The 144,179-nt window shown below is 29.0% G+C and overlaps 1 protein-coding gene across 2 annotated transcripts; it reads right to left on the reverse strand.

Annotated features, from left to right (window-relative positions):
- Positions 1-505: 505 nt before the first annotated feature.
- Positions 506-74,735, reverse strand: LOC119688953 (protein abrupt). 2 transcript variants are annotated; one of them, XM_038103646.1, is made up of 6 exons: positions 74,242-74,735; positions 73,723-74,122; positions 73,278-73,583; positions 72,913-73,144; positions 2,066-2,764; positions 506-1,088 (listed from the first exon to the last, which is right to left on the reverse strand). In XM_038103646.1, exons 1-6 carry the CDS (start codon positions 74,664-74,666, stop codon positions 637-639), a joined length of 2,514 nt encoding a protein of 837 aa, XP_037959574.1. In that variant the 5' UTR covers positions 74,667-74,735; the 3' UTR covers positions 506-636. The 2 variants fall into 2 exon arrangements, with proteins under 2 accessions (XP_037959574.1, XP_037959573.1); XM_038103645.1 differs by having other exon boundaries at positions 73,699-74,122.
- Positions 74,736-144,179: the final 69,444 nt, after the last annotated feature.

Genomic DNA, 144,179 nt, shown 5'->3' on the forward strand with positions numbered 1-144,179 from the left:
TTTAAAATTTTAAAAGAATTTTATAAATAATTTTTTTAATAATTTTAATTCTTTTCTGTTAAGTATTTTTTTTTTGTTTTGTTTTGCTGTAAATATTTAATGCATAACTGCAAAATCTTAAAATCGTATACACCAACCATAAGTTATATTATTTGTAAACAATTTTTGTTTAAAATTCCACTAAATATTTAATATTTATTATATATGTTTTTTTTGTTTTATTTGTTTTATTTGTTTCTAGTCAAATACTTTCAAAACTTCAGAGACAAAAATTATTTTTCCAAAAAATTCATATTTGCTTTAAAAAACTCGGTATACATGTTTAAGGCTTCACGTTTCAAAATCTATTCAATGAATTCACTGAAATATTTAAATTGGATTGCTTAAAATTTATTGCATTTTCTATATTTTCAAATAATGCAACAAATATTATTATTATTAAAATGCCCATTAGAATTTTAGCTTTTGATGTATATATATATATATATAAATACATTTGCTGCTTATTAACTTCTATACACTGACTTAAATTGTTACTCACACACACTGAATTCAAATATTTATGTATTTATATATATCTCTATATATATATATTAAAATGCTTTAATAATTTATAATTGTTGTTTCAGCGTTAGTTTATGTATTGTGAACGCCTTCATCTTCGGAGTAATTATCCTCGGCTTCAGAATTGGCACCATCATTATTACTGCCCGACTGATTGTTGTCGAGACCCAAGTCCATTGGCTCGGATGAGTCACGTCGTATATCGGCGCTAGTATTACTATTGCTTGTATTATTGCTACTTACTATATTGTTATTTCCAGCTATTGCACTCACAGAGTTACTCAAAGGCGTAGGACCATTGTCATTTGTCTGGTCTCGTCGCATAATTGGTTCTATGGTGAGGCCGGTATTATTGCTACTGCTACCACCAAAACTAGCGGTTGGTGCAGCAATTTTAGATAAATCAAATTGTGGTGGCAATAGACCTGGTGGTAGCTTATCCAAACCATGTCCCATAGCATTTAATTGTGCGATTTTTGCATGTAATGCTGCTGCAGCTGCGTGTTCTTGAGACATACCCATGCCTGTAAAAATAATTGTTCAGTAAGCTAATACGGTAAAAAAAAGGGTTTTTTTTAATATAAAATTAACTTATACAAAAAAAATCTTATTAAAAAAGTATTAGCTAAAGAAAGTAATACTTCATATATGGTATAAGAATAGGTTTTGCGATATTCGGAAATAAGAATCACTTTAGTTGTGACGAAAGGCGACATGGGTTAAGGGAGTGGGGTTAAATCTATAATATCATTTATATGTTACTGTGCCTTTATTTATTATAACATATAAATAATAAATGTTAAGTGGTGGTTGATATGTAATTTATATCAGCAAAACGTAAATTAAAATGTCCGTGTTGTGTGACTTGTGGCAATGTCTTGTTGGAGCTACTTATATCTTCCATTTAATATCGTCCATTTAATGCTAGAAGAAGTTATCAATCTTGTTACTCAAGCGATCAGAATTGACGATTTAACGTTATAGTCTATGAGGTCTAACAGCTCATAGAGGTATATCTAACGGACGACGGAATAAGTTGTAAGTTCTCATAATTTGGATACATTCAACGGTTTTTAAGTGATCCATATTATAAAATGGTAAACTAAAAATATAATACCATAGATGACAGTTCTATTTGGTTTATATCACTTAAACAGTGCTGCCAAATTAGGACTACAAATTGGGTTATTCTTTATTTTATCAGCAAAAAGCACTAAGAAATTTGCGATATGTTTGATGGTATATTAGCATTATAAATAGATATATCTATAAAAAATTAAGAATAGATGTTGTGCAGATATTGACGATAAAATGCTGAAGTTATTTTTTTTTTCTTTTTGAACAAAAATTTTGATTTGATTTGGACATTTATATGGCATAGTTATCCCTGATCAGTAGCTTACACAAGGAGAGGGTGATTTTCGTGTTTAAAATAATATATATTATTTTATTTTCATAAAGGTTCCTATTTTAGTTTCATGTAGTTATTATTTATTCTTACCAAATGTATTTTCCGTGATAAATTGCAAATACGTATCTAACAAGGATTGACTGGCTGCTGTACTAGTAGGAATTTGCCCACTTGAGAGGTCTTTCTGTTGACTCAATGCAGCAGCTGCAGCCTCATTACGTATGCGAGAAATTGTGGTATTGGCATGTCCGAAATTGCTTAATAAACTTTCATGATAGCGACTTAAGTCATTACCGCCATTATTGCTGCCACCAATTGAACCCAAACCATAAGCACCGCTGCCTGTGGTCAAATCCTCTGGATCATCATCAGAATCTTCGCAATCATCATTTGTACCACCGCTAGCATTAGTCAAATCCAGTTTTGGTTGTCCGCCTCCATTGCCACCGCTAGTTGGTGAAGCACGAGCACGCAATTCTGCTGGAGATATTTTGACACCAGCTTTGGCTAGTAGACGTGAGGCTAGATCTGGATCGAAAGCGCTTGGCATTGGTAAAACTGGTAGATCTTTTGTGGATATGCCACGATGCTGACGTGACATATGTGAATGCAGCGAGTTACGTGATTTTGCTACAGTACCACAGAGTACACAACGATATCCGGGGCAAATGGTGTGCTTATCTTCCAAATGAGTACGTAATGTATGCGCTGAACGATAGATTTTACCACATTTTGGACAAGGACGGGGATCGGTTGCACGTACACGCATTTCCAAAGAACGACGAGATACTACAGAAGATTAAGTAAGAAGAAAGAAAATGATATATTATTATATTATGTTATTATTTGACAAGCTATATAGATATAGTTAAAAGTAATTGTATACAAAAGAAAATTTATATTTATTTTTGCATTTTATTTTTCTTTCATTAGTTTTTGTTATAATTTTTTTTACTTCTGAAAATATATATATTTGCCCTCTTTTGCTACAGGAATACAATTTTTATGCGTTACTATACTTTATAGGATACTTTGTTGGGTATCAAAACGGTATTCTTTCTTTTTTTTTTATTTTTTTGAAATATAAGTTAATAAACAATTTATAATTTAAATAAATAATTAAATTCAGATAGTATATTTCTTTTACATAAAATTAATTTTTAATTAATTTTAAATTAATATTTAAAATAAAAAAAACATAGAGATACTAATATGTTTGTACGAGCATTCAATAATGTTTTACTGAACATTTCGAAAATATAATATAACATATATAATATTATAAATTAAAAAAAAAAATTTAATAAATTTAGATTCCATACTGGTGTTTTTTTAATCATACATTTTTTTCGACATAATTTAAAGTGTTTTAATTTTTATATTTTTATTTTTGATTAATTTAATAGGAACATTTTTTACTCACTTTAATTTTATCATTTTGAATAAGTTTTTTGCTTTTGCATACTTAATTTTTAGTTAAATTTTTAAATAAATATATAAAAATTTTAATGAAACGTAAGTTTAAAAAATATTAAATTTTTTTGTTGTTTCTAAAATAATTTTTAATAGGAAATTTGAGCTTTTAAATTTATATTTTCACTAACAATTTTTTACTTGGTTACCAGTAATTATATTTTTCTTGTAATTTATTTAGTAATTATTTTTTTAATTTCAAATTTTCTTTATTAATATTTAGTTTTTATTATTTTAATATAATTTTATTTATTTTTTTGTTTTTTTATTTTTTTTTTTTTGGCTAAAAATATATTTTACGCAGGCACATTCTATTTTGTTTCAATTATTTTTTTTTAAAATTAATTTAGCTTACTTTTTATTGTATATATACATATATATTTATATATATACATATATTTATATATATATATATATAATATATATGTTTCTATTATTGGTTGTTTATATTGTTCTATTAGTTTGAATCTGTACAGAACCATAGGCAGAGCTAACGAAAAATAAGTTCAATACTATCTTCTTAATATCTTATAGTTCTATATATGAAAAAATTAAATATTAAAAAATTAAATATGAAAAAATGTAATATAAGAATAATGAAGATTTTCACGATCTCGAATAACAAGCTCGGTAACAAGTAACGCTTTAGTGAATGTGTTTTGTTTCTCTCACTTTACAGAATAACATAACCTTATTATGCGGTGTCACCGAACCTATTATTCTATAGCAGTGGTAATATCATCATTTATTTTAAACATTTATAAACGAATAAAATTGATAAATATATAAAAGTTGCTATTAGTTTAAGCTTTATTTAATTTAAGCCTAGTACTAACATTCATTTCGAATAAAAAATTTTTGACATTTATATGGATTTTTTTTGTGTGCGATATGGATGTTAATATACTAGGCTATACTAGTAAACTCTAAATAGGGATTGGGTTTTTCCTAAATAAAATAAAATTAAATAGAAACATATATCTCATTCAAGAAAACTGCTTACATATTTCGGTTAAAAACAGTTTGTGAGAGTTATATTATGTTTCCACTAGTTACTTAGCAAGTTACTTAAGTATGTTTAAAATTTTGTCGTTTTCATTGACATAAGTTACTTATTGCATGAAAAAGAAATTTTATGTAACAAAAAGTTCTTTGAAAGTTACTAAGTAAGCAGTGGAAATATGGCATAAGGTTCCACATGTCATGTAAATGAAATATTAAAATGGTAAATAGTAAATGAAAAAAAAATATTAAGAAAAATTTTCTTGAATAACAAATAAACAAATTGTATTTGAAATATTATAAAATAATAAATTAAAATTAAAACATAATGCAACAATGGTGTACTCAGTGGGGAAAGGGAGAAAGACGATAAATACCCTCTTTGACAATATTATATAGATAATAAAAGCTTCGTAATTTTAATATATTTTTGTTTTAATATTTTTGTACTAATATTTACTATGAATTTTGTTAAATGTGAATTTAGAAACACTGCATCCAACATATCATCTATAGAAAAAGAAATGATAGAAGTGGTAATACTAATTTCAAAGTAACGAGCGTACTTATAAACGGAGAAAGTAGTATTCAATAAGAATACTACTTTTTCTATATAAACTGTTACTAAATTTTATTATAAGTAATTTAGTGAACTGTAAACCAACTTCGACAGAAATATATTTTCTAATATAATCCCCATATAATCCACAGTACCGGTTATGCCACTGTAATACAATAAGAAAAAATTAATACCAATTTTAGTATAGGAATTATTAAGCGTCCTGAATTTGTATTATACCAAAATATACCCAAAAAAAAAAAACATAAGAAAGCACCACTCAACGTAGATCAATAGTAGTTTAATAGTGATATTTTTGAATAGAAGAATATAGATGGAAGTGTCTTATAACTTGTAAAGAGTATAATGTTGTAGGCTGGATATATTCGTAAGCCAACATTATCGCTTACTCAATTGGTTAGCAGACAGCTAAACTAGTAATTCCTCATTATATTCATTCCTATTATCTTAAATAGTCAAAAAAGCAAACGAAAATATATATTATTTGATCTGTATATGCTCTACTCTCTAGGTGAACCACTATTCAAAAATGTAGGGGAGTTAGAAATTTTAAATTGTTTAGAAAAATAGTAAAAATATTTTATATAGAAAACTTCTACATAATATTTTCAATATTAAAAAGTAATATAAAAACAAAAAAGAATAAATATACAACAAAAGAAAAATAAATAAATGAATAAATATATAATACAAAAAATAAATAAATAAATATATAATAAAAAAAGAATAAATAATTATAAAATAAAAAAAAAAAATAAATATATAATAAAAAATAAATAAATAATTATATAAAAAGGAAACAAAATTTTTGTGGAAATTTATAAAAATAAAAATTTAAGTATTAAAATAGACTTTAGTAGAATTAATAGGCTAGAATTAAAATTCCATAAATAAAAATAAAGTGTATCAAAAAAAATAAAAAATAATAAGTATGTAAACATTTTTTTTTCAAATATTTATTTAATAATTAATTAATATTTAATTAACACAATTAACTAAATATAAAAGTCTGAAATTATAGACCCTTTTATATGAGAAATTATATAGTGAGATTAAATTGAAGTATATAGTTCTTATGTCATTTTATATTTATTTATATATATATTTCCTATACCTATCCCCTATAAATACAGACCTATACATATACCCTACATTTAAATGGTTATATATTTAAAAATTTAGGCTTTAGAAAATATAATCATAATTAATTGCTCAAAATTAAATGTCACCCACCCATGGTTCTGATCTTAGATCTCTATATATATATATTTTTCGGCTATATACTACTCAACTGTTTTCAATACGCTTTCGCTACAAAATGCTAACATCATTTTTAGCAAATCTCTAAACTTACTCTTCCTCAACATATCTTTCAATATTGTTCTTATCTACAATATATATATATATATATATATCTTTTAATTATTTTTTTTTTTTGTTTTTCATTACTTATAACTATTTTATTTTAATTTTTAATACTGCAACATTTGCTTTATCAATTCGTTTTTTTTTTTTTTTTTTTTTGTATTACAAATCATTTTTTATTTGTCCATTTTTGGAATATGTGCTATTTGGTTTCAAGGAATTTAGGCCATTTTGTATACTTTCTGCTATTAATCTCAGAGTCTTAAGTTCTATAGGATATTTAGCTCTTGCTTTTGAATTTTTGCTTCGTATTTGTTTTTAGTTCTATATTTTTATATATATTTTAATGTTTAGTTAAATTATAAAATTTATATATATAGTATACTATAATAATATAATTATAATAAAAATAAATATATAGGAACGTAATAATTGTGTTACATTTGTTTTATAGTAGATGTAGTAGTAATATATATGTATATATATATATATATCATATCATATATGTAAAATAATTTACTTTACTATTTTTTTTACCGAAACGAGTTTTCTCATAGCGCATAAAATCGTACAAGTAATCGTGAAGGTACTTTTTTCAAAGTAGTTCGAAAGTAAAATAAAGCCATGGCAAGAAATTTGGGAGCAGTGTGGTCTTGAAAAATAATAAAAAGAAATATTCTCAAGAGATAAAAATTCTGTATAAATTTTTTAAAGTAATTGATTAAAAAAATACCTACTATATTAACATATATTCATATATATATCTAAATACTAAAATAAATACAGTTGGAATGTTAAGACGAAACTTTTTTTAAAAAAAAATTAAAATATATATAATAAATTCTATAAATATAAAATAAAGGAGAGAGACCTGAAATTATTTATGAAAACTGACAAACTTATTAACACCGCGTTATCGAATCTCAGAATAGTTTTTCGGAGAGGTATGCAGATCTGAGGTCAATTATTGCTTAGTCTGATAAAATGATAAACAATAACCCAGTCAAAGCGTAGAGAGACGTTTTGAAGAATCTTTGCAGTTAATAGAGAGTAAAAGTACTCAAGTGCACTGACTCAACTAGCTTCAACATAATATATAATAAATTTCTAATTAGCAAATTTATATTTTGAAGAGATTATTTACCTATCGTCGAACTTGACTAGAATTTGGCAAGATTTTTGCATACACTTGCACTTTTCCATATTACATATAAATTTTTGTTCGCAGATAAAATTCGAAAATATAACGTATCTATTTTCGACCAGAAAAATTTTGACAAAATCTAGTTCACCAGTGTAAATGCCAAAATAATTAAAGCTTCAAATATTATTCGAGTTGTTCGAAGTTTCGAGCATTTTAAAGTTCGAATATACTTGTGAATTTAGGTCGAGGTCATTTGAAAATATTCGTACACGTATTTGTACAAAATAAAACGAAAATAAATTGAAACATAAAGTACTCTATTCGAACCTGTGAAGTATTTAATGCAAATCTTCGACACAGAGTTTACTCGACTATATTCGAACAACGTATTGTCTTTATTTTTTAAGACGAATATAATTTAATCAATATAAATTAAAGAATAGACCAAAAGTAAAATAATTAATGGAATAATTTATAAAAATTGATAATTGATAATTAGTGAACGAATTTCTTTTTATAGAAGATTTTTTTAATGTGATTAGTTGTCAGTTAATTGTTAGAAAGCAATCAGCTATATAATTTTTGGATTAACACTATTAATTTTTATAAAAAGAAAAAAAAAGACTTGTTTATATAATAAAGATTTAAATACTGATAGATTTTTCTTTGGATAGTGAGGGGTAAGCAGGTAGTTGATTTAAAAAAAATCGTAGAGGAAACAAGGAGCTAGATCTTAAGAGCAATATATGTTATACAGATATAGAACAAAAAAAAAAAAAATTCAGAGGTAAATTAAAAGAACGGAAGAAATAAAAATGGATTTAGAAAAAAATATGTATTTAAAAAGAAACAAAACAAGCTGAAAACTAAACAGGTATATGAGCCAGATCTTGAAGATGTTGTCATAACACAGTGGACTTAGTTGCAGAAATTTTCACTGAAATACAATTTGACGTATTGCAAGGTTTCGGCAACGAAATTTAAATGCTGATCGATTCAGTCAACGATTATGCCCGGTTCATAATAACAGCAAAGTAGCGCTCGGTCCCACCATTTTGTCGCTTTAGCGGTTATATACAACAGATCATATTGAGCACTATCTAGCAACGCTTTCAGTATGCACCAGACATAATGCGATATAAACCAAAGGTTCAGATTTAAGTTTCATCTTGGCCGAAGTTTTTATTATTTACTTTATTAATTATATATATATATTATATATATATATATATATATTCACGTATTAAACGAAGTCACAATATATTATAATATACATTGGCAATGTAAATCAATACAAGTTGTCGATTCGATTCAAAGTAAAAATATGTACAATAAATGTACAATATGTATAAAAAAAATGAAAAATAAATAAATAAAAAAAATAGAAAATGGACAAATGGAGAGACGAAAGAAGAAAACAATGAGATGGAATTCGTAGAGAGATAAAGCAGACGTCCGGTGAAATTATTGTATACTGAAATAAGAAATATAGTAAGAAAATGGATGTGAGACAACAAAGGATAATGAAGAATATGGTTTAAGAAAAAAAAGAAAGAGTGGAAAAAAGTGGAAAAAAATAATAATAAAGATTTTTAAAAATAAAAAAAAGTAGAGATGAATTTGAAGAAAGAAAAGGATTTGAAAACTAAGAGTAAGTTGAAAAGCTTAGAGAACTACAAAGACATTGTGGAGTGAAAGAGGATTGATAAAAATTTTAAGTCTAACACAAAACATATATATTAAAAAAATTGATTACTTTAAAGTTGTTTATAAATGATGGAGGAAGAAGATGAAGGGTAAAAAATATTCTTAATTGCATTTAATTTTAAACAGAAGAGGATAAATAATATTGTTTCTGGTAACACTGTTTGCAGTTGTTTTTGGGAGTTATTTTTGGTTAAAAATCTCATATTTTTATTGAGAAATAAGAAACACACTGACTCCAAATATAAAATATATATGAAGCTCAAGGAGTTTCATAAATTTCTGAAGAAGGCTGGCTGTCAAACTCATACTAGTTTCGGGAAGTACGAGTATCACCTTTATGTTGTGCTATCAGAGAAACTCACCTTACGCGCTTATAATAATAATAAAAAAAAAAAAAATAAAATAAAAAATAATTATACTTTTCATACTATATAATCATACTGTACGGTTTTTCTAAACTATTTTTGGTATACAATTTCGCTGTTTAATATATATTCTTTGTTTGTGTAATTTAACTTAAGTTTTTTTTTATTTGTTATGGAATTCATTTAAAAAGCATAACCTAAGCAGCTACCATTAAACTGGGAGTACCATTAGTTAGTCTAGAATAGAGAACGCATTACGGATGCAACACTAATTTCCCTCACAATTTCATTTGAAGTCCGGACCACCGGCAAATGGGCCACCTGAAGAACGCATTGCTTTCATTTTGGCCCATTGCAACGTATGCTTAATACGCATATGATTGCGCACCGAATTGGGATGTGCGAAACGGCGACCGCATTCTATAACTGGACAGACGGGACTATCGCGCGGATAATGCCGATCGAGATGTTGACGAAAGACGCGTTGCTCCAACAGTGTCTCGCACAGTGGGCAAGGTAGCATATAATTGCTGCTTGCATTTGCAGCTGCATTTGCTGCACCAGCGGCACTAGCTGTTGCGGCTGCAGCAGCTGCAGCCGCCACAGCAGCCGCCGATGTATTTTGAAATAGTTCGGGAAAGTCATGCGTTCGACTTAGTGCAATAGTGCGAGCCATAAATAAATTTGCGGTTAATTGTTGCTGATGACTGACAGCTGCTGATTGTTGCAGCTCATCCAAATACTGTTGTTGTTGTTGTTCATGATGTTGATGTTGCTGCTGCTGCTGCTGTTGTTGTTGTTGTTGCTGCTGCTGCTGCTGTTGCTGCTGTTGTTGTTGATGCGTGTGCTCATGCTGGTGTTGCTGTTGTTGTCGTTGTCTGTGTAAATGTTGTTCATGATGTTGCTGATGATGCTGTTGTTGTTGTTGTTTCTGTTGTTGCTCTTGTTTTAACAACAATGTTTGGTAAAGTGTTGATTCGCTATTTTGACGTGACGTCTTTACTGTTAACGATATTGCTGACGATGCTGTAGAAGAGCGATCATCAGCAAAATTTTCCTCATCGTCATCATATGCGATTGCATTACCAACACCAACACAGCCACCACCACCACCGCCGCCGCCGCCACCACCACCATCGCTGTCGTTCCATGAACGCGCTGAGGGTGTAGGTGAGGAATTTGCTGAATGGATTTTTGTTAAATTATTATTATGACGTCGTAGACGACTTAGCGCTTGACGAGTTGGCAAGTCCATATGAGGTGCCGCATTGTATTTATCCAGTTTGCTAAGCTGCATGGATGCATCATTTCCTTGGAGTAAAGGTTGCGTACGCGCAGCAGCTCCCGAAATCGTTTCTTCGATTTCTTCTATATTTTCTTTTTCATCTATGATTTCCTCTTTGATTTTAGTAGGCGTGACGGTATTATTGGTAGTACTTTGTAGGAAGGTGCCCAGTTTTTGTTGAACATCAGCGGCTACAGACGAACAGGTTGAGTGTGTAAAAAAAGTTTGGGTGAAAGCAAATTTTAATTGAATTGGAAAAAATCGGTTTTATTGTACACAATTTTTTTTATTATTTTTTTTTTATTTTTTTTTCTGAAATTCTGAAATTCTGAAATGTATGTGTGTTTGTATAGTTAATTGAGAATTTCATATATGTTGCAATCATGTAGAAATTTATATATCATTTTAGCATGTAAGGCGTGTTATGCAATATAAGAATATACATATATATATATTTATATATATACATTATATATATATATAAAAGTGTTGAGTTATGAATATATATGCAAATCAATGCTATTAACTGCAAATACATAAGTGTTATGTACCTTATTTGTACAAATGTACACAAGAATATATATATAATTTTGTATATATGTATATGACTAGTTGATATATCAAAAATAAATATGCATACAGCTTTGTATATATATAATTATTATATAAAAATGATTTTCTGTTTAATTGTACTATATATATATATATATGTATATATATGTATATATATGCATGACGAGCAGTTATGCAACAAATTAAATTTTGACCTTGATCTTCATACTCAAAAGTTGATTTTTGAAAATTTTTAATATATATACTATATAAATAATCTTTAAATTTTTTTTTTCATATGCAGCAGCAACAGCAACAACAGCAGAACTGAATACTTACAATGAATTTTGTAAAATGTATATCCTTAGCAGATACTTATATTCCATATCCGATTTTCAGATTCAAAATTTTAACAATTTCCTTGTTTTTCTTTATAATTAATTTTTTATTGATTTTAACAAATTTTTAGCCAATTTCCTCTTCAAATTCTTCACTTAACAACCAATTTATATACACATTGTGTTTTTGTTTAATTATTTTCAGTGCATTTTGGAGGGAAGGTAACATTCAGTTCTAACAGTTAAAATTGCTCTTGACTTATCATTAAATTTCAGCCAATCTCTTAACTTATGTTTGAAATTATAATAATAATAATTTTGTTGTTTTAAAATATAATTGTAATAAAAAAATCAATTAGAATTACACAGCCAATTCATTGTTTTTTATACAACATGATTTGCAGATCATGGTCAATGAGCGATATAGCATATATGATATTTATTTTGCAATACTAAAAAGCATACAATCACGTTTACAATATAGAGGATGCAGGCAAATTATTATAAAAATTATATCAAAAAACAAAAAAAATTTACAAAAATAATATACAATTTATTATTATATATAATAATTACATATATAAGTAAAATCTACAATTATAAATATAGTTTAGGTATTTTTCTAGCGTTCAAAACAGTAAAGGTATTCGGGGATCCATTTAGAAAACAAAATAATTTATTGAACTAACTTTTTTATTATATGGGTAAGAAAGTTAATATAATACTTTATTATATTGTGTTAAAATATTATCATAATACTTGTGAGTGCACTGCGATTAGACGGTATTATAATATTAAAGTAATAGTATATATATATTAATAATAATAGTATATTTTTTAAAAACTTTTATGAGTGTTAACGGTCTTTGACAATTTAAATATCTATAATGAATAAGTAAAATAAAAAAGTAAACAAATAAATAAGTAAATAATAAATAAATATATAAACAAACAAATAGTAAATAAGTAAATAAATAGATATATACTAAATAAATATATAAACAAGTAAATAAATAAACAAGTAAATAAATAAACAAGTAACTAAGTAAATAAGTAGACATATAAACAATTAAATAAATAAATTAACAAAAAAATAAGTAAATAAATAAATATATAAACAAATAAATAAATTAATTAATACATACATAAATAATTAAATAAATACATAAGTAAACAAATAAATAACCAAATAAATAAATAATAAATTAAATTAATATTAAAATAAATAAAAAAATAAAAAAATAAATAAATAATAAAATAAGCAAATAATAAAATAAATAAACATTTAAATAAACAAGTAAATAAGTAAGTATACAAATAAAAATAAAGAGATAAAAAATATAAAAAAAAAATTATAAATATAAATAAGTAAATAAATGGATATAAGAAAAAAATAAATAAATTCAATACAATCTGAAAAAAAATTAATTATAAAAATAAATAAACAAAATAAATAAGTAAATAAATTAAACAATTAAAATAAATAAATAAAAAAAACAAAATATGTGTAAATAAACAGATATATGAACAAATAAATAAATACACATATATATAAATAAATAAATATATAAATAAAAAAATAAATAAAAACATACATAAATAAAAAAAAAAAAATGAATAAACATTTAAATTAAAATAACTAAATAAATAGATATATAAATAAAAATAAAGAGATAAAAAATATAAAAAGAAATAATTAAAAATAAACAAATAAATAATATAAAAGTAAAGAAATAAAAAAATACAAAAAAATTAATTATATAAATAAATAAATGAAAAGATAAATAAATATACATATATAAAATATAGTTATATACATAGTTTTTTAAATAAATAAATATACAAATAATTAAAAAATAAAATCATTTATAAATAACTAAACATTTAAACAAATAAATAACAAATAAATGAGTAAATAAATTATTAAGTAAATGAATAAATAAACCATAAAATAAATAAACCAATAAACGAATAAATAAATGTATGAATAAATCATTTAATAAGTTTACTTATTAAGAAAAAAATTATATTATTAAAAAATGTTATATTACTAAATTATATATATAAACAATAAAAATTTTTTAATATTTTGAAATATTTAAAAGTATACTTTTTTTGTCTATTTACTATTATATTAAAGTTAATTTTATTAATTGTTTTAATTTCTTAAACATGAAATTCGCTATATGAGAATAAAAATTTTATTATTTTTATTCTTTTGAAGTATTTATAAATTATTAATTACTCGAAATCATTTTACTATATTCACTTTATTATATTTAATATATATTATGAATTATATATATTTTTTTTATTTTTTTTTTTTAAGTTCATTTTTTTTATTTTATTTTTATTTTATTTTTTTTATTTAATTTTTTTTTATATTATATTTTGTTACTTTGTATAACCACAAGACAAATATAGATCATATAAAAATGAATTTGAAACTATTAAATTATATAATAATAATATATAATAATGTGATTGGTTTTCAGAACGGTCGGGTGTATGTCCTGAAGCCACTCATCGAGCAAGTGCCATGCTGCGCTCTCAAAAGGAACTATACAGGCAGATTCTTATCCCTTTGTACCGAGAAACATGAGATCTATAGAAATTTAATATATATTTTAATGATTGCCATGCTTTAACTAATACAGCAATTAGTTAAGTGAAATAATAATATATAAATATTAAGGTGATTACTACTATAGTTGATCCTCAGAACTCATCAAAAAAAAAGGCTTGAACACTGCAAGACTTGCTGCAGTTTTTACTGGTCATTGGTGTATAGGAACCCACTCATAATTCTCACTGCAGAAGTTGTGCAAAACCCGCAGGAAAAAGAAATCATAATACATTTTCTTTGTGAATGTCCGGCGTTGGCGTCTAGAAAATATAGGTTCTTAGGAAGATTATTTTTTGATAGTTTATCAGACTGTTCATCGGTGAAGATGAAAGACCTATTAAATTATCTAAATTCGGCGGGATGGATTTAGTCTCTACTCTTCTATACTATAGTTTTTGCGAGGTATGTATTATAGATAATAATAGATAATAAAATCAAAAGGAGAACCAGTGAATTGGCAATTCGCATTATGACTTCCCGAATAAATAGAAAGGGATTATAACATCAATACACCTATTACAAGCACTCATTCATCAATGACGAAGTGGCTAGTGGCTAAAGGGTGGAGTTGTCGATAAAATATGTAATTCAAACCATTCACATGTGCAATAGATACTTATAAGAATAAAAAGGATTATAATATCTAAACCTACCACATTGCAAGGAGTCGTTGTATATCAATAAAGAGGTGACTAATGGGTAGGGTTGCAGATAGAATATGTAATTCAAGTCATTAATATAAGAAAAAGATACTTATAAGTATAAAATGATTGTTTCGAATGTTGTATAAATTTTTTTTATAAATGTGTTTCAAGGTGTGCAATCATAGACTATTAGTTGAATTCGAATTTATAAAGACATTTCTAGGACGAAAAAAAAAAGTGAAAAAAAAAATTGTTATTAAAATTAGTAAAAGGTTTGCTTTGTGTTATGGAATATTGAAGACACGTCATAGACACAAAAGAGTAGAGCCCTCATATACTTAGGACACACGAACCAACTGAAGGACATTTGCTTGGTAGTAAAAGTTGCAGTATTAAAGGACGAAAAAAAAAAAAATAAAAAAAATAAAAAAAATAAAAAAAATTAAATAAATGGCGTAAGAAATAGCGTCATTTTATTAACGAACTAATCTGGGAGTGTTGCAATGTAAATAGTTGTTGTATTTGTACATTGTTTGTTGCTGTTGTCGTTGTTGTTGTTCTATCATTTATAATATTACTATTAATATTATTTTAGTTGTTATTGTTGTTATTGTTGCTATTGTCGAAATTGCCTTTTCGAAATATCGCGTGCATTTCATAATTTTGAACATTTCCAACGTTTCCAACATTTCCACCAACGTTTCTAACATTTTCGATATTTTCGATAAAAGTAATAATAATAGTAACAATAATAATAAAAATAATAAATATCATATGGAAACACACAATTTAATATACGAAAAATACGTGCAAATATATGCGCATGAAAGACAGCTTGGGAGGGGACTACGCCGAAGTAAGGGTTAGATATATTAGAGAAGAGCCATGCCGTGTTTTGCCGACGAAGTTTTTTTACATTAAGTTATTTAAAAATGTGATTTGCATTGCATACATTATCTGCTATCCTTCGAAGGATATTTTGTTTGGAGGCGTAGCAGCCGTTCTCGTAAGGTGTGTTAATGTTAGAATATAAATGATTTATTTTCATTTCTTAGTTACATTTGTATTATAATTTCATTAAATATAATTTATCTATTATGGGTTGATATAGCATTGACAATAAAAGATACACATTGTGATTAGATTATTATTGGAATGTTAGAAATTTGCGCTTATATCTCTCTTATAAATTAGTATTGAAAATTATAGTATTCAATACTCTAAGTATTCAAGATATAATAGCAGTAAGAATATAATTTTTTTTAAAATATTTTAGACATTAAACCAAAACTTATTTATTGACAATTAGCGTTTTAAATAACGGACCCCCTAAAGCCTGGTTAAATTAAGTTTCATTAACTTGAAAAAACAACTAACATAGCAAAAGACCTAATACATTAAAATTAAAAGCAGCATAAAGTCGGCGAAGTAGCTGACAGCGATTTAAGTTTAGCTTAGGTTAGGCTATACCGGCGATCTCTAGAAGAACTACTTAGATCTATTGGCCCGTTGTGTTAAGGTATATAGAGGAAGATTATAGTTGAAATATCAATATATTTTAATTAAAAAAATAAAAAAGAAATATTATAAATTTTAGTAATATTAAGTCGAATTTATATTTTTCAATTATTATTAATTAACACTGAGTTTCAGTGTTTCCAAGACCATTGATAGTGGGTATTTGACAATCTGGTCATGAGTTCGATTCCTGGTACTTGCAGTCTCAAAAAATCATTTGCGAATAATTAAATACAAGAATTATTTCCAAGACCATTGATAGTGGGTATTTGACAATCTGGTCATGAGTTCGATTCCTGGTACTTGCAGTCTCAAAGAATCATTTGTGAATAATTAAATACAAGAATTATTTCCAAGACCACTGATAGTGGGTATTTGGCAATATTCGAAACAGCTGTAAGGTCACTTAAAAATTCAATTTCTAATTAAAATAACACTACTTTCCGAAAAACCCTTTAATTATTATTAATTTAATATATACGTATACTATCTTTACTGATAAAATTTTTCTTGAAGAACCCCATAATAAATTCACAAACATAAATAGTGGACGAGTGATTCCTTATCCAAAAAAAAAACAAAAATCCTTTGGAACCGTAGTACAGAATATCAGAATATCAACGTGAAAATACTTTCCATCATAAATAATCAATATTGATTCAATAGTAGAAAAGTGGTCCATGATTGACACAACTTTCTTTTATAAAAAAAAGGTATAGAAAGGAATAAAAACAATTCTTAAAAAACTGAGATAATAGAGTATTTTTGAAAAACATTTATGAAAGTCTGAATAATTGATATATATTGAAGTTTAAGTATACAAGTTTTAAGCGATTACCATAGGGATCTAGTGTTAATCACAAAATTTAGTGAAATCAAAATAATGAATAGTGTAGCTTTTTCTATATAAAAAGTGTAATTTTCGTTTTTTACATAATAATAGTAAAATCCGAATTTTTATTTATGTAAAAATATCTGACTATCGTAGGATCCCTACTTATAAGAGATTCGACAGGGTTATAAAAAAATCACGATATTAAGAGCTAAAGCATTGAAATTTCTCAACATTATAGAATCGCATTTGAACCCTGTACTTATTTTGTTAAAGCCAACCACCACTAGTACTGGAATATATGTGATGTAAAGTATAGGTTATATGTTGGGTAGAATTTCAGTTGCAAGCTTGTGTATCAAAGCTCAAGTCTTATTTACTTCTATGACGGTTTTTGACTGCTACACAGCAGTCTCGGTTCCCGGTCATAGTGATAGTTTTAGCAATTGTAAAGCAGAAGAGCTAGCCAGAAAAGGTGCTTTAGGATATCACTCGGATAACCTTAATAATGTGTGCGTATTCTGTGCTACTCAACGATATGTAGGCATCTGAAATCCAATACTCCCATTGAGATGACCCGTAGAGATGTCAATCTTGTGGTAGATTTAGTTACAGGTTATTGTAGATTAGGTGACTATGCTAGAAAATTGTATCTCCACGATGAAAGTGGCTCTCATTTGCTTTGTATTTGTTCAGCTCACGCACGGCGGAGACTCACTACTATACTTTAGGTAACCCTTTCTTTGAGGTTCTTGAACAATTACAATATCAATTCCACTAAATAGTATTTTAAGCTGCACCAAAGGTGGCATACAGTAAGCTTAAGGGTATCTTCTTGGATTGCCGGTATAATCCAAACTAACTTTAAGAATTGTGATGTGTCTTCAATTCGAATTTTGGAGAATAATGACTATAAAGATTTAAGGGATTATTGGTTAAATGAGTATAGTCCCTCTTCATTTCATAAAGTCATGGTATTGAATGGTACCAAGTTGCTGACTGAACTGAGTTAAGGTTGTTGTGTTTTTAGTTGGTTAGAACGAAAAAGTCCTTTGTAATTCTTAAAATTACTTTGTAGTATTTTTATGATTCGAATTGAATAATTTCATATTTGTTTGATGTTCATTTCCATTGTACATATCCCATGAGAGTATAATCAATGTGGAAATGCTGCAGCATTTGCAGCAGTAGCAGTGCATTTATGCATAAAAATTCTAAATATTAAATTTAATTTACACATTTTAATTCTTTTGTGCGTGTCAACTCATGGGTAAGTACAAAAAGGACACAATTTAGTTACTAACTGAAGTGTAAGTGCAAAAGAATTGCCATGTATTGCCATACCTCAACTACCTCAACTATCATAAGATGACACATGATGGTGTTGGAGAGGTTAGAGGCTAAACGATGGTGTGGTAGAGTAGGGCGCTACTCTACTATGTCTTTGACATAGTAAAATCTTTTTGACCAGCCAACAGAGACAGAGTTTTGTAATTATTTAAATTTTTGAGTGCATATATAAAATATGCAATCTGCTGATTAATAGCATTCGACATTGGTTTGAAGGATTTGAGGGAGGGTGTGTTGGTAGTAATAGAGTTTTATATTTATATTGTGAAACTGAACAACTATCAAAGACTCTATGGAAGTATGGGTTGTGCGATGCACAAGGATTTTATAAATACAGCAAAACTACTGAAGATGCACAAATTCTTCCATATCACTAAATTTGTTGACAAAATGTAACTATTTGCATACCTTGATCGGTGTGTACTCATAGATGTGAATGGTTGGATGGTTCTAAGCGTATGACGATTGCAAGATTGAGTGCGTTGGTGTGTGCGTAATATGTGGTTATGCATAATTAATCAAATATAAAATGCAAACTCAATTTTAAATATGCAACTAACACATGCCAAGCCAGTCAAGTCAGACAAGCTAGTCAAGCCATCCAAGCACCTACCTTATGGCAATAAAAATATATCAAAGGTGAAGCATAACTGTCCCATTGTGGCACTCATAAAGAACTATGTTAGAACTAGTTCGCATGGAAGTCTAAACCATGTCCGGGCATAGTGCGGAGCACACTAAACACAAAAGACCAACGTGTGTACAAAATCTTAATATTTTAAGTTTTATGTAAAATAGACATGTTTTTAGTGCTTTTGCATATTTAACAATAGAGAATTTTATTTTAGAAAATTAATGTGATCGATTTGCAGTTGCTTTACATAATAAGAAATAAAAACAAAACACAAAACACATAACAAAAAATTTATAATCTAACCAACCCATGGCAGAAGACCACCCAGCAACAAACCAAAGCAACGTCTAAAGGGAGCTAATTCGGTTTGAGGCTGGCAAGGATTGGTCGAAGCTTGCATATCGTTATGGGCCAAGGGACTTACAGCTACTGAATTTGCAATATTTATGCATGCATAAATGCGTTCAGGTGTTTATGTAAATGTAAATAGCTCGAATTTCTTCAGAAAACACACCACACAACTGTGCACTACATCTGTATTTTTGCTAACAACTGTGCCATTTGAAGTGTAAAAATTAAATTAATTTTCTAAAAAAAACAACCAAATTGAAGTTTCAGATACACAAAGTATATTAAAAATATAAAGTTCAAGTAAAATGGCAAACTGCTCTGTTTGTGGTCTATTTTAAGCTTCGAAACGCAATTAAACTTATTTAAATATAAATTTATATTCATTTGGCTTTATATGCAATATATGTGTACAATATAGAATTCTATGCCCACCCATAGACCCGTATACCCGTAGACCCGTGGAAGGATGTGCTTCTGTGCATTGTATTTTTGTATTTTTAAGTAACTAAGACAAAATAAAATTTTTATGTGTAATAAATTATATATAATATATAATAGAATGTTTTATGGATATTTTTTGACAGTTTCTAAATAATTTATTTTTTCATTAGTACAAAATTCTTCATGTGGAACTATCAAATTTTTACAAGTCATTCCAATTTGTGGATTAAATTCTATTAAATGAAAATTTTAAACAAAATATTCCTAGAGAAATTTTTTTTCTTTATTAGGTAAATATAACAACATACCAATATGAATAAATGAACATTTTGTTTTTATAAATTATAAAACACTTCCACAGTTCCTAACGTCCATAGTTAGGGAACACAAAAAATTTGCCTAAAAACAGAAAATATGTATATTTACTTTGGATAGTCCAGCAGATATCTCAGATTAAGCGATTAAACAAAAATTTGTTACGAAAAAAGTGATCACTGTGCCGACAGCCCCTCAACTTTAAATGCCATAAACAAACACACGGCAGATGAATCTCAAATACTTCGACTAAAAGAAATACTACTAAGTAACAAAAATGTAAAGCCATTGTACACCTCAGCCCATATAGACATTAAACGTAACGAATTTGCGGACAAATTTGCCAAAGCCACGGAAAAATCTTCCACATTTTGTATTAATAGCTACACAAAAAAGGATATAAGGAAAGTAGCTTGGACCCATCACTTTAACTACTCTAAAACGATTAACCAACACAAAAATAAATCTAATCCAACACTAATCTTGATACGTTCTCAGCAGCGCATAAGCATCATAATAAGATTAAGACTAGGACCGTGACATTTCAACCTAACTCACATCTACTCAAATGTCTCACACTTCACAAGTCTCTCACCAAGTCTATACTGCAATATGGTACAAAAGTTAGAATAATAATTAATAGTTATGAGAATCTATTAAAAAAGGAAGGTATTCTTCAGACGATTTATAGTCTCTTACACGTTGGGAGCGAGTATTGAATTAGTTGGAATATTGACACAGTTAAGCATATGAAAATTCTCTTGGTCGTGTTGTACAAATGAAAGAAAATGCTTAGGCTAGAAAGGTTCTTGTTCCGGTACCCGCTGGTAGACACCATGATAGTGGATGTCCGCATGCTATGGTACTTCAGTGGAAGTACCAAGTAATAAACGATTTGAAGACATTTGGTACTATCAGCTGAAGATAGCAAGCCACCGATCGGGCTGATTGAAGGAGGCTTCTAAACTCGAACAAGGCTGGTTCAAGCGTGTGATGGCTAACTAAGTAAGTAATTAAGTACTATAAGTAAGTAAGTAACGAAATAAGTAACGAAACAGTAGTTTCGTGTTACAAAATTTGATTACAGACATCTTGAGTCGTTATTATGATTATTAGCTATGATGTTAACGCCGATAGAAGTGTTGGGTATATGTCAATTATCACAGTTTATAATGTTATTTATGATATATAAAATAAATTAACTTAAAAGCACTGTTGTTTATAGTAAATAAAATATCTACTAAATGCAGTAAAATATATTTATATATAAAAACTAATATTTTCCAAAACAAAGTTGAGCATGATTGCATGCTCTAATACTGTTAACAACTTCATTCATTGATCTATGAAATACAAATGGACAAATAGACTAACCGCTAAACAAGATAACTACTAATAACAACAAATGGAAAGTATCTTGTAGAAAGAAGAAAAATATTTACAGATATATATAAATGTGTATAGTTTTCAGAATTAAAACGCTCACCTTTGCTGCGATTTTATTGGGTGTCTATTATTGCGATGTCTATTGGTTTTTTCTATTCTGTTTTTATAGAAAATTGGTTTGATTTGCATGAAAAAAAATAAATACTCGTATATTGAGAAATACCACAAATCACATACGTCTCCCTATCTAATACACCCACAATACAACAAACAGAAATATACATATATACATATGATGTATATAATATTTCTAGAACTTGTGGGTAATATTTAGAAATCCTTTTCCATGCCATTTCATTTAATTTGATTCTTTAGTATTTCATTATCGATATAAAGTGAAAATATGGCAATAATACGCTTTAATGTGGCCATTATGGTGAGCAATGATATATTGTTAAAATACAACAAAGTCTTTGTTGTATGTAGTTATGTCTATAGTACAATAATGATATATTCCACGATATAAAGTATACTAATTTGCGAAAGGGTTGCGTATATTTTTAATTTTTTTCTTACGTATCAATGGCTTATTTCCAGACATTTTATGCAGAAATAGCGAAGGTGTGTCCGAATACATCATAAAATGTTCTACGTATTCTTATAGCCTTGACGTACCGTGTGAGAGAGGTATATTAAATTAATCAACATTTTTGTAACGCACTAAATGTGTTCTAGTAGTTACCATAAATTACATATAGTATAAATATTTTCAATCAGGTTGGCAAAACATACAGATTTAGGTTTAGTCATCGACTGGCATTCAAATTTGTTGGCGTTGGACTGTATGTTCTGTAGTAAATTTGTACAGGATGGCCTAATAGAACTGTTTTTTTATTTTACACAATGCGTTTATGTATAGTCTAATAACAATTTATTTCATTATATATTAACAAATGAGCAGAATTTTTTGCCTACTTCAATATATAAAAGAAAATGGATAGATGCTATATTGCCATTAGATATTCAACTATCACCGAATTCCATAGTAGGCTTATATATAGCTTTGGAACTGTATGCTATATTTGAACTGTCATCAATTGCAAGAATGCGTTTATATTTAGTCTAACTAATAAGAATTAATTTCATTGTTGAAAGGAGTATGTAATTTTTTGCTATCTCCAATATAGAGTTTGATGGATGTATTGAGAGTATTATATATTGCCACTAGGTATTGAACTGCCACTAACTTTAATAATGCATTTATATTGAGGCTAATAAAAATTGATTTTATTTCGCGAAAGACAGGAGAATTATTAACTATATTAGAGAAGAGAAAAATTTGATTAGACGATATATTGACAGTAGATACATTTTTACTCTAATAGCGGGGAGATTTATTTGAACGGATCTATTCATCCGATTATAGGTTTTTATATTTAATTTTTTAATATAAATTTATTACATATGTATATTTAGTAAATTTTTATTTTTTAATTAAAAGTACTAACAAAGTACTATAACTAATTTTTATACTTATTATTATTATTGTTAGGGGATGTGGCATTGCGACGGGTCTATTGTGCCCCCTTCTGGGTTTAAAGTAGGTCTCTAAGTAGTATAAAACCTACTTTACAGAGTTTTATTGCCTCTTCCGTTTTGATTGGTAATTTTGGGACAAAATCTATAACACTTGAGATTAATATATAAAGCCTCAGATATTTTGCCGGAGTAGCTAGACTACCATGTAATGTAAATTTGGTTTATATGATTTAACAGATAAAGTGTGATTTGATACGATATATGTATTTATGTAAAATATGAATATCTATTAAAACTACTACAAATGTTAGATTATCCTGAAAATTGGACAATAAAATTTGACAGTTTGAGAGTAAATCTAGATTGAGTTCAGATTTGGCAACCTAAAACGTCATAAGCTAGGTACATTTACTAGGACTTAATATATATAAAAAATTATAAGAAAATAGGAAAAAATTTCTTTAAATAAAAATATACAAAATAACATACTCGTATCTTATGTGTATCTTTAATTGATAAATTGAATGAAATTTATAAGAACTTACTTTAGTAGATACTTTTGTTTTTAATTTTGCAAAGAATAATATTTATTTCATTTGAAACTTTGTTTTATAGCTGCAAATTTAACATTGTTTATATTGTTTTATAAGACATAAAAATCATATTTAGTTATAATATTTGCACAAGAGATGTCCTCAACTATGAAGTTTTATTATCTCCTGCCCACACCGCCTATACACTGTGGCAGTCAGCAGCCAGCAGCCAGCAACTATGGAACCGAGCAACCAGTGAGTGACAGTTCCACATCCGAAGATGCTAAACATGCATTCCGATAATAAAAACTATAAAATTGTTTATTATAACTTGTAAGTAGTGACTTAATACAAGAAGGCACTAAAGATTTTTAGTGCCTCACATTAACGGAAAGGGGGGACGCGGTGCCGTATGTGTGTGAGTCGATCTGAGTCTAAGTCTGGGACTGGGTATGGGTGTGGGCGTGGGTGTGCGACCAAGCATAAATAAGTTTTCTATTTTGTAGATAATTTTTTTCAATTTTTTCATTTCCATTTTCCTCATAGATATTTTTATTAATTTTTATTACCAATTTTATTTTTATGCAAGTTTTACAAGCGAACGCAATAAAACTTATAAATTTTATGTTTTATTTCCATTTTTTTTTATTTTTTGTTTTTATTTTTCTTTTTATTTTGCACATATAAACCAACATAAAATGGTAGCTGGTATATCCAAAGTTGAAGTGCAACTTTGGATATAGTTTGGATATAGTTTAATTTCTGATATAGTAACATTTTAATGTTTATGACATAATCCAATGATTTAGTTATTGAAAATCCGGTAATGGAAAACGACTTTGTTAGATATTTTTGGAACATTAAAATGAGCCAAGAGACATAGGAAAGTCTTTGGCATAGGAAAGTTGGTGGATTTCTACCACAAATAGAATTTTACTATTTAATCTCTTATATTATTTGATTGAATTTAAGATAAAGTAATTACTTCGTTGACCGACTGAAAAAGTACATAAGTCATATGAATTTATTATCTATATGTGTTCGTATGTACTATTGTCCTAACTATCTACAAACTTAATTTATGTTCTTGTGTAGTATTGTCAACGAAATTGTGTTACTAAGCAAAGAATTTTATGATTTAGTCATAAAAATTGTTTTGTATTGAATTAATGTGATTTTCAGTTTGATATATAAAATTTTGATCTAATTTAATTACATCAAAATCTGCTGTTTCACATATGTGCATACCATACCCCGCCTTTCTAACAAAGTATTTTAATTCAAAAGACGGCCGTAGAATAGAGCGATTATTATAAGGATTGTATAGAAATATGGTACATTAAAAATTAAAAATTTTCTGACGGAAGTGACTATTATATTTAATAGAAACTAGTATATTTCATAAAGAGGTTTTTCGAACCTCTGATAATGGGTATTTGACAATACTCGAAACAGCTCTATGGTCAAGCAAAAATTCAATTAATTAAAAAATAATATAAAATGAATTTTTGTTGTTGTAGTTCATTACTGTTCGAAAAACTTCTTTAAATTATTTTCTTAATAAAGTTATTTATTATTGTTTCATTTTTAATTATTAAATTATCTTATATAAGCTAAATGCGTCCGAAAGTATGCAACATTTTAATGAGAAAAAATTGTTATTGTTGATTATGTGCACAAATAAGATCAGTTTCTGTATTCCTCGTATTGGCACAAAGATTTTTCTTTCTCTTCGGAAAGATATTTTTGTCAAAAAAAGAAAAATAAGTGTTTATAGTCACGTTGTTTATAGTTAATCACATGTGCTAGTAAGATCATTTTTTATATTTACCCGATTTAACACCGTGAGATCTTGACGTTTTCAAAAAAATGTTGTTGACAATAAAGAAAATTATATATTTAAGGTGAGATCATCTATTGTTACATTCACATGCATTAGTAAGATCTTTTTCCATATTCATCTGAATTGACATCGAGCAATTTGTTTCTTGATTTTTAGTATTTAAATTTTTAGAAATAAATTTACACGAAATGGAAATTATATATAGTGTGAAACCGCACATTATACATTTGACCACTAATACCTCAGTGTGAATACTATTACTATTGTCTCATTCACCCAGCAGGACATACGGCCCAAATGTGAATAACTATTTCAAAGTTCTAATATTAAACTGAATAAAGAAATTTATTTCTCTTGAATTTTTTTTCTCTTTTGGTCTCTCTGTCTATCACACGTCGCTCGCTCTTTTCTCGCGCTCATACTCTTCTCGCGCTCGCTCTTTTCTATCTCTCGTTCTCTTCTGTCGCTCGTACTCTTTTTCTCGCTCGCTCGCTCTCTCACTCTCGTTATCATTGTCTCGTTATAACTGTATCGTCACCACTGTCATGTTATCACTGTTTCTTTACCACTGTTTCGTTATCATTGTTCCGTTATAACTGTCCTGTTATGACTGTCCCGTTATCACTGTGTTATCAGTGTCTCTTTATCATTGTGTTGTTTTCAGTGTCTTTTTATCATTGTCCCGTTATAACTGTTATGTTATCACTATTTCACTATTTACCACTGTCTTGTTATGACTGTCCCGTTATCACTGTGTTGTTATCACTGTTTCACTATCACTGTCTCGTCATCACTGTGTTGTTATCACTGTGTTGTTATCACTGTGTTGTTATCACTGTGTTGTTATCACTGTCTCGTTATCACTGTGTTGTTATCACTGTGTTGTTATCACTGTTTCACTATCACTGTCTCGTTATGACTATCTCGTTATCACTGTGTTGTTATCACTGTTTTACTATCATTGTCTCGTTATAACGGTCTCGTTATCACTGTGTTGTTATCACTGTTTCACTATCACTGTCTTGTTATAACTGTCGTTTTATCATTGTTCCATTGTCACTGCTTTGTTACCACTGTCTCATCATCATCTTCTCTCTTTTTCTTGTTCTTTTTCTTTCGCTTTATCTTTATCGCTCTTACTCTCGCTCTCTACCTCTTGCTCTGTCTTTTCTATCTTGCTTTTATCTTATTTACCTTATTTCATATATTTAAAAATTTTCTTTATTTTACATATATTTTTTCTACTTTTGTTTTTTTCATCTCTTTTCTTCTTTTTTTAACTCTTTCTTTCTTTTTGTTTTATTTTTTTAAGGAATTTAAGGAAAATAAAATTATTAATGATTTTATATATTGCTATATATTTTGCCATTGGAAAAGGCAAAAAACAAAAAACAAAAAAAAAACTTAAATTAAATAGTTGTTGAAAATATATTCGATATTTGTGAGGACTAAAAAAGTAGAGTATCATGAAAAATTGTTAAACATTTCATTTGATATCGCATATCGCATAAAGTGTGATAGTGCGAGGGGAGGCATGCATTAATCTAATTCGAATTGCAAAAGTAAATTCGGCAGCACATTTACATGCTATACCAGGAAGATAAAGCATTCCGGCATATGTCAACTAACATTTGAAGGGACAATCCATCTATTTATCTACCAAAATATCCTTAACATACTTTATACTGACACACACACACACACACACACACTCATACACTAACCCATGCTAAAAAACACATACGCTAACACCACCAACGGACAGACAATGAGACACACTAAGAAAACATAAAATAAAAGATTATCCTTTCATGGTACAGAAAATAACGCAACTAGCGCAGCAGCAGCAGCAGCAGCAAGTTACTCCTAGATCCTTTAGTGTCAGAGTTGAATATAAAATATTATCAAAAAAAAAAAACAAAAACAAAAAAAAAAAGCCACGCCAAGCCAAAATTGGAAACTAAGAAATGAAAAAGGCGGGCTGACCTGTACCTAAAAAGGAAGTGGCAAGGCAAAAAACAAGAAATAGAATAACAGTTTCAAGTAAAGTTTTTTTTCGTGTGCTTATACTTTTTATCAAAGACTTTTTACATTTTCATGTAAGTTGTGTATGATTTTATTGTTGCTGCTTGTTGTTGTTGTTGTTGTTTTGATTTTCGATACTCCTGCTTGCACAGGACATCTGCTTTCACGTACAAACTTAAACTTATTTTAAAAACAAAAACAATAACAACAACAACAACAACAATGAAGAAAAAAATTAAAAAGTAAAGTATAAGCAAACAAATTTGGTTTAAAGTTTGTAAACAATTTTTTTTTGTATTTTATCTTTTTTACATGAACTGGGACTTCTGCAGTTCAGTTCAGTTCAGTTCAGCTCAGCTCGTCTATGTTGCCCTGTAGATTTTAAGCGACGCATATGAAATTGAAAGCGAAATTTGTTAAATATGTGTGCGGCGTGATATATTTCAAGTGATATATGAACTACCAGCACAATTCACACAATTCACAACACACTTCACTAACAAACAAAAAAAAAGAACAAAAAAAGAATTAAACAACAAACAGAAGGCAACAACAAAGAAGTCAGCCAAGTCATGTCAGTGGTCGTCGCAGCCGAAGTCAGCAGAATAAGCAAAAGTAGCAACATCGAAGGCGGACAACATCGCCACAATAAAGAAGACACGTCGTCGAGTATCGAAATAAGAAAAATGGCAATTGCAAGTTTGGCATTTCTTTATTTTAATTTTTTTTTCCCTTTTCATGTTTTTTGTTTGCCCAAAACTTTCTTATGCCGTGTTTTTTGTTTTTGTTTTTTGTGTTTTTTTTTTTTTTGCTAAAGTTAAAGCATGACATGCGGTAGACTCTCATGGCCACACATGATCCTTACGCACTTGCCAAACTCATTGCTATGCTACGCTACGCTATGCTATGCCGATAATGCTGTGGTACTGTGTTTTCTATATTCAGTATGCTTTATGGGTTCGACAGTCATCAAATGACACTAACGTAACTCGTACCTCGATTCTCGATTCTCGTTTCCATTGTATTCGATACGCAGTAAAGCGCCTACTTTGGTACTTGGTACACTGTCGTATTTTGAAGAGTGGAGTGGGAGTGTTAGTCAAATTGATGGCAGGTCACACGCGAGCACCCTTTTTTCTCGATTACACACACACACACATACACAGCTACTGCTACTGAATGCCACACATGATGCTTGTGTACTTTTTGCGTAACTATTGCAGTAACATATATGTGACAAAGGTAGCGCTTCACTGCTTTCGGCTATGTTTGGTCTATTGGCAGTTGACAGTTGTAATGGTGTTAGTGTTAGTTTGTGTGTTTAAACTGATTTGTTTCTTTTTTTTTTTTTGTTTCGACTTACTATTGTTGTTGTTACTGTTTACTGTTTATTGTCTATTGTACGCTGTCGCTGTCGCTGTACAGTGTGCGGTGTAAGGTGTATGGTGTGCGATTTTAGCATCTTACATCGTCGTCAGCCAGCCACTACTAGCCCTTGTATTGTTCTACAATGGCAAAGTGACGAATGATGATGGAGATGACGATGACGATAATGTTGTTTGCTGTTTTAACTTTGAAATGAGAAAAGTTTTTCAAATAATGCCCAGCGGAAACCATGTGTGTTACTTTTTATAAGTTTCAAATTCACTGATGTTTGCATTGATGTGCATATGTGCATATGTGAGTGCGAGTGTGCGAATGTGTGTGTTTGTGTTTGTGAGTGTTAATACATTGTACAAATAAATTGCTGTCTTCGCAGGAAGATTTCACACACACTCACACATATTCACATATCTTCTGCAAATATTTTAAAGTTTACAATTTAGCCTTTAAATGCATTTTTCATAAGCTTTAGAAGTAGGATTTCTCAAAAAACAACTTAACTATTTCCTATTTCCTTTTTTTTGTTTATATTAATAATAAATAAACCTTAAGTATGACACAAAAAAAAAAGTTGTAAGTTTGTAAAATTTTATTTTATGTTAACAAATTGAAACTATTGCTTTTGTGAGAGAGTGGCAACTCTCTCATGTTTTCGCTAGATGTAATGATAACTGATTTTCAGGTTTTCGGATTTTTGGGAATAAATTCATACGGTATGAAACTTAGTATTTTAAACAAGTGTCAGTACATCTCTCATTCAGGAGGGGCCTAATATCAGACGTATATAACAGCATCAGGTTGAGAATTCTTTGTTCTAGTTTAAATAAAATTGGGACAGCCTTAAATAATGTGCCTAAAAATCTTATCTAAGTTTTTTAAATAAAGTTCAATATATCTTTCATTTACGAATGACCTAATATTAGATGCAGATAGCAGTTTTCAGCTTTGGAATTCTCCAATCTGGCTTTAATCAAGTTGGTATATAATTCGTAATGAATGTGATTAGAATTCTTATCTTCCTTTAGGTAGAGATGACTTTCGTTCACATAAACATAAGACAAATTCAATTTGTTGAGATGGTAATACAGTCTCCAATATACAACCGGCCAACAATTTCAGTTTAATTAATTTTTTGGGAATAAATTCATCCGAAATTAAACTCAAATGTAATATCACATCTCCGACATTTGAGTGAAAAACTATAAATGGCTATTGTTTCAGACTTTAAACATCTCAATGTGAATAGATCGTTCGTATTTCCAACATAAAATCGAAAATGTCAGTGTTCAGATCACATTTTTCTTTGTCAAAATAGATTTCAGCACGGATTAGTCACTAGTTTTATAACCTTATTTTATAGAATGTTTAGTGCTAAGAATAGATCAGTTCTCGTTACAATCGAGAGTCGATACTATAACGTTAATACCATACACTCAGAAAAATATGCTCTAACCACTTATTAAACCAATACGTGATGTGGTTGAACCAATATGATGTGTCGAGTAAGAATATTTTGACCTGAGATTTAGTTAAAATCTTTTGAAATTAACCAAATTATTTTTCTATGTGTCCAAATAGCTCATTTCGATTGGCAACAGAGTTGCTGGCAGGGTTTTTAATTTAAATACATTTAATTGATACGGATCAATTAAACTGTTATATATAAGAAAAGAATATTTATCTATATTAACTGCTGGTTCGCAAAGATCGTCAGAAATTAAATCTGTGGTTCACTATCCACACACGGTTGTCACTGAAAAACTAATAAAGTCTAAAATCCTACACGTATAGAAGTTGTCATGTTTATCAATTCTTTTGCAATTTTTCTGGCCTAAAATAAAAGGCTGTTTTCGGTGAATGGATTAAAAATTACAAAGATTATGGTTACTTTTGCTTATTCCAATAGAAAATAATTAAATATTGAAAGCTTTTTTATTAAATAGGTTTTTTCGAACAGTAGTGAATACAACAACAAAAATTTTATTTTTTATATTATTTTAATTAATTGAATTTTTGGCTGACCATACAGCTGTTTCGAGTATTGCCAAATACCCATTATCAGTGGCCTTGGAAATAATTCTTGTATTTAATTATTCGTAAATAATTATTTTTGAGACTGCAAGTACCAGGAATCGAACTCGTGCCCTGACAAATTTAAAACTCAAAGTCAGCGCTCCTTAACCAACTGATTCAAAGCCGTACTTGACTTTTATGTTCGCATATTTTTCTGGAGTTTTGTTACTATTACTATGAAAGTTTTTATTAACAATTTTACTTGCTGTGTTTATATTAGAACGAAATCATAAACCAGCTGTAGAATAATTGAATTAATTGATTAATTATAATTTTATTTTCAATTGTTAAATTTCAATACTATTCTGTTCGTAGCTTTTTTAATTTTTTTTGTTGATATTATATTTAATGTCAAGTTCTTATAAACCTGGCTGTCAAATATTTGCTTTCAGTAAGAGAGGATGGGTCTAGCCATTTTTACTGATAGCTCAAGAATAAATTGGTGCGTAGGTAGTGAAGTTTTCTCAGAAAGACGGAATAAATTTCTTAATTATGGGGTTCTTAATCATTGTTGTGTTTATCAGACAGTAGTGGCTGCTAATAAAATAAAGCTCAAGCTTATCTGGAAGCGGATAATATATTAAAAAGGAATATGAATACAGTATCAGACAATCATCACGCTACTTTAAAGTCCTTAAGTTTAGTTAGGACGGTTTTTAAAGGTTGCACATTTCTGTATAAGCTGTCAATGAAATTTAACTGTTTCAGAACCTCTGTTTTAAGAGGTTGGGCTTTGACAAGAGTAAAAGGTTGTTTTTAAACTTCTGAGTTTTTATACGGTAATATAATGAGCCAATAGGTCACAGTAGTTTCTTAGGATAACCGCTATAACCGGTTCTATAAAATTTGTTTCAATATTATTATTTTAATAATTTTAATTTTAATTTAATTATAAATTTTATTTTTAATTTTGGTCCACTATGAGTTGACGACAACTATTGTATTGGAATGTGTCATGAGCTGTATGAGTTTTATCACTACATTGATATAACTGGGCGAATTAATATAGAGCAGCTTCGCTGGCTTGGATATGTCATGAGAATGTTGTTGGACGAAGAAAATGTAGAGCCTATGTCTCCGTTGAAATGATCACGTTGAGGGAGTACTAACCGCACTTGGTCTACGAAATAGGAGAAGGTGTAAGCACAGCAGAAGCGCCTTAAGAGGAGTGCTGCCTCAGTCTGAAACCCACTAACTCGAGTTATTGGGATCATTTAGGTAAGTAAGTTAGTATAATTATCACAACTCCTTAGTTTTAATTTAAGTCCACAGTTTCCTTTTAATAATAATTCTTTAAAGAATAAACTGGAGATTTATTTATTTATTTAAAAATATTTATCTAGTGATATTAATTAAAATTTTCTAATCAATTAAAAATTGTTAAATAGAATTTTTTGTAATTTTCTTTTTTTTTTTTTTTGTGTTTTTTTTTTGTAGTCTTAAAAAAGTACAATAACTAGTAAAAATGTTAAAAAGGATAAATCGTTTGTGTACATCATTTGCACATAATAAATGTATCTTCGCGTTACGAAATACGACTTGGCGAACTCTTCCAAAGTATTCCCAAAAAAAAAAACAACTACAATACAAAAAACAACTACAACACACATTTAATATGTGACTGAATATAATGCAAACGGCTATCTTTTTGCAATTGATGTATTATGTATTAACAACACTCACACAAATATTCCGAGAATTACAATAGGAAACAAGAAATATATACATATAAATACTCAAGATTGTAACATATACAATTACACCATAAACACATACATTCGCACACATATACGTAGACGTATTGTGGATGCTGTGCAAGAAAAGTAAAGAAACAATGTAACATACAGACACATACTAATGTGTCCAAGACAACACATGCTGCCTCTTCAATACTTTTTACTTATGCTAGAAAGAAAATTCTACCGGATATGGCATGGGCCCAAGCGGGAATAAACTTAACCAGTAGTAACAAAAATAAAAAGAAAAAAAGAAATGGAAAAAAGGGAAAAAATTGAAAGAAAATATACAAAAACTTTTAATGCTCCCAGCTGCCGGAACTACAACTGAAACTTTGTGTCAAACCCCAATAACAACCTTTAAGTATGGGCTACACCAACAACAACAACAACAACAACAACGACAAACATTTTTCAAACTCATTGCAAGAAATTGTACTCGTAGCTCATATGCTTCCATTTTCATGCATATAAAACACACACACACGCACGCACGCACAAACAAACAAACAACGGACTACTTACACACACACACACACACACACATAGACCCATATATATACAAATACAATATACAATTACACAAGTAACTGTTTGTTTGTATTTCGTAAAAGTTAGAAGTCCGTTTATTTGTTGGTTTGTATGTATCTATTTTCCTTAAGTTGGTCCACCCGTACCACCTCACACTCCTTTCACTTACACTTAACTGTTCCTACAATGAATCTTTCGCACTTTTACCCATAACTCATTTATCAATTTTCACTACGCTCTCTGTACTTGGGTAAATATACCTCGTTATGATTGCCCGGCGTCTTATTGCCCAAAAATGCAACAACAACAACAACAAAACCAAAAAACATGCGAGAATGTCTATATATATTGTAGCTAACATATATAACATATACATATAGATATATATAATATATATATATTTATATGAAAATGTACACTGAGCACAATTGAAGAAGTTCAACCGAAAGATACTTTATTTTTTTTTTTCTGTTTTTTAGGTTGATCACATACACGTTAGCATACCAGACACTCGTAAACTACGCCAACATATATACATACATACATACATACATACCAACATACCAACATACCAACATACGTACATTGCATGTCGTTGGGACGACTTTGTACAATTTCTTTTCAGTTTTCTTAACATTCTGCATATGTATGTACATACGCACCCACTAACACAGATACACATGTAATTATGTACATAAAACTATATCTAAGACATATTTATTTTTACACAATTACACAATCCGAGTAGACAATTTATATGTCTGCCTGTCAGTTGTTTAGTTCGCCTATAAGTATGCTCTTGTGTCCAAGTGTCAATACTACTTACTCATATATGTGCACATGGATGGTACATTCATCCATCGTTCGGTACGTACACACGTATGTATGTATGTATGAAATTTATATTATTCGCGGTCATTACGTCGTATATGTCAGCTTGAGTTCAAATAACTTTTACTTACGCTCATACTTCATCTCGTTTTATCACTTCTCAACCAACGTACAGTACAAATACAAATTTAACTGATTATGATTTTATTTTGGGTTTCCCCGTTCTATTGTAATTGTGTTAGAACAAACGCGCAAATGTGGCTGTTAGGCGCTACCATTCATTATGGTTAATGGGTGAATAGGTGAATAATATGATAGATATAATTAAGAATATTTTTGAGATGTTTATTTTAGAAATTAAAAAAAAAAAAAAAACAAATAATAAAAATCTGATTACTTAAGGGACATTTTTGACTATAATAAAAAATAATTCCGAAATTCAAACAGTACAAAAGAGAGTACCGTACCCTTATCTGCTGTACTAGTGAGAGTTGCTAACAATCACATAATATTTAGTAGCTTAAAAAGGAGTCAGGGACCTAATAACAGACGGTTATAACAGCTGAGAATGTGGCTGGAAGTCTTACCTCAGTCATTTAAGTAAGAGTCAATATGTCCCTTGTAAAGGAAATTGCAGAATGATCTGCTGTTGCTGTTGCTCAAACTATTTCTTATGAAGTAAGTTTGGTTTTAATTTTATTATCTTTTATTTTTTTTAATTGAAGGGTTTGATGTTACAACGATTTAATGTAACAGCAATTTCCAAATAAGAATTTCTTAATATAACTTAAATCAAATCAAAACAATCATAAAGAGTATGAATAGAAGTCTCAACTCAGTTATTTAAATAAGTGCCAGTCACATTTAAGAGGGAGCTACGTCAAATAGAAAAAGCAGCTTTCGGTTCAGAATTCAGACTTAGTAAAGTCAGTATATCTCTCATTGAGGAGGGGTCTAATATCAGACGGATATAACAGTTTCAGGTTGAGAATTCTCTATTTAAATAAAATTAGGACAGCTTTAAATAATGTGCCTAAAAATTTTATCTTAATTTTTTAAATAAGGCTCAATACGTCTTTTATTTACGAAGATAGCTTTAATCAAATAGTATTGTATTTAATTCATAACAAATGTGATGAGAAATCTAATCTTCTTTTAGGTAGAGATAACCTTCTTTCACATAAACATAAGACAAATTCAATTTGTTGAGATGGTAGCATAGCTTCCAATATACTTCTAGCCAGCAATCAAAGTTTAATTAATTTTACACATTTCCGAGTAGTAGTTTAGTTTAGTTTAGGGTTAGGGTTAGGGTTACGGCAATGCTAAGGATTCACTTAAGCTTATTGGCCAATTCTGAGAATGTATGAGGAACTCAGACGTTTAAAATTTACTTTACATCTTTAGTAAAGCCTAAAATAATCTTCAGAGAGTATTTCTAGAGTTCTAGGCCAAGATCTTCCAATAAACCTACGGCAGATATTATTAAACAAGAAATTCAATCTTCTAGCAAGGTTCACTAGTTGACTGCGATAGGATATGCCCAGAGTTCTTACTTGATCCAAATGATTACTTACAGCACCCAGGTCTGCCACATAACACATATGTCACCTACATGTGGTGTGTAGCACTTTGCTCTTCTCTTATTCGTGACGTATGAGTAGTTTTTTATGTCTGATTTTACTATATTTTCTATAGTGAATTGTGCTATTTGTGCTATTATGTTCCGGTAAGAAGAACACTATATTACAGCACTATATCATCATTGCTAAATCATGATTTCAATTATAATTATAATTAAAAAAATATATATATTTTCTAATAAACGCTAAACGCTTATTAGTGTAGCTCACTACCATAGTTCAACATAACCTGACACAATTCAATTTTGTTATTATTTTTATTATAATAATGATGTTATTCTCAATGTAACAAACATAAAAAGAGTGCTAAACTGTTAACTTCGCTGTTAACGTAAATGTTGGCGTTAGTTTAAGCATGAGCAGAGCCACAGCTTCAACTATTTCAAAAAAAAAATAACGTATGTATGTACAATACAAATATATCCATATATATATATATATATATGTATGTATTGATGTGGCTAGTTTGATGTATTACTGTAGAACAAAATGTCTGTATCATTTGGGTTACTCTTGTAGCAAAATCTTTACTAGCCAAAATAATAAATGGATACGGGTAAAGTGCGGCGTCGTAGTTGTGTTGGTGGGTAAAGTAGAATTAGCAGGCATTTTGGCATTTCGATTTGGAAACTGACACGACGATAGACATACAATTATGCGGATACACACACACACACACACACACACGCATGTCTGTGCATATAAATATTGTTGAATTTATTCTAATGGTATGGCATTGCTATTATATGAGTTACGTATACGTGTTGTTTGTATTGTTTTTGTTATTGTTTTGTTGTTGTTGTTGTTATTTAACTTAAAATTGTTGTAGTTGTTATCATTGTTGCCCCGTAATGGTTCATGTGCACTTGGTGCGCTCATCATTATGATGATAATGCTTTATGTTCGCTGTTGTTGTTTTAGTTTCAACTATTTGATGACGACGCTACTGTGATGACGTTTTGCTAGTGTTGCAAATAATGCTGATGAGGATGATGCGGATGATGAGAATGATAATAATGACGATTGTCTTTTTTTAATGGTGTTTTGTATAATACATCATCGGCAAACATGTTTGCAAAGTTACGAATATTATATGTGAAATAATGCTTTTTTTTGTGTTTTTCTTTGTTTTTTTTTTTTTTTGGGAAAAACAATTGCAAGGACATGCGATGGCATGCGTGTACACATACACATACACACTCACACTCACTTATGCCAGCGCCAGAGCAAGTGCACACATATTAGATGCTGTGTGGTGAGGCTTGGGTAGTTTCATATGATATGCGTTGGTCCTGCATTAAGCGCGGCATAACAGCACTATTCTTTAACGAAAAGTGTGCGAGTGCGTGTGTGTGTGTGTGTGTGCTTGAGTGCGGCGTGTGATGGGGTTGATTTAGGTTGGATTGTAGGATTTTGTATAATTTTACTTTTTTAATATATTTATCTGTAAGCATGTATATACAAATGTGTGTGTATGTGTGTGTGTGTGTTTTTTTGTATCCGAAATGTAGAACGACGCAAGTTGGCCAACTCATTGTTATTTCGAGTTGACTACAATTGGATTGACTGTGTTGTAGAGTAAGGATATTGTTGTTTTGTGGTAGAGCAAACTGATGCTGGCTCAGGACATAGGACACTGCTTGATTATTTCCAAAATGGAAATGGAAGAGTAAAAGAACTTTGCAGCATCAACTAAGGCGATTGCGGTATTGTGTATATGTAGTTTGGAGGTAAGTGTAAGGAAATGGATTAGGAGTTGGGGTTAGTTTTGGGCATTATACTACTATCCACTAAAGTTATAGAATAAATTGTATACTCGTACATAAATGAGTAAGTATGAGGCGTATAATCGAGGCCATTGACGAAAATTGTGAATTCGAATTAAATGTACGTAGAGTTTTAGATTGCGTAATTCATTAGTAGAAAAATGCTGGAATGATGAACGATGCGGTTGTGTGAATTTGTAGAGAAAAAGGATGCACAATTTGATGCGGGCGGATTGTATAAACATGGGCGGCATGACAAACTGACAGTCGAAAAGGTCAAAAAATTGTGCAGACATTACAAAATGCCTAAGTTCTGTTCAGTTTCAATGTATTTTTGGGCTCCTCGGATTTGTTGTTGGATTTTTAGTTTTTACTTTTTAGTTTTTGGGTTTCAGTATTATGCTGAGCCATACAAACGGGTATATAAACTTTCTATGTAGAGACACAGAGATAGATATATGTAATTGTGTTAGTATGAAAATATGTATTTTAATGAATAACTATATAATTGCATATATATTACATATATTTATATGTATACAGTTTTGTATTTTTGTAAACTTTATATAAATAAATAAATTGATAAATGAGCAAATTTTAAACTGGTAAGCCTAAAACCAGCACATGCTACACTTCTTTGTTTTATATTAATGGAAAATATGCAGGCAATGCGGTTAGATAATCGAAATGGTGAGGAAAAACTGCATTATAATTACGAAAGTTATCCTAAGTAGTGAAAGGTGACGGTAGACATTTACACTGACGGCTTCAAAAGAGATGAAAAACTCGGCTTTCTATAAATGAAGTGTTAGCATTTCGCTTTGACTTTCGAGCCATTTTACGATTTTTTAGGCACAAGTAATGACAAAAAAATAGTACGACACTTTCGTACTAGGAAGACATGTTATCGGACTAGGTCTACAGTATAATGATTTTTGAGGGAGTTGTCGTTCTGTGGATGTGCAGAAAACTATATTCCACTTTATGTGTCAGTGTCTATCTTTGGTTAGGAGTAGATTTAAAATCTTTGTGGCTAATTTTCTTACCTGCTTAATAAAGCTGTCAACTTGCAAAATCAGAGACTTGAATAAATTTGTAGACTTTTATTTGAATGAGAAAGTCTCTTCTATATCAACATTCTTCATACTCTGACCACAACAGTTTGTACCAGAATAATAGCTTAAAGGATATAAGGTCAAATAACACAAAATTTGGGTCTAAAAATACACTTTGGGAAACTTTATACAATTTTTTCTGTAGTTCTGTCTCTGAACTTAAAGAAGTTCTTTGATTCACAAAAAAAAAATGCCTACTACAAAATCTACATTGAGGTTAAGTAATATCGTGAGAGACTAATAGATCTATGTTATGTTTATGTTCAGACATATTAATCTTAACTAACCTATACAATAATATGATAATGTAATCCCACAAAAGTAACCGGTTATATCAATAATATTTCTAAATAATTGAAATGCAAAGTTATCCAACAACAATAAAGAAATCCTTGTAACCCTTTTACCAGAAACGAAGTCCACAGAGTCCATCACACAACAACTACATCACGCATCACAAATCAGCCTTTGTCTATGTTCCTTGTTGCTGTGTGTGTGTGTGTGTGCATTAGTGTTTGTGTGCGTGTGTGTGTGTGCATATATAAATTTTTATTGTATTTATATGAGCTTTTCGCAAGCACAATTGTTATCGTTATATTAATATGTAATTGTATGTAATGTTTTGCACATAAATCGGTTCATCTAACGATAGTTTTGCTGAGTTGATTTAATGTTTTTTATAACATAACTAACACATATACGAGAGTGTGGGCAGAGTTGCAAAGTGACATACACATGCACACATATATATACACATATGTATGTATATCAATGCAGACAACATACAATACGAAATATTTCACACAGAAATGGTGAAGAAAAGTGTTATACAAATAGAAATAAATGTACGGAAAAATTTCTTGAAATTGTGTGTGAAGAATCGGAAAGACGAATTGGTTTTAGAGAAATAAAATAAAAAACAACAACAACAACAACAACAACAACAACAACAACAAATAATAATAATAAGCAACAAAAACAGTACTTGTCATAGTTGAATGAACAGCTAGAAGAAGACGATGAAGCAGCAGCAGCAGCAAGCAGAAGAAGAAAGTACAAAAGCACACAGCCATACACACACACACACACACACACACTCGTTTGGACAACTGAGTTTCGTTCGTTTAAAATAAGATGAAGTAGATGGGAAGTCAGAAAATAAGTTTGTACTTATAATAGAAGAGAACGAACTTGTATTAAATAATATTTTGTTTGTATATATATAGATGTGTGTGTGTGTGTGTGTATTGTACAGTTTAATTGTACATTTATGTGCACGTCGTAAAGTGTGTTGTGTTTAAAATGAGGAGCAACGTGGGGGCAGCAATGTTGTTCGCAATGTTCGCAGGCACACATATGCGAGCAGAAGCACAGAAGTGTATGGACATTTGCGGCTGGCTTTGCAATTGCACGCTTAGTCTTTAGTGTTTCTTACTTTGATATCCTGCATTGTCTGTCCCCGCCATTCTGTCCGCACGGATTTGTGGTAGTTATTCTGTCATTGCGACGCAACGTACATTATAGTTTACTCGTCAGTAAAGCACTTGTGCTTGTGCGGCACAGCATTTACGTACTATTTATTACTTTATAAAAGAATACGTAAAACTACAATTCATCTTACACACATTTGCACTTCTCTCCACACTCCTTGCACTCTTCACCCGCGAACGGTTTAAAAATATTATGGCGGCATAACCGACAATTCTTATAATTCTTAGCTACGAGTTAACATAACTCGTTATTTGTTCTCACAGAAAAGAACATAGTTTTTGTTGTCATATTAAACACACACACATACGCACATATTTGTTATTATTTTTAACTATCTCTCTCTCTCTCTTTCTCTCTTGTAATAATTATAGTTATAAACAACCTGCTTAATGTATTGTATATTACTTTTGATGAATTGTCTAAGGTGCTATATAAGGATATAGTTTTGTTGAGCTTATGGATCAACACACTTAGAATCGGTATACGTGAGGTGTGAAAAAAATTTTGGGTATGAACTAACACTTCACTATGAAAATATTTTCTCAATTAATGAATAATATTTTAAAATACACAACAAAAAATAATTTTAATAATTTTTTTAATCGGTCGACTGTAAGTGTTTTCGAAAATTTATGTAAATAAGTATCGTGCAGTAATGGAGCTAAACAAATAACCTTGCTAGATTATATTATTATAATAAAAACGTGGGTTAAAGAATAAAAAAAAAACCGATAGATAATATGTTTAAAAAGAGACTTTAAAGTTAGTTATACTAAGTATCCGGAGATATTTAGTAAGAGAAAATTAAATATCTGGAAAACCGATAGATAATATGTTTAAAAAGAAACTTTAAAGTTAGTTATACTAAGTATCCGGAGATACTTGGTAAGAGAAAATCAAATATCTGAAAGCTATCTTTACCAACAAATATATGAAATATTATTATTGGATAATGATTAAATAAAAAATACCAGAGTTTGCTAATATTGTGAACATTTATGAATTGTGATTATAATTTATGAAGGTTTAGGTTGTCCGCTGTTTGGGTTTTACCATATGTATCAAAAACTTGGACAAGTTGTTTTAAAAATATCTTGCTGGGTTAAGAATATATTTTTTTTGGAAAGCTGACAAGTTATGATTAAATATCTCTACAATTTTTGAAGTTATAAAATTATAGAATGGTCTAAATACCATCGATTGGATTATCTATGCTCCGTTGGTGTATCAAATGAACTGGAGCGATAAGCTGTACGAATTATACCGTGACATTGACATAGTTAAACGCATAAAAGTTTACATTAATCCAGTGATTACAGTAAGCCACTAATCAGGCTGGCTGGCGAAAGCTACTAGACGCAGTCAAGGATGACTTATATCGATAATGGTAAACTAAGTAAGTAGTTAAGTTTAAAAAACCTAAACTCTTTTTTTTTAATCATTGTATTATGAGAACTGATCTCATACATAAAAATGATATATTCTACAAAAAAAATTATACAGCAAAAACCATTTTAAGCAAACTCCAATAGAATTAGATTCTATCTATTATTTATATTTATTATTTTCAAAAATAATAGTTTTTTTTTTGTTTTGATTTTTTTTTTGCGTATTGCTTTTCATAGTAATATTTTCGATTTGAATTTAGTTTTTGGAAAAAAGACTGCTGTATTGGATATGTATCTCTAGGTTGCATTTTCTTAAATAAATACATATTAAACACACATATTAAATTTAAAGTCCATATTACTTGTATTGAACTTTTGATAAAATTATCTTAAACATTTTTGCAGTGTACATGCGAATTGTCATGCAATTACTGAAATAATTGCATTAAAACGTTAATTGTGATTGTTTACAATTAAAAATATTTATAATATATTATATATATATTATTATTAATGAACTTAAGTTATTATTTGTAATGAACTTTTGTTGAAATTTTTTTTAAAATATTTTGTAAAATTGAATATGCCACTAATTGTTATACAATTATAGAATTAATTGCATAAATACGTTAACTGTGACACATCTCAATGTTCTATTATACATATATACATATATATAATATATTATATATATACATATATATATGGCATTAAAGTCCATATTAATTGTGATGAGCTTCTGATGAAAATTTTAAAAAAAATGTTTATATTGAATATGTGACTAATTGTTATACAATTATCGAATTAATTGCATGAAAACGCTAATTGTGACACATCATCTCAGTGTACCATTATAGTTCTTAATTTATTATTAAATATATGTAGCATATCTATTAAAGTCCATATTACTTGTAATGAACTTCGGATAAGTCTTTTAGCATTGTTTTTGGTTTCCTTTTGCTTGTGTCCATGCCGACTACGACTGCTACTCAGTACTCGGTACTAGGTTCTATGTGCTTCAACTGTGCTCGTCGTCAATGTGGTGGTAATGAGTGTATGAATTTATAACGTATAAAATTGTACGGCATTGTATATTAATGAAATAGATAGTTTTAGCAAACATTAGTGCAAGCGACCGGGCAGTCGGCGCATGGATGCGGAAATGGGTACAGGAAGCTTTAGTTTCAGTTACACTTATTGTTGTTGGGACATATGAGATGGCAGGATGTATTTGATATTTACCCCACAGTCGGTCATAGCTAAGCCCAAAATACAACAAATATATTTCGACATACAATGCCGATCTCGACCGAGTATCAGTCATGGGGACATTACTAATCTCATTGTGCCTTTTGTACTACCAACAACCGCTGTGCTTTGTTTGTTTGTTTGTTTGTTGGGATGTTGGGATGTTGGTATGTTGATACGTTGGTCTGTTTGTGTGTTGGGACGTTGGTATGTTGCAATGTTGGTGTGTTGATGTGTGCGCTTGAATAGCAAGCGATAGTGACAGGCTTGCGGTTGTGGTGGAAATGGCAAACTTGCACACGCGGAGTAACGTGAGGAGGTTAAAATGAAGGCAATGATAGTTCGAAAATGTAATGATGTTGGAAGTAGCAGGAAATTTTTCGGTTTTTTAATTTTTTTTTTGTTATTTTGTTTTTATTTTTGGTTTCAGTCATTATTTTATTCATTTCATGCTCTTCAACATTTTCTATTCTATATTTTCTATTTTATATATTTTATTTCTATAATATTTCATTTTATTTTACTTATTTATTAGTTGAATTTTTTTTTTTTTTTAATTTTTTTTCTTCGTTTTTGAATATAACTGGTTAATCCAAGCGGTATGTTGTTCGCAGTGCCAAAAAGTTTGCATTGTATTGAAATTGTATTTTGTTGAAATTATTGGACTTTAGTTGTGATGCTTAGCATTGTAAAAAGTTCAGATACACTTAAATTTCTGAATATATACAAACATACCAATATATATATGTATACATAAATAATCTAAATATATATTTTATTCACGTTGTTTTTTGCCTAATGTGTCGGTTAAAATGTGAATTGAGAGCTAGTGAGCCCGTGAGCCGGTGAGCCCGACAGCCTGTGAGCTGTTGAGCTATGGTCTGGCGTAAGACCATACTGTACTGAGTACAGATATGGCACTTCAACTGCTGTTCAACTGCATATTGATTGTAGGTAGGTACTTTGAATTTGGTTAACTTTTCGAACGACCAGAACAGCTCTCTGTACAATTGCTTAAAAATATATCTATAAATATTTAAAGGCACACATATCTTTATACATTTCCATACATATACGTTTATATAATTACATGGATATAAATTTTAATATTATTTGTATGTTGGTGTGTTTGTGCTTTCCTATTTGTGTATAGTTTATGCATGTGTCTGTATGAGTTATTTGCTTAAAACAAACTAAAAACTATGTGTGGTTATTTTTGGTTGTCGGAGAGTTGGATCTGGAGGAGGGGAAGGGATGCTGTTTAGAATTGGTAAAATGTTTCATTTGTTCATAGTTTTTTGTATATGCGTGTGTATCTGTGCGTATGCTCGTGGGTGCTATCTAATATTGTATTGTTTAGCATATATCCATTTACAAATATACACAAATATATATATATATGTATGTATCTACGTCTATATATATAAAATACATTAAATGAAAGGGGTGTAAAAATAATACTTATTCGTTAGAAAAAACAAAAAACAATAAATCAATAATGTGCGGCCTATGTATGCTCTTCTTTGCAGTTAGAACGAAATGGCTTAAACACACACATACACACACACACATACACGCAAACGCACACACATAAAAGACATCTGTGGGCATGTAAGTAGGTGATAAATTCAAAAAATATTTTTGAGTTTTAAGAATATATTTTATTGCATACTTCCAGGCGAATCAATTTAAAATTTTGTGAATTTAGAAATACATTTAAAAAAAATCTAAAATTGAATTGAAAATTTTTAATTACTTTTTTGTGAATTTCTTTTTATAATTGAAAACTAGAGAATTTATCAGTTAATTTACTATGGTTGCAATCTACGACAATAGGTGTATTTGGCCGATCAGAAGTGTCGAGAAACAACTACTATTATCTTACTTAAATTTCTAATTTGTACGCTAAACAGCAAAACTACTCTTTTGATCTTACTGAATACTTATATAAAGTCTTATCATTCACGAAACTATAGAAAACACCGTTATTAAAGTGATAAGTGAGCCATTCAGAACTTTCAAACAGCAAGTATCTTGTTAAGTATCCGTAATATGCACGCAAAACAATAACACTGCTTTAATGCTCTAACAGACTATTTATAAAGCCTTCAATCATCTAAGAGACTGAAGAAAACAATGTTACTAAAGCGATAAGTAATACAATGTGAACCTTCAAAGAACAAGTCTATTCCTAAAATCTCTAATATGCACGCAAAACAACAACATTGCTCTAGCAGACTACTTATAAAGCCTTTAATCACTTAAGAGACTGTAGAAAAAATATGTTATCAAAGTGATAAGTGATCTAGTGATCTATTGTGAACACTTAAATAATAAGTCTCTTCCTAAAGTCTTTAATTTGTAGGCAAAATAACACTACTCGATGTTCTTGCTTACATTAGTTATGAAGTCTCATATCATCTAATCTCGTTTTGGATTGACCGATCTAGATTTATTCTCGATCTTTTATTTTTTGCTCGAATGTTATGGCATAATCGAACATGTTTAGGGTAACTCCGACATTATTTGATAGCTGCACATCCGGTGGAGTGTGTAAGGATTATCAGTAACAATAGAAAATTTGACGGCATGTCTTAAATATAATAGTGGCAGCCAGTTCCGGATGGGCAAAAATTGACAAAACAATGTAAAATCGCATCAAATGGTATTGTGTGATTATGTGGTTAAAGAAATATTAGAGATCTTGCTGGAACTGTGGAGATTTCGCTTAATAACATTTCTAAGGTATTTCATGCAGTTTTGAGTATAAGAAAACTCTTCTTGTTAAATAAGACTACGTTAGAATGATTTCAGAAGGACAAGGTCAATTTCTGCATAGAGATATATGTGTAGGTACTTCGATAATTAAAAAAAAAAAAACTATTACAACAGCCGATGAAAAAGTAAAAGAAATTCAATGTTGCCAATCGCGGCACCTGTTTTTGGAGTTGACCAGACTATATTGTTGATGGACATTTTTAATAGTAACTGAAGTATTACTTTGAACATTACTGGATACATTGTGTGTTTCATTTATTGGAAAATATTCTGTTTGCAAAGACAAAAGTTTTGTAATATAATGATAGTTTACCGGTTTGCACTTTTTTAGTACAATTTAAACCAAGGTTGAAACTCATGAATTGAATTTCAAATGAATTGATCCTCAGTCTGATGCTCTAGGTCTGGTCTTTAAAGATTAAATAATAATGAAATTCCTTTGAAAATATTTGAAGAATGATTTTTTTTTATTTTTTTTCATTTCATTTTTGTTTTTTTTTTCTTTTTTTTTTTTTTTTTTCATTTCTTATTATTTTTTTTCTTTTCCTATTTTATTTTATTTTTTTTTACCATATGTATTCTTGTGGTAGTAAGTGGTAATTGAAGATTTTGAAGGTTAAAATCAAAATTTTGAGGGGTGAAGGTAGTTACAGTGTTTGCGGTAAAACCAAAAAAAAAAAAAAATTAAGTGAGTATTTTGAACACCCAAATCAAAACTCCGAAAGGTGAAGGTTTTTGCAATATTTGCAGTGCACTGTGGACAGTGTTATAAAGAGTGTAAGTTAAAATATAAACAACAAAAAAAAAATATTAAAACCATTCCTCTCAAGATTGAGCCCAAAAATTTTCGTACACTCCTCATATATTATTATAATACTAAATTATATTTCGTTACAATTTCTTTAATTTATTCTTAATATAATATATATTATTTATGCATTTTTATTATTTCATTTTTACACTACATATATTTTTCTTGGGAATTCTAAACTATATATCATAAATGGTAAATGTTTTCAACCCGTTCTTTACAATTTTTTTTTTTTCGATATCATAACATAAAATTCTTAATAATTATATTTTCTGCAAATAATTTTTTGCAAATTCTTTTTCTCTCGTTATGATTTTGTCTAAAACTCTGATTTATGGGACTACGCGGAATGACCAAAATATTGAAATATTATCCGCAACCGCATTTGAGCATAAACACGTATAAGTGAACCCAAATACGTAGTGAATTTCCTACAATTTCTCTAATAATGTGCAATCAAACAAACATACCAACATACACACATACAATACATACATTACCCATGAGTCAAAAGCTCCAGTTATGCTTTTAAAAGCAACTAAACTACAAGGAGAAAAAAAAACCGAATTATCCATACCAAATAGAAGGAACAAAAAAAAAAATCAACCCAATTCGCACCGAGAGGCATATAAATAGCGACCGCAAATACATCATCGTATCGATACGCAGACGGATGTACGTATAAATTTACGGACAATCAAGTTGCGTATACACATAACAACATACGCGCATCATACGCACATCATACGCATATTATATGCGCACACACAAACTTATAAACGCATAAACCAACAAACGCACAAACGCACAAACGCAAAAGCGGACAAACGCATAAACTGACAAACGCATAAACGGACAAACGCACAGATAAACACAAATAAACAACGTGTTTTACTCACAAATTGTTCATTGCTGAGGAAATATTTGCAATAAATTTAGTTCAATGGTGTTGGCAGCACTAAACTTGTGCTGTCGTCTAAAAGCGTCTGACTGACACCTCTTGTCGTTCTCTAAATCCGAAGCACTATAATGCATAACACTCAACCATATAGCACCAACACTCCAACTAACATACACACACACACACACACACACACTTACGTCCAAAATTATGCATATGAAAATATGCGTAACATAAGAGCATGGATGGCAGCATAATGCCACCCCTTTTAACCTCATCGTTCGTGGCTGTCATTGCCTAAATTATATGATCGCTACGAGTTAGTCGAAAGTTATATGTGCGTATGTGGCTATGTGTGAATGTGTGTATATATGCACACACTATAATATTATGCGAGTAATACACGCAATTTTCAATACTCTACGGCTACTATACAAGCCATGTAACCCCTTATATCAGAGACGCAATAGTGCCACTCTACAGCGGTGTCAGCCTAACGTTACTTGCAATAGGCGGCGTAGATGAGGCAAAATAAATGATAACAAAAACACGAAATCGAATAAAAACAATAACAATTGCAACAACAACAACAACCACTACTACTATTACTACAGATACAACAACAATAACAATAAAAACATCAACAAAAGAAATTATTCAATCCAAACCCGAATCCGTTACCAACCAAATGTAAATCCTTAATGCAAAGCTCTGCAGCACAAATCGTACAAACTCAGAACGCATTGGAAACGTATGGACGCGGTGTTTATCGATGTAATATCCCTCAATTATTATGGATATTTGGCGCATTTCGTTCGATATTATTTGATATATTATGTACTCTCAATATTTGTTAACACGGCTTTCTTTGTGTAGCTAGCAAGAAGTGCCATTTGTGTAATTATCCTTAAGACCCATAACACTAGCATATCGCGCCCAGCGAGCACCGCCGTATTTCGCATGGTACGATATCTAACGCCCAACACTGAACACCCAACACCCAGTACCCAATACCCAACACCCACTGCTTGTTAAATAAAGGAAAATCCCAACCCAAATGTTTGAATTATTACGAATTGTTTACTTTATTATTAATTTCTTATTATTATTGTTTTGCTTGGTTTTGGCTTTCCATCTTGATTGCTTCCTAGTTTTCTTTTGTGACATATCCATTTTTTTAAGTTTTATCTCCTATTCGAATTTCCTTTGCAAAAATAAAGATATGATTTGGGTAAAAAAAAAATTATTCAAACTAAAGTAAAAAAAATCATACGAATCTGTTCCACAACGTGCGGGTATTGAATATAGCTGAATAGAGCGTTGAAAATAGGGTTTAGCGAATTATCCGACTACTTTTAAAAAATTTTCACTGAATGGATTAAAAAGAATTTATTCGTAATACATCAAAATACGAAAAGAATCTTTTCCAGTTACTGTTAGCTTATACCGGTGAACCCTGGTGAATATACTTAGGCCTATTGGCTCATTGTGTTACCAGTTACTGTTACGTAGGGAAAGTTAGAGCTCACCATGAGATGAGGTGAGTTAAAAAATCTTAAAATAAGATGTACGGGTATTTCTAAATAAACAGAGCTTTGAAAATAGGGTTTAGGGTTAATAACGAATTATTTGATTACTTTTAAAAAAATTTTACTGAATGACTTAAAAAGAATTTAATCATATAAATTAAATAACTAAAAAAATCTGTTCCAGTTACTGTTACTTAGTGCAAATAATATCTCACCATGAGGTAGGTAAATATAATCTAATGACGAGATATGCGGATATTTCCAAACAAAAAGAACTTTTAAAATAAGATTTAGTTTTACTGATATATTATGCAGGTATTCTAGAAGTGGATGCAGTGACTCACAGTTTAAATAAATTATTAGGAAATGTAGTGAGTGCTTTTGAAAACGATGAACATCACTTACGAAGAAATGATAATTCACACAGTATTCTGTTGTTAATGATGGGATTAATATACGAATTAAGACGTTCAAGAATTGAACTCGTTTGAACAACCAATTTGCAGCAACAACGATGTTATTTTCTGCACTACCGAATTTTATATTTGTTTGTAAATAGTATGAAATAATGAACTATGACATCTGATCCCAAACTTATTCTTCGAAAACGAATAGAAAAGAAAAAACTTTTAAGCAAACTACAATGTATAAATTTTCACGGATGGCTCAAAAATGGACTCCAAAGACAGCAGAAGAGATTTTGCGTGATATTTGCAGATAGAAACCATTTCATAGTTTTGGAGACTAAAATTTTAGCGATTCGAGAGGTATGTCAGCTAATAACAAGTCACATCAAGAACAGTTATAGTATGACTATTTTTTATTAATAAGTCCAATTACTAAGCGACAATTAAAGTCGTTAAATTTTTCATTATAAAATCTAAGCTAGTTAAAGAATGAGGAGTGCCAATTGAGAAACTAAGCTGACTAGCTGACATCACTCTTATCTGAGATCTTGGAAATAGAAACACTGAATGAAGTAAAAAGCAGACGGTTTGGTTGACCTTAATACTTTCCTAGATATATTTCTAGTGATACTGGCTTATGTTCTTCTGGAGATCGTTAAGATAAGCATATACCCCTACTATTTTCAGCTTCAATAATAAATGGAAAATACTTAGGTTGTGTGTAACTTGTAATAATATGTAACATGCAATAAGAGCAGATCTTGTTTAAAGAGACTGAAGGTATACTGCAAGGTTTACTGGACATTCTTTATAATGTTCATTATAGAGGTTGTGGAAACTTACAGGAAAAGTAAATTTTTAAACATTTTCTATGTGAATGCACAGGTCGGGCATGGGGAACAAACAAGTTTTTAAGGAAGTAGTTTTTTAACAGTTTGTCAGATTATTCACTAGTGAGGACGTAAGATCTATTAAGTTATCTAAATTCGATGGGATTGATTTAGTTTTTTGGTTTTTTATATCTTAAGGTTTCTTAAAAGAATTGTGGTAGGAAGTATCTTCACTGTGATTGCGTAGTTCTGGCCCCCAGATGAAATAAGTTTTTCAGGAAAGTACTTTTTGAACAGTCAGTAGGATCCATTAAGTTAACATATCTAATTTCGATAGGATGTTAATAGATTTAGTTAATGGATTTTTTTTTTTTAATTTTAAAAGCACTACCATATGTTTTAAGATATATCATAGTTAATGCTGCAATGTTTTGAGTCTCCTTTTTTTTCTTTTTTTGGATAACGTGTGTTCTTAACTCTTCTCTTAACCAGAAACATTTGCCTTCTCTGTCTGTGTCCGACTATTGTAAATGATGTCATAAACTATTGTAAATGGCTTGTGTATAAATACAGTTGTCGTTCGATAAATATGGCTAATATAATTAATATTTATATGTATAGCATTTAGCAAATTTAATTAAATAAAATACATAAAATCACAGATTGCTCGTTAAAATGAAGGACTCAATTCTAAACAATAAATTGACCCTTTTCAAGTCTAATTTACTAATAGCTTAAAAAGCCAAAAATTTCTTGTAAAATAAAATATATTTTTTTTTTTGTACAAATATTTCTCCTTCGTATTTCAAAATTTAATGTCTTAAAAATAGTCAAAATTGCTATGGCCTTCCGCTTTTAATTAAGTCAAAATATGACCTATACACTTCTTACACTAACAACAATAACAACAACAACAATAGGCACCACTACTACTACTTCCATTCTAGCCAGAACAACACACGTCAGCATCAATATCAGTAACAGCAGCGGCAAGACAAATTACACTACCACCGTCTTAACTAATGCAGCAGATTTGGGTAGTGGGTAGTGGTAAAAAGTACTCCGACTACACTAACAACTACCCTGTAAAATAAGCAGTACGACGAGTCGTCTTTTACTTTATATATTTTTTTTTTTTATTAAATATACTTATTTTTTTGTATGTTGCTTTTTGTTGTTGTTGCGTTTTGTTGTGAAAAGTGGTTTGAGGTAAAGGAAAGGAAAATAATGCAAGTAAACGTTGTATGAACTTATAATTTTTCTATGCGTGTGTGTGTGTGTGTGTTATAATAAGAAATACGTATAAAATGAAATAAATTTCAACACTCTTTATATGCGCTGCTGTTAGTTCTGTTACATGTGCGTTTATGTTCACATGTGTGTGTGTGTGTGTTTGTGTGTGTGTTTACGACAAATCCCAGCGGGACTTTCAGCGCTGAGGGAATCGATTCCCTCAGCGCTGAATGGTAATGCCTAGCGCTGATTATTCAAATGAAACTCCTAATTACTTTAACACGTGCATGTCATTGCGGGCAAGCGCTGAATCGTTCGATTACCTTTTCGTATTTGTAATGCAACATATCAGCGCTGACATGTTCGCTTACTTTTTCGAATTTGTAATGCAACATATCAGCGCTGACATGTTAGCTTACCTTTTCGAATTTGTAATGCAACATATCAGCGCTGATATGTTCGCTTAAATTTTCAATTTTACCTATGCTATTGATTTTTAAATAAAATACTAAAAATTTTTTTGGATGAACTATATTTTATATTTATGTTTTATAAAATCAAAATATTAATATTTACATAAAAATATATAATATATTTATATATCATATTAACTTATTTACATTTTAAATTATTTATATATAATTATTTACATGTTAATTTATATAAATATTATCTCATTTACATATTAAATTGTTAACATATTTTCATATTAATTTATTTAAATATTAACTTATTAATATCACCATTAATATGTTCAGCTGTACTGCAGGAAGGTGTTGTTTTCGTACCAAAATTTTGAAAATCATTTTCTATAAAAGAATAAAATATTTTAATAAATGCACGATTAAAATTCCCTGTTTCATTTATACCTTCTTTTTTAAACGATAAAAATTCCTCCTTTTTCTTTTTCACCAAACATTTATAATGTCTTACAGTATGCATCTATATAATACAAAACAAAAATTATAATTATCATTTTAAATATCTTAACTTAATTTTGCATATACTTACAGTGAGTTTATGTTAAATTACAAATTATATTTTATTTATATTTTTGATTTTATTTTGATTTTAAAAATTAAAAATTGTTCACTGCACGCACTTCACTAAAATCAAAAGCAGACTAAATGTATACAATGTAGGCAAAACAAGAAATTCTTAATACTCATATGCTTTTCTTCTTCATTCTTTTATAATTTCAACCCCGAAATTGCCTATGTCGAACACAAATGTCGAAAACAAAGAAAAATAAAAACGAAGAGCTATTACCTCCTCGCTTACTTTTTCAGCGCTGGCATAATGGTGCCGCTGGGATGGTAAGTGGTAAAATGTGCGAGTGTATGCATGTTTGTGTGTACACGCACCTACTTACGTATGTAAGGCAATAACTCATCCATTAAAAGGGATATAAATGATATGTACGCTGATGCCATGGACAGGGTCAAGTGAAAAGGTATCTCTTCTTCTTCTTCTTCATCATCTTCTACCCATGTATGTATCACCCTCGCTCGCCGCTTGTTATAAAAACTGCAACAACTACTTGTATTAATACCTTCAAATATACAAATGCCACAAATGTTCAATGTGTAGTAAGAGCATAAGAACGTAACCAGTACGTATAAGTACATGTACCATATGTATGTGCGTGTGTATTTGCACGTACGTGTTCACAAATATACGCAACTACTTAAAACGAAATGAAGAGTGTAGCGTATATTGGATTTGTTGTTGTTGTTGGTTTTTGACTCAACTTTTCTTGCTGTTTGCTAGCTTTGATGTAGCATAACTATCCTTTATACTTAACTTGCCTAACAAATTGTTTTTTATAAATTGTAAGGTGTACGCATAAGTAATAATGTTAAATGGTACAAAATGAAACTGAAATATTCAAAAACGTACAGCAACAACAAAACAACAACAACATTTTGAGTTCAAAAAAATATGAATAAGTGCGAGCGATGTGTAGTGTACCAAATGTGTAGTTGAAGTCCATTTGAAAGTCCTTTAACGGTTTTATATAAATAAATGTATAAAATTATATATATTGTGCAATATATTTATTGCCATCAAACAAAAAAAAAAAAAGGGAAGATGGAAAAATAACTAGAAGTGAAAAAAAAAAAATATTTTGAAATGGAAAACTTTATGCCTTTTTTTATTTTGTAGGTTTATGCCTTGTTACACATACATATGGATTTATGTAAATCTTTGTGTCAGAGAAAAAGGAGACCTTTTTTCCTTCCATTTTACCGTTACCGATGCTAATGCTGCTGCTGCTGCTGCTGCTGCTACTTCTCAATGTTGGCATTACTTATACTTTGGCTATGGCTTTGGCTAAGTCTATGGCTGCTCTGGTCATGGCTAAGGTTATGCATTGCTTTACTATATTATTACTATTGTTGTTATTGCTTCTGCTACTGCTTGTTCTTCTTCTTGTTGTTGCTGTTGCTGTTGCTGTTACTCGTTTATATTTCGACTTTTATAATATTTTAGAGAAAATAAATTCGAATTTGAAATGGATTCGTAAACGAAATCCCACTCGAATGAACAATTCAAATTATTATACTTTATTTTGTATAATACAAATACAAATACATGATATATGCATATATATTGAATGTACATGTATGTGTATATGTGCGTTTTTCGTTAACAACACCTACTATATCTGCACCTATACATACATACATACATACATACATACACATATATATGTAAATTTGTTTTCATGAAACAAAACTACTTGAGCATAATTTGAAATCTAGTACGGTTTTTGAAAGTTTATGGTGAAAATCATGCTGCAGGCCCTTTACCCCAACCACCCTGCTTGCTTTAGGTACGTCGTTTGTCCATAAGAATGTAAGACCGCTTGTGCGGCTATACAACAACAAAAACAACTATCCGCCTACGAGTTAAAGTGTCAGTTCATTTGTATGATTGTCTGTTTAAAATATATTTATAGATAAACGTAATCAGAAAAATGTGTATGTGTGTGTATATGTGAGCAAACCAAAAAAAAAAGAAAAAAAAAAAATTAAAACTCATGATAGTTTCAAAAAGTTTGGTTAAACTTACCCAAGCTATAGAACCTGAACCCTTGCATGAACAAACACATTAACCAATGTACGCTCATATAGAGCGGTGCAGAAATATACATATAAACAAATTTTAAATTTCCTACACCTTAAAAAGGACGCATTTTGAGTACACACACAAGCATTAAGAAGGACCAGTAGGTCTTTTTTGTTATATTAATATATATATATATACATATATATGTATAAATATATAAATGTGTACAGATAAATAGGCACATATAACTAACTATATAGATATTATTGTGTGCTTTTTGTGGGTGTTAGTTGGGCACAAAGTTAACTTCTTCTTCTTTACTGTCTCTGCATTGTACAGTTGAGCTCAAGTATAATCATAGCAACAACAACAAACCCAACAACAACAACAGCAACAATAATAATAATAACAAATTTTGTTTAAATTTAATGTATTTTCTATAAGAGCACATTTTACTTATGCGTATATTAGCACATACTTCTACAAACAAATATATTAACTGCACACACACACACATATACATATATATGAATATAAGAATATGTAGAGGTTTCCATTTTCATTTCTACGATTGTAAGCCTTAATTCTTGTGTATGCATTTAGCATACACTTTTTACACACACACCCACACAAAGGAAATTCAAATTATACTATCATTTTTTTTTTGTGACCTTCGTACAAATAAATATATGCATAAATACTAACTTTAACACGCATACACACACATATAGCCATTTGTAATGTAGATTTGCATTTTTTTTATTTATTTGCATTTTAAGTATGAAATATATATTTCAATGCAGCAATAGTTGGCAATTGTTTTTTTTTGTTTTTTTGAACCAAAGTTCCTTTGCTTTGGTTTTTGTTTTTTGTTTTTGTTTTCTAATCTATTTTAATATTATTTATGTCCTGCCTGGTGTAGTTAGAAAAATTTGTTATTTCTTTAATTTATTTGTTATGTACTTTTATATGCAATATATATTGTATTTTGCTTCTATATATAATATAATCGTATTAGGATTTATATGCTAATGTTCTAAGTTAAATATGGCAAAATCCCATATAACTGCATACATCCCATTTAAAACTTAAAACAACTTTTTCTCATAAGTAAAAATGTATGAGGCTCACCTCTCCGTATGAGGCTGGAGAGGTGACTACAGAGGTTGTAAATAAGTATGGTTTTTTTTGTAAAATAATGACTGTACTAACTACAATCACAATTATTTTTAAAAATAATGTGTCAATTTGCTTTCTATTTTTCGTAAGATCTTTGGTCCTCTACTAGTTGGCGGCAACAACTGCATCGGAATGAACCACGAAATGTATGAGTTTTAATCCGATATTTATATGACTCGGCAAATTAACATTCAGCGGATCAACTGGCGTGGTCGTGTCGTGAGAATGGATTATAATGCTTCAACAAAAAAGATGTTTGAAACAATAGTTGAAGGAAGAAGACCAAGTTTCCGTTAAAGTGCTCAAGTTAAGAGCGCACTAGTTGTACTTGATGTACGAGACTGAAGGAGATGCGCAAGTAACGGAGGTGCATAGAAAAGAGTTGTAACGAATTGTTGTGACCATTTGAGTAAGTTTCTAATAACAATATTATGTGCTGGTCCCATACGTTTAGAATTGACTGTAATACTATGGTCTACTTCAACTTCTATGGTTTTTAAAAGCATTTTGACGTTAAGAGATGATGACAATATGGTTTTAATTAGAGTCTGTGCTGGTCCCATAAGTTTAGGATTGACTGTGTTACCACTGAAGTTTTAAACAAACTCCTGTTATATAAAAAAATTCTACAAAATGTTTTAACTTACTTCATACAGCTATGGGCATGTGTTAGTGAAAACACATATAGCAATTACTTATTGCTTTCGAAACAAAGTCATACGACTGATAAGCAATGCTCTATATTACAAGAGAATTCGTGACCTTCAACGCGATCTTAAAATTCCAACCGTTACGAATTATTAGCAAAAGAATTTGCTAATAACATTAATAAATACTTTCATATCATGTTAATGTTGAAGCATCTACATTAGATAATACCGCCGATCAGAAGAATCCACTTGGTCTTATTGATCTAATTGTGTTACTATATAAGAACTTAAAGGTTTAAAAACCATATTACATTAAACCGCCGATCATATGAAAAAACTTAAGCTTATTGATCTAATTGTGTTACTAAATGAGAACTCAAGGGTTTAAAAACCATAATACATTAAACCCCCGATCAGAAGAATCCACTTAGGCTTATTGATCTAATTGTGTTACTATGTAAGAACCAACATAAACCTTTGGCAAAATTTAAAATGCTCTTAAAGGTAAGGTGGTGCTGGAATTAGCTAAGATCCTCAACTATGTAAGCTTTTAACACAGAAAAACGACGTTGTGCGTACGTTGGGCAGTAATAAAGTAAATGTGAGATACTTTCATTGTCCTCTACACAATCCTAACTTTTTTTCCTGGTGTACGTTTAAGATTTGTTTATAAATTGCGAAGTGCGGACTTTGTTGTTGTGCTGTTAAATTATTTTTTTATTTGTTAAAGAAAATAGTCAACGCACGACAAGTAAATGTTAAAAAAATATAAATAAAATAAAAATAAATAAAAATAAAATAAATAAGAAAATTAAAATAAAAAATTTAAAATACAAAACTAAAACATTTTATCTTTTTCGAATTTATGGAAAAAAAAATGGAAAAAATGGTTAAAAGGGCGTAAGGACAATGCGAAATTATACTAACAACAAATTCAAATGCCGGCATAGTAATGTGTTTCCACAAAAAACAAAAAAAAAAACTAGAAAAATAAAATGGAAAAATTAGAATAATATAAAAATTGTACTTTTGCACACTAGAAAAAGGGTTAAGAAAAACTGTCAAAAAAAAGGATGTTAGGATGTTCGAAGAAAAACAGCAAAAATAAGTTCACTTTCGCCTCTTTAGCATTTTAAACATTTTTATTTATACGTTTTGTGTGCTGTCAATGTCCATTCGAAACACCCTTTCTTAAGGATCTATCCAGTACACATATGTGTACCCATATGTGTATGCGTGTGTGCGTGAGTACGTGCGTAAATATGCATTTCGACGTTACTGTATGATTGCGTATGTGTTATCAGTTGAACGGAAACGGAAATACAACTTCGTTTTGTGTTATAGGTGGTGCACAACACACACACACACAACACACAACACATACAACATATAACACACAGCACACAAATGCAATAGTTACATTTTCACATCTTGGTACGCACCTCTCCCTCACCTTTATCGCCTACGACATATGAACAATTTGAAGAATTCCTACTGAAGCTGCTTTCGTATTTTTGCAAATAAAGCATTTTTTCGTACTGCTTAAGAAGATGGTGAAGTGAAAAAAAAAAAAATTAAAAAACTTTTGCTTTGTTGCTAAAGTGGCATGGGCGGTAAGTGCAAGAGGCGGGCGAGCAGGCCTACACAAGTAAAAAAAACGAAAAATGACAAAAAAAAAAAAACACAGAAGACACGCACATGTGACGGGAAAACAAAAAAGTTTAGCCCTTTTGGTCCCTAATGCAAGATTCTTAAACATTTCTAATGGCACGAATGAGCGCTACGTTATGCACACTAGTGTATGTCTGTGTATGTGGATGTGTGAAGGGGAGCTCCTTTAAGCAGTAGAAGAATTTCACCTTTATTGCTGTTGTTGTTGTTGTTGTTGTAGTTGTAACGTTTTCTCGCAAGCATGTCCAAATTACACTTACATACTTTAGCAGTAACAGCAGCAAAAAAAAAAATACAATTAAAGTCTAAACGATTTTCATTCAGTTTTGTTGTTGCTCGTATTGTTGTTGTTCCTGTTATCGTAACGTGCGTATTAGGCAAAACAGCAGGCAGAACAATAATCCGCAACCGATATCATCGACGACGGGGTCATGGCAAGACGAACAAAACAAAAAAAAAAAAGTTAAGCACAAAAACTGTTTATCTCAAGTGAAATGGGTATGCGCTACACTAACAAGACCGAGAACAACCAGTAGTAGTAGTAGTAGTAGTAGTAGTAGCAGTAGTAGTAGGTCCCACTGAAGCCGAAGCCTTCAAGTATTTCGGGAAGTGGAAAAGTGCGTGCAACAGCAATTATTATTGTTACAACAACAACAACAACAACAACAACAACTATATGCATGTGACCGTATCAGCTTGAGTTGCTTCTTCATGTTTTACGCTGAAATCCAGAAATCCAGCGCACATGTCCAGTATAAAAATCACAAAATAACATGTATGCGAAAAATGTGTTTACCCGAAAATGGAGGAAAAAAAATAACAAAACCAAAAAAAAAAAAATAGAAATCATAAGAACTTGCACAAGTTTTGCTGCGGATTAATGGCAATTGCTATTGTTGTTGTTGGTGTTGTTGTTGTTGTTGGTGTTGTGATTACAATGTTGTTACAAAGCAGCAGCAATTGAGCATTTGTACGTGAGTTGTACACATAAGTAAATATAGATTTAATATTCCTAAGGAATACTTCAAATGACCAATGAGTTTTTCTGTACAATAAATCGATGTAAAATTTGTAAATCGACCGACCAACCCCATATAAATCTCAAAAGTTATGCTTTAAAGGACAACCAAGAAATTTATTTATTTATTAAACTCTTTTAGTAATGCGTTATGTGATAACTAAATCATTCCAATTTTTGTTTTTTTTTTGCCTACAGCATATTTCATTTTAAAGTGCCTTTCAGTTCGGATAGTAATTACTTGCTTGGCAGGGGAGGTTCACTTTCAATTTTGAAGCGCTGACTCTGAGCTTCAAATTTGGCAGGGCACGTGTTAAATCCCTGGCTTTTGCATTGTCAAAAAAATTATTTACAAATAATTAAATACAAGAAATATTTGCAAAACCACTGATGATGCGTGTTTGACAATACTTGAAACAGTTGTATGGTCAGCCAAAAATTCAATTAATTAAAAATAATATAAAATTAATTTATGTTGTTGTAGTTCACTACTATTCGAAAAACGTCTTTATAAAATCATTTTAAAAATCATGCATGGAAAGAGTTTCATTTTAGAAATACTTTCTTTTTTAAAGAATTTTTCAATATCAGTTCTTTATTCTTTCATGAAATTTTTTTGGAAAATCATATTTTCCTCTAACACTCAGGAGTATTTCTTGAATCAGGAGTAAGATTTAACTTCAATGGGATCGAAATTCTGTTTATGGTTTTCATTGATTCATGGATTTCTGCAAAAAACTTCATTTGTCTCGAAATTTTCGAAAATACTTCTTCCTATTTTATTTGCATTAAAATTTTTATACATATCCAACATATTTTTAAAATCAGCTGTCCTATATCATAACTTTATTGTCTGGCAGGTAATTTGTATAAAAAAAAAATCCATTTATTAAGCATTTTTTTCAGGAAATTATGGAAATTATAAATTTAATTCTTCTTATTTTTACGATAATAACTTTGTGTATATATCTTTTTCTAATTGCAGAACTTGCTTTTGAGAATATTATTTTCATGGACAACACACAGTACTCAGCATTACTAGACGACTAGACAAACATATAAACTATATATCAAACCATATTTTCGGTTAAAGCGTCTCTAACTATAAGAGTACCGATAATTAAGATTAATTCTAATTTTATATATTTATTTATAAAATATTGATATATTTTAGATTGATTTTTATATATAAAGATAAAATTGTTTTAAAACATCATTCTCCTACCTACTGAAACCTATTCCAAATTGATATCGTAATATCTTATAGTAGGATTGTAATATAATCATACATTTTCCAATAATCATTTTACTCATTAGATTCTACTAGTTTAGTGTTAAGTGTGTTTTAATAAGTGTTTCGCTGGTACTTGTTATGGTAAATGTACGTATGTGGATATATGAAGAGAGAAATTGTAGGTTATGAAGACATATTTTCGGTGGAGGTCATATAAGTGTATATTTCGGCAATGATGATTATGATGATTGTACGTTTGTGTTATGCCCGGTAGTTTTGGAATGATGTGATATGGTGTGGTGTGGAATGGCGAGGGTTTATGTAAAAAGCATATGTTAAGCGTAACTAAAGCAGCGTTGCTGTTAATGGTCCTTGATGAAATGATATAATGGGTGCGTTTAAGTAGATGATGCATGTATTTGTAACGAATGAAAATAGTGTAATAACAACAGCAATAACAATAACAACAACTACAACAACAACAACAATAACAACAACTGGCACAGCAACACAGTAATGAGTACAACAACAACAGCAGCAACAACAACAACAAATAAGTATACAATTACTGACACAACTACAAGGGCTATTAATAACACAGCATACAGAAAAACAAAAACAAAAACAAAAACAATAAGAGGAAAATAAACAAAAAATTGGCGTTGAAAACTTCCATTATTTTTCTATATTTTCATTATGCTCCTTGCTATGTAGTTTTTAGGGGCACACACACACATAAACAAACACACACGCATATAATATAATATAATATATGTTATAATTATAACAATATTTGCGCATATTTAAGTGAGTAAGTAAATTTATTGTGGTTGTATTTATTTCAGTTTTGCTTGTCTTAAATCATTATATATGAACATAATATGAACTTATAGAGTTTTTATATATATTTTTAATTATTTTTATATTGTTTTTATAATTATTATTATAAAAGAAATTTATTATTTAATAATTAAGTACAATAATTAAATTGAACTATTCTATTAGTTTTGACAAAGTTCTATATTAAATTTAAGTTGTGAATTTGGAAAAAAAAAGAGAAACTATATTTTTATATTGTTATCTATTAAATGTAATTAACAATATACAAATTTTATCATGTCCTTATGCTACATCAGATTATCGTGCTCCATTGTGCACAATAAATATATTTATACCATAATTTATGGATATTGTACAATTACTTAATAATAACTTAATTTCCAAATGTGAGGTCTAATACGTATAACCTTTTAAGCCTTCTGATCTCATCAGTCTTATCTAATAAAGCTATAGCTAATGGGTTCACGCGTTCGCTTAGTCTTTCAAGGTATTTTGATGTATAATTGCTTATTGCCTCTTTTATGTAGAGGACTTTGACACTTAAGATGTCTTCAGTGACATTACTTTCAATTATTTTAGTTTATTTTCTTATGAATTAAGTTAAGGGCTTCATTCTGAGTTTGAGAATTACTATCTCACATAAGACACAAAATAATAAAATAAAATTAATGTATATTTAGTAGGTGTGCCAAAACGAACCAAAAAACAAAAACCAAAAAAAAAAAAAAACAAACTTAATATAATAAATCGAAAAATGTGTATAAATAAAAGCTGCAAAATACAATTAAGAAACTGGGGTATACACGACTTCAACTACTGCTAACTAGAGTCGGCATAATAAACAAGGGTATGAGCTGCGCATACATGAAGAATAGACTCAGCGCCCCCCCACCACTACTTGCTACCTTCATTAAATATTTTGAATAATAGTTTCGATTTAATTTTTTTCAAATAGTACTATTGCGTGTGCAATTGTATCAACACACACACATACACTGACATACAAATGCACGCTCGCATGTAAACGATTTAATGTTGCTACAACAAAATCATTACGGGGTGAAGGCAGCAACCAAAACACAAAAAAAAAAAACACGTTAAGTGATACAAATTGCATAAAGTACGACGCTGTAGATCACAGCGTGTGTGGAGGTGTATGCCGGCAATTTTAATATGTTTTCAATATCTAACAAAATTAAGGTGAAATGGCATAAGCAAACGAAACAAACAAAAAAAAAAAAAAAACAAAAAACAAATTTCTAAATATAAAAAAAATCTCTCTAATATCACTTTAATTAAAGAAACGCATGTATATGTGAAAATCAGACAAGGAAAAGTAAGTATAGTGAAAGACAGCGTAGCATACACACACCGACATATATATATACAATAGTATGTGTGATTATTGTCTGTCGGTAGAAGCAAATTTGCACGCGATTTCTTGATTTGTGCACAAATATTTATAAATAATTTATCTTCATATGTTTCAAATCCGTTCATTTATGTAATATATTTATTAAAAAAAAAAAAAAAAAAAAAAGAGCAGGGACATACCACATACGTGTAGAGGTCGGTCATCCCTTCTGCAATATTACAGAGTAATTTGATCTTAAAATGGCATAAAACTATTAATAATGACGCCATTAGAGAACTTAAGTTCTCTTGCACAGGCTGTGCCAAGTGTCCAACTCTTCAACTTCGCTATTTATTTGCACAAATCTACAAATAGTAGATTTGTGAAAAAAACGTAGTAGAAGAAATGAAAAGGGTAGTAGGAGATTTTTCCTTTTTGTTATCATTTTATTGTATTTGCTTTATATTAGTTTTGAAGTTTGTTTGTTATTTTAGGAAAAGCACAATTTTTTTATAATTTTTTTTTATAATAGAAAAAAAGGAAAATTTTCATTATTTTCTTTGGTGTTATAAAGAGATGAGTAGATAGAAAAAAATATTTACAATAAAAAAAATATTTACTATATAAAAAAAAATACATTAAAAATTATTAAGAATATCTGGAAGCCAACAATACAACACACACGTAAGTGAGCAAGGGCATTGCACATGACACACAAGCGAACACACACACACACAGATAGTGTGTAGTGAACGTCATATGTAAGCATTCACGTGACAACAAAATAAATTTTGCAATTTTAAATGTGGTCATTTATTGTTGTTTTTGTGTTGTTTCCTTTTTATGGTTTCTCAACTTACTTTTGTCGCCCCATGCCACATACCCCATACTCCTTCTTAACAAATTTGTTGTACTTCTTTTGTGTATTATTTATCTAATTTTTTGTTTTTTTTCTTATTTTTTAAAGGATATATATATTTTTTTTTTGTGGTTGTAGTTTGATTTCAAGCTGCTAAATTATATGGTAGGTGTGTGTATGTGTGTGTGTGTGTTAATGTCAGTGTAGGTAAGTAACATTGCACAGTGTGACAAAATTAAAATTAGTTAATCAAAATTCGTTATTTTCTGAACCAGTAGAGATATTAATATGAAATTTAATATTAATATATCTCAAAATATTGTCAATAAAATAAAGTAAAAAAAATAACTCTTATTTCTCTATGAATATTATTATTATTTCTTGATAACATATAATATATATAAAATGTGGCTATAACTCAGTGGGAAATGCATGTAAACAAGCGTTAACTAAAAGTCGCCCCATACTTGCCCTGTTGAGATGGAAGCTGCGCTATAAACATCTGCAGCGGCTGTCTTCGTGCCAAAAATGCTTTATGTCAAAAATGTTTTTTTTTTTTTAATTTTATAAATTTTTTTTTTTAATGTTCAGTTTTACTTTAGTTTTCATTTATTTGTTTTTCTTCATATGAGTTGGTTTTTGTTAATGCTTTTCTTGACTTTTTTTTATTTTTTTTTTAAGAATATTTTCATTGAAAGTTGTTTGTTTATTTGTTTTGCTCCTGCACTCCCTTTTGCTGTTATTATTTTGTTGCTATTTATTTGCTGTCAATGTAGTCTGCGCACTCACATTCGTTCATTTTAATTTTAAAATGCTCATGTTCATGTCCAAGTTAGTGTCCCTTTTTAAGGTCAACAATAGCAACAACAACAACAACGATAACAACAACAACAGCAATAACAATAACAACAATAAGAAAGCAACAATAATAAAAAACTAAGAACAAGCAAAAGTTGTATATGTTATTTCTGTCCTCCATATATAATTTTTTCTCTAATGCCTTCTTGCCTTTAAATGTATTTCTTTCCTAAGAATTTGCAAAGTAAACTTTTTTAAGTAAAAGTAATAAAAAATGAGAAAAAAATCGAAAAAAAAAGCAAAAATAAAATATCTAAACAATATAAAGTAGAAAAAGTAAGACGTCCTGCAAACATATTAAAACTGAAACTGAAGGCTCATGTTACCTCCTCCGTACCAACGGTTTTCAACTGATGCTACTACAACAACAATTCAAGAAAAATAACAAAAAAAAATTAAAAAAAAAAAATTTTATATATAAAAAGTTAAGTAAAAAAGATATATCTCTAAAGTCAGTAGAAGTCACAACGAAAAAAAACAAAAAAACAAAAAGAAAAAAGCAAACAACACTAAAGCCAACTCACATATGGAAACCTTAAGCTTCCTGTTTAGCAAAAGTGGAAAAGAAGTCCTTTTATCAGGACATGTGTGCCGCTTAAACCAACCAAGTGCTTCAATGTAAAATGCACAAAAAAATGGAAAATCGTTCAATGATATAAAATCTAAATATGCGTTTGTCCAATATGTCATATATTATATAGCTCAAAAGGAAGTTTTGCAATCATTATAATAATAATATAAAACATTTTAACTGCAATGAGTGGGAGTACCGTTTGTAGGATTTATCCTTTTTGAATAAATATTTTCTCCTCAAATATGGTAAGTGTAAAATCATTGCGAATATTAGCAAAATTCAAACAATTTATTTTTCACGGTAACGTAAGACTTACTTCCTGTCACAAAGCTTTATATATTTCAATAATAATAGATTATACTGGAGGCAAAATGTGAAATATTTAAGTAAGTATTATACTAGACCCAAACTCACATTCATACTACATTTGTATAATGAATACTCTGGCCTATAATTACTGCACACAATCAGCCTTTCCAATAAAATATTATATATATCATATTAGATAGATGATATGCTGTCCCTATATTTTTCGATACTTCCCAGACATACAACGTCCGAAAACTTCTTTTTTTAAAAATTAATTTTTAAAAATTATAAATAATCTTTCATAGTTCTTCTCGAAAATGAGACTACATACGCTAACAAAAATAGATAATAGGGTTATCGCCACAACGAGGCTATACAAGTTATTAAAAAGAGAACTAATAACCTTTATTGGGGTTATCAGTCAGCAAAATTAGAACTGGCACAAAATTGGTTAAAAAATTGACAACAACCATTCAAACAGGATATGCAACTTATACCCTATAAGTACATCAGCCATATTAAGGAAGTACTAACCAAAGCAATCCTTATGTATTTCTGTGCTGTATAATAACTAATGTTCCAATAAATATTCAAAGCAAAAATAATTTTTTTTAGAAATAAATATAAAATAGTTTTATTTTATGTTCAAATGAGTGGTGTTTTGCAGAGTCAACCGGAATATTCCGCAGATTGTAGTTAAAACTAATTAGGAAAAAAAAAACTAATTTTAAACAAAAATTAATTTAATGAAAAGATAAAAATTGGACAAATGTTTGAGAAATGCTTTTACTAACTTTTTACTAGGAGTGATGGCATTGTACACAAACTCCAATTGAGCTTAAATAAAGATACGTTGTCATATTACGGATTCGTGCACGATTCTCACCTTTTAAGTAAAAGTAAACCAACCTGACAAATCTATAAATTTGGTCAAGTTTTTAATTTTATATGATGACAGCTCCATTAGGTCGGTATAAAAAGTCTACACTAAAAATTTTAAATCTTTTTCTAGCCAATAATGGATACTGATACAGTGTACAGTGGAATACGGTTTCCTCTACAAAGTCACGACGAGTTTTATAGCATATTTTTCAAGTACGCACTGACTTGTCAGTATGTTTTTTCTCCAGTTTGGAACAGGTTAATATTAAGATCTCTAAGAAGATTCATCTATCAAATTTTGTATAGCTATATATTTTTGTATTTTATTGCCAAGCTAACTTTTTGTAAGTGGGATAACAATATCTAAAAAATGAATGTAAGAACGTAGAGTTAGTGTCTTAACAAAATTGTTTGACAAGGTAGTCATCATACCTAGGTAATCGTGCTACCTCGCTAAAAGAAGCCTGGCAAATTCGATATGTTAAAAACACAGCTGTAGCGCCTACTAGAGATTTGGCTGTTCGGAAAGATTACGATATTGACATAAAGAATTTATTATATAGGAACATTTTTGCTGCGTATCGAGTCGACATTATTTTCGGCTATCATAATGATATTATAGTCGAAACGATATGCTAAGTTTCACTTTATGAGAAAGTATGTTATTCCTTGACTATTTTATAAATTTTTGAGCCGTCAGTGTAAATGTCTACCATTATCTTTATTTAGACTAGAATAACTTTAACACGTTAAGATGAGTCCGGCACTCTTGAATTGTTAAGAATGTAGCTGTACTACTTACAAGAGATTTGAAAATAGCTTGTCTGCCTGAGAATATTACGATTTTTATATCGGGGATATAAATAAATATATATATTATAAATTAAATACGTATATCATATAGATTTTGAGTTTTAGGCTAATGGTCTTTTTTTTAAATTCTTTAAATTATTTTGATTAATATTAAAAGTGGATCTCTCATCTGTACGATTTTTATCGGCATATTAAATAAACTGTTGCATTTTAACTATATCTATCTATTAAAGTTTAGAGTCTATATTTTTAAGTATCTAATCAATATAGGTCCTCCTTGCTTGCCCCTTTCTAGTCTTTGCATTTCTTACGTTTTTTAACTAGTTCCAAATCGAATGTGACTGGAAGCAATCTAAATCCAATCCAAGCGCAAACTAATCATACGAATACGTACGTGCCTTATATGATAAAATATATATCACATCACCATTTCAATGTATGCCGCAGTGTGAGTGTGTCTGTATGAGTGTGTATGTGTGTGTGCGTGTTTTTCTCTACGGTATAGTGGCATAAATGCCGTTAGCAGGGCATAAGCTTATTGAATGTTTATGTGATATTAGATTTGATTTTCTAACTTGAGTTTGAATTTTTATTTCTGATCAACATTTTTTTATGGCCGAGTAAGTATCAAAATGTAATAAAAGATATTATACAAAATAGTAAAATAAAATAAAATAAAGAAACACAACAAAAAAAAAAACAACAAAAAAATAAATAAACATAAAAACAATAGATATAGAGTAAGAAAGTAGAAATAGAAGCACAAATAGAAACAATGCTTTTCAAAAGAAAAGTGCTATGCATGTTCAAGTCGGTAATATAAAGCTTACCCCCTTCGTTTCAGACAAACTTCATTGAAGTGGTGGCCCTGAAATGTTTTGTATAACGCGACACATATTGCTAAAAAGTCAAGCTTTTGTAGTAGTACAACACACACACACACACACACACGCATACGCATACGTGGATATGCAATAACTTGTACATGTACTTGTTTGGAATGGCTATTCCTTGGTTAGCATATGGATTGAATGGACAAAGTTGAGCAGCATTTGTTTCAATGATCTATGCGTATAGAATATTAAAAGACATCATAAACGCCATTATTGCGTAATACAGCAAACAAAAAGGATAACACAAAAAATTAAGAAAAATATAATTTTGATAAAAAAAAACAAAAAAAAACACAGAAATAATAATAGCAAGAAAAACAAACAGCAAGTTATTGAAAAATTACATACATGCAGATGTGTGAGTGAAAAAAAAAAACTTTTTTACTTGCATTAGCAATATAAAAAAATACTAACAAAAATGAAGGACATACATTGGTGAAGAAGAGTATTGCCGAGTATTGGCCATTTGTTGTTGTTGTTGTTGTTTTTGCTATTATTATTATTATTATTTTTTGTTATTGCTGCTGTCGGTCCAGTTGAAAATGTCGCTGACTTACTTCGCCCTCAAGAAAATTGTTGTTTTTGTTTTCTTTTTCTATTTTTGGCATATGATTTGAAAATATATTTTTTTTTTGTTTGTTGCGTTGGATAGGTTTGTGTGGGGGTGAGGACAGAAAATATCAAGGATATTATCATTTTAATGTGCGATAAATACAATATTTTGTGATATTATTTTAAGTGCGTTTATATTCCAAATTTACTCTTTTCGGCTATAATATGTGGGTAGCAAGGCAAGCAAGCTGACTATGATTACATTCATATCTATGGCTATGACTACTCTCTGTTGATGACTATGTTGGTAGCTAAGTATGTGTATGTGTGTGTGTGTTAACTTTCTTAAATATATGAAATTTTTTTTGTTGTTGTTTTTTTTTTGTTTTTTTTTTGGCAATTGGTTGTGAAAAACTCGTTAAATGGCAATTCAATGAGCATCATGGACAATACTTGAAATCTTCCTTTCTCGTTTTGGTTTTGGAGCATGAGGCATGAGTTGAAGCATGAGAGAAATTTTTTAATATAAATATTTTTTTTTTTTTTTTGTATATACAATTCGATTTACATTTTATGTATATTTAGTAATATTTTTTTTTTATATTCTCCACACAGCACGTATATGTCTTAGAGTAACTTCTACAGGCTAGTCAAGCCAATTCGTTGCAGTGCCAGGATATTTACCAAACAACTAACTATACATAGACATCAATGTATGTGTGATACATTGGTGTGCATTTGCATTTGTATGTGTATGTGTGTGTGTGTTTGAAACATTACGCTTATGCAATCCATATTGAATGTCAATTGAAAACATTTTGGGACACTTGCCTTGTGTAATGGTTTGGCTATAGTTATTTCATTTTTGCTCTTGTTGTTCTTGTGACAGTTCTTTTGGCACGTTCCAACGATATTCCTCTCGTTTATGACTATTGTTATTAGGCTAATGATTGCGCATCGATTTGTTGATTTCGTAATAATCAATTCAACACACTATTATCCATTAAATTATGTAATATTTAATGAAATATCCATAATATCCTTATAAAAACAAATATATGAAAAGTAGGACTTTTTATTAATAGAAAGTACGTGCTAAAATATATCAAGGAGATTGACATATCATCCGTTGATGCACATATGCTACTCATATAATATTTTCTTTATAAGATTAGTTTTTTTTTTTTTATTATATTGAGTTGTTGAAATAAAATCCTCAATGTAATTTACTAAAGTAATCAAGTCATACACCAAAAATAAGAAACCACAATAGTTCATGTATATAATGTCACACAAATTACGATTTAAACCCTATCACTTCATGCACGCAAGTGGTGTACAGTCAACAGGGTATACATACATACTTATGAAGGCTGTTTTAAGAACGATGGTTTGCATTTAGATAAAGCAGGGTACATATAATTATGAAGACTCTTTTTTGAGAATAATGCTTTGGAAGTGGAACACCTTGTGTAAAAAAGGTCCTAAAAAGTTTAAATAGGATACTTGTGACAGACGTCAAAAAATTGTATTCATACCAGAAAATGTCAAAAAAAAAACAAAAAAAAAATAACAAAAAAAAAAATAACAAAAAAAATATAACAAAAAAAAGTAAGTAATAATAAAAAAATAATAAAAAACAAAAAAAATAATAAAAATATTATAATAAAATAAATAAATAATAAAAAAAAAAAATAATAAAAAAAATTAATAAAATAAAAAATCATAAAAAAAAAATAAAAAAAACAATAACAAAAAAATAAATAAAAATAATTTAGTTTTGGTACATACACATATACTTATAGAGACTCTTTTTAGAAAGTGATGGTTTGCAAGTGGACCACCTTGTGTAAAAAAGATCCTAAAAACCTTGAATGAGATACTCTTGCGACAGATGTCCAAAAATTGTATCACACCAGAAAATGTCAAAAAAAAAAATAACAAAAAAAAAATAACAAAAAAAAAATAACAAAAACAATTACAAAAAGTAATAACAAAAAAAAAAAATAACAAAAAAAAATAACAAAAAGAAAAAATAACAAAAAAAAAATAAAAGTTATAATTTATTTTTGGGCTGGCTTAAGTAACACCTGGCAGTGTTGCCTCGAAACAAGTGCATGTTCAAAAACTTCAAGACCAGGATTATCTACTGTAATTTTAGGAAATTCATTAGAAACTCTCATTATTTTCTCAAATTATAAAGTAAAGTACAACTACTGAGCATTAAGAATTTGTATTTATTTGATAGAGTGTATAAAACATTACAAATTTAATATTAAAATAAAATAATACATTTTCAATAGAGATAGCTAAAAGTATATATAAATAATAAAGTACAAACAAAATGAGAATTATATTTTTTAGTTTAGGCATATTGATATTAAGAACCATAAAATAGGTATAAACGAATGTTTTCCTTGCTAAAGAATTTAACAAAATAAAATATAAAGAAGATATTGTTATTGAGTTTGTTCTGCACCTTTATTATATTAATATAACAAAAATATTGAGACATAAAGTATGAGACATCAATTTACAAGAAAAAAAATAATTATAAATTTACTACACACGTAGAAAGCACTATTTTCTTTAATTTAGCACTATTTATATTTCAGATTATTGGAACTTCAAATATTAGAAATTTTTAATTTTTAGTTATCTTTAATGACGAATAACAAAATTTTGAAATATATCTATACGAAATATGGACACTTAATATTTACTTTAAATGAAAAATCAAGAAAATTAATCGATCCCTGATCAAATTAAAATGAAATTATTAAAATTTATTTCAGTTCCGAATTAGAATTTTTGCCAAAAATTCAAATTACCATACACTTTAACAAAGTACAAGAAAAGAGATGGTTCACGCATGTTGATCCGATAGTTTATGAAGAGAAAATAATCTGTCTTCAAGGCAAGAGGAAAAAATTGTGGCTTGAGCGCAGTAAAAGCCCATTTAATAAATATGACGTATGTGATTTTGACATATACCAGTTAGTTATAGCTAATATCATTATCTATATTAGGTTTAGTTAGGTTGAAGAGGCGGTCTGGTTGACTTAAGTCTACTTAAACGTAGTGGTCCAATGTGATACTATGGATGGTAATGATATTAAACTTTTGAAAAATAAGTTTGCTTTTCGAAGGAGATATATCAAATGTCAATATATCAAAATAATATAAAGTGGTAAAAAATATTTTATAATATCAAATATTAACTCGAATTTATTATAAAGTTTATTTTATATAATTAATATGTTATATATTTAAATTATATGCCTTTAAGAACGTGTTATATTATATATATTACGTCAATTTTATATTAATGGAAATATGTACGATTATTTGTTTTATTATGAATATAATTTATAATAAGTTTTTTGTGTAGCATTATGATATTTTATAATAAAATTTATATTTTTGATATAACAGTTTCTAAAAATATATTTTTATACATTTAATAATTTTATAATTTATTTTTTCGAGTAATTAAATTAAAAACTTTATATTTTAAAAATTATTGTTTTCAAAAATATTTTTTAACATATTTAATGGTTTTATTATTTTATTTTTTGCATATATATTTTGCATTATATTAATTTAATATTAATATTATTTCCTGAAATATACTTCTACATATATAATAAACATATGTACATAAGTATTTAAAATATCGCATAAATTATATATGAAAAAGTATGTAATATAGAAAATTTAAAAACAATTTATTATGTTTTATGGGGCTAAATACCTTTACTGTTGCTATATACATTATTTAAAATAAAAAATATATAAAATTTTATATAATTAACAAGGCAAAAATTAAAAGTTCTATATTTTTTATAAATTCAAACAGAATACTTGAACTTAAAAAATATTAAATTTTGTATAAAAATTCTATTTAAAAAAAATTTGTGGTATATAATTATATATAAACTGAAAATTGTTTAAATATTTTTATACATGTTTCACTTTTTTTTAAATAATATACGTATAAAAATATTAAAATTAAAAATATTTTATTGATGTACTATAATTACAGTGAAAACTCTCTTAAGTGAATACACATCATTGGGTATTTTTTCTAGATCTGAAAAGTCTGTGAGGTTCAAACAAGGCTAAGTTGTTCCAAATAATATAAAAAAAAAATTATATTAAAAAAGTTATGCACTTAGGAGAGGTGTCAGTTCAATAGGGATATCCGTGAAGAGAGTTTTCACTTGTAAATTATTACTTGTCAATTTGTGTTTGTATGTATATAATATATAAAAAATTCAATATATATTTATTTTTTTTATATCTACTAAATTAAGTATATTCACAGTTTTCTAGTAAAATGCAACTAAAAAGTTATTTACTATTTTAAAACATAAATATTAGAGCACAAATGCATTTCAATATCTCTGGTGTAAATTTTTTGATTCGGGTTATGTGAAAAAAAAAAACTATTTTCAATGGAGCAGGCAAATATATAGAAAAAGTATTTATACAAATAATAAATATCAAAAAAAAAAAATTACAAAAATAAATGAAAATTATTTATTATATAGCATAAATATTTATCTAAATAAAATTTTGAAAACGTATGTAATTTATGAGATTTTAATAGAAATATAATTGAATTTTGCACTTACCAAAATCATTAGCACTTATGCCCGATGGACCTGGCAATAGGCCAGGTATACCCTGCAGACCGAGGAAAGCGCTTGGAAATGAATGAGATCGCTGATTATCAATTGAACCGTTCATGCTATCCATTGTGCCATCATGTTGTCCATCACCGCGATCTGATGGTTCAGTATCGCTACTATTTGAATCTTCACCTGCGCTTTGCGCATGCAATGAACCAAGATCGACATGTTGTTTCTGTTACATAAAAAAGAAAAAAAAAAGATAGACGAAAATATTTATAGTATATTTAGTGTACATTTAGTATATATTTAGTAAAACTAAAAAAAATATATTTATAAAAGCATTTCACTTTTTTTTTTATACGCACTTGATTGATTGATAGTTGTTGTCCGTTACTGTTTTCTAAAGCCTGTCCCAGAAGTGATTCGCGTAGTTCCATGGTACGATCACGATCGCGATCATGTGAAGTTTCTCGACTTCTATCACGATTGCGCTCGCGGGTTAAGGGATGTTGTCCAGCTACCGGGAATTCCCGCTCAAGTAGTAAACGTTCGGGACTGATACCATGCTGTGCACGAAATAGATCAGCGCTTTTGATGCGCTTCTGTGGTGGTGGTGTCAGATGGCTATTACGGTTATTCTCGATATCTGTCAGATCCCAGTGATGGTTTGCCTTTATAATAGAGAAACAAAAAAAAAAATAAACAAGAAAAATTAGTTTTATTTTAAAATTTTGTTGTCTAACTAAAAAACGTGACAATTCAGTTACTGGGAACTGTCTACTTTACTTTATTGTTATTGGTTTTTCTTACTGGTGACGCTGAGGAAGCTTTCAATTCTTGTATGGCGGGTGTATTAATGCTGACGGCCCCACTCAAACTATTTAAATTATTAGATGCTTGATTGCCAGTTGTGGATGTGTTGGTTGGTGTGATAGTAGCTGCAGTTGGCGTAGTAAACGGTGATGATGTACTGCTGTTACTATTCTGCGTCTGTGATGTCAAAAAGTTAAGTTTGTTGTTGTTATTATTGTTGTTGTTGCTGCTATTTATATTATTATTATTATTTGCTATTGGCTTAGTTGAAGTACTTAATCCAGCAGTATAGCCGCCACTAACATCTGCCAATCCACGTATTTGCAATAGATGTGCTGTTTTCAAGAAATCTGGCAAGTGTTCATGACTGACGTTCACCTCACCATTATACATAAAGCTACAAAACAAAGACAAAGACAAAGACAAAAAGAAAAAAAAATTTATTAATTATAAATTTTTTATAAGACTTACAATGCTAATATTTTATAATTATCTCATCTTCGCAATAATATTTACCTTAAAAGATTTTCTACATCATCGGAACGTACATCTCGTAATATAACAATTGGGTGCTCGCAGGGATTCGCTTTTAGTAGCTTACGGAAATATGGACTGCAAGCACTGAGCACTACTTTGTGCGCTGTGAATGATCTTGTATCGCAGGCTAATGTTACATCGACAAAGTCCTCCTCATCGCGCAGGTGTCGAAATGAGTTGATCAGCGATGACTGGTAATCGTTCCATTTCAGTGCGTATTGCTGCTGTTGTTGCTGGTGAGTTTGTAACTGTTCGATTACTGTGGATGGTGCAGGTGACACGCATGTTGTGGTGTTACTGGCCACGGCAGATGCGGTAGTCGAAGTCGTCGGCGGAGGTGGCTCCATTTTGACCACCCCGGTATTATTGTTTTCTGTTGTTTGCAGTTGCGTTGATTCGGTCATTTAAGGACGAATGTGTGTGCGACTTTTATAAAATATTTTGATTTTTTCTTAAAAGCAGCTATTTTTATAATTTTTCTCTTATCAATTGGTTTAATAATATATATATTTTTATATATGTATAACAAAAGTATAAAGAATTGTTATGTTTTATATAAATTATTGACAATTATGAAATTATAAGTTATAATTTTGTTGATTTTTGTTCTTTATTTCCCTTTGTTTTTTTTGTAGATTTTATGTACTAATAGAAGCTTTTGTTCATTCTTTGTTTGATTTGCTAATGTTTAGAGTTGATAATAATGTGGAAAGAGTTATCCATTTTCTTTGTTGATATTTTAGTTGCTGCGAGGATTATGGTATTTACACACCCCCGCACATTTACCGTCAAGTGATGGTCACTTTAAGTTAATATTGGAGTGTGATTGGACGGATTCTGAAAGGAAACAAACATAAAGGATAAAAGTTGAATTTGATAAATAAATATAAATATATATATATATATATATATATATATATACAAAAGCAGAAAAAAGGGATATATGATGTACATATATGAATATTTTTAAATGAATTCTATATATATATTAAAAATGCTCTAGAACGTAATGTCTTGAAATCACATAATAGAAACTGTATTTAATTTGTAAATATTTCATTGTATATCTCAACTAATCGTATTTTTATCTAAAATGTTTTTGTTACCCCTCTCCTTTCATATGTTTGTACGTAACGTATTAAAGTTGAAGAGGTCGGTGGGTTGGACTGTTTCAAACAAAGTATTTGAAATGATAGTTTAAAATTTCAATTTTAGGTTTTCCTAACACTTTTTTTTAATTTAACATATATTTGATTAGAATCTAATGCATTACTATGTTAGTTTTTTAGAACCCATTTCTCATTCTAATTATTTTATTGAAGGCATTGTTAAGTACTTTAAATTAATTTCTCATATTAATAATATTAAACATAAAAATTTAAAAATATAATAATTTTATAAAATTAATATTAAAATATTAAGTCTATTTTATTGCAATTATTTTACTTGAATCCATTTTACTTCAAGAGAAGCCCTTACTTCTACTATTTTTAATTCGCCAATAATAAAGGGAATTAACTTAGGCTATGTGTAACTTTACGGTTAATATGGCTTTCATATAACACGACCAGATCTTGGGTATTCATTAAAAAGAACCAAATATATAATATATGACTTACTGCAATTCTCATTGATCATAGGTCTATAGTAGCCTAACTAGAGAAACTGCACATTCCTTGTAATACTCATTGTAAAAGTTGTGAATGCTCGGCTTTGTTCTTCAGAAGAAATAGGTTTTTAGAGAAGTACTTTATTGAGAGCTTGTTAAACATGATCAGTTCATCAGTAAGAAGGAAAGATCTATTAAATTACCTAAAATGGATTTAGTTTTTCCATTTAACATCTTCTGAGAAATGTTGTAGTAAAACTGAGAGAAATCTCTAATTATGTTTAGAGGAAAAACATCTATCAACCTGCCATTGCAACCAACCCAACAAGCAACTAAGCATTTTTTCTGTATTTGCCCAGTTTTGGCTTTGAGAAGAAATAGGTGTATAGGGAAATACTTTGTTGATTGGTATAGACGAACGATCTGTTAATTTATTTAAATTCAATAGGATACATTCAGTGTTGTTGTTGTTTTTATATCTTTTAAGTTAACAAAGATCAATCAAATTTGATTAGTTTGATTGGTTGTGTTTCTTAAAGTTTCACTAGAATCTGATATAAATATTAGGTGAATATTAGTTCATTTACTTTTCTCATTTATATATGACTTGACTCTCAATTTGTTGAAGTCTCACTGGAATTTGGTACCAATATTATTGCTATATTTTTTTATTTAGAGATAACTTAATAAGAGGACTTGACTGTCAGTTTCTTAAAGTCTACTTAGAACTTGTTACCAGTATTAAGTCAATATTAGTTACTTCAATTTTCTTATTTAGAGACGATTTGTTAAGATGACTTGACTGTCAGTTTCCTATATTTTCTCATTTCAAGATGGCTAATTAAGATGACTTGGTTGTCAGTCTCTTACAGGCTCAATAGAACCTGGTACTAATATTAGGTCAATATTAGTTATTCACTTCTCTCATTTATAGATCTCTCATTTATAGAACCTGGTACCAATACTATATCAATTCACTTCTCTTATTTATAGATGCCTTGATAAGTGGACTTGACTCTCTGTTTCTTAAAGTTTTATTAGAATCTGGTACCAATATTAGCTCAATATTAGTAAATTCACTTCTCTCTATTATAAATGAATTAATTGTGCTTTTTGAAAGAGTAGTACTATGTTTGTCTTTAGTAGTGAAGTGTGATTTAAATGTCTTATAATTTAAGTGAAATCCAATACAGTTCTTAAATGAAACAAAGTTCGTACACTAATTTCTATGAACTGTCCATGTTGCATTAATTAATTATATATTATTAAATATATTAAATCATTTTAAAAATTCTAACAAATTCGAATCTTTCTAGAGAGATTATGTTGCATTATTATTATAGTATAAATAGTATATATCAGTGAAGTTACGTGTGCTTTTAATTTGTTTTAAAATCGAAACTATATTTACTGCCAAAGCAGCTCATCAAATAAATTTTTTAAATTAATTGATAATTATCTCTGCTATCATATCAAATTACAAAATAATCTATTATGTTTAAAAAATTGACCTACTTTCACAAAAGTTGGGTTATACATATAGAGTTATCGATACATTGTCTGAAAGTACATCAAATTATGTGAGTTAACGTGTTCAAAAACTGTCAAAAGTAATTATACTTTTACTCCAAAATGTGGTAGAAAATTTAAATTCCAATAAAAAATAAAAAATAAAAAATAAATGAATCAGGAGTTCATTAATTACAAAAATGTAAACTTGTACGGGTAGAGGTGAGCGTACATCACAGAGATATGTTGGAGGCATGAAGTGAAGTTAGAATCTCTTTTAGTGCAACTATAAATCCAAATTAAATATTCAAATAAAATAACGACCTACAACTAAACAGTTTCGTGTTGTAAATATAAGACAAAAACCTTAAGGCGCCAATTGTTACCCATTTAGTTCAGCTTCATCTATAATTTACCAGTTTTTTTTTTTATTTTTTGTTCTCTCACATACTGAAAGATACACTATTTCCTAACATTTCCAAACAAAAGTTAAGCATGCACAAAGTAATTATAACGTTTAAAAAACATAAGAAATGCGTGTTATCAAATGCCAGCCTACTTTGCGCTATCATAGATAAAATGTAACTTCATTCTAGTAACTGCAGAAGTATCTGTACCTGAAAGAAGAAAATAAGTGTACACTCAGATATAATTGTGTTCGCTTACTCTGCACTGTGCACTGCAATGCACTGCACTGTGAACGGGCACCAGTACTCGTATGTGTTCAGATAGATTGCACATAAATGCAGCTAATAAATCTTGGTTTCATTTAACTAAAGTATGCTGTATACAAATGGCTTTATAAATATTTTGATACTCTTACTTTTTTTTTTTTGAACCACTTGGGCAATCTGCTTCGATCAAGTGCAACTATTATTGATAGCACTGGGAAACTAAAAATTCTATGTACTTATGTAACTTCCAACCGTTGCAGCTGAATTACAATGCATTTAATACATTTTATTTATTTATTATTATTATTTTCTTTTTTTATTATTATTGTTGGAGTTTAGAGTACATTTGATAAATTAACGTACATCAATAATGACAGCAAAAAGGTTACCAACAGCAAACGCCGTAACTAAGAGGAGTACCAACCTATCAAAGCAAAAACTAAACAATCAAGCATAGTTCATTACATGGTACGCACTGCAGACAGACAGTAGGTACTTTTACCAACAAACAACCGTGGAGCGGAGTAGCCCAAAACTGCCTTCAAAGTAAACTGCCTTCAACAAATTGACTTCATAGCAGCCAACGCAACGAAGCGAAGCGTCTATGAAGCCCGGCTTTTTAGTTACACTCATATTGGTAGTGGTAGTGGTAGTGGTTGGTAAGTAGCATTTAAGTCAATTGTGGAGTTTCCAAAGTCAACTCGTCGTTTATGAATGTTTATGCGTGCGTAATGGACTAATAAAGTAAGTAGTGTGCAATGGAATTGCTGAGTAGACCAATGGATGAGTGAGTGAGTGAGTTATTGTGTTCCGGGCCGTCTTCATGTCAGTCTGCGTGCAGTGCATTACGAAGATGGATTGCCATTACTTATTTAAGTTTTAATGATCTTGTACAATTATTTAAAATGTAATTTCTTCTATCACTCCTCCTTGGAACAATAACAATGTAGCGCGCTACAGCGGCCCGTTGTAAATGAGTAAATTTAATTGATTTGCAGCTTCTATTAGGCCAACAAATAAAAGAGGTTAAAAATTATGTACAAAACTCTATTATTTGTATATTGTATCTTGTATCTTGTATGTTGTATGTTGTATCTTTTGTTGCTTTGTTTTGTTCGCTTTTGATTTGGTTTGATTTTGGAGGTTACTGAACAAGAGCAACTCATAATTAATGATTCTATTAGATACAGCGTTGATGATCTTGCTGTGTGTTGCAGCCGTAGTGAAGCCACCAACGTAGCGTTCGCTCACTGTTGATAGCTATATTGGGTAAGGTATGTTGGGTAAAGTGGATTATACAGAAGAAGGTAATCATCCATGGGCATTACATTTGACTTAAAGTGTACTATAAATAATTGTTAATAATATGTAATGATTTTTTGGGTTTCTTTTTTTTGTTTTGTTGGAAAGTAATTAGTTTATTAAATTAAATTTTTTGAGATTAAATTATGGATTAAATAAGATTAATATCAATTAATCGAATTAATATGAATATATAAATTATTATAAATATACTACATACTATAGAGAAGTTTCGAAAAGTAGTGAACTAGACAAACTTAAATTCTTTTTATATAATTTTAATTAAATAAAATTATGGCTGACCATACAACTGTTTCGATTAAAAAAAAAACAAAAAAAAATTAAATTTAATTAGAATTCTAATTGAAATAATATATTCAATATTCAACTAAGTTTAAGTTAAGATTCAGATTAAGTTCTATGCAGAAGAAGAAATAAACTCATATAATAAATAATGCCACTACAAAAGAATAGTATTGAAATTCAACAATTAAAAATAAAAATATAATTAATTAATTCAATTACTCTATATATAACAGATCAAGTTAATTTGTTAATGAACTTTCACAGCAAACTAAAAAAGAATTCCAAGTTCTAACATAAAAGTAAAGTACGGCTGTGGGTCAATTGGCTCAGTGGTCATTGTCTATCTAGTTACTCTTTCAGTGTCAATCTAGCTACTCTTTTAGTGTCTATCTTTCACAGCAAAATAACAAAACTCTAAGTTCGAACTTACAAGTCAAGTCCAACTTTGTGTTAGTTAGCGAATGAGCACTGACTCTGAATTTCAAACTGGGCAGGGCACGAGTTAAATCTTTGGTACTTGCAATCTCAAAAAAATTATTTACGAATAATGAAATATAAATAATAATTTCAAGACCACTGGGCAACAATTGGCATGCATGTTGCAAACATTTAAAATTAACTTAAAAATGTTTATATTTTTATTTTTTTTTCCATAGGCAAAGAGGGGGCCCAATCCTTTGCATATAATAATTCTAATTGCGTTAATGTTGCTATGACTTTAATTGTAGTTTATGGAACGTTTATTTTGTCAATTTTTTTTGGAAGCTAAGTTTATATTAATAGTTAATTATAATTCAATTTTTATATGCTTAATAACACGCTATACTTTCTTTGTCTACATGTTAGCACGAGGGATATTCGAAAAGTTTTGCATCTAGCATAAAAATAAATGTTTTAAAAGTATTTGTTATTATGTATTACCTTTTGGCTTAAATCAACCTAGCTTTCTGATATTTACTGGAATGAAGTTTCCACACTGTAGGGGTGGGTATGTTCTATATTAATTTTTAAGTAGTAGTTTCAGTGGGTTAAAGCTATTGTTTATCTTTTGCTAGTTACTTCTTCCAAACTCGATACACATTTTTTAATTATGCTCTAAAGTTATTAATAGTTCAAAATAATACATGACGTTATGGTCTGCAAAATATACTTCAATACTGGACTAATCCAAACTTTCTTTGAAGAAATCACTATGGCTCTGATTTGCTGAAGAAGGGTGGTGGTGATCAACCAATACAAAATGTTATTGTTTTTGTAAAATCGTAAATTTTATTAACGACAGTGTGTAAGTAAATGTTGAAAATTCTTGTCCTTTCAGAACAGTTATTTCAATCATGCTTAAAATCGGTTATCCATTACTCTACCGGTTCATATGAAGACGTAGAAACCTGGTAAACTTAATATAATTCTGATTTAATTATCAAAAATGTTCATTTTTGTTTTTTTGATTGTTTTTCGTCATTGTCGCAAAAGTCAAGAGTCGGCCAACCAAAAAAATTATTTAAAATATTTTTAATAGTTAAAACAGTTGACTTTTTTGGAATCGCAATACTTAATATTGTTGATAATACTAGAGAGATATTTCGAAGGCAAATCATCTGCTACAAAGTCGGGTGCAAAACTTTTCGAACATCCTAAGTTGACAATACTAAATAAAAGAATAAGAATAAAGCTAAATATAAACAGTCATAAACAACTCAATAAAAAGTATATTTATGAAATGCTAAGAAAAAAATAGTATGAAAATTAAGTAGTTTGTACGCTCACTAATGCAAATAATATAACAACCGAAATAACACCAACATCAACACCAACAACAAAACCAACAACAACACCAACAACAATAACGACAGTAACAGTACAAGCAACAGTAATAGCAACAATAGCAGTAGTTACAGTAATAAGTATAACAATAACACCAGTCAAATAAAGCCAAATAAAATGCGAAATAATATATGAAAATCAACAACAAAATCAACAACAAAAACGGCAGCAAAAAAAAAAAAACAAATATATAGTGAAATAATAATAATAAAAAAAAAACATTTATCCGAGCTGCTATTGACGCTCGTACATTTATTTCAACGCAACCCAAAGATATTCAAAGTCAGTATTCATGGGTCTCCACACCACAATTTTCGAGCAGATATTCGCACAGGCGAGCCTCCAATATTTTTGGTGTTCGGTTTCGAAAAGTTATTATTTTATTTTTGTTTTGCTACGAGGAATAGATAGATATTGTTATATTTTTGTCAATTTGATTTCTTTCCTTTTTTGTTAAAGTATTTTTTGGAGGTTCATATTCATGTTAACTGAATATCAATTTACAAATAGTGAGCATTATGCTTACTTATTTTTATTTTATTACAAAATTATTATTACATATTTACTTTTCACTTTGTGCCATACACTTTTAGTCAGTCACTTTATGACGACATGTACTTTGACGATTTTTTGTTCAAGCGGTTTTATTAATCCCAACATAGTACGGTCTAAAACCATAATTCTGATGAACGTAATACACCAGAGGTGACTATAATTGTAAAAATATACAAGAGAAGTAAATATTATCTTCCAACCAATCAAAAACAGCACAGTAAGGATTAGGCAGTGTGACAATAAGGTAATGATATATCTTAAGCAGCTAGTAGGGCTTATTAACTTCAATGCGGTTCGATCTAATATCACAACTTGGACCACATATCTAAAACTATACAAAGAAATCAAATATTATATTTTAATTAGATATAGAGAATCGCAGTAATAATGAGGTTGTGTGACAATGAGGCAATACAGTATCCTTGACAGTTAATGGGGCTTAATAATATGGGTAAAATAGATAGACGTCGCTTGAAATCTAAAATTACGTCAGGGAAACATATATTTTATTCTAACCGCACAAAGAATTATAATAATTATGACATATAGAGTGGTTTCGAACATTTTGCACCAACCAAATTTTTTTTATTTATTTAATTAATCAAATATTTGGTTGAATATACAGCTGTCTCAAGTATTGTCACATATCCGTCATTAGTGGGCTTGAAATTATTATGTATATTTTATTATTCGTAAATAATTTTTTTGGGATTGCAAGTACCAAAGATTTAACTCGTGCCCTGCCAAGTTAGAAACTCAGAGTCAGTGCTCATTCGCTAACTGACCCAAAGCTAGACTTAACTTGTAAGTTCGAACTTAGAGTTTTGTTAATTTGCTGTGAAAGATAGACACTAAAAGAGTATCTAGTTAGATACTAAAAGAGTATCTAGACTGACCCTGAAGAGTGTCTAGATAGACACTAAAAAAGTATCTAGATTGAAACTAAAAGAGCAACTAGATAGACACTGAAAGAGTATCTAGATTGACACTGAAAGAGTACCTAGATAGACACTAAAAAAGTAGCTAAATTGAAACTAAAAGAATAACTAGATAGACACTGAAAAACTATCTAGACAGACACTATAATAGTAACTAGATAGACACTAAAGGAGTATCTAGATAGACACTGAAAGTGTAACTAGATAGACACTATAAAAGTAATAGACACTAAAAGAGTATCTAGATTGACACTGAAAGAGTATCTAGATAGACACTAAGAGAGTATCTAGTTAGACACTGAAAGAGTATCTAGATAGACACTGAAAGAGTACCCAGATAGACACTGAAGAAGTGTTTGGACCAGTTTTTTGTAATTCATTAAAAATTTTTGAATTAATTAAAATAATATAAAAAACAAAATTTTTGTTGTTGTATTTCACTACTGTTCGAAAAAAAACCTCTTTAAAAAATTATTATTATTTTTTTTTTAATAATAAATAAAATGACTTCTCATCAACTTAATTGCCGATAGTACCACATTGTAGTACTTCTAAATGCGAAATTCTGCATTATTATTTAGGGATTTCAAATGCGGTGTTTTCGCAACACACACACACACACACACAAATAGAAACACATGCATGCACCGTATGTACTTCTTCTTCTTCTTCTATTCATTGTTAAATGGTATAATACGATATAGTGTGGTGTGGTGTGGTGCGTTATGGTACCATGACTATTTGTGGGCTTAAAGCACTAAGTGTATAAGTAAACTTAATTGTGTGTATGTGTGTATGTGTGTGTGTGTGTGTTTAGACGTGTGTGCGTTTATTATGGTCTATGTACAGAGTATAAAATGGCTGTTGTTTAGATATTCCCCAAAAATTTTTGTTATTATTATTTACACACGTTTTTTGTTGCGCTCTTGTAATTCTACTTGCTATGATTACTTACTATCATTTACATATAAATAATATTATTGTTTTATATTTTGTTTTGATATTATTGTTACTGCTACGATTGTTGTTGTTGTTGACATTGTTGCTGTTGTTGTTATTATTCATCTCAATTACACTTTGTTGATTTGTTTTACGCGAATAATATTCCATGAACGAATGAATAAGCCATATTTATAGCAATAAATGTATTTATATACGTAAAACAAAAGTAAAACAACAACAACAAGAACAAAAACAAAAACAACACTTGCATTGTTGAGTTGTTATTGTTACTTTTTTTTTTTTGTTTTTTTTTTTCATTGACTACAATTGTTATTTTGGTTTTTGTGCGAAGTGAGTTTTTTTTTCGTTACTATTAGCGCGTTATTTTTAAATTTTTTTTTATAAAAGTTTGTTCAATAACTAAAATTATATATGAAAAAAATGTAATAAAATCTAAAAAACACGAATATGTTAATTTGTTATTGTACGTTCTGCACCTGTTAATTTCATATCAAATAACTTCACTTGAAGGCGAAAGTTATAGGTAATAAAGTCATAGAATCTCAACTTCATTTAAATATTTTTGATTTATTTTAATTATTTTTTTTGTTTTAATAATTTTTAAAATTATATTTCAAATTATATTTATTTTTAAATTAAAAATGTAATAAAACTTTTACAGCAAAGTAACAAAACTCCAAAAAAATGTGCGAACATAAAGTCAAGTACGACTTTGGGGCAGTTGGTTAAGGTGCGCTGCCTCTGAGTTTCAAATTTGGCAGGGCACAAGTTCGATTTCTGGTACTTGCAGTCTCAAAAAAATTATTTACGAAGAATTAAATAAAAGAAATAATTTTAAAACCACAATAATGGGTCTTTGGCAATAATTATTTGAAATAATATAAAAATAATTTGTTGTTGTAGGTCACTACTGTTCGAAAAACCTCTTTAAAAATGTAATTTAATTATATATATTTAGAATTAAAAACGTTTGTAAAAGAGCTATCAAAAAAAAGAAGAAACAACGATATTGTCTTGTGTAATTTAGGAGTTTAAAAACCTATTCTTCTGGATATCAAAGTTGGGCACAGTCACAGAGAAAATGCTTAATTGTTTTTTTTCCTGTAAGTTTATACACTTTTTCAACAATAAGTATTAAACGGAATGCGCAAAAAATATAATAAACTTGCAACAACAACGATGTTGTCTTGTGTAATTTAGGAGTTTAGGAGATTCTATGTACACAATTTACACATATTTCAGCTGATGGTATAAAATTATAAACTAATCGTTGCAAATAAATTTTAAAAAATTATGATTTCGAATTTTTAAAAATATATTTATGTAAACTAATATATATCAATGAGAAAGTAAATCAAAGTAATAACTTAATAAATTTACTTTGAATGTTGTTCTGAAAGTCAAGGCTTAAGTTGAACAAAATTCCTGCCTTATATCTGAACAATTTTGCAAAACATGTTAAAAAATCATTAGCTTTTTGAGGCTTCTTACGATTTTAAGAATGAAATAGAAATATTTCCATGAATTTATTTATATACTAATATATATGCGACATGCAGGAATATAACAACGCGGCTGATCGGGGTACCCTGTATTTACGATTTGCTATGGTATTTTGTAAAATGAAAATTTCTAGTGTATATAATTTTTAATTAAATATCTGTTAAAATAAAATTTGAATACATTGAGTTGAGCTTTTAAGTTTGTTAATTTAAAACAAATTTTCTGCTTCTGTGGTTGTGTGGAATAGAACCAAATTAATGTACAAATCTATTACATTTTAGATTGAATAAGTCTTCTACAAGCATTTGCATATAAACAATAAACTGTAGTTATATTATAAATACAATTTATAGTGAACATTTTCACATTAAATTATTTCTCTTCTTTTGTAGGTTGGCTGAAAAATTTTCGGCGATCATTATTACATATTAATGCAATTCAAATTTGCTTGAAATAAAACAAAATCAAATGTTAATTATTATAAATAAATTCATTTGTATGTATGTATATATGTATGTATGTGTATATGTATGTATGTATGTATGTGCATGTGTATGTATAATTAACATGTAAATAAATATATATATGAAAATCTGTCAATTGGCAGGCATTAACTTAAAAATGTTATATATTGTTTGATACGTGGCTTTTGTTTATTGTGTAAAATGAATTACAAAATAAATAGCAGATAGGGATGAGTGTGGGATGCGGGATGCGTGATATTTATCTCATCAAACCAAGAACTTTTGGTATATGCACAAAAGTAACTGGACCCTAAACTAATCAAATGCAAACTAATTGCCAGAAATACCGCTTGGAGCAAAATGCAAATGTTATAAATTGCGAAAAAAGTCCTAACAGAATTGTATAAAGTGGCTTGAAAAATATAAGCCCACAAAACGCACACCGCACACCACACACCGCATACCATATACCATATACCACACATCATACACATTGCATACACACATCATACACATTGCATACACACGGCATGTACATTGCAAGTACATTGCACAAAGCACAGTGTACACCTCATATGAATGCAAACCGACATACAAAAATTAAATAAGTAAAACACAAAATTTTCTAAAATCTAAATTAAAATGTCAATAAAATATTTTAATGAAATAATTAATTAGATTTTTCAGAAAGTTGGCAACGTGTGCGTTTATTTTTCAGCTCTTGGAATACATTACATTACTACCACCGCTGACACACTACCGTTTCATGAGGGGTCAACTTAAATGCAGGAGTGTGCAAATGCTCCCTCATGTGCACTCGTATATGTGGGAATGACGCATAAAGGTTGGCTGGATATAGTCTTTTTTATACCCACACTCATAGAGAGAAACATTACATTTGCATTGAATTTTTGTTGGAAACTGTTTCTCATCTCAGTGACATCGGTACGATGTGACGTATCCAACAAATTGAATTATATATTTTTTAATTTATTTACTTTTTCAAAACAAAATACAAAATAGTTTTTATAAAAGTTTACTTTACTTTACTTTACTTGAGAATGAGAAAATATAATATTTTGACCCTAAGATATAACAAGTGCGTATAGTTGACACAATATATTGACCTGAATGGACAGAGATGTTATTATTAGAAATAAATGGGTTCATGCAGAATATCATAGTATGTCTTGGTAAAATAAATCTTACTATACATGAAAGACGCTAGAAGAAGAACTACACTACTTACTACACAGGTTCTTTTCTGGACAATGTCACACATCACCCGAACTATTCAATACAAAGTGGGTTCGGTAGATAAGGTAGAAGGAGAATCGAATTCTCTTCAATTAGATAAGAAGGCCTTAATTATTTATTAATAAGTTGGTTGGGTAGGTGGAGTGGAAGATGAATTGAATTCTGCTTAAGCTCAGAAAGCCTTAATTACTCAATACCAAGTTGGTTTGGTAGATGAAGTAGAAGAAGAATCGACTCCTCCAACAATAAGTTTAAAAAGTTTCAATTATTCAAAATTAAATTGGTTGGGTTGGTGAAGTGAAAGGAGGAAAGAATCCTCCACAATTAGCTAAAAAAGCCTCATTTATTTACTATCTAGTTGTTTGGCTAGATAAAGTGAAGGAGAATCGAAGCTTCTTTATTTAGTACCAAAATGGTTGGGTTCTTTTCAATTTCGTCGTAACTGTCGGTGGTAGAAGAATGGGATATTAAAACTAACTGGAAACATTGCAAGTATCTAGCCAATACAAATGTAAGAAATATCGCCAAGTGTGTTAAAGAATAGAGCGCGTAATAGCTTAAGACTTGTTCTGAACAAGCCTCAACATAAACACAAAAAATGCTCCGGTGTATTCTTTTCGAGCGCCGGTAGTAGTCATGTATTACAAAAAACACGACACGACAGATAAAGCTTAGCTCTATGTCGTAGTTAGGTTAAGCGATGATTCTTCAAGAATTTAGTTAGCGCTTTAGCCTCTATTTATATGATATCTCCCAACCAGTGTAGTTGCTAGTACGTCCCTGTATATGATATATTTTTAGTTACTGGAATATGTGAATATTAAAGTGATATTAAATTTTATAGAAAAAATCTTGTTTATGCTTTAAGGGCACTGCTAACCCACTCAAACGTCATCATGTTAAGTACCGTTCGCTGTATTGATGCGTTTTATTATGCAGACGCTTAAAGTGTGTATAATAACCAGCATAATTATGCTATAGAAAAATACTTTTTGCAAATTACGTATTCAATTTTATTAAAAATTTTTTTTGTTTAATTAAAAGACCAATTAGGTTTCCCTCGTTGCTTAACATTAAGGGTTCAGTTCTGCTTACATACTATATAATTGCTCATACATATGTATATATATTAATATAATCAACTAATGCATTTAAAGAAATCAAATTGAAAAAAATTCAATTATTCTAGCATAATTACTAATAATAACATTATTAATAAATATAGTAAAATAAAAACCTAACATCAGACAGTTCACATAAAGGAACCGAACTGGTCGCTAAGGACCCAAGTGAAGTGCTCGTATTTTCATTCATTACAGCGATTGGAATGAGAACAATAGGATTTTTTAATTGCTTTCAAATGTTCAAATATAAATTGCAATTCAAATTTGAAATACAAATTTTAATTAAAACATTAAATTGAATAATTCGAAATAATTAGCATCGGACTAATTGCGTTAATGATTTACGCAAATGTAATGAGAGATGTAAGAGACGAAAATGCTAAACTAAATTAAGTTGTCAATTTGGGATGAGTGAGAGTAAGCGGAGTGCTCGCGACAGTGCTGTAGACCACATACTATCTGTAGGGGGATGATGTATAAATTCATTGTAGGACATATTGGAGTAATAAATGCGGCATAAAATGAAGGTATAATTCAATTAGTAATTTAAGTTAAATATATTGCAGTTTAAGTTAAGAAATTGAAAAACCTATGAAAGAAATATTAAGTATATTTACTTCTTATAAATGTTATAAGGATTAAAATATAGTTAAAGTATATTATATTTATTTGAAACTAAATATTTTTAATTTTTATTTAACAAATGGAATAAAAACAACGATGGCTTGTAATATTTCCAATATATCCTACGAAACTTTAGAAAGATATGTGACCTATGATAAGGTGTCAAACTGTCTTTCTTAAGCAAGGGTGAGAATTATTGAGTAAGGTTCTTCACACTTTTTTTGAAATTATTTATATATGAGCAAATTTCAAAACAAATATATATCAATAAATATAGCTATATAATTATATATAAATAATTATACATAAACAAATATATATATATACAAATATATACAAACAAATATATATAAACAAAAATATATAAACAAATATATATAAATAAAGATATATCGACAAAGATATATAGACAAGCATATATAAACAAAAATATATAAACAAATATATATAAAGAAATATATATAAACAAAAATAAATAAACAAATACATATAAAGAAATATATATAAACAAATAAATATATATATAAAAAAATACATGTTATTGAGTTTGGATAATCAAAACTATGTCATCTATCAATTCACCATTAATTCTCTGGAGCTTCGTCAATGCCCCATGGTACATTTCTAATCTTCATATTCGTCAAAATTTCCATATCATCAACATCGCAGAAAATCAGCGGAAAAACCAGAAAGTTTCTTAATACTACAGGCTTGCTGCGATGGCGTATTTGGAAAGAAGATTCAAAATTGACTTGTGGATTAAATGAAAGTAAGTAAAATCATCGAAAGAACCACATGCTTGAAACAAAAGCTCATTCCATATGCCTTCAGATCCACATAAATGAAGAAGCTAGTAGATACTACAGGTTTGTCCCGTATATTTCATCGAAAGAATGATCTTAATGTCGATTAAGTGAAAATAAGGAATATAAGCCCAAACGAAAAAACTCGCAGAATTTTCCATTATGATAGGACCGTTTCGACGACTTGGAGAAGCCACATAAACAAAATGATAGACTTTTTAAAAGCAAATAAGACTTCTAGTCGCATTTTTTGTGTCCAAAATCTAACATTCTATCAAAAATCAAATTAAAATCATTTGATGTTAAGACGTTTTAACATCAGCTGATATTCTCACTTTTATTCGAAGAATGGAGTGTTTGGTGTTCATTTGGGGTCGGTTAAAAATATAAAAGACTATCATCCTATTTGATGTTAAGACGTTTCAGCATCTGCTGATATTCTGACTTTCATTCGAAGAATGGAGTGTTTGTTGTTTAATTGGGATCGGTTAAAAATATAAAAGACAAGCTAGGATCAGATGTTCTTAGGGCATCACAACATCATCTAACATTTTTACTTCAATTTGAAAGGCGAAATCTCTTCTGTTCATTTGGGTTCGTAAGAAGTTTTTAAAGATCTGTAATGGTTGTATTGTTGTATTTCACTGAGAGTCAGCACGATATATATTAATTTTAATATACCATATAAATTAAAATGTTTGGATTTAAAAAATTCTTTATATTTACCTTCTTATATTTAACATTCATAAATTTTTTATTTAAAATAATATTTTATAAGTTTCTTTTCTAGCATCTATAAAACTAAAGACACTATTCCGTACTAAGTCCAGATGTCCCTTGCAAATAGACTAAATGAGTCTTGCTATTTTATGGGCTTTCTACTGCATCGTCATGATTATTCATATTCATTTAGAGTAACTTGAAATGAATTAAATTTTGATTGAAATTTTTAATAAAAGCAGAAAATGACGTACTCGTATTGCGTTCAAAGATAATGTATCTTTTCTGCTCAGCCACTGAATATTCTTCTTTCTTTTTTTGTCTCTTAATGTAGTAAAAACGAGAAATACAAGTACAAGATATTTAAGGAAATAAATGTAGGCGACTGCGTAGACAATAGTGAAAAAGTCAAATGCTTAAATATTTAATATTTTTTAATTTAATAATATTTTATATATAAATAATATACTCTGCTTACATACCATACTCGTACCTTCGCTTTCTTGAAGGCAACTTTCACGTGTGTGTATTAAGTGTAATAAAAACTGTGATATTTGTGATATTTGTTAAATATTTTTTATTTTTTTATTTAAATTTAACACTTTTATGTATTGATTAAGAGTAAAATAAATCGAAAACGAAACGAAAAAAAAAAGAAAAAAAACTATTACTAAAAGTATTTATAAATAAATTTCGGGTATAGTCAGCGCAACTGACAAGCAAATTTAAAATTTTATGATAATTGAACTAATTGAGTAATTTGGAATTCTATTGAAATTTAAGTTCAATAAAAATAGCTAACATCTTATATAAAGGAGAGAAAACACACGTTCGTCTTACATATGTATCCATCTATCTATGGTATCTATATATATGTTATTATGTAAAACCATTGCGGCGTCGTCACTTGAATGAGATACAATTGTGAGCTGTGTTGACTCAAGAAATTACCTCAATTTGTATAGATTTCATGTCTTGAGGTTTTTCTTACTTTGATAAAGTGTGAATTATTGTTAGCCACGGAAGTGCAGTATTAGTCAACGAAATAAACAAAATGCGTGAACGTTAAAGCCATATATATATATATATATATATATTGAATCTCAGGTTGATTGGGGATTCAACTACCCATGCTAATATTAAAGATAAAAAGTTTTATCTTTGGATATTCTCTTACAAAAAAAAGGTTTCAATTTCAACATTTTATTTATTCAACCAACATTAACCCATATTTTATATATCTTATATAATCTATTATATATAATATATAGATTACATAATCTATTTATTTTTGTACTAAAAAGAATTACTTCTATGCAGTCACAGTTATATTTACATACATATTGAGAAGCGGTCTCCGTATAACACTGGAAGGGTTTTAATTAATTATAATATCAACTTAACACCTCTTCATATTGGTGATATATATTCGAGCAAACATAAACGACCATTCGTGTTCAGCAGTTAGAAATAAACTCAATTTATTATATTTATTGATACACATTATAGTAATCTAAAGTCTACCTAATTTTTACAGTTAAGTGAAAGATAGAGCAGGAGAGTTTATAGACATACATATCAATTAGCAAAAATGATTTCTTTATAGTTGCAAATATATATATGTGTAGAATTGGTATCAGTCCCAACATTTGTGTTAAATTGCTTTTTTTAGAAAACTAAACTAAAGGTAATTTCTCTTTATATTAGACAAAATGATTTCTATATGGTTCCAAATATAAATATATTTATGTAGAAAAGTCTGTTATCATTTCAGCATTTAAAAGGATATTTATTTATTATTACAATTACCTAATATTTTTTCATATGAGTTCTATATGTGTAGTTACAGATATATACACTATATATATAAAAGTCACTCTAATACCTAAAAAGATTTTAATTTATTATAACACTAACGTAATGAGTTTTAATACTAAAAATAATAAGTTCTTTATAAGTAGAGATAGGTATATAAAAAAGCGTTCCCGATCTAACATTTGGATGAGTTTTGATCTATTATAACACTAGTTTTATGCTAATTCATAATAAAAAGAATTATTTCCATATAGTCACTGAAATATATGTGTATAGAAAAGTGGTAAGTCTTAAAGAGATTTTTATTTATTATGCCATACGAAAGACGTATCTATAGAAATAATAATGTTATATATAATAACTTATATGTACTTAAAGATATGTACACAGAAAAGTGGTCTCAGTTTAATATTTGTATACGTTTTCATATATCGAAACGCTAACCTTAATTCCTGTCACATTTAAAGGAATGAGGCCTTTATAGTTAAAGATATTTATACAGAAAAGTGGACTCAGTCTAACACTTATATGAGTTTTCATTTATTTTAATATTAAAGGAACGTTGACCCTTACCTGGGCATTGTCTAACATTTACAAAGTTTAATATATCACATTATTATACTAAATATTATTAGTTCTGGTTTTTGAAAACTCTCTTATCTATTAGTTCTGGTCTAACTATTAAAAGTATATCCCTTTTGCTGTTCCAAAAGTGAACGTCAATAAAATGCACTTGTGACTCATATTATAAACAAATTTTAATTTTATCTAATCTATCTATTTAATATATTTTTTTAATTCACTAAAAATTAGTTGACTTCTTCTCTTTGAGCGTTTTTTAAATCACATTGAAACAATATATAATAAAATTTCTTATAACCAAGAAACTCTTTAAGTCGAATGTATGCCGTCGGCATTTGAATTAAAAATTTTTTCAGCTATAGCATTTGTGTAAAATACATTGAAATTGTAAAATGTTAATATATTATATATTATTTATATATATATACATATATATATTTGAAAGCTTAATTTTTAATAGAAAGAAGTATGATGAGTCCCATTCTTTGACTAAGTATAAAGTGTATTATTTCAACAAAGAAGAACTCACGATTCTTCAACAAAAAATATATTAATTATTATTTTTAAGTTTTATTTTTTTAGAATAAATAACTTTTATTTAATGTTTGAAAGATTAATTATTATAAAATTCCGCTCTGATGAAGAAGTCAATATATTTTGAAACTTTATGTAGCAAAGCACTATTATAATAAATACTCATGAAACACTAAAAAAACAGTTTTAATTAAAAAGTACACTAAAGTGCTTATGAAAACGAACACATTATTAGTGAACTCAAATAATCAAGTAATAGAACTGAAGAACTATTCATTATGTCATAAAAGATTATTCTATTTGTGATCTCGGAACATTTTCGGTATGGCGAGGCTTTGATTAGGTTAGATTTTGATGAAATGAATGGGTTACTAAAATAAAGTGATTTGTCATTAGTGGATTATCTTTTATTTGATTAAGCAAACAACTAAGTTTTAGAGAACAATTCTCAAACTCCCGACGCTTAGAAATAATTTGATAAACCTTTTTGCTGAGCGTTTGCCAATTATGTGCCAAAAAGTCATTGTATATAATTTTAAAATGATTTAGTAGTATAAGATATACTATATAAATGGCAAAGTTCAGATATTATATTCAAATAGAAATTTCAACAAAACCTTACTAGAGAGTACACTAGTGTGTACTCTTTAAGAGTACTTTTTGTATAACAAAATAAATAATATTGTTTGAAGATTTATGATTAATTAATAGCTCATTATTCATAAGTATTACAAACATTATTGATATTTAAGTATATTATCTTAATGTGATAAATAGATGTCTTTTAAAATCTCAAGTGTTCAAACCTAAATTGTAAGTATGTTCTCTTTAAATTTACTATTGATATAACAAAGTTGTTTACCCTGTGATAATAATTATGGTAAAATAACAGTTGATAATTTATAAGTATCAGAGTAGTTATTGATGTATTACTTTATGTTCGTAATATGTATAAATTATATATTATATATTATATAGGTATCTGAAAACTCTAAAACAAGTGTGTTCTCTTTAAGTTTAGTTTTGGTATGACGAAATGAAGAAAGCTATGGTTAAACTAAAAGTTGATTAATAGTTTATTATTATGAAATATCACATCAGTCTTGAGGGCACAATATTAGTATATGAGTTTAATCAATATAAGTTATTAATGTATCTCAAAATCTCAAATCAGAAGTACAATTGTGCTCTCTTTAGATTTATTGCGGGTATGGCAAAATCGTTTGCACTGTGATAGTATTTATGTTAGATAATAGTTCATTGTTTAATAGTAATAGTTACAATAGTTAGTCACACCAGTTAGTAAAATATTACTATACAACCATAATATATATTAATTAAATAAATATCTCAAAATGTCCAATCTCAAGTACAAGCGTGTTCTCTTCAAGTTTACTATTGGTATGACAAAATCGATAACCCTGTGGTTATATATAGTATTATTAGTAGATTAATATTTTGTAATTTTTAATTACTACATTAGTTACGGGTATATTAATATGTTAGCTTAAGATGTTTAAATTATGTAGATATTTCGAAATCTCAAATTTGAAATCCAAGTGTGTTCTCTTTAAGTACACTATTGTTATGACAAAATGGATGAAGCTCTGGTAATATTATTGGTATATTAATAGTTAATTATTTATAAATACTACAATAGTTATGTATAAACAATATGACTGTATGAGTGTAATCAATATAAGTTATTAATATATCTTTTAATTTTAAATCTGAAGTACAAGTGTGTTCTCTTTAAGTACACTATTGTTATGACAAAATGGATGAACCTCTGGTAATATTATTAGTACACTAATAGTTCATTATTTATAAATACTATAACAGTTATGGATATATTAGTTTTTAAACTTAACATATTTAATATAAGTATGTTATATATGTTATATCTATATACATCAAAAGTCTTAAATACAAACTTAATTTGTTCATCTTGTTACATACTTGTTAGTTATTATCTGCGTAGATCTGTAATTTTTTAATAGTCTTCACCCACATACTCATTTACGCAATATTAATTAGCAGCATTTAAATTAATTAAAGTCAAAATGTTTATTTAATGTTTTATTTTAAAGTTGACTTATTTAGATAAAATCAGTACAACACAGTTTGATGTTTAGTTTCTCTAACAAGCCGCAGCTTTAGGTGGCTCCATAAGACGCTGGGCTGACGAAGACGACCGTAAGAAGAGCCCAGCAGAAAGCCAACTAGCCAAATAATAATAATAATACTAAAAAAAAAAACAATGGAGCAACGTTTATGGCTTTTTGAGTAATTTAAAAGATTCATACTCGTAAAATTAAAGACACAATGTTATAAAAAAAAAAAAAAAAAAAAAAAAACAAAAAAAAAAACTGTACTGAACTAAATTGAAACTTTACACAAATATTAGGAGTACACCTACTAAAAACGAGAAAAACACTGACTACTAATAAAATGCGCCAGAAACGCGTTTGAATTTAATTACAAATTGAAACCAACTAAAAACTTTCTTTGGTCAAAATCATCATTAAATTTGGTCAATACAGCAAATAGAAAATTATAATACAATATATGAAGATATATACTATACGTGCACATAACCGTAGTATGTAGTGTATCTTATTCAAGTCATTGAACTTTAGTCACATTAAAAATTTTTTAAGAAATATTTCCTAAAGCAACACTAAAATAATTTTGGTTGATTTTTTTTTTGTTTTTTTTTATTTGGTTTTTTTTTTATTGAAGACAACCAAAACGACTAGGTTTCAAATCAACTATAAAAAAATGGTATTAAAAAAAGTTTATCTACACAAAAAGTAACAAACTAAGTAGAATTAAATTTACATAAATCGGCAATATATTAAATTAGGTAAATTATAAAAAAAAAAAAAAGTAGGGAGATTGAGATACACAACCAAACGCACTCACGTACATACATAAATATCTCACATAGAAAATTTCTTGAAGTCTATCTGCCTTTAACACTGAATACAGCACAAGATACAGCATCATCGACTACAATTAATAGTCCAGAGAAAGCAAAGAAATGCGACAAGATATTTTTATATAATTTTCTTTTTTTTTTTTTTTTTCTATATAAGAAGAAATTGTAACTACATATATGAGTATTTACAACTATTTACGTATGTATCTTTAAAGCTATTATAAATCTGTATTTTAAGATGTCATTGTACGCCATACGCCAACTAAAATATACAGAAAAAAAAGTTTATAATGAATTATTGAGACACACAGATACGCACTCACACACACATACACACTTAAATACATATACAACAGTAGAACCAACATAATATAGTAAGCCAACATAATGAGAAATAATAAAAATATTTTAACAGAAAAATTTTTATGTATTTTTATGGATTTTATTACATATTTTTCTATTGGTAATGGCTTGCCTATTTTGGTTATCTTTGTGTCGAGTGATCACTGTGGTAGTGAAGTAGTTCTGCTCTTCGCTTAAAAATGGCTGTAATCACAATAGAAAGACATCATCGAAGGCCCATATTTCACAAATGATGATAGGATTTGTCATTTTGTTTATGAAAATTTTATTTAAAATTGGTAATGAATTAATAGAATAAAATATTAAAACATAAAAGCTAGTTTATTAAAATATTACTAACAATGTAACAACTTAACGTTTACACTAACGCAATTAAGTGCTACTTATCATACAAAATCCACACAAAATATTTTTAGCACATTTCGATAATTGTACAATAAAAGTAAACAAATACGGTTATTTATTTTGTGTTTCTGTTTTGGTAACACTGTTTTAGAGACATATGTTAAATAAAACTATCCTTCAAGGCATTTATATATAATATATTTTAGTTTCAGGTTACCCATTTCCCAATATAGTTCGTTTAACAACCACTACATGTGTTTAAAATGTGAAAATGATTCATTGGTTGGTATATGGGTCAACAATTAGGAACTATAACTAATCGAGATCGAAGATAAAAATATAACAATAAAAAATATCGAAAAAAAAAGTGTAAGTCCAAGACCACTGATGATAGATATTTGATTCCAAAACGGCTGGGTCGACGTTTCGGATCTATTCGTCGATTTCGACGATCAAGTGCGGTTTGCCCCACTCATAAAGGGACTAGACAGGCAAATGCCTGTGGATTACAACAACAACAACTTGAGTATTTGACAATACTCGAAACAGCTGTATAGTCAACCAAAAATTCAAATTAATAAAAATAAAATAAAAATTTTTGTTGCAATTTCTTTACTGTTCAATAAAAAAAATCTCTATTGAACGCAGTAGTTTATATTAAGAATTTAGTTTCGAAGTCAAAACGGAGGTTAAAAATTATAGTAATAAAAAATATTTATGAAATAAAGAATTGGAAAGCTTTTCAATATGTTTACATATATCTATTTAGTAATAATAAAGAAGTAATAAGGTAATTAATTAATTTTTATTGCAATACAGAATCCTAACGACAGATCAAGTTATTAAAATTACTTGTTGAAATAATTATTTTAATTATTTAATTAAAATAAATAATTTTTAAGATATATAAAATTAAAAATTAAATAAGATTTTAATATTATCATAAGTATATATAAATTAGTAGATACAACTCCTTATTGTATGTTCAGCCAAAAATTCGATTAAGTAAATAATATAAGAAAAATAATTATTGTTGCTCTAGTTCAGTACTCTTCGAAACCTCTTTAAAAAATACATAACCTACAAACCTCTTTTAAATAGATATCAATAATTTTGTTAAATAATATTTATTATAAGCATTTTATTATTATAACATATTTCTTATAAGTTGGGAAAATTTAAGAATAAAAATAACAAAATATTTTTATTACTTGTCATATTTCGAATTACTATTTATAATAACTATTAATATTTGTATAGTAATAATATGTATGTGATTAAGTTTTATCTTGAGTAGTCTATTATATAATAATTTTATAATATACTATTAAATATTGGAAAATATTAAAATAAAAAAACAAAAATGACTACAGAAAAAATTATTTATAAAATAAAAACATTTTTAATATAATTTCTTATTATATAAAATTATGTATTTTTATAAATTTATAAAGATAATAAATTTTTAACATATGTATATTTTAAAATAAAAAAAATCTGAATAATTAAATCAAAAAATATTTATAAAATAATTTATGTAAACAATTTTATAATGTTCACTTTATATTTTATTTTTATTTCATCTACAATTATATTTTTTAAAAGATTTGTATAATAATTTTAAAATTCCTATTATACATTTCATTAGGTTAGAATTTTTATTTTTCTACTATTATTATAATATAAAATAATTATATTAAAAAATATTTATAGAATATTTTATATATGTACAACTTTTTTATTTTAAGTCGTATATTAATATAACAAAATATTAAATGCCTAAAAAACATTAATAAAAATAACATAAATATGAATATTACAAAAAGATTATATATAAAAATATTTCACAGATATGCAAAACAAAAAATAATATAATTATAAAATTAGTAAAATAATAAAATTAAATAATATTTTTAATAAAAATATTTAAAACTTTAATAAATTCATATGTTTAATAATATTTATAATGTTAATAATAATAATAATATATAAAGTTATTTATTTATAAATAAAATATATATTTTTCAACAGACTAATTGGTCAATGGTTTAAATAAAGATGATAATACATTACAGTTAAAATACTAGTAAAAATAATATATAAAAATAAAAATAATTTAAAAAGAAAATTTATTAACTGAATAATTGAGCAATTGACCAGTTAAAAAATATATAAATAAAATTTGATCATCAAAATTATGCATTATAAATAATTTAATAATAAATACATTATAATTAATTCTAAAAAAAATTAACATTATATGTAATGTACTAGTATTATATTAATATAATAATTATTTGTATTTAACTGACTTATCGTTTGTAATTATTTTATTTTAATTTATATACGTACAATATTTAAATTAATTAATTTATAAATAATTTTTTAACTTATATATCATATCTAATTTTTTTATATAAATATGTGTACATATACATGTATATATATATTTTTTTTATAATGTACTGATATAATACTAATATAACAATTACTTGGATTTGAATGGTTTGTATTAAAATTATTTTGTATTTATTAATTTAAAATAATTTATTAACTATTATGTTATTGGATATAACATATATTATTAAATAAATATAAATATATATTTATATAATTATATATTTATGTAAATTTATATTTATATAAATTTTTTATTCATATAATACATATTAATATATTCACCAAATTATATATTTATATAAATATATATATTTATCTAGTAAGATATTCATATAAGTACATAAATGTATAATTGTATAATTTATATATTATATATTCCTATTTTATTTTATTTTAATATTTGTATAATAATTTTTTCAATTTAAGTTATTTATTGTTTGTAATTATTATTTTTTATTATTTTATTTTTATTTCTTATACAAAATATTTAAATCACTATTCTTATTTTAGTTTAATTTTATTTTGTTTATATTATTTTTGACTTGTTCAAATTTAAAATATATATGTCTTTTGTAAATATTTGTTATAAAATTTATGAGAATTTTTTTAAAGCTGACAGTTGAAACTAAAAAAATAAAAATAATGGTAAATGATGTTTTTGAACTTAAAAATCTACCACTACACAATATTATATATAAATATATTCCCCATAAATATTAAGACACCTACCTAAACCCATACGCAATCAAACACATTCACAAACAACACACAAACGCACGCATTAGTATGGTAAGTATTTAATAGACTAGAGCACATTTAATTTGCCATTACGATGCGTTCCTACTAATACGCTTATTTTATTAGCATTGGTGTTTTTCTTTACCGTTGTTATTGTTGTTGTTGTTGTTGCGTTGTTAGCTTTATATTGTACGTACTGTTGTTGGTAGCATTATTGTTCTCGTTGTTGTTGTTGTTATTATTATTAAATTATCTTGGTATTGGTTACAAGTTTAAGGCAAGTTAAAAGCAGTCAGAAAAAATTATAGTTTCTTGGTCGCAGCAGCAGCAGCAGCAGCAGCGCGTAATTTAAGTTAATTTTATTCACTCACATTTTTATTGTGATTTTGAGTTTGTTTTGGGATTTTTTTTTTCTTTTTTTCGTTGACTAATAGTATGCGTAAGAGGTGCGGGGGGCAACCTTTTTATTTGACACAAACTCTATTATTATTTTTTTTTCTGTTTGTTTCTTTACGAGTATTTAATTTTTTTCTATTCAATATATTTAAAATTTTATATCTTTGAGAAATTATTTACACATATATATATGTATTTGTATTTGTATTCAAAAATAATTTAATATAAATAATTTTATTCCTATCTTAATTTTTTTTTTTTTTTTCGTAACTTTATTTTATTGTCTTGTTTGTAAGCAAGGTACATTAAGAGTGTGTCGTGCGGTTTATTTTGTCTTCATTTACTTTTTATTGTTAGTTTTTATTTCAGTTTTTAATGCTTTTTACTTCTTTTGGTTAAATGCTGTGTAGTTTCGTCTAACGCAACTACTAGGCATAACAGCAACAACAACAACAACAATAACAATAACTACTACTACAACTACAACTACATCATCATCATCATCATTATTATTATTATTATTATGATTATTATTGAAAGCATGCTCTATGTGAAACTGGGCAAATACGTTATTGGCCTGGCCAACTACGCTCATGTATTTGTCATTTATTATGCGTATATTTCATTGGTTACTTTATATTGTATATATGTACATGAATTGTATTTATTTATTTTTTTTATTTTTATTTTTTTTTCTGTTTGTTGCTATTGTTAGTGTAGTGTTGTTATTGCCAAGATTACACTTATAGATACGCCCATATTAGATGAACTTCACTGAAATTTAATATTTTTAATTTATTTATTTAAGTTTTAAAATTAAATTTGTAATTTGTTGTCTTATTTCTGTGTGTGTGTTTATGTGTGTGTGTGTGTGAATAATGTTAAAAAGAGATAATCATAAATTTATTGTATTTATGTTAAAATATAGTTTATTACTTAATTTCATTAATTTTAATAAGTTTTAGTTTTATTATTTACATATGCAAATATTTACATAAGCTTTAATAAAATCAAAATACATCATTATTTAATTAATTTATACAACGACTATTGAAGACACGTTTTGGTTTTGCCTCATATACCCCGTCGCAGTGGAAAGAGCAAACTGTATGTGAAGGTTTCACATAATTTGCTTGCAATGACACAAATAAAATATCTCATCTTTACTTCTCTAAATTTTTCTTACTTAAATAGTCATAACAACCCATTAACGAATTGCGACCTGACGCACTACAACTCTCTGGGTGCCTCTGCTGTATACGACCCTTCTTCAGTCTCGTAGATAAAGTGTGATTAGTGCTACTCTCACGTGATCACTTTACCAGCGACACGGTGTATTGCTACTCATTATTCGAACAACTACTGCTTCAAACACCTTTACCACTGGAGTATGGTCCTGCATTTTCACCAGCAAAGCCGCTATATAAATATATATAAATTGCTATATAAATAGTTATAACAACACTATATAAGGTTTTGAGCTGATGTAAGACTCCTCCTTTGGTGCACCACTTTATTTACACTCATGTATGAAATATGGTCAGTGCTCTTTTAAAGGGATTACTCAACCGGAGGATATAAAGGTGCATAGTATATGTCGAAGTATATATACCACGCCAAATGTTATACATGTTAAGAATTTGAGCTTCTAGGCAACGCCAGAACAATAACAAAGATGTTAACCTAAAGATCGGATGAAGAATTCTCATTTGCATTCCATTCCCCATATGTACTACTATGGGCTCAATGGACAATTGGGATGTAGAGCTCGTTATTGACCAACAAAACTTATTTTCTATAGGTTCCTCATTCTACCTGTGGTTTCGTATGGTGAAAAAGTATAAACAATAAAACAGAATGACGAAGCAGCACTGGTAGTTTTTAACGACTTTGTAATAATTCAGCGAATTGTTATACAAATCCACAAACAGCTCTACAAGCTTTATGAGGACTTGGATATAATTAAGCGAATTGGTATGCAGCGGCTTTGCTGATTTGGTCATGTCGTGAGCATTAGTTGAAGGAAAACAAAGAGGTATATTGTATCTATGGTGTAGTGATTAAGTTGAGTGAGGAACCGTATCCAAATAAACAATGAGCTATACGAGCTGTATCACGAAGTTGATATTACTCAGCGATTTAACTTCCAGCCGCTTTGCTGGCTTGGTCATATCGTCAGAATCGATGATGATGCTCTAGCGTAACAAGTATTGGAAAGGAAGTACACATAGAAATAGATCGTTGCTCTGATGAAGTGATCAAGTTGAGGAATCACTAAACGCATTCGATGTGCGAGACTGAACAAGGCGCGCATGGAGCAGAGGATAATGGAGAAGAGTACTCCGGTAAGAGCCGTAACCCAATACCGTGTTTTCATGATTGTTTAAGTATGTAATAATTGCATGTCGAAGCAAATGAAACAGGGTGTCGAGTGGAAACAATAACTATCATTCAAGTAGTTGATAATAAAACTAAAAACAAAGTGTTGGTAATCTGTTAGATGTGGTTAGTAGTAGAAAACATTGATTTAAATGACATTAAAGACATGATGTTCTGTGCTAGTTAAGGAACTGTAAGCGCTGTTGACGTTTAAGTTTATCCTTGTTCTGATGCAATCGAAGGTAAGTTTTTCTAAATGGAATTCCCTTAAAAATTTCCATCTGTAGTGAATAAAAATTTCATTTAAAATTCAAAGAATGAATTAAAAAAAAAAAAAAACTTGAACTACTAAAAGTAATTTACATAAAATTACAAAAAAAAAAAAAAAAAAAATTTCAATAAATGAATTTAAGTCAATGCGCAATTTATCATTAAAAATTTTCCCAACCTACGTGGAATTTTTAAGTGGTTATTGAATAAATGTATCTTAGTAAAACGTACAAATGAACTAATAAATCTACTTAGAGGAGCCAATGATGACGATGATGATTGTTGGATAAAATTAAATAGAAAATGCAACGACTTAATTATTTTAATAAAGACGTCCGTGGATTTTTTTTTTGCTTTAGCGGTACAAGCAAATATATAAACAAACTTTTGCATAATGTCTAATTATGTGACATATAAAGGCATAATAATGGGGTGGGGGATAGTGCGACAGTGAAGGCGACAACGACAGTAACATTTTATATAATGACTTCAACTACGTATATTATTGGTCATATTTAGCCGTCGCCTTAATGCACAATTGAAAATTGATTAATTTTTCCGGTATGAAATTTTTTAATTTACAACAAAAACAACAACAACAACAGCAACAACACTAATAGCAAGATCGAGCTTAACAGCAGCGAACTCAACAGCAACAGCAACAGCAACAACAACAATAACAATAATAATAATCTTAGCAAAATAAACAAATAAACAGACATCAGCCGAAATGTATCTTCGAAATACAAACGTCTCTAGTGTTTGGAATGACTACGACTGTTGTTGAGGTTGTTGTTGTTTTGTTGGTTTTGTTGGTTTTGTTGGTTTTGTTGGTGCTGTTGATAATTTAGAACAACCTAAATTCAAAATCAATTAGCAATTCTACTTGATCGATATACACAATAATAGTCAATAATTTTTTTTCTTTTGTTTTTTTTTTTTCCAATTATATCCATATACATATAAGTATTTCTTTTTGCTCATATGAGGAAATTACTAATAATAATGATTTTAATTGAATATTGCGCACTTCATATTCAAATTTAAACTCAATAGAAATGCAGAGGAAAAATTTTTGCTGCATGTTTCTTTTTGAGTTTGTGTACTTTAATAACCATAAAGTACGATATCAAAGCATAAAATACATTATAAATTTCTAATCGACCATAAACACTTAAGAGAAACGATCGCTGCTTAAGCGCATACGACGTACAATGCCAAATGCCATAGATACAATTTCATGAATGCACACAGATACACACACATACCAACATATTCAACCTTACCGATAGCTTCTCGCTTACGTACCGAAGGGATTTTTATATTTGGATATGATTACTTAAAAAAAAAAAAAAAAAAAAAAAAAAAAAAAAAAATATTGAAAATGTAAACTTAAAAATGCTGTAAAAGCTGGTGACGGTGGTGCTGGTGGTGGTGGTGGTGTGGGTGGCAGTAACAGCATTATTGGTATATTAGACCCACATTGCGCACTCCTAAAAGTATCCGCTGTTCATTATAAATAAGCAGCAGCAAGCAGTTTAAATGTTCATTGAATACCGCAACGACACATAACAACAACAACGCCGCAGCGGCATAAAAATATGATTTTTATTAGATACTAGAAACATACTACGTGCATGCAAAGTATATATCTTCATTACTGAAAGTTCCTTTTTTTTGTTTTTTTTTTGTTTTTTGGTTCTGTTATTATTCGGTTACATTATTAGAAACGAACTAATAATGTAGCAGCAGCTCCAAAAGTAGCAACAACAGCAATGTCAGTCGTATATGGATCATATGAGAAGTTCTGTGGTCGTGCATATGCAGGGCGAGCTTTGCTTTAAAAACCGAAAAAATGCCAGAGTACTTACTCGTTCGCATACTCGCTTGAACTTCAACATTACAACAATATTTGTATCGAGTGATTGGTTTGGCCAGCGGAGATGACGACGAGTACTCATATCAGTATTAATATGTACGGGAGTATCTATCCACTCGTATGGTATGCCAGCTATATAGCATAGGAAATATGGTACCCGCGAACAATTCATGCATGAAGGCAATATTTTGCCTTTCGAATTTATTTTGGATGAGCGCTTGATTTTCCTAAAATTATGACATAATAACAAACACACACCATTCATCCACCTAATAATTTCATGGGAATTATTTTTATTCACTTTTTGTTTTTATTTTTTTTTTTTTTATTTTAATTTTTTTTTTTTTTGGTATCATTTGGTTCTTCTTCATAAGTTCATTAAATGCCTGTGCAATGTATATTATGGGTTTGTACTGCTGATCTGTCATAAGCAGTATGGATGGTTTGTTAATAAATAATTTATTTGAAATTCTTTTAGCACCTTTTAGTGTTAAAAACGTTTTGTGGACATTTATAGAAATCAACAATTAGCACACTTACAAGTAAAAAGTAAATTTAGAAAGCACTTTTAATATAACCCAAATAAAGTAATCAGCTATGAAGTGTGAAGAGAACTATTCTATCTATTTAACAAAATACTTTATAAACTATATCTACATAAGTTACACTTACAAGTAAATAATAGATTTGTAGTAAATGTAGAAAGCACTTTTAATATAACACAAATAAAATAGTCACTCTATGAAGTGTGAAGAGAACTATGCTATCTATTTAACAGAATACTTTATAAACTATATCTACATAAGTCACACTTACAAGTAAGTAATAGATTTATAGTAAATGTAGAAAGCACTTTTAATATAACTCGAATAAAGTAAACCACTATGAAGTGTGAGTAGTACAATTCTAACTATTTATAAAATGTATCTACATTAGTTTATTTAACATTATACTCAATTCACACTACAACCTTAAGCTTTCTTACGGAAGAAGACTTAAATGTGCATTAACATTTAACATATTTATATTAAATTATACCCATTCACACTACAAATTCCAGATTTATTGCGAAAGGAGACAAAAGCAAGTACTAACATTCACCATTCGCTCTCAGAGCAGCTGGAATCAAAAACTTAAGGAAAACATACAGAGAGACAACTGAGAGAGGCAACTACACCAATTTATGAGATAATGTGAAAGTGAATTGGGTATTGATGGGTTGATTGTAGTGAAAGGTCAGTAGGTATCTTTCCGCTGACGATTTTTTGCCGTTTTACCGCCACATTCTTCACAAAAAACCTAGGAATATAAAAAGATAAAAACTTAATCCCTCTCGTCGAATCAAGATAATTTGATAGATTCTTCGTCCTTACCAATTAACAGTCAGACAAATTGTCAAATAAGTACTTATTTCTACTTGAAGCTAAATGTGGACATTCACAGAGAAAATGCTTAACTGTTTCTAGAATTGTGTATAGCATTCACTAGTTTAAGTTTTGAAGCCATGATATTAATATATCATGGCATCTGATATGAAGCCAGATAGCATAGGTAAGTTAAAGTTGAAAGGGCGTATGTTAATACTTCTATCAATAAAACCATTGGGAGACTTCAGCTGTCCATTGTGATATTCTGGAAATAGCTTCGGAAGGATTAGTTTCACTAATCATTGTTATATTTGTATATTATTTTTGTTATATCATTTAGTTTCCTAGATGAAGCTAATGTTAACCAATAAGTGCAGTTTCGTTACTTTTGGCAGGCTAGTAAAAAAATCAACTTCAAGACATTAAAGCTGCTTTATCTGTAGTCCCGATTGATTGATTCATAAATTTTTCTTACTATTCTCTGCAGTAACTCCAGTAGCAACCATTTGTAGGAATATATCTCTGTTGAAGTATTAGCGTAGTTGCAAAATGTCCCGTTAATACAACAATCCCAAAAGTCTTATTTTTTTTTTGTCTAGTCTAAGTAATAAGATCTTATTAGAGTTCTTGTAATTAGTCCCAAAGCCATTTGCCGCCGCAATAATGAATTTTGTTTTGCGGGGTTCTATTGAGCCTCACTTATGTATATTTCAAAGTCTCTTCTGATCATGTCTTTTTTTTACGTCTACATACCCTTTAATATTTCTGGGTTCATAAGTTCTGTAAGCAGAGTTTTTACATCTGTCATCAGTTATGTGTTTTAGGTGACATAGCAGTTATTTAGTTATGTTTTCGTTACTTAGTCCTTTCCACTTCCACATAGATTTCTTTCAGACAAAGTTCTTGTTTTCCTGTCTGAGTTATGGGTCATGAGATTAAAGTTATTTTTATCCTAATGGGTCCGAATCGATACAGAAAATCTACTGTTATATCGTAATGAATTTTTTTAAATGGTATTTCGATTTCCTGAACAGACCTCTTTACTTATAAGTATATGTAGTAGTTATATTATTCTAGCAACTTTTTCTACTAGTAATATTCAGTTATAGCTTATTTCTCGAGATATGGAGATTTAAAGTTGTTAATTTTTTAAATTGATTAGAATAACAAAAAAATATATATGTCATTTTGCGCTACCTGTTGTATATAATTTTTAAATTGATTTAATTTACACGATTATGTCAAAATTCGTAACCTTAAATCTCAACTTTTCGAAAACAAAGCTCTATTAAGCGTAGTAGAAAAGGTTATTCAGAATATAATTGTCTTCATTAAAATCTATTGTCAAATAGGATCTCAAAATCGCGTCATTTTTTCCAATATTATTTTTAATAGATATTTTAAAGGATCTTACTTCCTATATTTGAGCACCTGATCTATATATCAATTAAGTTATGTTGATTAAATGTTAAATAAATAAATTCCGCAAAAACATCATTTGCCATAATTTTGTCTGAATAATTTAATTTATTGGCCACAATATTTCTGGTGAATTCTCTCGTTTCTTTTCAATTATTTTGGGTTTCATAAATCTACAGAATTGACCCCATGTTGAGATTTACACATTATCTTACGAACAAGCTACACACAATCAATAAACTAAAATGATGTACAAATTTCGCATTGTAATATGTGAAAACGCTTGTATCTAAATTTGTACAGAACATTTGATCATAATAAAATTTATAGTTATGACTTCTGCATCATGCATATGAGCATCGAACCAGGCACCAAGCATCAACTCGCAAGTACCAAGTACATCACAGCGGTACAAACGAACGGGCAGATACTCCACACTCAGATACTCAACGCTCCACACTGTAATGTTGCGTGTGCGGCAGTAAGACGCATTCGCTCATGAAATACTTTTGATAGGGCAGGAGTGGTAGCAAGAAGCACCGCGAGTACGGGTTCTATGGAGTGCTGAGAAGTGCTTGACGCATCGCACACCAAACAAAGTGAAGGAGAATCGGAGAATTGGAGAATGAATTGGACTTACTGGTGGCACAAACTGTGGGACAGCGAAGCGTTTGAATTTTTAGCGCCATACGAAAGAACTTTAATTGCTATTTCGATTCTTGTGCAGAAATGAAATGTACGAAAATTGATACAAAAACAAAAGCCAACTAGAAATGCTACAAGAAATTGAACTCAAGTACGCAGACAATTGAGAAAGTCTGATTTCTAGAAACCCCTTTGATTTTCCGGCGTTCGGCGCATATGTTTTCAAAAGAAAAAAAACAAAAAAAACTTTTTTCCCATATATTGACTACAGATAATTTTGCCAAGATTAAAACGTAGTTGGCTCTTGGATGTGCGCTGTATGGTTTTGGTTTCTTGGATTGTCCAAACAGTTCATAGAGCTGCGGGTACATCGCAGGGTTCGTTACTAGTGCAGCACTACAAATTGATTTCGATATTTTAGATATTTTTAAGGCCCATCATTGTGCAAAATTTTCAGAATTTATTTTTTTTTCTCTTTTTGTTTAGACATTTAAAAACTATTTTTTTTCTGCTTTTTTTTTTTTGGTTCATTTTACTAATGGCCATGGCCATGGCGGTACTTTTTATAACAAAATTTATTTATTTCATTAATGATATTGTTTATTTTTTCATGGAACGAACGAAAGAGTCTGTGTTTATGATTTGACTGTGCTTTGACATTTGTGTCCCGAAATTAAGTACCCGCAATTGTCTGCAACTAGAAGTGCTACAAAAAGTCTAAATTGAATTTTGATTTGATTTACTAATAAATTCATGTCTTTTTTTTTTTTGATGGTGAATATTTCATAAAGAATATTATACACAAAAGCCAAAATATTTGTTTATTTTTTTTTGTCTTTTTTTATTTTTTTTTTTTTTTGAGTCAATGAATTCGTATGCGCACAGCACTTAAATTAAGTATTTATGGTTTTATATTTTGAGCAGTTTGTATGGGTTGAGTTTGGCGCAGTGGGGTGTACCCGGGCGTACATTTAAGTTAATCAATTAAAAACTCAAAAATCATTTTTGAAATTGTTTCAAGTTAATTGACAAAATAATTTATTTTAAAGTACTTACATGCCAAATGGTTTCAAATGCGTTAAATTGCTTGATTTTATTCTACTCCAGCCTTTATTGGTAAATCTGCAAATTGAATAAGAGAAAATCACTGGTTTAATATATTTTCATTAGAAAATTTAATGAATAATAAAATTTTAATTAATAAATTTAATAAAAATATACTTCAAAACATAAATAATATGAATAGAATTATAATAAATCATTTTTATGTTAAATACTACTATTATTAATTTCATTATACCGTAATTACTATTATATTATTTACAATTTTAACATAAAATTAAGTATTTTTATGTAGTATTTGTATGACTTCATTCTCATTTTTAAAAAGTCTTTCTTGTGTAGTACTTTATTTTTAACAAGAAAACTTTCATCAAACAATTGGACAAAGCACTTGAGTGTAGAATCCACTAAAGTCATTATTAATAGCTAATCTCATACCCATTTTTAAAAACCCCCGGTTACTTTGGACCTAACCTTATAAACAGAATGTGCCATTTTAACATTTGGACAGACCACTTTAGTGTAGAATCCAACTTACTAACACATCTTATTACTAATAAATGACCTAATACCTATTTTTAAAAACTCTTGTCTACTTTGGACCTTAACTTAAATACAAAAAGTGCCATTTTAACATTTGGACAAAGCACTTTAATGTAGAATCCAACTTACTAACATATGTCATTTCTAATAGCTAATCTCATACTTATTTTTAAAAACTCCTGTCTACTTTGGATCTTACCTTATAAACAGAAAGTACCATTTTAACATTTGGACAAAGCACTTTAATGTAGAATCCAACTTATTAACACATCTTATTTCTAATAAATGACCTTATACCTATTTTTAAAAACTCCTGTCTACTTTTGACCTTACCTTATATACAGATAATTCTATTATAACATTTGGACAAAGTATTTTAGTGTGAAATCTACCTCACCAAAGTATATAATTACCAATGAAACAGTTCAGAGTTCTTTTTAAGAACTTTTACTTACTTCTTATACACAGACAATTTTATCATATAATTTGGACAAATTACTTTAGTAAAAGATATACCTTACAGATGCATGAAATTACGAATGAATGACCTAGTTACTTTGGACCTTACCTTATATACAAAAAATATTTTTGTAAAATTTAGACTAAGTAATTTAGTGAAGAATCTTACTTACAGAAGCATGCTATTTCACCAAAGAATGACTTGATATTTTTTTTTTAAAAGTCCGGCTTATTTTGGACAGAGTAATTTTATAATGGACTTATCTAACATGTACATAAAATTACCAAGTTTTTAAACATTCTGCTTACTTTGGACTATAAGTTATATATAGAAAACTTTGTCAAAAAATTTGGACACAGTGAATGTTTACCTTAGCGACATATGAAATTACATATGTTTAATTTGGACTCCATCTTATATAAAAAAAAAAATAATAAAATTAATTCCACTCTTTCAAGCTTTAAAACACCACGTTATTATAATCTATCTAATCAAATGGACTAACAAGCATTATTAGAAATTCTGTGAAAGTCTATACTTTTTACTGATACACAGGAAACTGACACAGTTTTAGTGAATACTGTTCATTTTGATACTTTTCGCTGGAAAGTGTAGTGGAAAGCGTTTTCATTTTCGTCATGACTATAATTTAGTTTATTATGTTAAGTAATAGAGATTTCGGTGATGTGCAAATGGATAAAAAGTATTCTAATTGGAAAAGTGTTTATTTCAGTAGCCGTAGTGCTGGAAAACGATTTATTACGTGTGTTAAGTGTTTGCTTTTTTTATTAGTGTATTAAATAAGTATAAGTATAAAACTTTGTGGCAAGAATCGGATGACGATTTGGTAACATTTGATACTAATAAACTTGGCGAGAGCGAGTCACTTTTTGTGCTAGTTGGTGGAAGTTACAAATCGCTTTTCTCGCTGGCTGGTGGAAACTCCATGATACCGACTAAGGACGATTAACGTCTGTAAAGGTCATTTGAGTAGACAATGTCAATTAGTAGACAATTATATACATATCTTACTGATATATATGAACTATATGTATTTATTTACTTTATAGCAATTAAATTTCTTTTCAGTTTCTCGCTTGCATACTAAACTTGATATTAGTAAATAATTAAATGAGTTCTCCCAATATCTGTTATATCTCTACAACTCATTTGGACACACAACAAATAGGGTTAAAAACTTCACTGAAGTGAACTTTCACATGAGGTCAATGTGTTCATTTTAAACAAAACAAAAAAAAAATTTACAATTTTAATTATAATAATAAAAAATAATCAAAAACAAAAAATAATAAAAAAAAAATTATCAAAACGGAATTAAACTCTAATAACAAAACAAAAGATGTCTAAGAGCTAGAGCTATCGCTGTCGCTGTCGCTGTCTCTGTCTCTGTCGTTGTCTCTGTCGCGGTCTCAAAAGGTGGTGACTAAAATATGAAGTAAACGACAGGCCAGCCACACTGCAACTCAACTGAAGAATGTAGTTTCGGTTACAACTATCGGCGGTGGCAAGAGCGGTAGCGGCTATATTGGCAGCACCAGCAGTGAACACTGAACTGATCAAAGTAAGGCAGTAAAAGATACAAAACTAAAAGACAAGCCAAATAAATAAGTAATCAATTAAATAAAGCTGCCATATGCAAATTAAATAACTACAGCGACTTTTGAATTAATTACGTTTGACAGTTGAAAATGAAAGAAAAAAAATTTAATTTTAATTATCATTATTTTGAACTAAAATCGTTGAAGAAATCGGTAAGATAAAATTAAGCAGCAACTACGAGTAAGCGACCAAAAGGCAAAATAAACTCGTAATAATAACGAAAAATGCCAAGACCCAGACCAAGACGAAGACCAAGACCAAGACGAGATTTAGTATAAATCGAAGTAAAAAAAAAAAATTTTTTTTTTAATTTCATATAAAAAAGTATTAATTTGGGACATCATTGTAAAGCTTAAAGATATAAATGTAAGTGTATCTAGATACGTATTAGCATAGAAGAAATCTTTTACTGTTGAGCATAAAGTTTCACTGAATTAATCGAGTCTGAGTCTGATGTTAAGACAAAGCACAAAAATAAACGTTTAAATTGAACGCTCATATTAGTTTACTGCATTCAACTATTCAATACATTCAATATATTCAATATATATTCGATGAAATTCGTTATTCGTTATTTGTAATTTGTTATTCTTATTGTTATTATTGCTGTTGTTGTTGTTATTATGTACTATTATTATCATTGTTCAACCTAAAGCTATACTGAACGCAAGGAGCAATTATTAATGACCGCTTCTGATTTTGCTATTTATGTTGCTTCTAGTAGCTTCTGCTGAACTATTGGTTTTGTTGTTGTTGTTGTTGTTGTATGTATGTATTGAACCCCGTTCCACAAGTCAAGAGGAATTGAACTTAGAAACAAAAAAAAAAAAAGTACCGCAGCGATAATTTACTTACAGAGAGAAAGCGTTTTAAATATGAAAATTACTTTACCTAAATAAACGCAAAAATAATTAAAATATTTATATTTAATGATTTTAAAATTTATTAAACTTTTTAGTTATAAACTTAATATCGATAGCAATAGACCCAGATGCAAACAACATATTCTAATATAAGACTATTCTAGAGCTATTTAGGTTAAAATTTGTGCAATGAAATGCTCCTGAAGATGATATAAAATCATTAGAATTATTATACATTGTGTTAGTTAGACATTGTTATAAAATATCTCCAATCTCTAAACTAGAAACGATATACCCAAGCTGGTCTGGAATAGAAACTACACATTTACATTCAACGCCATAAGCAGAAGTTTACTTTATGGGCTATGGGGAAGGAAAGTGTTCAGAAAAATTATTGGTACCATATAGAGATATAGTCTCTCAATATACTACAGGGAATGGGTTAGTGACAGATTATTAATATCACTCTTAACTATGTGCCTGTCTGCATTTGTTAGTATGAACAAAGAAATAGGTATGTCATGACATGACTTTATGTAGACGTATAGCCTTAACTCAGTGCCTACCTGTGTTGAGTATTGCTGAAAGCGAAAAACATATAGCCTTTAAGGTAAATTTTTTCTTACCGATAATGGCGTGTCTTTTTATGACGAAAGAAACTATTTAAAAGTTAGACCGATTCGAATAGCAAAGAAAAAGACAAAAATTTTTTTATTTAATTTATTGCCAAGTACTCTTCATCGGTGGTTTTTGGAAATAATCGAATTTTATTTAATTAGTTTATAGTCCGTATATAATTTGTTTGGACTGCAAGTGCCAGGCTTAGAACTCCTGTCTGTCAAATTAGCCTTTCGTTGCGACCGCTTTAAACAAGAACGGGAACTATTCATGGAAGGAGGATCTCCCATCTCATAGCAGACTACTGAGACATTATGAAGAGAAGCAGAAAGCTCTTTCAGAAAAGATAAGATATATTTTAAAAAACCAATTAATATGTTTTCTATTCAGAATCAGATATTATATTATATTAAGGATATATATTATAACTCGTTGGGTTGTAGTGCAAACAATAATGATGAGAATATAAGATTTCTGAAAAAAAAACCCATTTAAACCACCTCTTAGAAATGATTAGAGAAAATTTTCAGAGTAGTGTGGATTTTACATTCCAATAATCATGGGAGAGAGATGGACGCAGATAGGCTTAATACCTAGTGCACTAGCTTCATCTAAGGCAGAAAGTAAGGGTTGTAGTGCAAGCAATAATTATAAGAATATATGATTTCTATGTTTTCTTTGAAAATCAGTTGTTAAGTTGTGTTAAGGATATATAATACATCTCTTGGAATTGTTGTGCACGCAATAAAAATTGATCTTTTATTATGTTTTTATTGATAATCAAATGTTTGGCTGCATTAGGTATACCAGGTACATCTTTATAGGATGTAGCATAGATATTATAATAATATATAGCTTTTATATTTTTATTTGGAAATAGGTATTTAATTCTATTAGGCATATATAGGCATTACACTTGGGTCTTAGTGCAAACAATTATAATAATAATAATAACATATGCTTTCTATGTTTTCATTAAGCATTATAAATATACAGACACAACTCGATAGCTCGGTGCTCGGTAAATTTCAGATTTTTTTTTTGTGAAATAATACCGAATACCGAATTACCGAGTGTGGTCTGAGCATCTCTCTCTCTCTCTTTCTTTGTTAATAAAAAAAACTATTTAATATTAAAAGCAGCATTGCAGGAAATTGGACATATGGAACTAGGTTAGTCAGTTGCGATTTTAGTCTAGTGGGTGTAACGGCGACGGCAACGGGTACAAAATTATACATTTTCCATATAATTTGTGGAAACTTTTCACAGGTTTTCTGAATGTTTCTTTATAACCCAAAAACTGACTATAAAAAATTTTGACCCATCAACAGAAGACTAATTACCTTTACGACCAAGAATTTGTGATGCAATAACTAAATTCTTGTTACTAATTTAAACAAATTTCGTGATAAAGACAAAGATACTTTTATTTTTAGTTATTATTATTTTTTTTTTTTTTTGTTTTTGTCGTTTTTATTTAGAAAAGAATTATTTATTTGTGGCATTGTCTTTGTGCTGCAATTTTTATTACTTTATTATGCCAAAAATTTAACTCGTTATTTGTCGTTGTTGTTATTATTATTATTATTATTATTAGTGATATTGTTGTTGTTGTTGTTGTTGGTGATGTTGGCGTCATTAGTCCACAACTCTGCGTATCTGCACTGCATTGTGGCTAATGTATTTATGTGGGTGTGAGTTAATGTTAATTACCACATTTTCGCCTTTTACTCATACTTTTGCTACCCAAAAAAATATTAAAATGATGAAGAAGAAGAAGAGAAAAATAACTAAAAACTGAAAACGAGTAGAAGAAGAAGATGAAGATGAGGAAAATGTATATAAAACCTTTGCAATTAAAAAGTGCCGGAGTTGAGCTGAGCTGGGAAGTGGTTTCAGCTACGTTTTTATGATGCGCTGAATTATTGCTCTTATGGCAGGGAAAAAGATTCTTTTTTTTTTTTTTAAATGAATTTTTGTTTTATTTAAAAACACAAAATGCGAGTACCATAAATTGTAAGGACGTGAGAAAACCTAAAAATGCGTAACTCAAATATAATAATAATCATAAACTAAGAAAATACAATAAAATAAAAAAGACCAGTGCACGAAACAATAAGAAAAGATATCAAATGAAATGAAAACCTCAAGTAAAACGCCTACAAAATATCTACAAAACAAAAAAAAAAAGAGTAAAAACCGACACAAAAAAAAAAAAAATTCAAAACAGCAATGTAAAATTATAAGAATTTACAAATAATAAAACTTAAAAGAAACGCATTTCATTAAAAATAAAATTAAAAAGATTTATTATTTTATAACATGACACGAAGATACTTTACAGGAATTAACATACTGCAGCTAGAGGGTAACTCAGCTCAAAATATAACTGAAACAATATAAATTTTACTTTTTTACACTAATTAAAAAAAAAAAAAAATAAATATATATAAAAAAAAATTATCTTTTGAAATACTCGCACTCATGCCTCATCATATTCTTATCTGTGTATCTCCGAATGTAACTCTAAAGTAACTCTCATACCTGCTAAGTACTTGTACGTACACACTGCACAGTCTGCTGACATATGTGTCATTATTAAATATTCGATCATAATTAGAAGTACACATAAAGCAGAGAGAGCCGCTTTCATCCTGCAAGTATCCTGTTGAGTTCGTACGTTTCAGTTTTAATCAACTGTGAAGTAAGAAGTGCAAAACCGTAAAGTAGTTAGACAATTGTAAAAATTGTGTAATTATGTATCTGAGCATCTGATACTCCTCATATATCTTATACGCCTTGTATGGAAAACTTAACAACAAGAGTTACATTACACATGATTAAGTGCGTTGGTTGGCTGAATGGTTGGTTAGGAGTGCAACATAAGCTGCTTTATTATGTCCTTCAATTGATTTTAATATCTAAAACTTAGGGTTGTTAACAATCTGCTTCTTTATTGATTCCCTTAATATACTTATGAGCTAACAGTTTAGTAGTTATTATGTACTACACTTTAATGTTCAATCATTAAAGTGATAGATAACATTTAATAACAAAAAAAAAAATTTAAAAAAAACTTTAAATAAAAAAATATCTTCCAAAAATCTATATATAAAAATAAGACAAAAGACAGAAGAGATAAAATTTTAAAATAAAAAATTTAAATCAAAATAGACACCCATAAATGCAACTAGAACTAGAAAACCCAAATATAGTAAATAGAAACCAAATCGAAAACATTTCATTCATTGTAACCGATAATTGCTTAATAAGCATGCTTCTACAAAGACTCGAAGTTTTAAATGAAAATCTTTGCGACCCTTGATAAACAAAAGAGTAAGAATAAGAACGAATTATCCAGTCTTTACTGTACTCTAAGCTTAGCAAAGAACAGAGTTACAATTCCACAAAAAAACCATTTTTTTAAATAAACCCCAAAAAACTATCAAAAACTAATATCAAATAAAGAATTATATAGTTGTCTTTGTGCTGTTCTCCAGTCTAGGCAAAGAATAGGACCAGAATTACTCGCAAAGCCTTTTTTGAGCTTGAAGCCCGCAGAACTATCAGAAATTGATATCGGCTAAAGAATAAACAAGCTCTTATTGTGCAATTATTTAGTCTTGACAAGAAGCAGAACAAGAAGCAGTTGTTAAAAACGTATTTTTTGAAAACCCCGAAAAAGTAATATCAGAAGTCTTACAAAACTCAAAGAAAATAATTTGGTTATATTAATAAAAATAATTTTTGCATCAGCAAAACTCATATCATTAAAAACTCTGTAGAAAACTAATCGATAGTAGGTGAGATATGGTAAGAGCCCTAGGATAGTCCGTAGCTGGTCTACGTACAGTCTACCATAGACACGTATAGAGACTTGGAGGTCACTGTGTTTAAAAATTTTTGCAGTTTTTACTATAAAATTGGAAATATTAAGCTCTCATCTATTGTGCAGATTTTAAGGTATGACAAGAAGCTAGACTACTATTCTTGGAAAATTGTTACAGGAAGCCTCACAAGAAGTTTATTTACTTAAAGAAAATAAATTATTTAAAATAATATATATAGCTCTTGTATCAGGAATACAAGTATTATTAAAATCCCAATAGAAAAAACTAATCGATAAAAGAGAAGAGATTTTGAAACAGGAGCACCAAGATAACCCGTAGTTGATCTACATAAAGTCTGCCATAGAGAGTTGGAGTTCTCTGTGAGTAATAACATATGCGGCCTTTACCAAAAAAACGGAGACATAAAGCTCTTATTTATTGTGCAGATTTCAAGCTTTAACAAGAAACAAGATTACTATTCTTGCAAAAATTTTTTTTATATCGGCCAAGAACAATTATAATCTGATATCGAAAGCCTCAGTTTTATTTTTTTTTCAAAAAAATAAATTAGTTTTTAAACAAGAGTCCTTGTTATGAGATAAACGTAAACCACCTTAGTCTTTACGAACAGATATATAGTCTATATAGTTTCTGCTATTGACTCTAACTTGAAGCTAACCTAATTTTAATTGAAAGTAAATTAAAAAATTACTAAGAATTTTATGTTCTTTGATGTGGAGTTTGCTGTAGACGCTCTTTTAAAGCTAATCTAATCTTAATTGAAAAAAAATGCTGAGAAATAAAATAAAAAAAATAAGAAATTTTTTATATTTCACGAATTTCTTAATTTTGGATAATGTGATTCCTCGGTTTGGATACGTCAAATATCTAATATCAGTAAGATTTGAAAACATTTATATGTTTAATTGTACGTATATAATTTTTGAGTTTTTGCTAGACAATCAATCTCGTCAGGAACTGGACCTACGTGTCAACACACAAAGTCAATCTACACTCAATTTGTCGATCTAGTTTTTCTAATAGCAGATGTTTTCGGTTTTCGCTAGACAATTGACCTCGTCAGGAACTGGACCTACGTGTCAACACACAAAGTCCATCTACACTTCATTTTCCGATCTAGTTTTTCTTATAGCAGATGATCAAAAAGACCATTGATGTTGGATATATGCCGATACCCAAAACAGGGTAACAAGCAATTGAACTTGATTCTAAAATATTGTAGAATTGATATATTTTCTAATAAAATGTTTTTATAGTCATATTAACGAACAAAAAAAAAAGAATTATATTGTAGAGAAAAAAAAGGGTAAATAGTATTAAACAATAATATTGTTTAAATTCTTTTTAAAGGTGATAATTCTTGTTTTTTTTTAATGTTAGAAAAGCATTCTATGCCAACCCTGTTAAAATCTTCACAAGTTGAATCCAACTAAAGCAGTTCTTTGAAATTTGATGCCATAACATGTTTCCGATATTATTCCTTTTAGTAGGCCACATTTTTTCCGTTTAATAGTTACTTATATCTTACTGCTTAATTTAGGGGTTATCAACTAATAAACCCAAACCCACACATAGAGAGCTGCGTTATTTCATTATACACTTTTTTTTCTAATTTGAAATATTTTAGATTGTATAAAACATTATTTTACTTTGTTTTCTAAAACGATAAATGTGTCGATTTTTATAAAATTTATTACCAATTTTTATTAGGATTTATAAGACCCTAACTACAGACAACAAGAAAAAAAAAATAACTTGAACACGGCGCAATTTAACTGAAAGACTGATGCACACATCATCTGTCTGTACGGGAAGAAGCAGCGAGAAGGAGGAATGGAATAGCAATCGTCGATTGTATGTTCAAACGGCGTGTTAAAGTCAAAAGATCTTCGCAGGCTACCTGTGCCCGAATGTGATCTTGTACGCGATCTTTGTACATTTTTTGCTCTTTACCTGTTCAGATACACATTCCGTATAAGTGTATAATTTTTTTTATTTTAAATGTTGCCGCCCTCAGACTAAATATTTTTACTCGAACGGTTTCATATGTACTTAAAGATTTAATTCCTAAAATAAATTCAAGCGATGACAATGTAAAATCTCATATGATCTGGTATTGTTACGTTTCGATCTCCTTGTATGTATATCCATCTATATATATATATATATATATATATATTTATATATATATGTATATATGTGGGTATATGTGATCGCTGCAAAACAATACAAATAATAATTGAGAAAAATCTATTTACACAGTTTGTTATTATTGTTCCTTATGTGTATTTCACTTCTTCAGCTACATTGCACTGAAGGATCACTAAGTCCTTTTCAATTGCATTTTATTATCTTTAACATGCGATCGACAGCATTAAGCAGCGTAAAGTACTGAGATAGTGCCGGATTGTCTTCGGATCAAAGTACTTAAGTGTATGACTTTTGACAATTGAAGAGCGTTACATCCTATTTATTTTCTTTATTTAATTTTAAATTATTACTTCTTTTTTTTTTTTGTTTTTATTATATTTTTTCTTCGCATTTTTCTTTTATCTATATTTATGTGTGTTTCAGGCACTTGTCTTTTATTTCTTAAAAAAAAAAAATTAAAATTACTGTTCTTAAAGTGCAAAAAGAGACGCTTATATTTGAGAAAATTGTAATAAAATATTTCATAGATAATAATTCTTCGATTATAATGGCACATAATTAAACCCAGTGTATATATTATATTACTACTTCTGATAACAGCTGAAAAGTGAAAGAGAATTTAATTAAAAAACACTCTATTATTTCATCACAAAAAATGTTTCCGTCCTAATTATTATAATAGTAATTATTATAATAGTAATTACAATAATTATTTTTAAATAAAATTTCCATCTCCTCAAAGAGCAGTTTATATTATTAATAGAGTGAATAGGAATCCACTATAGTATTATGTGATCAGACAGAGGAAAAGGAAATTATTTTTGTTATGAATGAGATTTGTTCTTTGGAGACATAAAGCAGCTACTCGAAGTTAGCCTCTTTTCTTTTATTGAGGAAAAGGAAAACATTTCTATACAGGTTCTGTCTTTTGGAAATAGAAAACTTTTGAAAATACTTTAAGTTAGCTTTTTTTCAATCATTCAGGATGAAAAAAGGCTAATCAAACACTATGACCTGGTTACAATTTTCTGTAAACACTATTAGTGACAGATAGATATAGAAGGTATCATTATTATATTTTTTTTAGAATTATTTTACAACTTTATTAATTTTATATTTATAATAATTTTATAATTACAATGATTTTTATATTTATAATTATTTTATAATTATAATAATTTTTTTTATTTATAATTATAATAATTTTTTATTTATAATTATTTTATAATTATAATAATTTTCCATTTATAAAAATTTTATAATTATAATAATTTTCCATTTTTAAAAATTTTATAATTACATTAAGACTGAAAAGTTTTCGGAAATTCTCATTTAAAATTCGCGCGCTGTATATTTTTCGATATTTTAAGTTTATGTAGTTTGGCAGCACTGTCCTTAATTACTATGCCAAAAATGAGCTCGATCTGTCAGACAGTTCGTTTACGGCAGCTGTTGAAACCAGTTCACCTCAGTAGTGCGTTGCGAAATGTCTTCGACGGTCGTACGACCGTCCTGGAAGGCTTTGTACCACTCATAAACTTGAGTTTTCGATAAAACTGATTCCCCATAAGCCTTTTGTAGCATTCGCAACGATTCTGCACACGAAATTTCGTTCGAAACACAAAATTTGATGCAAACTCTTTGTTCAATATTTTTTTCCATTGTTTTTTTCGCAACGCCCTACTGAGGTGAACTGGTTTCAACAGCTGCCGTAAACGAACTGTCTGACAGATCGCGCTCATTTTTGGCATAGTAATTAAGGACAGTGCTGCCAAACTACATAAACTTAAAATATCGGAAAATATACAGCGCGCGAATTTTAAATGAGAATTTCCGAAAGCTTTTCGGTCTTAATGTATGAAACTTAGTACAATTATAGTATATAGTGATTATAATAATAAAAATATCAAAATAATACAGTATATATAAAAAATTATAATAATATGTTATAATTAATATTTTTATTATTATGATAATTATTTAAATAAGAAGATATTAATTATGATAATAATTATTATAAAATTACTATTATAACAATAGTAATAATTAAAAATATATTACACTAATTTTGAAAATAATTATTATAATTTTCGAGAAAAGCTTTAAGAAAAAGGATCTATATTAGAATTCTATTAATAATAATAATTCTTTTACTTTTATAATTATAAAGTAATGTTGACTATAAGCAACAATAATTATAATTATAAAATTATAAAAGTAAATTATTATAAAAAATAATAATATAATTATAAAAGTAAAAAAATTCCAATATAGATCCTTTTTCTTAATTCTCTGCTCTAAAATTATGATAATTATTTTCTAAATTAGTTGTATATATTTTAAATTAATACAATTGTTATAATGATGTTACTATTGTTACAATATTTGTTAGTTAATATAAAAAATTTATAATATTATTATAAAATTTATATAGTAATAATAAGAAATTTTTTTTTTCATTTTATAATTTTTCTAAATATTGTTAGATACCGCCTAATGCCTTATAACATAGTACATATTACTACTACGGATGTCAGACGTAAGGAAGGTTAAAGCCTAAATTTCTTAGTGGAAATGAACTAAATTGTATAGTTGCAGACTACATGCATATATATATATATACATACATATTTAATACACACACACACACACGCAAACACACACATTAAAAGCAATTAAATATAACAAAACTTAAAGGTCTTACAACCCAACTTATATATACATACATATATACACGTACACCCACACGAATTTGCAACGAAAACTGCAATTACTAGCAGCTTCATTTGCATTAATTGACACATAAAACAAGCTCACACACACACACATACTCATACACATTAGAAAATTAAAATTATTATAAAGGAGAAAAAAAAAAACGGAGAATAAAAATTATTTAGCTTGTTTTAATAGTTTTTTTTATTACCAAAAATTACAACGTTTGCTGAAAGGTTAATTGCAGCGTACAGGATATTCACACACACATGCACACCGACACACACACACACACACACACGTATGTATGTCTACATGCCACTTACATTATGCATAACACTTGTACAAGTTTAATGTTTTATGACACAATCTTAGTTTAGGATTGCCTGCAACTGAACTCTGCTCGCTGCTCACTGCTCGCTGCTTGCGTGTAACGTGCAGCACTAGCGTTTGTCTTTTAATGCTACTCTTGTATAATATTTGACCAAAAGAGCTTTGGCATCAAAAGGTTGAATTTTTTTCCCATACCAAAAAAAAATGTGTGTGTTGTTTTTGTTGTTGTTGTTATTATTAAAATTGTTGTTGCGCTTACACTGTGCTTTGCTTTTGGTATGAAGGCGAATGAGTAGACTGACTGCGTAGCAAAATCAGCAGGTGAGTGTAGGTGAATAGGTGAGTAGGTGAATACAAGAGTATGAATTTCTAGTTAGTGTTGTTGTAAATATTAGAATGGCTTTGACATGTTTGTGGCATGTGATTGTCAGTAGTCAGTAGTCAGTAGTGAGCAGTTAGCTAGTATAACATTTATGTGCCGTTGTGTGCGTGTGTGTGTGTGAATGTATGTATGCATGCATGTGAATGCGAATGTGCGATAAAGGTACGTACGTATATTCACTCATCTATTATTGTTAATTTCATTAGGAATTCATAATTTAAGCCCACATAGTTCACAGTTCGTATTTGCCACAGAGTACGTGCAAATGCTTATGACTTTAATATTTTATATGACCATTGTTATATTGAGTGTCTGTGTGTGTGTGTCTGTGTGTGTGTGTGTATTTTTGTTCGTTAGCATGTGTGCGCTTTAGTACATGTGTTAATACAAGCAATAAAAATTTGTTATCCTTTCTTTTTATTATTATTATTATTATTACGGCTATTTGCTATTGTATATTTAAATTCATGTGATTGTGTTTATTAGTTAAGGGCATGGTAGCTGGTAGCTGGTGACTGGTAGTTGCTAGCAGGGGGTGCTGCGCTATGCGAGTATACTAAAATCTACAGTAGTTAACATTGCGTTTTTTTTTGCTTGTTTGGTGTTTTGAAGTTGTTGTTGTTGTCGCTGTTACAGTTGTAGTAATTTGTTTATAACGGTATTTATGAAATGGTCACAAGTCAACGCTTGTTATTGTATTATTTGTTATTTAATTTTTGGTTGTTTAGTTGTTATTGTTTTTATTATTTTTATTGCCGTTGCGCTCCTCTGCTAGGGTATATTGTTTTTGTTATTTTATATACAAAAAAAAATGTATTTTTTTTTTGGTAATTCTATTTCAAAACAGCGGTAACGTGAAGTTAACAGTTGTTTTTGCCATTGTTATTACGATTGTGTTTTAATAATATTCACAATTCATGTAATTGTAATTGGTATGCTCAGTTGTCATGCAAAGTAGAGACGACATTGGCACCCGCACATGTACGCCTACAATATGGATATCCATGTAGGATAGGAATTTTGGCATTTACATACGTACATATGTATTTACCTATAAATGTATACACCTCAAAAAATAATATGCGGTCAACAGGCTAATTTTTGTTATTTACAAAACAAAAAAAAAAATTTTTTTTTGCTTTGTATTTAAAACTATAATTACATTTTAAGAGTAATTATAAGTTGAAGCTCATAAATACTGCTTAGCATGAGTTAATCATAAAACTGTGTACTAATATATATTGTTTATATGTGAATACACATTCACACACTCACTTACACACATATTGAAACTAACTATTGTTTTGCGTTTTTCTATTCGCTTTTTGCTATTTTTATTTTTTTTCTTCCCCTATTTCGGTTTTAATTAATAACATGATTGCTTTATTGTTGCTTTTGTTGTTGTAAAGCGACTATAAGCCGCTGTAATTACATGCATTTAAATTTTTAAAACTGTTAAGCCTTTGCCAATTCTTCCATGGAGTGGTGCTTGCTTGTCTGCCATGACTATGCAGGCAAGCATAGCAGGCAAGCTAAAATAAGGAATAACCAAGAAAGCATAGAATTATAACAGTATTAGTTATTTATATATATACACACACACACACAACACGCGTCACACAACAATTAATATTTTTTCTCACTCCACTACGACGCCGAAGTCATTGCAGTCAATATGCAGTGCGAAAGGGGTTGTTGTTGTGTCCTTTTTGGTCGTAATTTAACTGTTTTGCTTTATTACCCAATTTGTGAACGTTTGTGAATTTTTATTAGCAGATCGTGATCTTATATTTTTATTTGTGTTCACAGTGAAATAACCGTAAAAATAATGTTAATTTTATGTTGTTAACATTAACCATGTAACATAATTAATTAGTTCTGCTTTGCATAAGCACGTAAACTAAAACGGGGGTAGGGTAGGTAGTTAGTTTTGTTGTAAAATATTTAAAATATTTTTATTATAAAATTAAATATCGAAATATTGTTGACAATAAAATTTGTATGTACTTTTAAAAATTAACTTCAAAAGTTATATATTATTCATTATTGACTAATTACCATAGATTCCTTTGTCCAGGAAGCCAGATGAGAGTGTTGTCAGGTAGCCGTGAATTGCTACTAAATTTTGTTTGTCAATTGTCTCTTTCGATTCTTTTACTAGGTTTGATTTTAGGATGAAGGATTAAAGTGCTTTATTTGACATTTGATTGACGATTAAAATGGAGACACTGCATATGACTTGCAGTTAGTCGACATGCCTTCCAAAACGCTTAAACCTGAGTCTGAAAAGCATTAATGTCATTAATGCTTAAGCTTAAGAAAGTGATTTATATATGCAAATGGTGCGGCATAAAAAGGTTTCTTTTTTTGAAAATCTTGTCAAGCTCCAAGATTTTTCTTTAAAGACCATTTTTGGTTTTGTTAAACGTTCAGGTGGTTTTTCAACCTAGAGTTTCTTTTACGGCAACACAATTTGTCAATAGATTTAACTGGATGTTTAGGATCGCTAGTATAACCTAAATGAACTTAACCTGGGTTAACTTATGAGCCTTTGTGCATGGTGTGATGGACTTTATTAATTAGTTAGTAAGTTGTGGTGGAGCGAGGAACAAGTCCTTCTCAATTAGCTGGAAAAGCCATTTTGATTCCATAAACCCTCGTGATAGTGGGTAGAAGAGAGAAGGTCAAGCTAGAACCAGCCAGAGGTATTTATAATGGATTTTATTACTGGTGGTACACTATTGGCCCTACTGAAAATTGTGATGGACGCAATATTGCTACTAGTAAGAAACTAAAGCAATAAGAACTATATTGAATTGAACTGGTTAAAATTCAATTGGATCAAGCAATATAATAAGTATTTATATAAGTATAATATATCAAGTAAGTATCTGGTACTTGACCATAAAAGAGACAAAAGTTTTTACAAAAGTTAATCTATTTTCTAGATATTTGAAATTAATATTAACTTTACTATATTTATACATACAATTATTTATAATATAATTAAATAACAAATATCCAAAAAAAAATATTTATATTTTTAATATTTTAAAAGTACTTACTTTTGTGCTAATATTGTGATATTACGTGAAAATTAATTCGGAAGTTAATTTAATTATACATTACATACTTTTAAAAATAAAACCCCCCAAAAAATTGAATAATTAAAAATTAATATTGACAAAAACGGTCGGTCAGCCAAAAAAAAAAATAAAAAACGGGTAAAACAATTACATTGAATATAATAAATACAACAACAACAACGAGTAACAATAAAGTTATACAGTAAAATGAACCGAAATGGTGAATCACGTTCAATTACAGCGACGTTAAGAAGAAGAACAACAACAACAACAACAACAACAACAACAATCAGTAAATATAACATTAACAAGCATACACGAAAAATACTAGCGGCAAGAGTAACAACAAATACTACAAGCAGTAACAGCAAAAACAATAACAACAACAACAGCAAAAATAAGAACAAAAAAACGAAAACTGCCATACCGCAAATACTAATGTCCAGTTTAGTTTAAGTAGGTATTAATTCCTCCCAAGCGGTTTGCAACCTCCAAATGCGACCCCCATGACTTGCGTTTTAGCCGGTCATTTCAAGTTGTGTGTTTGTTTGTATGTAGTTCGCATATCACACCGAAACGTAAATACACATACATTCATACGTACGTACAATATTTCGTTTGGTTGTAGATTGGCGTTTTGCTTCCTGCTCGTATGCAATATGTTGTGCATATTGTTCAGTGCTGTGTGCTCTGCTCTGCTCTGCTGTGTTGTGCTGTGCTTCTTCGTATTTCTTCGTGTACTTAACGAATTACGTTTATTTGTTTTTTGTTTGTTTGTTTTATTTTTCATCTTGTTTTTTGTGTTTTTGATTTATATTTATTTTTTTCACTGGTATATGGGAACTGCTTTTGTTTTATGTTCATTTTGTTTTATATATTTTTTTTTGTTCTTTTGAGTTCCTTAAATGATTGGAAATTTTATCGCATATGGAACCATAATTAATGAAACGCGTCAGTTGGTATATCGCGCAAATAAATTCTTCAACAATTAGGCAGGCAAACTAAGTTTGTGTGAGTGTGTGTGTTGTTTTACATTTATTTGTGTGTAAGTGACATTTTGTTGGCGCTCACTGTTTTGACTATTGGCAATAAACTTTGGCACAATATTTGCAATATTGTTGCAACAAAATCCAACTCTACTTGAACTAAAATCAATGTGCACTTGTCACACCTTCCTCCGATCCGAACATAGTGGCCTATATAGGTGCACCATACTAATATTAAAAAATTGAAAGTCGCTTTTAATAGCACTAGGTAGTTATCTCTCGCATAGATAATACCTTTACACAATAACCATAACGCCATCTACAGTTCTAGACAACTCAATCTGCGTAGTTTTTATGACTATAACAAAATTAGTGTACATTTCTATAGATTAATCACATTCAGTCACTGAATGTTCAATGACAACAGCGTGGAGCATTATTTTAGAAAGCATCTTCTTTTTCTTCTTCTTCATTAAAGAATTAAATACTGTTTTGTGACAACAATTGAATTGGATATATATTATGATATATCAAATTATTATGTTTCTGTAGAGCCAGACGTCTAACATTGTAATCTTGGTCATGAATTGATTTTCCATTTTTTGAACATGCAGATTCCACTCTTTCCGTCTCCGTCTACACCAAACAATTTATATGTTAAATATTAATAAATAACATTTTTTATGGTTTATGGTTGATATTATGGTTCTAACAAACATAATATCATTTTATGTTGATGTAGAGCTCCATCACGACAAACAAAACTTACGCTCTAAAGCTCTAGGTCATCTTATCTGTGCTTCTGTATGATACAGAAGCATGGACACTAATATAGAATGATGAAGTAGCTTTGGGAGCTTTTAAGGGATTTGTTATTCGTAAGAACTTTGGTGATCTACGAGTTCGGGACGAATACCGTATTCCAATAAACCACCTGTGTGAGTTTTATCATGACATTGATATACATAATTCAGCGAATTAACAGTCAGTAACTTGACTAGCTTGATCATGTCTCGTAAGTATGGAGGAGTAGTTGGAAGAAGAAGGTATAGTAGCAGACAGTGTCTCAGGTGGGGTTATCAAGGGATGAACAACATCGTTATTGATACAATTTAGTGAATTAAAATCCATCATTGACTCGATCACTGACTCGATTTCACTGCTGCAGTGAAAAAGGAGTGTGAAACGATATTTGTTGGAGAAAGATGGCGTAAAAGTAGATTGTGTCTCCGATGGAGTGATCAAATCGATGGTACACGTACCGCATTTGACATACGAGACTGGTTAAAGCGCGTACGTAGCAGAGGTGTCTGGAGATATATGCTGTGTCAACTCGAAACCTGGTAACGGATTGTTATGGCCAATGAAGTTAGTAAGATCATTTTATAGATTTTTAACTTTTTTTGTATTTTATTTTATTTTCATAAATTATCATTATCCTTGAAATTTTTTTTTTTTCATATACATACATATGTATATATAAATATAAGTTGAAATTTTCGTTGCAATTTTTAGAATGATATCGACACATTTAAGCTACTTTATGTTTATATTTATTTGTGGAAGTACACACCTTATAAATGTGACTACCTTTTACCACAATTCCATATTCCGCCCAACTACTTATTTAACAAATCGTTAAGACAGCAGTAAACCAGCGGGCGAACCATCGGGCGAACCATCGAGCGAACTAAAAACCAAGCATACCAAGCAAAAGTTCTTTCACTTACGTTTACTTTCAGGTTGATTTTGTAATTGTTTGCCATTAATTACAACAACAATTATAATTCTTACAACAACAACAACAATTAATACGAAAAACGCAATACCAATATTGTCGTGTTTATTGCTTACTTGCTTCTTCTGTTGTCGTAGTGGTTGTTATTGTTGCTGTAGCGGTTGTTGTTGTTGTTGTTGTTGGTGTTGTAATTGTTAATTTTATTTATAAGTTCAGCCAGCAATCGAGACAAGGAAACACACCTTCGTTTTATATTTGCTTAGTATTTTTGTTGTTGGGTGTTTTACTTTTTTTTCGCTTCGTTTTGTTTTTTTCTTTTTTTTGTCTTGGTTTTACTTTAATTTCTTTACTCATTGCTTTTTATATCAATTTACTTTATTTTTGTGATGTGTTGTTGTTGTTGTTGTTTTTATCCTGCTTTAATGGTTAATGGCCAGAGATTACATTTGGTTTTTTAATGGGTTACTTACTTGTCCGCATGACCAGCGCTGACCAGCGCTCATATGCTGCCATATTACCTTTCCTTGTCGTACAAACTGTCGCTGTCGTCTACATTAATTCGCCGCCTCAATGTATTTCCTAAGAAATGCGAAATGCAGGCGTCATTGGTCTTACGCGATTTGTACTTGTAATTCTTGCAAAAATTTCTTGCAGATTTATTATATTCAATAAAAAAAAACTGAGGAACGTACTGAAAAAGCCGGTAAAATATAAGGTGTTAATATATATTTTACCTTATACTCTGGTGCATTAAGCATCATTTTTTGTTTTTTTTTTTGATTTTTTTTTTCAGTTCAAAGACTTACTTACTTTGGCATTTTATGTGGTTTTCAGAAGAATTCCAATTGAAAACTTTAAATTATTACTTAACAGATTCAGCTGTGGTACTTAGCTGAATCATTTATCTTTCGGTACATCATTATTATTAATTTTTTTTTTACATTATTTTGTTCTTACAAATGAAAAGGTGACTCATCAATAAGGAAGTGAGTTCTTTAGAGTGGATTGGTATAAGTGATATGGTTGTTTTCTGTCTCGCTGAAAGACAATGGTAATTTCTTACAAAAAATGTGTGAAGAATTGAAAAACTTGACATCCGAATTAATTTGATTTTATTATTTACTATTATATGTTTTAGTTTAGACTCGATTACATTGTACTTGACTCGATAAATATGCAGTAATATGTGCAAACTTTTCTTAACAAAAATCTAAACAAATTATATACGGACTACAAACTAAGATAATCAAGAAATTATATATAGATTATATCCTAAGACCACTGATGATGAGTATTTGCCAATACTCGAAACAGCGTTGTATGGTCAGCCAAATTTCAATAAAATTAGAAGTAAATTTTTATATTTGTCCTTTCTTTCTTTGCTATTCGAAAACCCTCTAAAAATCATACATAAATACACTACAGAGGTACGATAAGCAGGGCTTCGAAACGGTAGGTAGGAAGGTTGGAGTGACGGCCTTGTTTACCAAGAAATCCCACTTGAGCACAAATAATGGCTCGTTGTGGTACCACAAGGAAAAAGCAATGTTCGTATATAGACAAGGTGATCAGTATACGACCAACGCCCAACAGAGTGGCAACGACTCCCACATTAGGTGAAGGAGAACCAACCCGACAGTGCTATGAATCTAGCTAGGTCCCTCACATTGTAGGATGACAGCTCAGTCAGATCGGTCAGAAAAGGGGCCCCCAAGATTTTTGGAACACAGTTTCCTCCTCGTCCTCAGAGCCACAATCGCGACAAAGGTCATTATAAGGAAGATCTAGTCTCATAGCATGTCTCCCTATTAAGCAATGACCCGTCAGCACCGATACCGTAGTACTGAGCAGATCTCTCTTTAGTTGGAGCAGATAACTCGTACGCTTTTTATCTAAGTTCGACCAAATCGACCTAGAAATGTGACAACTGGGCTCACTTGCACATTGTTACAGAGCAATGCTTAGATATTTTTGTTTAATTGCCAGTTTAGCTGTTGCAAGTGGAACGCCAATTTTTAATAAATGAATATTAGGGAGAAGAGCCCTAGTCTTGGCAAACTCATCCGCCCTACAGTTACCCGCAATATCCCTATGACCAGGAACCTAGAAAAGTTGAACGTTAGCGCACATAGCTAGGTCGTTGAAGGAAGCACGGCAATTTTGAGTAATAATTGATGAGGTTAAGGTGCTCACCAGTGATTTAATGGCAGCCTGCCTGTCCGAGAAAATTGAATAACTTTCTTCGGAGGTACGATTGTCGAGAATCCATTTTACAACATAATGGATAGCCATTACTTCTGCTTGGAAGACACTACAGTAGTTAGGTAGTCGAAGCGAGACACTAAGACCTGATCTTTCGAACCGGAGTTGAACCGAAAATCGAAAAAATTGTTATTTTGCTCGGCGCGAAAGGTGGTTCTCAGTTTCCCTCTTTCATTTCTAGAACATATGTTAACTCTTTGATTAGTTATTGTTTTATTATTTATTTTTTATTCCTTAATACTACTATTATAAACTTTAATGCTTTTTTCTTTTTCATTATAAAATTATTTATATCATTCATTTTGTTATTTTTTTATTTCAAGTCAATTTCGATTTTTTTTTATTATGATTTGATTTTGAATTTTCTTATTCTTGAAGCAAATCACATACAACATTAGATGTTCTAATGGCAGATATAACTTGATTAAATGGTTAAGAAAGTTTTAAATTAGCTTCTATTGGCTTCTAAGACAATACCTAATGTAATTTGTATTATCGAGTTAAAAAGATATTCTTGAAGATTAATCAGTAGATAAAATGTTGTTTTTTTGTTTTCTAAATTAAAATAATGCAAAAATTATTTATTGCTCGCATATCCGCTTCCGGTTGCTGTGCTCACCCCATTATCTATGCGTTCACATAGCACTCGCTTTGTGTTAATTAAAGCGCTGTTAATATCGGTGCGCTGTTAGTGATGTACGCTAGGCCGAGCAGTGCTGATATTCAAACCAACACGTTCGAACTGAACTTGTTGGAAGCTTTTTGGTTGTTTTGTTTTTGTTTTGAATGACATTTTTGCATGTTCAAACGAAGTCGCATCGCTGGCTTTGGCTTTCCATTGATGTTTGTGCAAAATCACTGCTTTTGCTTGCGTGCGCTCTTTTGCTCTTAGAACTTTGGCAAAAAGAAATAATGCAGACAATAAAAACAAAAGCAAAAACAAAAAAATATGACCAAAATAAAAAGAACAAAAGCACAAGAATGCGAATGCATGTTGCTTTTAAGAAAACGAACAAAATATATATTATTTCTTTACTCTTACTGAAATGTAATTTTGCTTGGTTTTTTTTTTAACAAGGACTTAAGATTGCTACGCTTTTTTTAAGAATTTTTGACTTAATGATTTTTTCTCTTAGAAAGTCTATTGAAAATAAATAAATACACGTATTAGAAATATTAAAATAATTTAAAAATATTAATAAATTGTTAAAAAATAAAATAATAATAAAAAAAACTTAAAAATATTAAAATAAATTTAAAATTTTGAAATAAAATAAAAATTTTAAAATAAATTAAAAATATTATAAATAAAATGAATAAAAAATAAAACTAAAAATTATTACACATATAAATAAGTAAATATATTAAAATATATGAAAAATATTAAAATAAATTAAGAATATTAAAATAAATTAAAACTATTTAATAAAACTAAAAATTTTTAAACATATTAAAATAAATAAAAAATATTAAAATAAATTAAAAACATTAAATTAAATAAAAAATTTTACAATATTATAAATTATAATAATATTATATTATATTTATAATATACTACATTATATTATTTTTATATAATTACTTTATATTATTATAATTTATATTATATTATTATATTATATTTTTATTATAAAAATAAAAATATTTTTTTTTTAAAGAATAATATTAAAACAAATTAAAAATTTTTAAATTAATTAATAATATTAAAATATACTAAAACATTTGTATGTTTTATTTACTTGAATTGGATGTAGAAAATTCAATTTTTTTTAGTTATACTTTTCAGAATCTTTATTTTTTTTTTTATTATGAATTTAGATTAAATTGAAATTTTTTTAATAGAAAAAAAAAACAATTAATTTATTATATTTAAGATGTTTTTAAATTTTCATTAGCGTATCTTAGCCAATTTCTTAGAAAAAATTTCTTTCCCTTTTGCATTTTCTTTATGCAACAACATATTTTCTTACTTGCAGCAGCAGCTGCTGTTGCTGCTTCTGTTATTCTCGATGAATCAATATTTCTACAATAACAAATTGCATTATGACCCCCACTAGGCGCATACACGTGCACAACAACTCACCCATACACGAACACACACACACACACACACAAACATTTACATGTATAAAGCATATCCTTGACTTTTTTGTCTTGAGGTTTTTCTTTGCACATAAATTCTTTTTCTTAGGTTACGTTGTGTTCTCATTGCTTTACGAGAAAATTTGCGTCTTCCGCGTTTTACACCTCAATGACGACAAATACAACAACAATAACAAAAACAACAAGTACAACAACAACAAGTACTATATCAACTTCAAAGAAATAAATAAACCAGCAATATACTAGCAACAACAATAACAATAATAATAAAATTAATAATAATAATAATAATAATAATAATAATAATAATATTAATAATAATAATAAACATAATAATAATAATAATAATAATAATAATAATAAAATTAATAATAATAATAATAATAATAATAATAATAATAATAATAATAATAATAATAATAATAATAATAATAATAATATTAATAATATTAATAATATTAATAATAATAATAATAATATTAATAATAATAATAATAATATTAATAATAATAATAATCACTTGTAAGATGATGACGCCGACAATGACGATGACTATGAAGACAGAGACGACGTCGACTACAACGACGACGCCAACGTCAACAGCATTGTTGGCACAACCAAACGACGGGGTTTTCCCGATTAATCCTGTCTGCCAAAACTACGCAACATACAAACAAACACATATACCAAAATGTATGACAGCAACAACAACACAACAAGAATAAAAGCAAAATATAAAAATGTTGAATGAAAAATAATGCAAAAAATGAACGTATAAGGAAAAACAAAAAACAACAAAAGAAAAAAAAATTGCAAAGCAAAACGTAGCATGAAAATGAAAATAATAATAATAATAAAAAAAAAATAAAACCGCGATTGGTGACACGTGCTTTTTGCAGCTGTTTTGGAAAAATTTGGAGAGAAAAAAAAATAAAACACAACAACAATAACAACAACAACAACAACAAGGCAAGGCAAGTAAAGCTCAAGTGAAATGAAATGAAATGAAATGAAATAAAAGCAACAACACTCACACTGGTTAGAAAAGAAATAAAGCAAAAGATCAAAAAAATAAAAACAAAAAGAATTTGCTGTGTGGAAAATGTGATGTTGTGATGTGGAGCAGACAGAATAGTGGAAGAGACAACATAAGAGAGAAAATCAGAAAAACAAAACAAAACAAAAACCAAATTGCAATGTTATACGAATGTATGCATTCAAAATGCTAGCCAACAACAACAACAACAACAACAATAACAACAACAACAGTTGGCAGCAAAAGGCTACGTATAAGTTTTACCATAAAGACGTTAAGACTCGACGCGGCATCGATGTCAACGTCAATGCTGTCTGTGCCAATATATACGGAACTGGTGCTGCTGTTGGTGCTGCTGCTGATGATGATGTTGACTATGGTTCGTAATAGTTCACAATGGTTTGGCAAATGTTGGTATCATTGTTGGTGGTGGCCGCGGCGGCTATGGCACAACAAATGGGTGTCAGGCCAAAGCTTTATCTGTCTGTCTGTCTGTCTGTTCGTTATTCTGTATATTAGTGCGGCTATTGGTTTATTACTCTGTCTGTCTGTTTGTTTGTTTGTTTGTTTGTATATGTATGTGTGCTAAGCCATATTAAGATTTAAGCAGTGTGAAACAATGTGGTGAGTTGGCCTCAACAAAAATTTTGCTGCTTCTGCTAATATTTCTGCTACGATATTTGCAAGCACCACTAGCTTACGCTGCTTGTATAGGCTGGCTTGTGCAGCCGCTGCTGCTGCTGCTGCGGCAGCAAAGGCGCAATGTTGTTTGGCAAATTGCATTATTATGCGAATGACTGCAATGCAACAACGACGTACACGTACACTAAATACAATAACAAATATAACAAAAATAATAGCGCTAGTATCAACACCAACAACAACAACAACGACAACGACAACAACAACAAATACTACTAATAATAATGAAAAACAGTAACCAGAGCAGCAATGAGACAAGAGCTTTTCAAATTGCCGCCCTGTGTTGCATTTGTGCGGTTGTTATTGAATTAGTTGGGGGCGCATATTATGCAACACACACACACACTCACACACACGCATACAAACAATCAAACATTCATTTCGTTTTGAATTTCTATGCGCGTTTATTTGTTTGTTTGCTTGTTTCATACACAAAGCAGCACAAACACACACACACACACACACAGCGTATACGTACTATTACTGAGTCTGAGGAGATATGAAAATTTGTAGATGCAGCAAAGTGAGCGCTTGTGCATGTGCATATGCAGGTGTATGTATGTGTGAGTGTGTTTTGTTTGAGAGTGCCTATGCAAGTCAGTCAGTTGGTCTATTTCTCTCTTTTCTCCGTCCGTCTGTCATTCTGTCTGTCAGTCTGTTTGCCTGTGTTCTTACATTGCGCATATTTACATTAGTGTGTCATGTTGTGCTTCGTGTATTTTTGCAAAGTAATGCAAAATGCCGTTTGGTAGGCCATGCGGCAGTTGATGATTAAGGGGCTCACAACTGCAGCAGCAGTGACGTTTGGTGAGGTGGATAAGGTGGTAGTGGTGGTGGTGGTGGTGGTGGTGGCGATGTTGGTGATGGTATGAGGTTTGCTTAAAAAATTAATGGAATTTCACTCTTTCCAAATGTTAATTTGAATTTTTATTAGGTTTTTAGGCATTTTGTTGTCGTTATTATTTTAGTTGTTGTTTTAGTGTGTGTGTGTGTATGTGTGTGTATGTTGTATTTGGTTTTAGTTTAATTTTTGTTTTTGTTTTATTCAGAGTTCGCTTCGTTTAGTTTAGTTCTTGTCATTTTTGGGTTCGCTTATTATTTGCTTTTGTTTTTGTTTTTGTTTTTGTTTAATGTTTTCTATATTACTATAAAGCCAAATAGTGCGACTGCGTTAGAAAATTGCATTTATTAGAATTCGCTGCGCTAGGATGAAAAATATTGCAACAAAGTGTATAAGCAACAACAACAACAGCACCAGCGGCAGCACCAACACCAGCATTAGGCATTAGCAGCGATATTTGTAGCGACAACAATAGCAATGACAGCAGCAAAAATAAATTAAAAATGCAGCTGCAGTGGTTGTGATTCCAAAAATTTGGGCAAAAACAAATAAATACACACATACACATATAAATACATACACACACATCCAGGACACACCATTTATAAAACTAAAAAAACACTTTAAGGCACATAAATATATATATTTTAAAAAATAAAATAAAAATAAAATAAAAATAAAAATTAAAATAAAATAAAATAAAATATAATTTAATTAATTCAGTTTTTTTTCTGTATAATAAAATAATATTATTAAATTTTTGTTACCCGTTTATTGATATTATTTCCCAATATTTTAATAATTCATAATTTAATTCATTTTTTATTAAATATTTCATTTTTAAACAAATACTTTAATTTATGAAAAAGAAAAAAGTTTTTTATGCTAATCGAAGCTCATCGGATTTATTAATTTGCAAGTGTGAAATCGAAGCTCAAAAAAATACACATACGCCACGTTGTGCACGCAACCACAACGAAAGTGAAGAGAAAACAAAGAATGAAAAATAAAGAATAAAAATTAATATTTTTATATTTTAGTACATAATTTTTTCGCTAAATTTATGTACTTTAGTTATTTTATACAATAGCTGTATACGGCCGCTCTTAATTGCAGGGAAAAACAATAACTCTCTTCCTAAAGTCTCTAATTTCTATGCAAAAGAACAACACTACACAAACACTCTAACAGACTACTTATAAAGTCTCTAATTATTTAAGTGAAATTGGGAAAAATTTTTGATCAAAGCGATAAGCGATATGCTGTGAGTCTTCAAACAATAAGTCTCTTGCTAAAGTCTCTGGCAACAACACTACTCACTTGTTCTTGTTCAGACTAGTTCAGACTAGTAATTTATCCACAGTCTCTAAAAGATTGTGGATAAAATTGTCATCTTAACGTTTAATGACAAGTTTTAATGAATATTTCAATCTTCCAATAAATTCTGTCTATCCATCTTATCTGTCAAAAGTATATTTCTATACGTATTTTGGCAAATACGCTTTTGTCTTCAACAGGAAAATTCCTAATATAAATAAATAAATAAATATATAAAAGTTAAAATTCCTAAAAAAGCCAAATGGACTTTAAAATATTTTCGATAGAACAAGTCAATATTTGAAATCAAAGTTATCAAAAATAGTTTATAAAAAAAAAATTCAAATAAGATTAAAGTTCTAAAGTTTTTATTTTCATCCATATTTCGACTATAATCTATAATCTTCTTCTGGGTACTAGTAAAATATTTTTATAATAGATTCATGAGTGATAAAATTAACAAGTTTAATACTGTGACTGTCGTTGATTTCCGATTGCCCCAAAAAAATATATAATATGTTGATTAAAAATTGTTTTTTTTTTTGAAAAATTTTTAATTACTTTTGTGGACCGTATTTATTTCAAAAGTATTGTAATTTTTTTTTATCTTCCCTACATTAATACCTCATTATTTTACAATATTATCTTTATCGCTAAAGGAATTCCCATGCATTACACAATTTTTAGGTCTTCTCTGTACTTGACTTTTAAGATTAGTTATCCACTTTCAATAGTTTAGAATTGTTAACAATTTAATACCAGTTTTTACCATTATTTTTTACAACAAATTATAAAATAACCACTTCAGCACTATAATATATAATATAATAAGAATCAGACCTTTAAAAACTTTGGGCATAAAGTTGTGTACCCTTTTCTGAGATGGAATATCGGAAGCAAAGCGATGTCAAGAAAGTGATCTAAAAGATTTTTGAAGACGCCAGGCGTATGTCTTGTTAGTCTTTTCAGACGTTCAAGCATTACGTACTTCTCAGTTTAAGTTATTTTAAGAACAAAACCCATAAAATGATGAAGGAAGATTTGTGTACTGCATTTCGGAATGAGATGCTAGTAGTATGGTTACATCAACTAAATCATGTAAAAAGTTTTAGATGTGGCTAAGTGTATGTCTTACAAAGCGTGGTATTTTAAGGAGAAGACCTTTAAAAATATGACATTAATACTAAATATTGCTTTTTAGCATGGGCTCTAAAAGAATTGAAAAGTTATAATTTAAATATATTTAAGTATGTGGTCATGTTCTCTTAAGTAAATCATACATTCTTTTTGAAGATTTATTATCAAATTAAATTATTTCTATGCAACTACATGGTTCTGTTCTCTAATGCAATATATACAGTCTTAGTCTTTATTATCAGTTTAAATTAAATTTTGAATAAGACTAGGTACAGACGGCGTCCCAATAATAATTTATATCTTTTAATTCGAGTTCTACTATTCTATTAAATGTTATAACCGACCTACTGGGGCACTTAGAATCTTGTCAGTTTGCATGTTTTAATTTAAGTCTCCTTGTTTTATTACTAGTCATAATATTGTCTATTACCCAAGGCAATTATGTCGCTACATTAATACTTTCCATGTTTCAATTCGAGTTCCAGTGTTCTATTCAATATCATGACCGACCTTAGACTTTGGGGCGTTTAGAATATTGTCTGTTTCTCAAATTTGCTACTGTTATAAGAACAGGCAATGATGTCGCTATATGAATAATTTCAATGTTTTAATGCGAGTTCCAATGTTCTATTTAAAAAATCACGGCTGACCTACTGGGGCGCATAGAACATTGTCTATTACCCAAATTTGCTACTGTTATAAGAATAGACAATAATGTTGTGGCTCTGTGAATAATTTGCATGTTTTAATTTGAGTTTCATTGTCTTACTTAGTACCATAAGTCATGTCTGGCTTACTGGGGAGTTTAGAACTATGTCTGACAACAAATTTTGCTACTGAGCGTGTGTCCTATTAAAACTTAAATAGCTTTTTATAATATATCGCTTTTCGTGTTTTTTTTAATGAATTAAATATAAATCATATAAAATTTTAAATATTTAAACTCACATGGAAAAGTTAATTAGTAGCAAAATTTGATATTTTATTGTGAAATCTCAGTCCATTTCAGCAATGGACTCACACTCGTTTACTGCTATCTAGGGTGCAGGGGGTTAATGGCAGACGCTCATTCAAAAATAACTTATTTTCTAATAAATTATAGCATTTTTATTTTTATGCCTATTTCCATTATTATTTTTTAAATAAAAAATATAATGGAGTATGTATAACTTTTTGTTTTTTAGGACTTCTTGGCTGTATGTTCTCATACTGAGCCTAGCATTTGTACCCTTTTTAAGCAATAAAATAACTTTTTTTTCTCTTATTTTCAGTTTTTTTTTTCATGCAAAAATTTTTATACTGATTTTATTATTGTAAATATAATTTTTTTTGTTTTTTTTTCTCATTTTTGGCAGCCATTAAATTATAAGTATATCCTTACCTAAAAAAACACATTAAGTACGCGGTTTGCCATTGTTTATTATGAAATTTCTTTTCATTTTTAAAATATTTTTTTTTGTTTTTTTGTTTTTTTTGTTTTTTCTATTTTGTATTTTTTTAATTTTTTATTTATTTTTATTTATTTCTATTTTTGAGAAATGTAATGTTTTTTTTTCGTTTTGCGTTTTTTTCAAAATAATTTTTATGATTTTTATGAGCCCAGCAATGCAAAAAGGATAATTAAGAGTGCTTATTTATCTAGAACGGCGACGAATGGCCGGCAACTGGCAACTGGCAACTGGCAACTTTGAAACGGCAAAAATCACTGTTCATTTGTCCCACCACCCAGAAAAAAGTGAAAAGGTTCGAATAATAAATGCGGTAAAAGAAACTTTTTTCTTATGATAAATGTTCTAAGAAATATTAAAAAAGATATATATATATATATAAGCGTATATCTTTATGTAGATATATGCTCATACAAAAAGCAATAACAACAACAAGTTAAATACACCGATATTACAACAAAACAGTGCAAAGGAGTTTCCAGTTTTCAGTTTTCAGTTCACAGTTCATTTTTTTTTTTCTTCTCGTATTTATTTAATCACTATGAAAGGGGTGCAGCAGATAAATTGTAAAATCAATAGTAGAAAATTTTGACCGAAATATAGGCATATCCGTACAACCACTCACTCACAGATACTCACACACACACACACACACACACACACATACACACACCATGAAAGAGTCTTACAATAATATTTGCTTTTGGGTATTAATATATTTATGGCTTTTAACATTTGCACAACTAATTATGTTTTGACCATAATTACCCCCTCAAAGCACAACGAAAAAAAAAACAAAAAAAAAAACCCCGTAATGAACTGGGCAATTGAATGCAGCAGCTACAGTTACTCATTCCCCGGTTTTGGGTTGACTTAGTGGTGGACCTTAAATATTGGTGCCAGCATCTTTGAGTAATCGTAAAATTGCTTACGTTTACGTGTTGTGTAAGGATACGTAAGTCACCATTGTGTAATTTTAAAATTTTAATGGCCTCGATGGAGGATTACTAAACTTCGTATATGCAGGATATATGGAACTAAGTTCAGGAATATATCAAACACTAAGCAAAAGTAAATTTCCATTAACAATGATATTAAGAAATGAAGCTTTACTCATACAGCCCCAAAATTCAACTCAAACTATGACGTATGTGATGTTATAGGTAAAACCTATAAATATATAAATTAAATATAATAAAATAATATATATAAATAATATATATATATAATATATATATAATACCTATAATAATATGCGATTCGTGGAGTAACATTAGCTTGACTTGCTCAGCATTACGTTCTTAGATTAGGTTCTAGAGTATTTGGCAATGTTTGAAATAGCTGTATGGTCAGCCAAATATTTGATTAATTAAAATAATATATAATTAATTTTTGTTGTTGTATTTCACTACTCTTCGAAAAAAACTTCTTTATAAAATAATATAGTCAGCCAAAAATTTAATTAGTTAATTTAATTGAAAAAAATGTTGTTGTTGTAGTTCTCTACTGTTCGAAACCTCTCTATAATAGCTGCTATTAAGTAAAATAGACACTGCCGTTAAAATGCAATATACAAAAATAAATTAAAGTTTGTCATATAATTAATATACATTTTACTTATAAATTAGAGATTGCTCAAAGTGTTTACTTCAAAGTGTTCAGATCGACACCTATAACATGTTTATTGATTTTGAACGTAAAGTCATGTTTACACCTAATACACACTACGTAAAATATTTCATGATCGTTTTATAATACCATTAGAGAAAAGTTTCAATATAGAATTTTCATACTCTCAATAATTGCGACAAAAATGAGTTTCAATCTCCTAGTCTATACTATCGTCTGTGACCCCTCACTAAACCTACCACAAGACTGATATTTTTACGCGGCATTTCAGAGAGAGAGAAAGCGGTCAACTTGCGTGCCGATCCCAGCATAACGTTAATACTGGATAATAAAATAGTATTTACCCATTTTTATTATTTGCAGAATAGCCGATCTCTTGAAATAAAACCACGAAGAATCTAACAACTATTTAAAGCATTCCATCTGGAGAGCTTGACTACAAGTTGTTTTTGCCTAAAATAGCTATAATCAGAGACCCGATAATATTTCATTAAATAGGTAAAAATGCAATAAAAGTTTTAATAGGGATTAATATTTCAAAACAGATATAAGTTAACTATGTATGAAATGAAGAAGTACGGATAGAGTCGCATTTCTCTTCTAAACTTTTAACAAGTACGTCTTATAATTCTTGTAATGCTAATTTTTAGTTATATTGAAATGGGTAGGCCTAATGGTATGAATAGTTTGGTTCTCCATCGCTCACAACTTGACCACTTGAACGAAAAAGGGGACCGGAATAGGAGTTGTGTTCCATTACACTATGACAATAAATGATTCAATGATGAATTGATAGAACTTGGTTGGGAAGTTTTGATGGATCATCCGTAAATCCTGGTTTTTAATACTAAAGTTTTTAATAGTGTATAATATGAACTAATGGAAGATAATGTAAAGTGGAAGTGAGAACTGTAAATTGAATTGCATTTGTCTGCTAAATATCCATTAACGAATCAAATGCTTCTCTTGATGGAAATTTAAAATCATTTTAATATAAGTTTGGTGATGAGATTTTTTTATATAAGTAGATAGAACATTATATATCGCTATAGAAGGTAACTGTCTGTCCGTCCTTGAATACCCAGAGATTATATATAATGTTTTTTTTAACAAATATTAAGAATAATTCTCTTGTCATGTAAAGAAAATAAAATAATAAAAATATTAGAAATAAATTTTAACCGAATAGTTCACGAATTGATTTGTTGGATTATATATAAAATAGTTCTTCAAGATTTTATACTAGGGTCTAAATATTAGATTTGTATATATATAAGCAAAATATGTTAAAAATTACACAGCCTAAATTGAGTTGTAATTTATCTTTTTTTTATAAGTATGGGCTGTTTCATCGACTGGATTTTTAGAGGAAAATTAGATAGTTACTGATTACAAAAATTAGCAGAAACCATGTGGAGATTTATGTTAGCTAGATATATCAGTTCTCAGCGTATTGTATATAGATAACTAGATAAACAAATGAAAACCTTGCAAAATCGATAGAATTTTAAGCAAAAATAAGAACTGTAAAACACTAGATCGTATATGCAACCGAACACCATTGGATTGCAAGTAGAATCTTATAAACTATATATAAATATTTATATATTATAATATATGCATAAAATGTAACCTTAATTTCTTGAAGGTTTTTTGAAAATTATAAGCAGAAAAGAAGGAGAGAAAAGCTGGACGAAAAGAAGAGGGGAAAGCAGGAAGAAAAAAAACAGAATAAGAATAAGGGAATTAGACAGTTTGTAAAGGAAGAGCAGGACTTTTATAAAATGGCGCAAATGAAATGCCGAGAAAAACATAACAGCGACGAAATGTTATAGAACAATAGTGCAGGCGAAAAAGAAAACAGGGGCGGAACAAAGCAGTAATGGGAAAGTCATATGAAGAAAAAAGAAGAAACGAAGCATCAGAAAGATCTTACATTATTTTAATATAAGGTAAAATTTAAATAATGAAAATTAAAAAATTCATGAAATTTATAATCAATTTCTTTCGTAACATTTTAAATTAATTTATTAATTTAATTTAATTGAAATTAAATAACTTAATTGAAATTAAATCCAATTTAGAAATGTAATTTAAAATAAAATAATTTATTTTAAAATAAATTAAACTAAATTATTAAATTAAATTAAATAGTTTAATTTAATTGTAATTAAATAATTAATTTGATTCAATTGAAATTATTAATTTAATTTTATTTAATTGAAATCAAATAATTTAATTTAATTATAAAACTAAGCAATTGAGTTCTAACAAATGGATTATGCAGGAGTTGTCAAAATGAAGAGGAAGTAGAATCTATCAACTACTTTCAGTGTCTCTGTCCAGGACTTCAGACAAGGCGACTTCAATGTCTTGGGGATGGCTTTTTCACTGGCTTGGTAGAGATAACGTAAGCAAACTTATCGGATCTCCTCAATTTCATCTGGAAAACTAGATGGTTTAACAAGGATTATAAAGTTTAGCAACTCGCCTCTTCCGGCAAAATTTTTTGAGGGCATCACAATGGGCAATATATGCCTCCGAGTGGAAGTGCTGACAACTTAACGTAAGCTAACCAATTGAAGAATAATTAAAACCTATTGTAATCATATCTGGAATTAACGTGCACTGGATACTCGGATACTCGTTTCAGCGAAACTCGTATCGCTGAAGGGTTTTGACAAAAATACACCTGAGGTTCTAAGTATTTTTGTAATATTTTTTTTTGCGCGTAATTAGTCAATCCATGGCAACTTAACGGCTTTACATGTAATTAACTTGACCGA

The sequence above is a fragment of the Teleopsis dalmanni genome, chromosome X, assembly GCF_002237135.1.
Source record: "Teleopsis dalmanni isolate 2A chromosome X, ASM223713v2, whole genome shotgun sequence".
In the NCBI taxonomy this organism is placed as follows: domain Eukaryota; kingdom Metazoa; phylum Arthropoda; class Insecta; order Diptera; family Diopsidae; genus Teleopsis; species Teleopsis dalmanni.

Coding starts and splice junctions, on each gene's coding strand:
- LOC119688953 (XM_038103645.1), bottom strand. CDS start 74,666: ATGACCGAATCAACGCAACTGCAAACAACAGAAAACAATAATACCGGG. Junction 74,123..74,241: donor GATGTAGAAAATCTTTTAAG/GTAAATATTATT, acceptor TTTGTTTTGTAG/CTTTATGTATAATGGTGAGG. Junction 1,089..2,065: donor TATCACGGAAAATACATTTG/GTAAGAATAAAT, acceptor TTATTTTTACAG/GCATGGGTATGTCTCAAGAA.